Consider the following 144179-nt stretch of genomic DNA (forward strand, 5'->3'; position numbering starts at 1 on the left):
TGAAATATGTCCTCAGGAATTGATATTGCTATGCCCAGAATTCGAAGAAACGCCCTAAGGTAAGTCAAGAAAAGCTCTATTTTTGATGTCTTTTAGATGATAGAATATATAGTGTTATAATAATATAACATAGTCGAGGAAAGGTAGTCTCTAACCGCAGGTCAAAATGCATAGGTAAGGGTTGAACCTAGGCTCTGATACCAAGTTGTGATGCCCCAAAAATTGCGAACTTCAAAGAATATATTATCAATTAAATACATGGTTTATCTAAGGTTAGGAGTGTAGGAAACGACACTAATGAGTCCTATGGCCAATGACCGAGTAAGATCCCAGATCACCGAAGGAGTCAAGTTAGCCTCCCTTCTAAGTCCATCTTTCTTAGGTAGCGCACCACCCTTTTGATAGATCTTTAAAAGGCATTGACGCAAGGTCTCATAAGCAACGCAGACATAGGCATAGGATTACAAAGTAAATAATACTTACAGCGTGTCAAATTTTAAATTTACAAAATGAGTTCCATTGCTATTACAATCCAAAATAATAAGCACAATTAGACTAATGAGCGAAATGGTTCCAAACTTTCTCTAAGGAAAACTTAAGTCTTCAAATGTCTTTGACTCTTCGTTGGCTTCGTACGTTTCTTCGATACCTGGCATGAAACGCCATGAGCTTTGAATGCCTCGTAAACGAACACACACCCCATCCATTTTTCCCAATCCAATACACCATCATAATTATAACAAGCAAGTAATGAAGCATGATAATCATTCAATAATAAAGGATTACAAGGTTAGATGTTAAAAATCTAGAAATCCCCCAAAGAGACTTCGTCCTCCCAACCACAAGAATCGGACGCAGATTATTCGGTATGCCCCATTTTTTGCTGCTTTGTTACAGAACTAACCTTGGATGCCTACCAACGGTTATATACCGTGTAGCGCCAACCGCAGGGCCTCAAAAGAGACGGTAATAATGGGCCTTGCCCAAATCCCTCCTTACACCAAATACCTAGGGTCTGAATACAACCACTCTGTTCAAGGGTTCCGAAAACCACTTGCGCAAGACTTTAACTTCCAAATAGGGAACGCATCCCGTCAACCAATCAATATCTTAGTAATCCTGTCCAAAAATTCGCCACCCATTACCTCCCATTAAGTTTCCCATTTGAGTTAGATAATTTAAGTCAGTGTTAGGACATGCTCTTGAAACAACATCTATTGCACAAGTTTGAACAACTAAATAGAACAAATAGAAGGAAATAAGGTTACAACACATGAGATTCACATATGAAGATAGGCACAAGTAGCTCTAGGCACATTCAAGTAGTTAAAGGAATAAATTCGCACATGAATATAATTTCCAGATTTGCATAAGGGTGAGCACCATCGAAGGATTAAAATAAAATACATAAACCTATGACATGTGAAATATCATATCGAGACATGATCATAAATTAATAAACATATTCATGAACACAAGAGCATAAAACACTAATGAAAACAAAATTTCCAGATTCAGTACTACCTAAAGATTATACTCAAAAGGGCTATTTCAGATTTTTCCAGTGCCCAGCCTTTCTATGGTTCGTAGGGAATTTTATCTAGTTTTCAGAACATTTTTCGTAAATGGAATAGCTTTTCTAGATTTGTAATTGTTTCAAAAATACTCCAGCTCTGTCTTGATTCGTCGACTGTTACGAAAATCAGATTTTTTCACAAACCGGTCACTTGTTTTTAATGAAACCAATTTTCCTTGAAAGATAACCCCTTAAGAAAGATTTTGACATAAAATGGAGGTCCAGAATATTTTTATACATTTTTCTACAATTTTTATAAGGTGGCTGCAAAATAGATTTTTCTGGCACAGTTCTTGAAAATAGAAAGTTGGTGAGAAAAGAGGTCAGCTAGGCGAAATTTTCCACTTATCTTGTGATGAAAACATGCTAAATAATATGTATTAAACTCAAAAATTTAAGGTGACGGTGTGCCTTTGAAAATTTTGAGAGATTGATAAGGAAAAATGTAGTCTTATACCAATTAAGAAAAATAGAAGAAAGGTAGAATCGAGGCTCAACTCCTTTCATTTTTAACACAAGAATACCATTATAACACATCTAAAAATACCATTTTAAACTTCTAATACAATGTATTTGAAAAAGGAAAATGGAAGAGAGAGTTGTGTTGTGGCTTACTTGAGGGTTGTTGGAATTGCTAGCAAACTTCTTCTCCTATCTTCCACCAAGCTCACCCTCATCTCTCTCTTCTCTCACTTGAATATAGTGTGGGTGTGGGTGTGGGTGTGTATATGTGCTTAACAAATGTAGATGAATGGTATATTTATAGAGAATTTGGTGTGAAAAGTCCCAAATGCCCATTGGTTCCAATTCAATTGAATAGTGCCTTGATTTAGTTTAAATGTAATGGAATGAGGGAGGATTAGAACCTTAATTATGTATTTAATTATGATCTAGTTAGGTTTAGGGCTAATTTAAATACCTTCTAGTTAGAAGTACATACATATATAGAGCAAATCTATATAGGTACCAAAGTCATTATTGCTTCAAGATTTCAAGGGATTTGTTTGTACTAAATAAATCCTATAAAATCCTATAGTATCTTAGGGAAAAGGGGTGGTTGGCCCATTCTAGATTTGGGAAATTGTGTATACAATTTGATGTGATATTTGTAGACAAGACTAGATTATGGTATAAACATATATATGATTTGATTCTCATTATAGCCTAGCGGGGGGGGGGGGGGGGGGAGGGGGTATGATGGTTGGCCAAGATAAAGATTTGGAGAGATTTTATGAATTTATTTTGTGTACAATTGCACATATATATATATATATATATGTATCAGTTTGTAACCAAAGTCAAAGATTTCCCTTAAATTATGCAAGTTTGTCTCAAAAGTACACTCATTGTATCTATGTAGGTACGGCCGGGCATATGAATAGTTTACACTTAAAAGCACACATGGCAGAGTGAGAAATATTATACTAAGAGTATAAGGGTATATAAATCAACATGGGTAATTATTTTGGCTAAATGATGAATAGTTTGGTTCGAATAATTTATTTTAAATAACAGACATATAATATAAAAATCATATATGCAAAACAATCATAACTATGGTATAGTATAGAACAAAACAGAGAGTTAATAGATTCATGACGGATAGAGGGTCACAAAGTGACTAATCAGAGGGCCTATGGTTATTTAAGTCCCCCAAGGCATGGGACCTCCATGGTGGTACTTATAAAAATAAATGGTTATATACTTATTGTCAAATAAATTCCAAAATTTAAATAATCATATCCATTTGTTTTACTTTTAAATAAGCAGGGTTCATAAAATGAATAACATAGTTGAATGTTAATATAATTAAAAAAAAAATGATTTGCATAAAATAACTTATAAAATAATAAAATAATTTATGGCTATTCAAGGAATAATATAACTCACCTTAATACTGCCCTTACTATTTATTTATTTATTTTTCCTCTGAGCACTTTACCTTAACCAAAGCCACCCCATGCTCTTAAGACAACTTAACCTCCAAGTAGCCAACGCACCTTAACTTTAGCCTATTTCTACCTTAGCCCACACAATTTACTAATTTCATGGTTATGTTTGGTTTGGCCCAGAAAAATATATTAATCACATTGTTATGTTTTGGTAATAACAATGCCTCTAATTTTAAGTTGGATTACATTTTAGCGAGTATAACTATAAAGTCAAATATTTTATATTATTTTATTTTATTTATTTTTAATTTAATTAATTAAACAATTGGGGTGTTACATTTCTGCCCCCCTCAATAAAAGTTTGTCCTCAAACTTGTTGTATCTTAGTTTTTGAAAATATGTGGATATCAAGCCCCCATTTAACTCTCCGTTTCCCACGTAACTTTTTCAATACAATAATTCCGCCATAAGTCTTTTACAAGAGGTATAGTGTTGTTTCAAAGAATCTGATCACGACGGTCAAGGATCTGTACCAGTTGCTCTTCATAAGAGATATCATTTTAAACTTCTAGGTCTTCGTGATCAATGACGTGTTCTAAATCTCGAAGATATTGCCGAAGTATCGACACATGGAATACATTATGAACATTGGACAATTCTGGCAGAAGCGTAAGACGGTATGCTACACGGTCAATCCTTTCTAGTATTTTAAATGGTCCAATGTAACACGGGTTCAATTTTTCCCATTTTCCAAATTGAATGACTCCTCTTGTCGATGAGACTCTTAAGAAAACACGCTCCCCTACTTGAAATTCTAAATCCCGTCTTTGTATATCGGCATAGCTTTTCTGGCAGCTCTGAGCAGTGAGAATTCGCTATTGGATAAGTCAAATTTTGTCACTGGTCATCTGTACAATTTCTGGACCTAACAACTTCATGCCTCCTATCTCTATCCAACATATAGGCGATCGACATTTCCTTTCATGCAGTGCTTCATATGGTGCCATCCCGATTTACTTGATAACTGTTGTATAAGCGAATTTTACTAATGGTAGATGCTCGTCCCAATTACCCTTAAGGTCTAATACACATACTCGTAACATGTCCTCCAATGTCTAAATCGTTCTTTCAGATTGTCCATCAGTTTGCAGGTGACAGGCGATGTTGAACCTTAGTGTGGTTCCTAAAGCTGTCTGTAACTTGTTCGCGAATTAAGATATGAAACGAAGGCCTCGATTAGATACAATTGATACCAGGGTGCCATGTAATCGAATGATTTCTTTGATACACATAGTGGCAAATTTGTTAAGGAAGTACGTGACTCTGACGAGTAAGAAACGTACTGATTTCATTAATTGATCTACTATGACCCATATCGCATCGTTCTTTGAGGCTAATTGTGGTAATCGAACAATGAAATCCATGGTAATATGTTCTCAGTTTTATTCAGGAATAGGGAGTGGTTGCAGCAATCCTGCAGGTCTCTGATGCTCTGCCTTAACTCGTTGACGTTGGAAACATTTAGAAACATGACTTGCTATGTCTCTCTTCATTCCCGTCACCAATAATGCACTTTTAGATCATGGTACATTTTTGTATTTCCAAGATGAGCTGCGAATCTCGAGCTATGGGCTTCCATCAATATCCTCCTTTTGATTTCTGGAATGTCGGGTACACAAATTTGGTTTTGAAACTTTAGTACGCCATTGTCTATGGTAAAATCAGAATTGGGCATACTTCATTGCTCATTGTATCTTTTTTTCAAAAGCTTGTCTTCATATTGACGCTTCCTAATTTCATTGACTATTATAGCTTCCATGACTATATTACCGAGAAATCCATCATCTGTGTATGGAACCAAATCCAAGTCTAATCTTTTCAAGTCTCCGGTGAGTGATTTATTGTCAATGAGGAAGTATGCCAAACTTTAGTTAGTCTTCTGACTCAGTGCACCTGCTACCACGTTGGCCTTGTCTGGGTGATGTGAATCTGTAACCCCCTCAAAAGAAAACATATGACAATCATGCATAAGATCCATAAATGAAATAGAAAAGTACATTTCATTTATCAGAGTCTTCTTTACAAAAGATATTACATGTTAGCAGCAAAATAAATGCCCTATGGGCTTACAGCTTTCCAAGTTATCACTTGGTCACATCAAAGGCAGAATCCTAGCTCTATACATAGAAAGCCCTCGTCTTGGATTTACATTTAACACAAAATATAAATGACAAAATGGAGTCTTCAACTCCTAACCTCCCAAACTAAGATCTCGGAGGTGGCATATCACCTGTACCTGAAAAATGATGTCCCAAGTAGAGTGAACGAATGCCTAGTAGAGATATGCTAAACAGTATATGAGAATTAACTAAAACATTAGCATCTGATAAACGTTTAACACTTGTAAACCAATGTACATCCTTTCCACAACCAATCAACATTTACATCGATATTTCAATCCACTTTCATTTATTTATCCAAGTCAATTTATTGACATAGGTCATTATTATTCAAACAATTCAAAACAAGACTACAACTCATTTATCAACACTTCAATCATAAACATTATTCAGACATTTCCATTCATTTGTCATTTTACGGAATTACGTTCGAGGGAACCGACACCAAAATATATATATGATTTTGGGACTTTCACCTTGGACACTCTGCTAACTTAATTATCAACGGAGTCCATCCCCTATCTCCTCCCAAACAATGGAATATATCCCCTATCTCCTCCCAAACAAAGATACATATACAATGTATTTAAACATGTTGTCATATACAATGACCAATTCAATCACATATTCAATGTTTATATCTAACCGTCATATTCAATGACATAATCCAATTGATTAGTTTCAATTCACCTAATCAGCGTGCAGTTTCTACAACAATCATGGTTATCCTCCACCGATAGCCCAAAACAGATATATCTAGATAGATAAATAACTTTATCAACAGATAATTTATCACATTTTCCCTTAGGCGAGTGATTTATCAATCCAACTACACCATTTAGTCACAATTTCCTCCAATTTCATGATTCTTAAACCAATTTCATATTTCCACAATTGATTTCATTATTTAAATAAATAATTTACGTGATCCCAATTAGGGCATTATTCCCCATTTCTCAAATATTGCACCTAAGGCCAAATTTCACCCATTATACACAAACAACCCCATTTCCAAGACCCCACATACATATGGAACCCAACAATAGGAAACCCCTCTTTTGTAATTTCAACTGAAACCGTAACTTTACCCAAAATTTCCAAATTTCACAATTTATACAAAATGACCAAAATTTATGTCAAAACTCATATTAAGGAGTAAATTATCCCTACCTCAAATGGAGAAGCTCAAAGGAGAAGAAGAAGGAAACCCAAGCTACTCCAAATCCAAACTTTTCCGGATCAAAAGATAGCCCACGCAAAACTTTAGCTTTTTAACAAAGGGAGTAGGGTAGAAAACCTCTAGAACATGGTGTATTTGTAGAGAGAGAGAGAGAGAGAGAGAGAGAGTAGAAAGAGAGGCTGTCAATTTAGGGTTTTGAAGGAGGATGAGGTTCAAAAATTGTGTTTTTCATCTCTGTTGCGAACTGACATATGCGAGGCTCACTCGAGCGAAGAAGTTGTTGCTCGAGCGACCAGACACAACAAAGAACCTCGCTCGAGCGAACAATGAGAAGGTTCAGGCCTGCAACCAACACAGACGCACGCTCGAGCGAAGGAACAAATAACACGGTGCTCGCTCGAGCACAAGAATGTTCGCTCGAGCGAAGAATACCAACCTTCAGGTCTTACAGAGACACAGACGCACGCTCAAGTGCAAGAAGCCTCGCTCGAGTGAAGAGACACACCAAACAAGGCTCGCTCGAGTGCAAGAAATCTCGCTTGAGCGGAAGCTCTGAAAAGCAACCTGAGAACCCACAATCCTTGCTCGAGCACAAGAATCCTCGCTCAAGGGAAGATGCAAATACCCAGGGCTCACTCGAGCACAAAAAGCCTCGCTCGAGCGAAGAAGGCAAAACCTGGGCAGCAACCACTTGAACCAACTCACAACCAACTTGTTCCAAACTCGCCCAACACATCCCAAAACTCAAATACAAGGAATTAAAGGATGGAAACAAGATATAGACAACAACATACAACCACGAAGCCCGAGTCCGGACACAATGAAAGTTGGGGAAAAACCTGGTTCGCTGTAACCTTCCCCCCTTAAAGAATTTCGTCCCCGAAATTTTTATACAAGTTTCAAAATTGTGATTATTCCATTCTCAACATGATTATAATTCAACACCCACCATCATGTCCCATCCACCAGTCATTCCATCTCTTCTCAAGAGAACAATTTGCAAATATAGCTCAATATACATTATCAACATGCATTCTTTCGAAATTCAACTAATTTCAATACACATATTACATATCTCCATAACATATTCAATGTTAATAACATATTTGCATTTCTAAAACACATTCAACATATACAATGTTAAATTAAACTCGCATTTCCAAGACATATTCAACAATTACAATACTTCCATTGTCCAAAACATATACAATGTTCTTAGAGTTCATCAATAAAACAAAATTTCCAACATCTTCTCAAACATTAACAAACAGGTCCGGATATTTCTCTCGGACCTCTAATTCACATTCCCAAGTGGCTTTCATGACTCCGTGATGTTTCCACAATACTTTGACCAAGGGAATTGTCTTGCCTCACAAGACTTGGTCCCGCCTATCCAAGACCCTCGCCGGTCTCTCCTCATACGAAGCATCCTCATCTACTTCTAAGTTGGTCCAATCCAACACATGTGATGCATTCGGCTCATATTTCCGAAGCATACTAACATGAAACACGTCATGCACTCCGGACAGTTGCAACAGCAATGCTAAATGGTAAGCAACCTCCCCAATCCTCTCAAGGATCTCGAAAGGGCCAATAAACTGGGGGGACAACTTCCCACTTTTCTTAAAACTCATCAAACCCCGCCTAGGTGATATTTTCAAGAAGGCGTGATCATCTATCTCGAATGACAAAGGCCTTCTCCTACAGCCGGCATAACTCTTTTGGTGACTTTGGGCTGTAACCAACCTTTTACAAATAAGTGCTACTTTCTCCGTTGTTTCCCGCACCAACTCCGGGCCAAACAATGGTGCATCACCCACCTCGGCCCAATACACTAGAGATCTACATGGTCAGCCATATAAGGCCTTAAACGGTGCCATACCAATACTCGATTGGAAACTGTTATTGTAGGCAAACTCCACTAAGGGTAAGTGTCTTTTCCACGACCCCTAAAAAGTCAAGGACACAATCTTGAAGCATACCCTCAAGGATCTGAATAGTGCGCTCGAACTGCCCGTTAGTCTGAGGATGGTAAGTTGCGCTAAAAGTCAATCTAGTGCCCAAGGCAGTCTGCAAACTCTGCCACAACCTAGCAATAAAACGCGAGTCTCTGTCTGAGACAATCGACATTGGGACCCTGTGCAACCTCACTATGTCCCGAATATACAAATCGGCAAGATAATCTACCGAATCTCTTACACGCATAGGAATAAAGTGCGCCGACTTAGTCAATCGGTCAACTACCACCCAAATGGCATCACTACCCAGTTGAGTCCTCGGAAGACCCACGACAAAATCCATCGTGACGTGCTTCCATTTCCACTCGGCTATAGGCAGGGGTTGCAACAAACCCGCTGGCCTCTGATGCTCGGCGTTCACTTGCTAACAAGTAAGGCACTTTGACACAAACACCACCACATCTTTCTTCATATCCGTCCACCAAAACTGGCGACTCAGATCATGATACATCTTTGTGCCTTCCGAATGCACCGCAAGGCGTGAATGGTGGAACTCTCAGAGTATTTCCTCTTGGCAAGACTCTAGCACAAACAAGTGGTCTTGGTACTTCACACTCAGGTCGGGATACACAGTCAAACCCTTCTCTACCTTCCCACTAGAAATCTTTCCCCGGAGGGATTCTACCTCAAAGTTACCCTTCTGTGCTTCTAACACTCGATTCACAAGCGTTGGTTGTGCAACCATAGAGAACAAGGCTACAAATTCAACAGACTCGCCCAGATGCAAGTCAAACTCGCCAAGAGCACCCAAAATCTCCCATTCCCGTATAGCAATACAAGCTACATCATTAATGGACTTCCTACTTAGGGCATCAGCCACAACATTGGCCTTTCCCAGATGATAATGTAACTCGAAGTCATAATCTTCTATGAACTCCATCCACTTTCTCTGCCTCAAATTCAAGTCCTTCTGTGTAAACAGATATTTCAGACTCTTATGATCTGAGAACACCTCGAATCTCTCACCATAAAGATAGTGCCTCCAAATCTTCAAGGCAAATATCATAGCTGCTAACTCTAGGTCGTGAGTAGGGTAGTTTCTCTCGTGTGTTTTCAATTGACGTGAGCCATAGGCTACTACTTTCCCTCATTGCATCAATACACAACCCAAACCCTCTCGTGAGGCATCACAATACACCGCATAACCCAAACCCCTCTCCAGAATAATCAAGACTGGAGCGGTGGTGTGGACGCGCCGTCGAGGGCTTATGCTTTTCCACAATTCAGACCTAATATGTCACGGTTTTGAATCTAATCTCACAATGTGTGATGTGAGATTGATAAATCACCAAAGAGTCCAAATCCAACAAATCATTTTGGAAAATAGATTTTTAAGAAAGAAGTGTCAAACATGGACTGCTTTCCCAGATACAGAGTCGCCACCTAAATATTTATTTTGGAGGGGAATTTAGAAATCCCTAACTCGTTGCCTAAGGCCACGTGTCCGTCATCACCAAAGTTGCCTCGGCTCGGGAACTTGGGTACGATTGGGGAAGGTCAGCTATGAGCACCCCCGCTCGCCCGATCCGAAGATCGGCCTGTACTAAGCATGATATCGAGTTTTGAAAACATATTTGTTCTTATTCCAGTTAATTAGCTAGAATTTACTATGTGATACGCACAACACACAAGTATAGACTAGATCGCCTAATGTAGACGCGCCCGCGTGAGGCCTTCGTACTACAGTTCGGACTCAATTTGTCACGGTCCTTAATCTGAACCAAAGAGTCCAAATCTGGCAAATCGTTTTGAGAAAACAGATTTTGAAAAAGAAGTGTCAAACATGGACAGCTTTGCCAGATACAGAGTCGCCACCTAAATATTTTTTATGGGGGAATTTAGGAAACCCTAACTCGGTGCCAAAGGCCATGTGTCCGTCATCACCAAAGTTGCCTCGGCTCGGGAGCTTGGGTACGATTGGGGAAGGTCAGCTATGAGCACCCCCTCTCGCCCGATCCGAAGATCGGCCTCTACTAACCGTGATATCCGTTTTTGAAAACGTTATGTGTTCTTATTCCGGTTATTAGCCTAGAATTACTATGTCATGCGCACAGCAAACAAGTATAGACCAAATCGCCTAGGTTGGAATGAAACATTGCATATCCGTTTGTTCGGAAAGCAATTTGAAATTTGCTACTCGTAAGTAGGCTAAAAAACACAGATTTCAATGAGTTGTTCCAACTCAAACAATCCAACCTTCACCCACAGGCATTCAAGCAGTAATATCATGCAAACATATAGCCGCATGGCAAGCATACTGTCATGTTAACATTCACACTCATGCGAGATGCTAAAGCATAAATACTTACATCGTACTCTGTGCCAAAACAAAGAACTCGTTAGCAATCAATGCATGATCCAAGTCCATGTTTAAATGCGTAATGCAACGCATTCGGAATGTCACTAGAGCAGGCTCAGCTAGTCTATGAATGACATGTGAAAATGCACAGGTAGCATGTATTCAAGTTAGATTTGAAATACTAATGCTGTTAGCATGATGCGCCGAGCCCGGTGCATGCAATACTGATGAATGATGCACGCATGCATAGCATAAGGTATGCTAAATTAAACATGACCTATTACTAACCATCAAAGCAGGTAAGTAGAAGGGAGAAAGAAGTGGGGGTTGGAAGACATGCACACACTCACCCACACTTATTACAAATTCGCCCTCGCTCGGAGGGGCCGAAAGAATAATACAAATTAACTAACTCGCAAGCTAATTAATTATTACAAATTACCTAATTAATTAACAAATTAACTAAGCTAAGAAAAGCAATAAAAAAGGGGCCTCGGGAAGAGGGTCCAATGCACACATGCTCGGGTCTTGCTCGGAAGTCCAGTGCCATGCACAAGCCGCCTCTGTTTTCCCTGCTTTGCTTCTCTGAAGACTGCCAAAGTCTCAGGATGTGCTCATTGGATGATGGGGAATGCCACCGGCTGGAGGGAATCATCATCGGCTGTGATTTGGTGTCGATCGGCCAAAAATGAATCCATCGGCCACAGATGGATTGCCGGTCGGCACTCTGTGCAGTCGATCGGCAAAAAGTTCCTGCAGAATCTGTTTGACTGCAGCAGAGGACAGAGCTTTGCATGGCAATGCAATTCAAGCAATGTATGCACCAACCATATCCTTTATCATGTTTATGACTCAAAGGGACATGGTCCTTGGTTCTCGGACCATCAATCGCGCATTTCAATGCGTGATGGCCCAAGAGACCAAGTTATGCATGTTGATTTCAAATGCAATGCAAACCAACAAACAAAGGCCCAACTCCCATCACTAAATCAAGGAACAAGGCATGCATGCTAGATGGAGTGCAACCTAGGCATGTGAACTAGCATGCAACATGGGCATACAATGCATTTATGCAAGTATGCAAGCAAACATGCAAGGTAAGCATGCAAACAAGCAAAGGATGGACTTAAGCTCGTTTGGGCAGCCCTTTTGGAAGCCCAAAACAGTGGCTATCAACCAAGGGAATGAGGCCAAATGCACATGCAAGCATACATGACAACATGGACCAACATTTAAGCACATAAAGGCACCTTTTAAGCGCACTTTAAAAGAGGCATAGCATGGACAATTAACATGCAAATGAAGCTCTGAAAATCATGCTATAGGAGGTGCCAAACCAACTAAACAAAGCAAGCAAAACATGCCACAATGGCCCAAGTGCTTAAGACAAGCCAAGGAGGCTTAAACCAAGGTCAAGTCCACCAAACCTCACAAGGCTAAGGGGACTTAAAACAAGTCAAATGCAGACTTAAACAAAGCCAAGGGTGCACTTAGATGGCATCTAAGTGGTCTAAAAGTGCAAGCATACTCCGAGGCCTAAACAAAGGGGCATAAGGTAACAACCTTTAAACACATTGAAGGAGGATTAAATGCAAGCATATAAGCATGTCATAAGGACTGAGATAACATGTTAAGCGGTTCCAAACCATTGAAATGATACAAACAAGGCATGCTATACACTTACATACTTAAGGCCAACAAGCCCAAAATGCAAAGGGTGCATGCAATGCAAGCTATGGTCGACCAAAATAGCCAAGGTCAGACCTTAAACATGGAAAAATAAACATGAAAGCTTCACAAAGCTAGGCCTAAAGTATGCTTGAACAAGGGTTAAAACCTAGATGCATGTTACGGCAACAAAATGGCATTACAAGGCATGTATGCTAAGCAAGCATGGTGTACCAAAATCAACATACAACAATGCTATATTATGACATAATAAGCATAAAAAAAACAGCCAAGGCATGGTCAACATGAGCCTAAGCTAGGTGCTCCCTCAAGAGGCAAAAAGTGCCCTTTTCAAGGATAACAAGGAGAGGGGGTGGCCCTCTCCTTCTTAGGACCTTAAGGCACCATCCTCACCTCTGAAATCCCTCAAGATTTCAGTGGTGAGGAGGCCCAAACACTATGGTCCCGGAGCTCACACAAAATGGAGCCTTACAAGGCTTAAGAGGGGTCAAACAACCCCAAAGCTTGAAGCAACCTTAACAAACTATTTAGAGGCCTTAAAAACAGAACTTTTACGTATTATATGCAAAGCCAAAAAACAGTTGCAAGATAGGTAAAAGTAGTGTGCAAAAATGGGGGGATAAAAGGGAAAAGTGATTACCCTTGTAGACCTTCTTCAACAATGGAGCTCCAGCAGCTTCTTGAGGTTGAAATCAACTTCAAAACTCTAAAAACAACCCTCAAGGGCCTCAGCTCCAAGGAAAGGTGTGGTAGTGTGTGTTTGTGTACAAAACTAAGGCTTAAACACACACAATACAAGAGAAGGAGAGATATAGATATAGGATAGATATAAAACCCTAAACCTAGAACCAGAGCTCCTCTAACAATTTTTTCTAACCCTAATTCCAAGAGAGGAGACCTCTTCTTATAGGCAACTCCCTCTTGTAAGGCTTCCAAAACAAGCCATCCAAGAGGGAAATCCCTCCATACACGTATATGGAAGGGAACAGAGTAGGTGCCAGCTATCACAGCTGGCACAAAATATCTACTAAAAGTAGTTGAACAGTGATTGGCCATCCAAAATTGCCACTTTCACAAAATAAATGGCCGATCGGCAACAAAGAATGCTGACCGGCAATATATATTGCCGATGGCATAAAATCACTGGCCGGTGGCCTCGAGCCATGGCCGGTGATGTGTGGGGATGCCTCACAAGGCATTTCCTGGCCCTTCAAGGCAAAACACAAGTGTTTGGTGCAAAACCAGACACAAAACAGTCGAGTCGAGAGGTCCAGAGGCAAGGCGCATAGCCGAGACCTCCGGGAACTCAAGACGAACACGAACATGGATGATCACCGAGTGTTCGAGCGGTGACGTCCAAGTCTTGAGGACGGTCAAAAATGGGGTGTCTACAGTTGCCCCTCTTTGACAGAACTCGAAAGTCATAACAATGACGGGAGTGAATGTCAAAGCCCAGAGACGACCCATTTTTGACAAGGCCGAAGACTTAGACAAACATGCAAGACAAACAGGATATGCGCCCGAAGACACGGTCAAAATGCAAGACAATGCACAAAGCCGAACATAACTTATGATCATGCAAAGAAAGCTATAACGAAGCATAACATGCGACAGTTTTAAGCTAGCATACACCAAACTACACTACAATGCAGAAAGGATGTAAGAGAATTATGCAATTCTCGATACGTCTCACGCAGAGGATACAATACCTGTTCGGTTCGCCTGGTTGCACCAGCCTCAAATGAACCGTACATACAATATCGTGCCTGAAAAGAAAGCAAAATTAACAGGTACAATATCGTTAGCAACATGCATAACATGCAAAATGAATGCAAAATGATATGCAATATATACAAAACTACGTATAGTAATGCAGATGAAAATGCAATGCAATTGAAACAATGCAAACGACATGCAATGCAATTGAATCATGATCCAATCATGAGCGGTTCAAAACCACACAAATGTCAAATAGGTTGATGGAAGTAACAAGTCCGTCTACCATAGAAAAGGTGCCGCAACCCTCAAACCAACATACCAACGTGGAATAGGCGCGTACACATGCATAACTATGAGTGATGTGGACGGACACAAGAACAGGTAATTGGGTGGAATGACATAAGTGGGGAATGATCCGCTAACGAAGGAACATGATCCTAATGCAGGATGCAAAAATTACACTACAATGCAATATGTATGATGGATATGGCACGCGGGCCAAACCAAATCTTGCCTAGGAAAGGCATGGACACACACAAACCACGTCTAACATAGAATGGTCATACAGAACTATGAGTGTATAGACGTAAAAGGTATGGGCACATACCAGACCAAGCTCAACATGGAAAGGCATAAGCCCTAGATGGAGGTGATGCAGTCGATGCATGCAAACTACAATGCACTATTTACAAATATGCAATGGAATGGATACAGTGGAATAAGGCCTACGACCAAGCCGTATCTTGCCTAGGAAAGGCATGGACACGAACAAATCACATCTAACATAGAACGGTCATACAGAACTATGAGTGTATAGACGTGAAAAGTATGAGCACATACCAGACCAAGCTCAACAAGGAAAGGCGCAGGCCCTAGATGGAAGTGATGCAATGAATGCATGCAAGCTATAATGCAATATCTACAATATGCAATGGATGGGCGTAAATGTAATATTTGCAGTAAGATGCATGACATATGCACTATTTACAATGATGCATGACATATGCACGTTTTTTTTTTTTTTTTTTTTTTTTTTTTGAAATGCAAATGCATGATGATGCATGATTTTGAAGTGCGCGACAACGCGCGGCTTTTGAGATGCACGTGAACTTAAATATGCGACGACGCGAGTTGCTTGAAATACATGTATAATGCAACTTATCAAAATTCGTTCGGGCACGACAAACACCGAAGGACTTGCACCTTCAGAGGATTTAGGGTCTCCTAGACCGTCGTATGTACAGGACGGTGTGATGCGTAAAATAGCGCGATTGAATGCATGCAAAATGCAATGAGATACGCAAAATAGCGCGATTGAATGAATGCAAAATGCAATAAGATACGCAAAATAGCGCGATGCGTTAGACAACGCGAATGCACAAGACAGTGCGATGCGCAAGATAGTGCGATGGAATGCATGCAAAATGCAATGAGATGCGCAAGATGGCGCGATTGAATGCATGCAAAATGCAAAGAGATACGCAAAACAGCGCGATGCGTTAGACAACGCGAGTTCACAAGATAGTGCAATTGATTTGAAATGCACAAGACAGTGCGATGCGCAAGATAGCGCGATGGAATGCATGCAAAATGCAATAAGATGCGCAAAACAGCGCGATGCGTTAGACAACGCGAGTGCACAAGACAGTGCGATGCGCATGGGGCAACTTTTGAGTTTTGTAAAAGCCAAAAGGATACGGAAAGGATACACCTTGCACGAATTCGAGTGCCACGCACAGAAGACACAATCCGAGGTCAAAATGGAGGCCGGTTGAGCGTCGGAGATACATGTTTCTTGCACCGTCTTGAGCAATGAAGGCCCTGAACCACACATATAACCCAAAAAAGGATGTAGGAGGCTCCAAAACCACTGTAAGAGACCACCGGATACCCACCGGCCATCAAAATGCATCACCGACCATCCATCGGCCATCACAAAATTCCATCGGCACAATATTTTGCCGACCGGCCAACAGTGTGGTTGACCGGCAAAATGTTCCTGTATCGGGGTAGTTCAGTCATTTGGCCACGGGTCTTTTAAAATAGGGCTTCTAGCCCTATTTTCTTCACTTCCTCTTGCTCGAAATTTCTCCCCCCCTCTCTCTCTAGATCATTTTTCCTTCTTTGATTTCCTTGTTTTCTTGCGTTCTAGCCTCCATTTCGTCGTCCGATTCGCAAATACCTTCGCATTCCGAACGTTTTGAAGCAAACGAAACTTCGTTTCGGTGTCTCGTTTTTTATTTCCGCCACTCGGGGCTTGTTTCCCTCAAGTTTTTCTCGATATCTGTGCCTTTTCTGCACTTCAGCTTTTCCGGCCTTTTTCGGCCCTCTCGGGGTTAACTTTTTGTTGACTCTTCACATTCTCGCCCGGTTTTTCGTCTTCCGGCCATTTTCACATTCTCTTCGGGATGGCGGACGATCTTCCACAGGGCGGGACCCCTCTAGAGCATGAGATGGATCCCGAGGCCGAGCCCTTGCCACTTCACATCCAGCCGTTCTATCCGGAGACCTACAGGCCAGTGGTTCATGTGATGCTCCCCGATGGACTGCGTCAGTTCAGGGGCTTTGAGAGGGGCGTGGCACCCCAGCTATTACTACGTGAGCCTGCCTCTCATCTGTCTTTCGGCGCTTCCGAGGTAACATTCTTTCCTCTGCTTTACTTTTCGCAATGTAGAATATAAAACTGTCGTAGCTGGTCATATTTTGTAACTGCTTAATTCTGATACACTGATGCACTGTACACTGTAGTTGATCGCAAACAAACTTACAACCGGTATCTGTTTGAAACTTACACGTGCACATACACTGCACTGACCCTGAATCACCCAAATGCACGGCGCACACTGTATTTCACTGCATACACACTGGTACCCGGTATCTGCTTGAATCTGAAAACATGCACACATGCTGTATATCTGTATGCTTCTAAAAACTGCATTTTTACAGGGGGATTCCCATACCATCCACGGGTATGGGAACGTCGTTGCTCGGGACTGGTACATAGAGCTGCCAGACGTGGTTCGCCATATCGTCGACAAGGCCGGTTTCGGCATCTTCTGCAGGGGGCTCTCCCGTCTTACGACTTGCAGGCCCTTGCTTGCTGCTTTAGTGGAGAGGTGGTGGGATATGTGATACCCCCGTTCCGTAATATGCTAAATTGGTCCTTAATTTGAATATGATTATGTGTTCAGCATGACTTTATGTGCCATTATGTGAATATATATGATTTTGCAATTCTATCTGTTCACTGTAGGAATATCTGTTTGAGTAAACTACTTTGGGAATTAAATTGAGGGCCCTCTCGGCCACAGAACCCGAAATTGATTACGCCATTGTGATTGGCATAATTTTTAGAGCCTACGGTGAAATTTAATTGGAAATTGATTCGGGTCAGATTAAATTGATTTAATTGTTGAATTAGTGCCAATTATTCATTATTATTATATTGATGTTAGTGGGGTTGGTAGTGTTAAGACACTATACCTTGTATTCTCTCCTCATAACTTCCCTTGGCTGATCAAACTCTAAGAAAAACAAAGGGAGGGCCGGCTGTTAGAAAGAGAGGGGGAGAATTGGGTGATTTTGGCTCAAAGTTTGGGGAACTTGAAGATCAAACCCAAGATTTTGTTATAGTTTGGGAGATTGAACTCTTAGGTAAGTAAACTCATGGATTTTTGTTTGCAAATTTGTAAATTCAAGTGTGGTTAATGGCCAAGAACATGAGTTAGCTTGATTATAAGGAAATTGAGTTGTTTGTGTTCAATTGAAGGTCAATGAAGGCATGCATGTATATAATTGTTGTGGAAATGCATAATCTAGCATGTATTGAGTTAAACATGGAAATAAAGGTGTTAAATCTTACATGCAAGCATGCTTTTGTTGTATTCCATGAGAATGAACACCATTTGCATTGTTTGGGATGGAAATGAAATCAAGATTAGCATGCATGTTTGAATAATTAAGAGATGGGTGTAGACGCGCCCGTGAGCCTCATGCTACAGCTCGGACTCTCTGTTTGTGTCACGGTGCTTAGTCTGAACCAAAGAGTCCAAATCTGGCAAATCGTTTTGAGAAACAGATTTTTGAAAAAGTAGTGCCAAACATGGACTGCTTTGCCAGATACAGAGTCGCCACCTAAATATTTTTTATGGGAGAATTTAGGAAACCCTGACTCGGTGCCGAAGGCCACATGTCCGTCATCACCGGAGTTGTCTCGGCTCGGGTGCTTGGGTACGATCGGGGAAGGTCAGCTATGAGCACCCCCTTTCACCCGGTCCGAAGACCGGCCTCTACTAACCGTGATATCCGTTTTTGAAAACTTTATGTGTTCTTAAACCAATTGTTAGCCTAGAATTACTATGTTATGCGCGCAGCAAACAAGTATAGACCAAATCGCCCAAATTGGAACAAAACATTTCATGTTTGTTTTGAAAATGGTTTGCTACTCGCAAGTAGGCTAAAATGCAGATTTTGCCACCCTCAAGTGGGCTTTTAGAAAAGATGGTTTTGGCACTATCTAGTGGGCTTAAAACAAACAGTTGATGATTTATTCCAATCCAAGTAACCCAACCTTCACCCACAGGCATTCAGGCAGTTATATCACATAAGCAGCTAGCCTCATGGTAATCATGCTATCATGGCAACATTCACACGCATGTGATATGCTAAAGCATAAAAGCTTACCTAGTACTCCGAGCCAAAACAGAAACTAGTTAGTAATCATATGCATGATCCTAGTTTATGTTAAAAATGGCTAATGCAACACATGCAAAGATGCAATCTAAACAGGCTCGGCTATCCTAAAGATGGCATGTGAAATACTGCAACTAACAAGTACTCAACTTGGAATTGAAATACAAGTGCAGTTAGCATGATGTGCCGAGCCCGGTGCATGTAAGACAAATGTATGGATGCACGCATGCTATCATACCGTTATGCTAATTTAAATATGCCCTAGTCTACCATCATAAGCGGGTAAATAAAAGGGAGAAAGAAGTGGGGGTTGGAAGACATGCACACACGCACCCACACTTATTACAAGTTTGCCCTCGCTCGGAGGGACCAAAAGAATAATACAGTCCGAATAATAAATCGACTATCCTAGCTAATTAATTATTACAGACCCTTAATTAATTAACAAAATAAATGCAGCAAGAAGGTGGCCGCAGCCCTGCCTTGGGATGCGTGAGTGATGCATGCTCGGATCCGTCTCGCCCGGAAAGCCCGTACCATAACACTGCCACCTCTGTTTATACTGCCCTGTCTCTCTGAAAATTGCCAAAACTCCAGGACAGGTCCCTTGCATGCTGCAGAGCACCACCGGCTAGGGGAAATTCCCACCGGCAGTTCACAACTTCCATCGGCTGTTTATTGGGTCACCGGCATTTCAAAAAGTGCCGGTCGACACTAAATTCTGCCGGTCGGCAGGAGCTCCCTGCAGAAGACAGTTTTGACAGCAACAGAGAATAGACAGCATATGGCATAGGATTTCAGGCACATGTATGCATGGACACACTCCCTATCATGTAATGGACTCAAGAGAACATGGCCCTCGACCCTCGGGCCACCAATCACGCATTTCGATGCATGATGGCCAAAGAGTCAAGTATGCATTTCAATGTCAAATGCAATGCACACAAAACATACAAGGGACCCAACCTCAATCATGGTTGGTCAAGAGGCGAGGCAATGCACAACAATGCATATGCGACCTAAGCATGCAAGCAAACATACAAACATGCAATATAACTACATGGCACACACAATGCTAACAACATAACATGCACAACGTATTGAAACATGGCATACACAATGCAAGATGGACTTACACCAATGTGAGTGGACCTCAGCCGCACTCACATCAGTGGCCATCAGATGAAAATGAGATTCTCGAAGTACGTGCACACGTGCACGCAAACCGAGGACCGGCCCTAAGGCACTAAATGCCATTCTAACAAGACATGGCAAGATGATATGCTAGCATGCAAATTTCAGAAGCTAAACATGACCCGAAACAGCCCCAAATCATGGCAAAATGGCACCCGATGCATGACATGCGACCCGAAATGCAAAATTAGGCATACGCAATGGCCTATAGCTATACAAAGCATGCATTATTTGATCATGACATGCGAAGGAAGATTCAAGGAAGCCCAAAAACAAGCATGTTTTCAGTTTTAAGCAGGGCCAAACAGCGAACACAAGTAGGGGAAAACTAGCATGCAAAAATGGCCCCGAAAGCAAGCTAATGAAGCAAGTCACACCTGCAGGCCTCAAACAGCCGAGGGTCCTTCAACAATGTTTAGGAGGGACCCAAAATATGATGTATTACAGTTCATGACAAACCCCAAAAACAGATACAAGTATGCTCAAAATGCTATGCAAAATAATGGCACCAAGAGAGCTATAACATGAAGTATAAAAGGGATGTCCCAAAAACCCATAGACCCTTAATGAAACATGACAAGGGGGTCAAAATATGGCCACTTTCAGTTCGGACCAAGGTCCAAAAACAGAATAAAAATAGGCTAAAAAGACATGCAAAATGAGGCAAAAACATGGATTTCAAAGCAAGTAGCACATGGGGTATCTAAACAGTGATGAGCCCTTCCTCAATGTTGAAGAAGGGTTCAAAAAAAGCTCACTTACAGTTTATAACATGCCCCAAAACAGATTACACATAGGCCAAAAATAACATGCAAGATTAGGGCCTAAAGGAGAGATAAAGAAGGAAGTGCTAGCTACTGTCCTTAAACAGCAAAAGCTCCTGAATCAAACATGAAGAGGACCTCAAAATATGATGATTTACTGTTTGGGTCGGAGCCCAAAAATGCAAGCAACTATAGCTTAGATATGAAGCAAGAAAAGGCTAGAAAAGGGAAGAGGAGGACTCACCCTTGAAGACCAGCAAACCAGCACCTCTTGGACCAAGTTTAGGTGCTCCTAAGCTCTGAAGAACAGCCTCAAGTCGCTGCAATGGAGTAAGGATGCCTTGTGCTATGAGTTGATGAAGAAATGGCCCAAGAACAAGGGTGTTTGATGGTTGAATGGGAGAGATATAGTGAGAGATGAAGGGATATATGTATGTATATATCAGATATATCTATATATCTCTGGTTTTTTGTTCCAAAAAGCCAACCTCAACAAAGGTGAAGGGACCCCTCTTATATAAGCAATGCTAAGCTTCTAAGACAAGCTTCAAAGGGTCAAAGGGCTTTAAAGGGGAGGTCAAGGCTTATTGGAGAAGCTTGGACAGCTGGTAGGCTTCTTGAGGAAGCCAAGATAAGGGGTCAAGGCTTCCTCAAGAAGCCTTGAGCAAAGGGTGCAAAAGAGGGGTCCAAAGGTGGTCAAGGGTTCAAAATAGCAACATTTATGCACGGGGGAGTGTGCTGGTGCATTCCAACTGGCACAGCTGGGATGCACCAGGCTTGGAGGGTGCAAATGGTGCAAACCGGCCAGAAAATTTGGTCGTCGGCCAAAATAAAGTGCCGGTCGGCATAATATTTTGCCGGTCGGTAAAATAGATTGCCGATAGATGATTCCAAGGTCAAAAAATGGTCGGTGGGTATGCAAATTGAAGCCCCGGAAGTTATCTTTCCAATGGCGCGAACCTTGCATCAAAATTCCTCCTGTGTAAAAAGTTATGCCCTTTTCGGTGAAGCCGCGCAGACTCGATCAAATCGGGATGATGCCCAGCTTCAACCAATCATATCTCCTCCACCCGGACTTGGCTTTGGGAGATTCTTGAGTACAAAGTGAAGCCCTGGAAGTCTTCTTTCCAACGATGGTGGCCTCATAGCTTAACTCCAAGTATCCAATTGAATAAGCCCGATTTAGCGAGGGCTGCTCGATTCTCTCCTACCCGGATTCATGCCGAACTTCTCCCAGACCAGTTTTCTCCTCTCCTTTCCTCTTCTCTTCAACTCCAAACCCCTAAACAAAGTGTTTTGAAATATTTGCCCCTCTCCTTGCCGAAGAAATTGAATCTTCGCCCTGCACATCTCTCAACACCGAGCAAGCCATCAGTAGTGCCCAAGTCTTATGGGCTGTCAAAAATGGGGTGTCTACAGTTGCCCCTCTTTGACAGAACTCGGAAGTCATAAGAATGACGGGAGTGAATGTCAAAGTCCAGAGACGACCTATTTTTGACAGGGCCGAAGACTTGGACAAACAAAATACAAATGAATGAATGGTTGTGCCCGCCGGTTGCCTACGTATCCCTTTGCAAGGAATCAAACCAGCGTAGTTCAGGGGCAGGATGCAAATGATATGCAGGAAGACTTTCATAATTGGACTTATACGCCACGCGAAGCCAGTTTGTACTCAAATCAATGCAATGTACTAACAAGTACAAGTGAGGTGCGCAAGATAGCGCGATAGGATGCATGCAAAATGCAAGTAAGGTGCACAAAACAGTGCGATGCGCAAGAAAGCGCGAGTGATTTGAAATGCACAAGACAGTGCGAGTGAGATGAAATGCACAAGAAAGTGCGATTGAGATGCGCAAAATAGCGCAAAATGTAAACTGCGCAAAACAGTGCGATGCGCAAAATAGCGCGAATGATAGCTGCACAAAACAGTGCGATGCGCAAAATAGCGCGAATGTAAACTGCACAAAACAGTGCGTTGCGCAAAATAGCGCGAATGTAAACTGCACAAAACAGTGCGATGCGCAAAATAGCGCGAATGTAGCTGTGATGAAGCAATTATGCAAAATAAATGCAACATTTTAAGCGAATGCTATGCCAGCAAGTAGACATGAACCAAACTACATCTCATGCAGAAAGGATGTAAGAGAATTATGCAATTCTCACGAACATGTGCGTTAGATACACAAAAGTGAACGAAGTGTGATAGATACACTAAGTGGACAAACATGCGTGATAGATACACAAAAGTGAAGAGAGTGTGATGGATACACTAGGTAAGCGTAGTGTGACGGATACACTAAAGGTGACCACAAAGCGTGATAGATGCACCTAGTGAACAAGTATGATAGATATACTGAAAACGAACACGAAGTGTGATAGATGCACTTAGTGAGCAAGTATGATAGATATACTAAAAGGGAACACAAAGTGTGATTGATGCACTATGTGAACAGAGTGTGATTGATACACTAAAAGCGAACACAAAGTGTGATAGATGCACAGTGTGAACAAAGTATGATTGATATACTGAAAATGAACACAAAGTGTGATAGATGCACTATGTGAACAAGTATGATAGATATACTGAAAGCGAACACGAAGTGTGATAGATGCACTTAGTGAGCAAGTATGATAGATATACTAAAAGGGAACACAAAGTGTGATAGATGCACTATGTGAACAAGTATGATAGATATACTGAAGGCGAACACGAAGTGTGATAGATGCACTTAGTGAGCAAGTATGATTGATATACTGAAAATGAACACAAAGTGTGATAGACGCACTATGTGAACAGAGTGTGATTGATACACTAAAAGTGAACACAAAGTGTGATAGATGCACTATGTGAACAGAGTGTGATTGATACACTAAAAGCGAACACAAAGTGTGATAGATGCACTATGTGAACAGAGTGTGATTGATACATTAAAAGTGAACACAAAGTGTGATAGATGCACTATGTGAACAGAGTGTGATTGATACACTAAAAGTGAACACGAAGTGTGATAGATGCACTTAGTGAACAGAGTGTGATTGATACACTAAATCAAAGAAGTGTGATACAGAAAACGAGAATGTGTGTGATAGATACACAAAATGAAAGAAATGTGATTGATACACTAAGTGAAGAGAGTGCAATAGACAGAAAAGCGAATATGTGCGTGATAGATACACAAAATGAGAATGTGTGTGATAGATACACAAAATGAAAGAAATGTGATTGATACACTAAGTGAAGAGAGTGTGATTGATACACTAAATGAGAATGAAGTGTGATTGATACACTAAGCGAATGAAGTGTGATTGATACACTAAAGTGAGTGTGTGTGATTGATACACAAAAGTGAATGACCTTAAAACGGAACTTCTTTGAATGAACCGTGCATACAATATCGTGCATGACTGAGGAAGAAACTTGATAGGTATAATGCATTACAATGCAAGTGAAGTGGATGCATAACAATGTAAGTGGAAGAGTGCATAACCTTGAAGCAGGATTGATCTTGCGCTTGAGGTAGAGGTACACTCATATTTCGGAGCATTGGCAAGGCCCTGAAGGGGTACGTCCGGAGTACAATCACGGAATTTTCTGAAGTTGACACAAACTCAGATACTTCGATTTTCGCTCTTTTGTTTTTGCTTTGCAGTCTGGAACCATCATAGCTTCAGATAGGTCCTGGTTTCACCGTTCACACTTATCGGGGGTGGACCCTGCAGTTTTATGGAAAAAAAAGAATCTTGCTTTGCACAAACGTGAAGGATGGCACAGCACTCTGAGCACAAAACGATTTATTTTTGAAATTGAGAGATGAGTTTTCGACTAGGTATTGAGCCTACGACTGAACACAGCGAGAAAGACTCAACAACGGAAAACAAAAGGTAAACAACCTAAACACGTTCAGACACGCTTGGAACGACTTAAAGCAAGAATCGAGACAAACAAAACAAAAGACACGACACACAGACGTGCACAGGGAGCCTGTTTCACCGGGTATTATTCCCACCCTTTCTTATTTGTGATTCTCACATCACTTGGCTCTCAAGCTCGGTTTTTCTCTCAAAACCCTTTTCTCGCTTTTTCTCTCGGCGCACTTCTCTCTATTCTTTAATCTCTCGTTTTTCATCCCTCCCCTGGGTGGTTGATGGATAAGCTGGAAATTGTGGGCTCTTGCCCCTGGTATTTTACCAGACTCTTGTTCACAACAGTAAGTTTCTCCCATAGAGGGGTTGTGCTACAACTGGGTGTGTAGCAAATCTATAGCTAACATCGGTTGATGATGCCCTGCTGGGGAGTTTGGATGTGGTTAGATCTGTCCAGATGAGGGAGTGGAATATCTCGCCCCTTCGTGCTTCGTACTTGACTTGATTCCTCGTTGCTTGGAGGATGAGAGAGCTTTTAGCCCTTTGTTGTTGACTTCAGTTGTGCCCTTTTCTGGCGGGTAGAGTGCCCTTCTTGGCAAGTATGTTGAAAATGGGGAAAAGACAAGAAGCCTGACTCAACTGTGCCCTTAGTTCATCATTTTGACCATTTATTTTTGGTTTTCTACGAAAACAATTTTGACCAATATGAGAGTTTAGATTAACACACTTGTTCGATTTTTGATTTGAAATCATGCAAGTCAGGCTATGAGCACTGAAAATTTTCCTTTTTTGGGTCCAAGAAATGGTCCAGTTTTTGGAAAAGATGGAACAATTTTCAAGAAAATTAGTCAACTTCAGTAAAAATTCTCAAAAACTACTCTTGCAAACAGCCAATGCTTAACAAGCAAGGAACCTACTCTTGAGACGCACAACCTCGGATTTGGAGGAAAATTGCCCCCTTGCTCGAAGAGAGCTGCATGGCAACGAAAAGTTGCCCCTTGTTTGCACGGCACCGCAGCGCATTGAATGGCAACGAAAAGTTGCCCCTTGTCTGAATGGCCCCGTAGTGTATTGTAATCAGTCCTCAGAGCGATGATTGCAACCGAACTCCTGGATACAGAAAAGACAAAGATGACTAGAACCATTACATGGACACAGTTGAATTTGAAGTTTTTTACGGCTGGACTTCGGAATGAAGTTGCCTACGTATCCCAAAAATGGGAATCAAGCCTTACGTAGTTCGGGGTTAAGGTACACTCGGGTATTTAACCTCTCCTTTTTAGGCTCTAACTTTTGCCAAGGCGCCCGATGCGGGTTTTCGACCTTGCGAGCTTTGTTTTTCTTTTCTTTTCAATTCTTTTCATTTCATTTCCTTTTTTTGATTTTCTTTTTTGTTCTTTTCTTTGCATTTTTTCTTTTTTGTATTTTTCTCTTGCTCTAACTTTTGCCTGGGTCGCCCTTCCGGGTTTTCGGCCCAGCGAGCCTCTCAAAGGGTAAAAGTGTAACTTTGTCCATGTCAAATGGTTTTGAGATCCTGAAGTCGTCTGAATCCAGGAGAATGGCTGTTATATCGATTTGCAGAATGATCCATCTTCAGCTCTTCGAGCATGTCTGATATCTTTGCCCCTAGTTCGAGGGGTGCTTTTGATTGAGTTTTGCAAGCTTCTTGATCTGACTTTGTTGCCGCTAATTCACGGGCTGCTCTGGATCCGGCCACACAGGCCTTACATTGTAGTTGACCTTTGAACTTTCTGAGTTCTAGTCCAAGGTTTGAAAGTGAGAAGTCGAGTCCTGAGGCTGAGAGCGATCCTAGGCTGCACAATCTCAAGAGCGATTCCACACAGGTCTTCGCAGGACCGCGCAAAATATTTTTTTTTTGAAATCTTTTAAGAAAGCGACTGATCGCTCGCGCTGAAGATAGTGTGAAACCAGTCTGGATGAAGCCAGGGTCCTTCTCAGTACTCACATTAACAAACATGATTTCATTCATTAAGGGCTTAGCACGCCTTTCTTTCTCTCGAATGATCAAAGTTTTGCAAATCCCGAGGAATTCCTCCTTCTTTGTTTTCACCACAGTGTTCAAAAAGTTTTGAAAAAACTCAGGTCATTACAACGACTTCAAGGCACAGAAAAGACAGAGTTCTTTAGTCAAATACTATCGTCTCATTCAGAACTTCCGGCATAACTGGCACAAGGCAGAAGCAAATACAAGAGTGCGAAAATCACTGCTGTTTCATTGAGATCTGTTGGCACAACTGGCTCCCTGGCAGAAACAGACTCAAAAGAAAGCAAAAAGACAAAACACAAAATAAGCAAGTGATGTCCGAGGTAACACCCCTGGAATCACCCGACTCTAACAAAACAGGACTGACTCGATACAACAAGACAGACCATACACAAAACAACAAAACTGACCCAATACCCAAGTCAGAAAGTACAAAAACTAGTGTTCGCAAATGCTCACAGCGGTGCGTGCCAAATGCCACATCTGGAGTAAACTGAGTGCCGCCCACAGGTGGTTCACCCCCCTGATCACACATTCGTACTATCCCCCGAGTTCACTGATCCAGTGGTGATAGACTTTACTGAGCTGGTGCGGCAATGACCTTGTTGTCAAACAAATCTTGTACATCATGGCGCAGACGAAAATAGCTATCGGTCTCATGACCGGTTTGTTGGTGGTACGCACAGTACTTAGTCTGGTCATGCTTTGCAGGGATAGGATCGGGTAGGGGTCGTTGTTCCAACGGTTTCAGATGTCCTTTCCGGAGTAAGACCTCTAGAGCCTTTGACAAAGGCATATAAAGTGGGGTGAAAACCCTCTTGACTCGGGGTGGATATTTGGTTTTTTGTGAGCTACTTCCGGATCCACCGGTGAATGGGGTGGCCGTTTTTGGTGCGGTGGTGGTAACCATGCCCACTTCAGAAGATCTTGCACCTGCATCACCACTGGTGGTCGCATTCGAACTGCGGGAAAACGCCCTCCTAGGCTGCTCCTTCTCCTGGTCAATGAGGCCCTGCTTCATAGCATCCTCAATTTGTACCCCCATCTCATGTAAATCTGAAAAGGTGGGGAAGGGAAGAACGACCATCTTCTGCATGAGCTTGGGCTGGAGATTGCGCACAATCATCCTGATCTGGTCTTTGTCGGAAGGCCTTGTAGCCATCATCGAGGCCTTAGCCCGCCATCTGGTTACAAATTCTGAGAAGCTCTCCTTGGTTTCTTGCCTCGTTGTCTCGAGATCCCGGGTCGTGATCTCGATTTGTGTGTTATACGAGTACTGCAGGATGAAGGCCTCAGCCATCTCGTCCCAACTTCTCTTGACGTCATCCTCCAATTTTGCATACCATGCGGCCGCTACACCCGACGGGTCCGGCCAAACAAAGATAGCTTCTGCAATCTAGTGAGGCCCATTGGTCTTAGGACGTCTGAAAATAGTCGCAGGTGTACCATGGGATCCTCAGATCCGTCAAAACGATCAATTTGTGGCATCTTAAATCGGTCTGGCAGCGTCACGGCTGCGTCAGTGTATCCGTCTCCAATGTCCGGGATGGACTTCACGCCTTGAGATTTCTTAAACAGCTTTTCAAGCTTGCTCATTTTTAATGCCATGGGGTCCACCTCGGACTCGAAGGGAGAATCCGATTGATTGATAGGAGTGGGTGCTTTGGATAGTTGAGGCGGGATCGGGGGCGGAGCTGGCCCCGTTGGAAGGTCAGTATCCTCCTGGACATTCCGGGCATTTGGCGTTTCTTCGGGTATCGGGACCCTTAGTGGAGGAGGGACTTGCTGTGAAGCTGACGCCCCAGTTTGCTGCTGCAATCTCACGATTAAATCCGCTTGTTCACTCACAACCATGGCTTGCTGTTTGGCGAACTCTGCCTGCCGAACAGCATCCTGCTGCATCATTTTCATGCTGTCCTGGAGTTGGCGCACCATCTCCTCTAAGCTAGCCATGTTCCGCTATTCCGGTTGGCTGACTTGTATATCTGTCTCTGTGATAAAAACTGAGGCCTCAGCCTGACTGTTCACTGGTGGGGTGGATAAGGGTCACTGATCTGGTAACTGCTGAACTGGTGATTTGTGCCCGACTAGCCCTTTTACCCTGCCTCTGGCAAAGGAACACTGATTGCCCTTGAACTGAATATCTGACCTGACAAAGTCTATCAGCACAAGTTCGAGGAACCTCGGGGGATATTGGAGCCCTCTAAAGCTATAGTTCCATGACTACCTTGCAAAAGAGAAAACAGACAGTATCTCAGCTTGATTTCACTAGAACAGGTTTGAGCATACTAGGATGACTGTACTCAATATTGATTACTGTTTCCCAAATATCTGCCGGTAAACTGATACCCTCAGGTAAAACCGATTCCCCAAATACTGATGCTGATGCCCACAGGCCTGATACCCAGACTTGCAAACTGGTATATGCGTTCCTGTAGAGATACACTCCAAAAGCACATAGCAAGTAAGAGAGAGCCAAAACACCCCTACGTTGGGGTAGGGTTTCCCTGTCCTATTTTGTCAGGAGCTAGGGTTTCACTACGCACACAGCGGTTTTCAAACAACCTAACATCGGGTAAGCAACCTGTCCTAGCTTGGAATGGTCACTATGGATCCGAATATGCACTAGGTCGAATGGTCGAAAAGGGTGCCCCGGTAAAACCGGGGTTTGTGTTCCCATACTGTCAGAGCCCATAGCCGGTCAGCCTTATGGTCATGCCTTGACAAGACAAGCCTCCGGCAAACCGTTCAGGAATGGCAGATGGCAAACACGGTGTCCTAGGCGCACCAATGCACATGCAATGCAAAGAAACACATAAGTGTAATCAAAACGGGATATCACGAGTTCGAGTCAAGCTCTCTAAAATCCCCAGCAGAGTCGCCAGAAACTGTAGACGCACCCGTGAGCCTCATGCTACAGCTCGGACTCTCTGTTTGTGTCACGGTTCTTAGTCTGAACCAAAGAGTCCAAATCTGGCAAATCGTTTTGAGAAACAGATTTTTGAAAAAGTAGTGCCAAACATGGACTGCTTTGCCAGATACAGAGTCGCCACCTAAATATTTTTTATGGGAGAATTTAGGAAACCCTGACTCGGTGCCGAAGGCCACATGTCCGTCATCACCGGAGTTGTCTCGGCTCGGGAGCTTGGGTACGATCGGGGAAGGTCAGCTATGAGCACCCCCTTTCGCCCGGTCCGAAGACCGGCCTCTACTAACCGTGATATCCGTTTTTGAAAACTTTATGTGTTCTTAAACCAATTGTTAGCCTAGAATTACTATGTTATGCGCGCAGCAAACAAGTATAGACCAAATCGCCCAAATTGGAACAAAACATTTCATGTTTGTTTTGAAAATGGTTTGCTACTCGCAAGTAGGCTAAAATGCAGATTTTGCCACCCTCAAGTGGGCATTTAGAAAAGATGGTTTTGGCACTATCTAGTGGGCTTAAAACAAACAGTTGATGATTTATTCCAATCCAAGTAACCCAACCTTCACCCACAGGCATTCAGGCAGTTATATCACATAAGCAGCTAGCCTCATGGTAATCATGCTATCATGGCAACATTCACACGCATGTGATATGCTAAAGCATAAAAGCTTACCTAGTACTCCGAGCCAAAACAGAAACTAGTTAGTAATCATATGCATGATCCTAGTTTATGTTAAAAATGGCTAATGCAACACATGCAAAGATGCAATCTAACCAGGCTCGGCTATCCTAAAGATGGCATGTGAAATGCTGCAACTAACAAGTACTCAACTTGGAATTGAAATACAAGTGCAGTTAGCATGATGTGCCGAGCCCGGTGCATGTAAGACAAATGTATGGATGCACGCATGCTATCATACCGTTATGCTAATTTAAATACGCCCTAGTCTACGATCATAAGCGGGTAAATAAAAGGGAGAAAGAAGTGGGGGTTGGAAGACATGCACACACGCACCCACACTTATTACAAGTTTGCCCTCGCTCGGAGGGACCAAAAGAATAATACAGTCCGAATAATAAATCGACTATCCTAGCTAATTAATTATTACAGACCCTTAATTAATTAACAAAATAAATGCAGCAAGATGGTGGCCGCAGCCCTGCCTTGGGATGCGTGAGTGATGCATGCTCGGATCCGTCTCGCCCGGAAAGCCCGTACCATAACACTGCCACCTCTGTTTATACTGCCCTGTCTCTCTGAAAATTGCCAAAACTCCAGGACAGGTCCCTTGCATGCTGCAGAGCACCACCGGCTAGGGGAAATTCCCACCGGCAGTTCACAACTTCCATCGGCTGTTTATTGGGTCACTGGCATTTCAAAAAGTGCCGGTCGGCACTAAATTCTGCCGGTCGGCAGGAGCTCCCTGCGGAAGATAGTTTTGACAGCAACAGAGAATAGACAGCATATGGCATAGGATTTCAGGCACATGTATGCATGGACACACTCCCTATCATGTAATGGACTCAAGGGAACATGGCCCTCGACCCTCGGGCCACCAATCACGCATTTCGATGCATGATGGCCAAAGAGTCAAGTATGCATTTCAATGTCAAATGCAATGCACACAAAACATACAAGGGACCCAACCTCAATCATGGTTGGTCAAGAGGCGAGGCAATGCACAACAATGCATATGCGACCTAAGCATGCAAGCAAACATACAAACATGCAATATAACTACATGGCACACACAATGCTAACAACATAACATGCACAACGTATTGAAACATGGCATACACAATGCAAGATGGACTTACACCAATGTGAGTGGACCTCAGCCGCACCCACATCAGTGGCCATCAGATGAAAATGAGATTCTCGAAGTACGTGCACACGTGCACGCAAACCGAGGACCGGCCCTAAGGCACTAAATGCCATTCTAACAAGACATGGCAAGATGATATGCTAGCATGCAAATTTCAGAAGCTAAACATGACCCGAAACAGCCCCAAATCATGGCAAAATGGCACCCGATGCATGACATGCGACCCGAAATGCAAAATTAGGCATACGCAATGGCCTACAGCTATACAAAGCATGCATTATTTGATCATGACATGTGAAGGAAGATTCAAGGAAGCCCAAAAAAAAGCATGTTTTCAGTTTTAAGCAGGGCCAAACAGCGAACACAAGTAGGGGAAAACTAGCATGCAAAAATGGCCCCGAAAGCAAGCTAATGAAGCAAGTCACACCTGCAGGCCTCAAACAGCCGAGGGTCCTTCAACAATGTTTAGGAGGGACCCAAAATATGATGTATTACAGTTCATGAAAAACCCCAAAAACAGATACAAGTATGCTCAAAATGCTATGCAAAATAATGGCACCAAGAGAGCTATAACATGAAGTATAAAAGGGATGTCCCAAAAACCCATAGACCCTTAATGAAACATGACAAGGGGGTCAAAATATGGCCACTTTCAGTTCGGACCAAGGTCCAAAAACAGAATAAAAATAGGCTAAAAAGACATGCAAAATGAGGCAAAAACATGGATTTCAAAGCAAGTAGCACATGGGGTATCTAAACAGTGATGAGCCCTTCCTCAATGTTGAAGAAGGGCTCAAAAAAAGCTCACTTACAGTTTATAACATGCCCCAAAATAGATTACACATAGGCCAAAAATAACATGCAAGATTAGGGCCTAAAGGAGAGATAAAGAAGGAAGTGCTAGCTACTGTCCTTAAACAGCAAGAGCTCCTGAATCAAACATGAAAAGGACCTCAAAATATGATGATTTACTGTTTGGGTCGGAGCCCAAAAATGCAAGCAACTATAGCTTAGATATGAAGCAAGAAAAGGCTAGAAAAGGGAAGAGGAGGACTCACCCTTGAAGACCAGCAAACCAGCACCTCTTGGACCATGTTTAGGTGCTCCTAAGCTCTTAAGAACAGCCTCAAGTCGCTGCAATGGAGTAAGGATGCCTTGTGCTATGAGTTGATGAAGAAATGGCCCAAGAACAAGGGTGTTTGATGGTTGAATGAGAGAGATATAGTGAGAGATGAAGGGATATATGTATGTATATATCAGATATATCTATATATCTCTGGTTTTTTGTTCCAAAAAACCAACCTCATCAAAGGTGAAGGGACCCCTCTTATATAGGCAATGCTAAGCTTCTAAGACAAGCTTCAAAGGGTTAAAGGGCTTTAAAGGGGAGGTCAAGGCTTATTGGAGAAGCTTGGACAGCTGGTAGGCTTCTTGAGGAAGCCAAGATAAGGGGTCAAGGCTTCCTCAAGAAGCCTTGAGCAAAGGGTGCAAAAGAGGGGTCCAAAGGTGGTCAAGGGTTCAAAATAGCAACACATATGCACGGGGGAGTGTACTGGTGCATTCCAACTGGCACAGCTGGGATGCACCGGGCTTGGAGGGTGCAAATGGTGCAAACCGGCCAGAAAATTTGGTCGTCGGCCAAAATAAAGTGCCGGTCGGCATAATATTTTGCCGGTCGGCAAAATAGATTGCCGATAGATGATTCCAAGGTCAAAAAATGGCCGGTGGGTATGCAAATTGAAGCCCCGGAAGTTAGCTTTCCAATGGCGCAAACCTTGCATCACAATTCCTCCTGTGTAAAAAGTTATGCCCTTTTCGGTGAAGCCGCGCAGACTCGATCAAATCGGGATGATGCCCAGCTTCAACCAATCATATCTCCTCCACCCGGACTTGGCTTTGGGAGATTCTTGAGTACAAAGTGAAGCCCTGGAAGTCTTCTTTCCAACGATGGCGGCCTCATAGCTTAACTCCAAGTATGCAATTGAATAAGCCCGATTTAGCGAGGGCTGCTCGATTCTCTCCTACCCGGATTCATGCCGAACTTCTCCCAGACCAGTTTTCTCCTCTCCTTTCCTCTTCTCTTCAACTCCAAACCCCTAAACAAAGTGTTTTGAAAGATTTGCCTCTCTCCATGTGTAACAAGCCCGCGGGGGGGCCTCGCTACAGTTCGGACTCGATTTTTCGTAGTCACGGTTCTAAGTCTGAACCAAAGAGTCCAAATCCGGCAAATCGTTTTTGAGAAAAACAGATTTTTGAAAGAAGTGCCAAACATGGACTGCTTTGCCAGATACAGAGTCGCCACCTAAATATTTTATTTTGGGAAATTTAGGAAACCCTGACTCGGTGCCAAAAGGCCACGTGTCCGTCATCACCAAAGTTGCCTCGGCTCGGGAACTTGGGTACGATTGGGGAAGGTCACTTCGTGAGCACCCCCGCTCGCCCGGTCATAGACCGGCCTCTACTAACCATGATATCAATTTTTGAAAACATTGTGAGTTCTTATACCGGTTATTAGCCTAGGTTACTATGTGATGCGCACAGCATATAAGTATAGACCGGGTCGCCCGAATTGGAACAAAACATTTCATGCTTGTTTTTTGAAAATGGTTCGCTACCCGCAGGTAGGCTTGAAACATTTTGATGATTCATTCCAATTCAGATAACCCAACCTTCACCCACAGGCATTCAGGCAGATATATCAAATAAGCACATAGCCTCATGGTAAGCATGCTATCATGGCATTTCACTCACACGCATGCAAGGATGCTAAAGCATAAAAACTCACCGAGTACTCCAAGCCAAAATAGACACTTATTAGAAATCATGCATGAATACCTAAGTATACAGAAATGCCTAATGCAACACATGCAAAAATGCAATTATAGTAGGCTCGGCTATTCTAAGATGGTATATGAGATGCTACAGCTATCATGTTTTCAACTTTGAAATTGAAAGTACAATGCAGTTAGTATGATGCGCCGAGCCCGGTGCATGCAATACAGATGAATGATGCAAACATGCTGTCATACTATATGCTAATTTAAACATGCCCTAATCTAACCATCAAAAGCGGATAAATAAAAGGGAGAAAGACGTGAGGTTGGAAAGCATACATCACACTCACGCACACTTATTACAGTTATGCCCTCGCACAGAGGGTCCGAATGAATAATACAGTCCGAATATTACAGTCCCGAATAAAAGAATATTACAGTATTCTAACTAATGAAATAACTAGAAAGCAAATAAACTGGCGTGCAAGCCAGGGACTGCCTTGCTTCTGATGGATGATGCATGTCCGGATTGTCTTGCGCGGAAATCCACCGGAATGCCCCAATTAGCCTCTGTTTATACCTGTTTCTTGAAATGCGTGCCAAGCCTTGAAAAGTTGCTGATTCTGTGTTTTGCTGCAACAGAGAGCAAGAAAGGGGCATAGCAATGTATTTGCACAAATATATGCATGTCTCGATCCTCGTGCCACCAATCACGCATACCGAGGCATGATGGTCGAGGAGTCGAAATGCACAACTCAATATAGGATGAATGCACATGAAATTACAGCTAAAACCTAACCCCATCATGGATAATCCGGAGTGTCGGTGACTGGGGAATTGAGACACATTCCGTCACTCGGAGTACGAAATGTACCTCGATTCCCGTGCCCGGACCAACTCCTATTCCGGACACGATGCAATATGCATGAAATTTAACTAAGATGCGATCCTAACATACACAATGCTAAAAATGAGGTGCCTCGAAATGCGTGCACACGGGCACGCAAACCGAGGCGATGATAAATGCAATGAAAATGAGATGCCTCGAAATGCGTGCACACGGGCACGCAAACCGAGGCGATGACAGATATGATGAAAATGATAAATGGGCTTATACCAACATGAGTGGGCCTCAGCCATACTTACATCGGATGCCGATGGCAGAAAATGAAGTGCCTCGAAATGCGTGCACACGGGCACGCAAACCGAGGCGATGGTAAAATGACATGGAGATGACAAATGGGCTTATACCAACATAAGTGAGCCTCAGCCACACTCACATCGGATGCCGATGGCAGAAAATGAAGTGCCTCGAAATGCGTGCACACGGGCACGCAAACCGAGGCAATGATAAAATGACATGGAGATGACAAATGGGCTTATACCAACATAAGTGAGCCTCAGCCACACTCACATCGGATGCCGATGGCAGAAAATGAAGTGCCTCGAAATGCGTGCACACGGGCACGCAAACCGAGGCAATGATAAAATGACATGGAGATGACAAATGGGCTTATACCAACATAAGTGAGCCTCAGCCACACTCACATCGGATGCCGATGGCAGAAAATGAAGTGCCTCGAAATGCGTGCACACGGGCACGCAAACCGAGGCAATGATAAAATGACATGGAGATGACAAATGGGCTTATACCAACATAAGTGAGCCTCAGCCACACTCACATCGGATGCCGACGGATAAAAACGGAGTGCCTCGAAATGCGTGCACACGGGCACGCAAACCGAGGCAATGATAAAATGACATGGAGATGACAAATGGGCTTATACCAACATAAGTGAGCCTCAGCCACACTCACATCGGATGCCGATGGCAGAAAATGAAGTGCCTCGAAATGCGTGCACACGGGCACGCAAACCGAGGCAATGATAAAATGACATGGAGATGACAAATGGGCTTATACCAACATAAGTGAGCCTCAGCCACACTCACATCGGATGCCGATGGCAGAAAATGAAGTGCCTCAAAATGCGTGCACACGGGCACGCAAACCGAGGCAATGATAAAATGACATGGAGATGACAAATGGGCTTATACCAACATAAGTGAGCCTCAGCCACACTCACATCGGATGCCGATGGCAGAAAATGAAGTGCCTCGAAATGCGTGCACACGGGCACGCAAACCGAGGCAATGATAAAATGACATGGAGATGACAAATGGGCTTATACCAACATAAGTGAGCCTCAGCCACACTCACATCGGATGCCGATGGCAGAAAATGAAGTGCCTCGAAATGCGTGCACACGGGCACGCAAACCGAGGCAATGATAAAATGACATGGAGATGACAAATGGGCTTATACCAACATAAGTGAGCCTCAGCCACACTCACATCGGATGCCGACGGCAGAAAATGAAGTGCCTCGAAATGCGTGCACACGGGCACGCAAACCGAGGCAATGATAAAATGACATGGAGATGACAAATGGGCTTATACCAACATAAGTGAGCCTCAGCCACACTCACATCGGATGCCGACGGATAAAAACGGAGTGCCTCGAAATGCGTGCACACGGGCACGCAAACCGAGGCAATGATAAAATGACATGGAGATGACAAATGGGCTTATACCAACATAAGTGAGCCTCAGCCACACTCACATCGGATGCCGACGGATAAAAACGGAGTGCCTCGAAATGCGTGCACACGGGCACGCAAACCGAGGCAATGATAAAATGTGATGAAACATGGCAAAATGATATGCAAGCATGCCAATGGAATTTCAGCAGCAAAAAGTGGGGGAAAACAGTCCCGAAATGAAGCGAAATGACATGAAATGCAAGGAAATGTCCCGAAATGCAACACTAGGCATCCGAAATGGCCTATAGCCATGCTAAACATGCACAATATGGACATGCAATGCAAAGACAGAAGCTAGACAGTCCCAAAAGATGCACTTTCACAGTTATGAACATGGCCAAACAGCAAGCATAGATAAGGGAAGCATAGCATGCAAGAATGGGGGCCAAAAGAGGAGTAAAGAAGCAAGTGGTATAAGCAAAACCCAAACTGAAAAATTTCCTTCTACAACACTGAAGATGGACCAAAAATATGAACATTTACAGTATATGGCAGTCTCAAAATCAGTATACAAATATGCTAAAAATGTGATGTAAAATGAAGCTCAAAAGGTGCTAAAACATGAAGTATACAAAATAATCACCAAACAGAAAAAAAGTGTGAATGAAACATGAAGTATAGGCCAAAAAAAGACCACTTTAAGTTCGGACCAAGGTCCAAAAACAGAAGCAAAGAGGGCTATCAACTCATGCAAAAATGAGGCCAAATAAGGGATTGAACTACAAGTGACACATGGAGACATCAAACAAGGTTGAGCCCTTCTCCAATGTTGAAGAGGGGCTCAAAATAAGCCTTATATCAATTTACAACATGCTCGAAAATAAATTGCTCATAGGTCAAAAAAAGCATACAAAATCATGACATACAACATGGTCAATGAAGCAAGTATATTATGGAGGGCTCAAACAAGGTTGAGCCCTTAATGAGAAGTGAAGATGAGTTCAAAATATGGCCATTTTCAGTTAGGACCGAAGCTTGAAACCAAAAAGAAATGAGGCTTAGAAATAGATCAAAGGAAAGGGTCAAAAGGATCAAAGTGTAACTTACCCTTGAAGATCTAGACTTTGGTTGCTTCTTGGATGGATTTGCTGCTCCTTTGGCCTTCAAGAACCCTTCCTAGCTGCTGGAAATGAGATAGTGGTGGTAGAGCTTGGTGGTATAGAAGGAATGGAGGTTAATGGACTTAGGGTTTTTGAAGAATTGAAGAAGATGAAGATGGATTTGGCTATGGAGCTTTGAAGATCAAATTTTCTAACCCTTAATGAGAAGGCCCCCAGCTGGTTATAAGGTCAAGAAAGGGGGTGTAAAAGGGGGGTCAAATGGAGAGGAAAACTCTCTCCCAAAATATCCCCCGGATACAGAAAATATCTGGGGGATATTGCCTCACAGCTGGAAGGGGCACAGTGAGGAGAGCACGGCCGGCCGCTCACTTTTGCTGGAGGTGGCCGGCCGGCCACACCCCCTAGCCGGCCGGCTAGGGGTCAAAAGGGTCAACCATCTTTTCTGGCCGGCCAGGTATTGGGGAGGTAGGCCTATGTGTGTACAACACAACCATGTAATTGAAATTCCAAGAAAGTGGGCCCAAGGGGTTCAACAATGGCTCGGAAAGAGGGGGTCAAAAGGGTCAAGTTGACTTACTGGCCGGCCATGAACTTTTAGGGGCCTCTCAGGTGTGTACATCACAGATATGTGGTTCAAAGTTCGAGAAAAAAGGTCCAAGGGGTTCAACATTAGCCCGGAAGAAAGGGGTCAAAAGGGTCAGGTGACCTTAATGGCCGGCCATGAACTTTTAGGGGCCTCTCTGATGTGTAGATCACAGATATGTGGTCGAAAGTTGGCAACGCTAGCTCTAAGGTATTCAACATTAGCCCGGAAATGCGAAAAACGGGCGCCGGGAGGCTCGGGAGGAGAGATAACTGGCTGTCGCAACAATTGCTGGCCTCCCACCCTTCAGTGACCTTCCCTGTGATAAAACAGAGGTACCTGCCAAAAATGAGCGAAAACCGTTGCAAAACGAATGTTCCGGAGCCAAAACACGCAGTTCGGGGTCCCGGAAATGGGCTGTTAAGCACCGAAAATTGTATTTGACCTCGAAGTGGGTTTCTCAGCCCTCAGTGTCCCTCAAAAATGGATGAAATAGGATGTATGCCAAAAATCAGAGCAATAGGAGATGGTTAAGCGGTCCCGAACCGAGGCACACGGCCTGACGGCTCCGAAAACCGGGAACCGGACTCCGAAATGGGAAAAATAGCCTACGGCCACCAAATGTAGCCTACGGACATTGAGAGATGGTCTACGGGACCTCTCCCTTCCCTCAGGAAAAGAAACAAAGAAAACCGAGTCTGGTTCGCAAACCGAGACAAGGCACAGAAAAGGGTTCGGGAGCTCGGAGGCAGGGCTCGCAGCCGCGACTGTGAAACTTCTGAACAAGCACATTATGCAACATCACCAAGCGCTCAATCGGTGACGTCTGAGTCTTAAGGTCGGTCAAAAATGGGGTGTCTACAGTTGCCCCTCTTTGACAGAACTCGGAAGTCACAAGTGACGGGAGTGAATGTCAAAGCCAAAAGACGACCCATTTTTGACAAGGCCGAAGACTTAGACAAACATACAGGATAGACAGAAATGTGCCCGCAGGCATGCCCGCAGGCAGGGGGCAAAATGCAAATGATATGCAAGAAGCCGAAGGTAACCCGATGATTATGCAAATGCAGCAAGCTGTAATGAAGCAAGTATTCGCAAATAGATGCAACAGTTTTAAGCAAGAATGCAAAGCAACAACTACATTTCATGCAGTTAATAATGCGGAGAATTATTCAATCTCCGCCACGTCTCACACGGAGAAGATACGATACCTGCGCGATTCGTCTGGTCGCACCAGCCTCAATTGAACCGTACATACAATATCGTGCCTGTAAAAAAAAGAAATTGCAACAAGTACAATATGCTAACAACACATATTTGATGTGATTTCGAAAGTTCGACACACGCAGTGCCGGTGAGTGAATGCATCGTAATGCAAGAATGAGATATGTGTGACGACGCATGCTCAAACACAGAGATACACAAATATCAAGAAATGTACATGACAATGTGAGTATGCCCATGAGAGTGCAAGATAGTACAAAACGAGCATGAAACAGGGTGTTCATTTGTCATGAAACAACGAGTACGGAAACGCGTGTTTCGGCGAAGGTAACTCGATCACGACCTCTGATCTGCTTCTTTGAAAGGTTACAGCTCATTCAAAAAGGATACACTTTGATTTCGATGAATGATGATGAGACACATGTCAGCACTCGAAACCGAAGTCCCGACGGAGCAATTTCGCGACCGGAAGTGTACTTTTCTTGAACTTTTTCAGGTCCCGGGAACTCCGATCTTCCTCAAAATTTACAGAGAGCTAGGTGAGCATGTGGGGAGCATGGCCGGCCGTTTATCTTCCCAAGGGGGGGTGTCCAACCGTTTTCCAAAAAAGCTAATGGCTGGCCGGCCATTTCTGCAAAAAGCAGATGGCTGGCCAGCTATTTTTAGAGGCCGGCCGGCCGTGCCCTTTTCACAGGGGCATTTTCGTCTTTTTGCCTCCTTTTTGCATGCATTTCATCCAAGGCTTGAAGCCTATAAATGGCAGCCGAACCCCATTTCATTCCTTGCCTCTTTCAACACTTTTCTCTCCAGTTTTGAGTTTTACGCGCGTTTTCCAACGCCTCGCGCAAATTGTTTTCGTAAAAACACTTAGTTTTAAACACTTTGGAGCGATTAAATTCCGGTTTCGGAACTTCTTTTTGCATTTTCATCACTTGAGGTAAGTTCATCTTAACATTTAGAATATTTTCTCGGGGGTTGACTTTTGTTGACTTTTTATTTCCCGAGAGTTGACTTTTGTTGACTTTTTCCAATTCTTGCTTATTTTGCTCATTTTTGCTCCCCTTTTGCAGATTCTCGAAAATGGCAGGCAATTCTTCTCACGGTGGAGGTTTTCTGGGCGCTGGGAACGATTTCGATCCTATGACTCTTCCTCCGAGGACTCGACCTTTCATGCCCGAGAGGTACCGTCCAGCAGTGCATGCCCTCCCTCGTGCCGTTTTTCGTCATTTTACCAGTTTCGACGAGAGAGCACCCGCAGATCTGCTTCTCAGAGAGCCAGAGCAGCATCTCTCTCACGATGCCCGAGAGGTATTTACCTCATCTTCTGTATTTTACATTTCGCACCCTTGCCATGTTTAAACATTCAGCTTGTGACATAGTACTTGCCTTACATCTTTGAACATGTAGTTTCATCATTCAAACTCCTGAACACTCGGTTCATTAATTTATTGCGAACACACAGCCCACATTAAAACACATGGCTCAAACACTGATTTGTTGAATACACAGCCCGAATTCGAAGGTGAACACACAGCCCACACTTTAAATGGAAGTTGAACACGCAGCCCAAACTTCAAATTTTCTGAACACACAGCCCAGATAGATAGTGAACACGCAGCCCACAATTCAAATGCTCTGAACACGCAGCCCAAGTAGATAGTGAACACGCAGCCCACAAATCAACTGAAAGTTGAACACGCAGCCCAAAATTCAAATTCTCTGAACACGCAGCCCAGGTAGATAGTGAACACGCAGCCCACAAATTAACTGAAAGTTGAACACGCAGCCCAAAATTCAAATTCTCTGAACACACAGCCCAGGTAGATAGTGAACACGCAGCCCACAAATTAACTGAAAGTTGAACACGCAGCCCAAAATTCAAATTCTCTGAACACGCAGCCCAGGTGGATAGTGAACACACAGCCCACAAATTAACTGAAAGTTGAACACGCAGCCCAAAATTCAAATTCTCTGAACACGCAGCCCAGGTAGATAGTGAACACGCAGCCCACAAATTAACTGAAAGTTGAACACGCAGCCCAAAATTCAAATTCTCTGAACACGCAGCCCAGGTAGATAGTGAACACGCAGCCCACAAATTAACTGAAAGTTGAACACGCAGCCCAAAATTCAAATTCTCTGAACACACAGCCCAGGTAGATAGTGAACACGCAGCCCACAAATTAACTGAAAGTTGAACACGCAGCCCAAAATTCAAATTCTCTGAACACGCAGCCCAGGTAGATAGTGAACACACAGCCCACAAATTAACTGAAAGTTGAACACGCAGCCCAAAATTCAAATTCTCTGAACACGCAGCCCAGGTAGATAGTGAACACGCAGCCCACAAATTAACTGAAAGTTGAACACGCAGCCCAAAATTCAAATTCTCTGAACACGCAGCCCAGGTAGATAGTGAACACGCAGCCCACAAATTAACTGAAAGTTGAACACGCAGCCCAAAATTCAAATTCTCTGAACACACAGCCCAGGTAGATAGTGAACACGCAGCCCACAAATTAACTGAAAGTTGAACACGCAGCCCAAAATTCAAATTCTCTGAACACACAGCCCAGGTAGATAGTGAACACGCAGCCCACAAATTAACTGAAAGTTGAACACGCAGCCCAAAATTCAAATTCTCTGAACACGCAGCCCAGGTAGATAGTGAACACACAGCCCACAAATTAACTGAAAGTTGAACACGCAGCCCAAAATTCAAATTCTCTGAACACGCAGCCCAGGTAGATAGATTTTCTGACAGCTCGTACATCACACCTTGAACATACAACTCACGCATTCCGTTGGCACGCAGCCCATTTGTTTTATTGGCACATAGCCCAAATTTCTGTTGGCATACAACTTATTCATTTCATTGGCACACAACCCATTCACTTTATACTGACATATGTATTCATTCTGAATGCAGGGTGGCTCCCGCAGTGTGCGAGGATATGGTTCTACCATGGCACGGGATTGGTATGCAGAGCTCCCGGAGGGCGTCAGGGATTTGGTAGACTTGGCAGGGTTTGGGCCCTTCTGCACCGGGTTGTCACGCTGTCCTGCCAGGAGGACCTTGATGGCAGCTTTGGTAGAGAGATGGTGGGACACCACTAATTCCTTTCATTTCTCTGCTACCGGGGACATGACTATGACCCCTTTTGATTTTGCTGTATTGACCGGCCTTGATGTCGGAGGTTGGGCCATCCCATACGATGAGGATATGGGCGAGTGGGAGGCCGCCTGGATGTATTTGTTGGGGGCTCGCCCACCTGTTGACAGGGTCTCTGGGAGAGTCCGATATACTTGGTTCTCCTCCCATTTCCGGCGGGCGGAGATGGTGCCCGAGACTCCTGAGGAGACAGAGCAGTATGCTCGTGGCTTCCTGATGTTCCTCTTCGGGACTACCCTGTTTGCCGACAGAGGGAACACCATTGGGCTATATTTGTTGAGCGCTCTGGTTGACCTATCACAGGTCAGTAGATATGATTGGGGTGGCGCTGGCCTGGCTACCCTTTATTTTTACATGAGCGCGACCTCCCGCGGGCGGGGCGATTTGCTTGGCGGCTACTGGAGAGCCTGGGAGGTATTTTCTGTCCCCCTGATTTACATTTCTGCTCTTCATTACTTGTACATTGCACATACAGCGCACTTTTACAGCCTGCATTTTGCTCTCAGCATTTCGTACTTACATTCTGCGGTGCTTTTCTCAGCTATGGGCTTATGTATACTTCCCATCGTTAGCCCCAGTGCTGGAGGTGGTGGGGATCCCTGTGACCCCATATTCATTGATATTTGAGGGCCCGCACCGGGCGAGGCCTCGAGAGACCCTGGTTCGCCTGCGACAGTACTTCGACACTGTGCGACACTCAGAGGTACTTCAGAAGTTTCAGTTCTTTTCATTTTCATCTTTGACTTGCTCTGTATATCCTCGTTTTCTGATTGGTTTATACATTTATCATCCGCAGATTACTTGGCAGCCTTGGGCACCCCTGGGTGATGATCTCTTACTTCAGTATACCGGAGCATCAGGCATCTCCCGGTATAGGGTCCTGCTCGAAGGGCCAGTCGGCAGAGTCTGGTTCCTGGGGGAGCGCTTTCTGTGCCAGGTACGGGGGTATCTTTCCCAGGATGTTCCCGCGGTACCTCCGGCTAGTATGCGGACCGCTGACGGGCTCTCTTACTCAGAGGTAGTCGGCGCCATGCTAGGCAGCGATGCTTTGTTATATGTTGCGGAGGGGGACTACGCCACCTATCGTCACATATATTTGATGCCTCCATTGACAGAGGCTCGTATTCCGATGATGAGACCTGCCGGTATGTCATCCTCGGATCAGGCTCAGGCTCGGGCTACAGACATCCCTTCTTCTAGCAGGGCTGGCGCATCTAGAGGTGGGAGTAGACCGTTTCCTCCGAACCCGTCGATTCATCCTCATCTGGGATGGCCAGATATGCCTACTGAGTTGATGGCGTGGCAGTATGGGACTAGCTCTCCGATTCCAGTTCCACTAGAGCCTCGGATGCCCAGTGATCGATATGCCATTGATCCGGACTCACCGCCGGTACGCTCCACTTTCGTCATTCATCATTTCAGATGTTTAGATAATCATTTGTTCACTGATGATTATGAACTCATTTTTGCAGCCATCGCGAGGGTACATGGAGGAGATGGTTGAGCTGGTGGCCACACTCGAGGGCATGGTCCTACGCAGGGAGGCACAGTTGTCTGTTGCGGGCATTCAGGTACCCTTCAATTTTTCCTGGCATTTATCATACTTCTGATGACATGCTGATTTCTACTGCATTGATAGACTACTTGTGTAGAGCACATCTGACACACACCTCACTTGTACACTGTATTTACACGTACCCACTTCATGTAACTTTTGCTCGTATCTGTATCCGATGTACATATTTGGACTGATGTATTTGATTTAAACTCCTTGTTTTCAGATGCCTACATGGTCCGGTCAGCCGCAGGCCAGGCCACCTGGGCCTCATTGGGGAGCTGGGCCATCCGGGCCTTATCAGGGAGCTGGGCCATCCGGGCCTTATCAGGGGGAGGGGCCATCTCGGCCTTCCCGAGGAGCCGGGCCATCTAGACGTTATCGAGGAGCTCGAGGAGGGCCTGTCCGCAGACGCAGAGCTTATGTTGTGGAGGAGGAGCCTGATGAGGAGGAGGAGGAGGCTACCGACCGTCAATTTGAGACATCTGTTGAGGAGGGAGGCTCCGGTTTTGGCTCGGGGAACAGAGGCGAGGCTGAGGAGGATCCTGAGGATGACAGCTCCGACTCTGATGATGGTGTGGAGGTTGTCCCGCAAAAGAGGACTAGGCGTGCTTCTCGTTCCCGTTCTCGAGGATTTTGATGCTGCTATTTCCATGCTTTATTTTTCTTTTTACTAGTAGTTTGTAGCACTTTGCACATTGTTAGGTAGTTTTATTTTTGTAAAACTTGTACCTTTATTTGTTGTAAAGCATGATGAAATGAAATAGCTTTTGAAAAGGGTGTTTGTATTTTGAACTTTTAGCATCGTATCGCATCATTTACTTTGCACAAAAAAAGAAATGGAATGGTAATGCGCATTGTAATCACCAAGTCAGGTAGTGAACCAACGCAACAAACTAAACAACTCAACTTACTAAGATATAACAGAATCTTTAGCAAGTTTACAACTCGATAAGCAAAATGCAACAATGCAAACAAACAAAACTCTAACAAAATTTGCTTAAACAGAGAGCAATGACTCAAAAACACAAAACACGTCCGCTCGACAAACAACTCGATAAGCAAAGTACAACAACTCGATAAGCAAAACTCAACAACAAAAGGTGTACTTCTGATGATCTGGGCATCGGAACGCGTCTGAAATGAAGGCCTTCGGCTCTCCTGTTGTATGGTAATGTTTGGAGTTCTCCTTCGAAGAGCAAAACAGGGCCGAGAAGACACACTGCAACATTGCCAGCCATCCCTGGGAGCTGGCCGGCCAGAGATATGCCACGGCATGGAGGACTAGAGAGTTTCTGGCCCTTGCTTCAACCTTCAGTTGCACTTTGTTAGATGAATGTGTGGATTGGCTCAAAGAGGAGGTACAAGTTGGGCCCAGCTTGGCATCAGATATCCCGTCCAGCTCTGGAGGGGGACACAGAGATACTTGATTCAACTATGCCCCAAATTTATTGCTTATTAGTATTTTCAAGTTTTCTTTATGATTATACTAAAAAGCAACCTCGATTGTAAAGCAAGAGCAGGAGAACTCCATTTTGAAATCAATGAAATTGAAAGTTATGGTACTGAAAATTTTCCACTTTTGGTCCAAAAATGGTCTAAGTCGTAAAAAGATTGATTTGAACAACGTCAACTTTTATTAAAACTTTTCAAAACTATTTTCGATGTGGATCAGAACTGGACATGCCGAAAATCTGTCACTGAAATGCACAACCCCAGATCCCTGCAACTGGAAAGTTGCCCCTAATTTGAAGAACAATGCGGCACTCCAAAGCAACGGAAAGTTGCCCCTTGTCTGAGTAACTTTGCACCGTTTTGGCAACGGAAAGTTGCCCCTAGTTTGAACAGCACTGTACCGGAGATCATGATAAATGCTGATGGATAAAGATGACTGAGATGATCGAATTGGACAAAGTTGATCGGGGAAAAGTTTATGACTGAACTTCAAGACGAAGCTGCCTACGTATCCCAAAGATGGGAATCAAGTCTTACGTAGTTCAGGCTTAGGTTCGCTCGAGTATTTTCACTCTCCTTTTGCGCTCTAACTTTTGCCAAGGCCGCCCTTTGCGGGTTTTCAACCTTGCGAGCTCAGTTTTTATATTTTCTAATTTTTTGTGCTCTGAATCTTGCCTAGGTCGCCCTTTCGGGTTTTCGGCCTAGCGAGCCTCTCAAGGATAGTATTTCTTCAACTTGTCCATATTGATCGGTTGTGAGAACTCCAAGCCATCTAGATCCATCAGAACCACAGCCCCACCTGACCAGATAGCTTTGATAATGTAAGGACCAGTCCAATTGGGCTTGAACTTGCCCCTTGGGTCGTGGATGGGAGCTCGGTTGTCTTTGAGCACCAAATCTCCCTCTTTCAGATTCCTGGACTTAACCTTCTTGTTGAAAGCCCGGGCAATTCTGCGTTGATAGCCTTGGATGTGGTACAGTGCTTTCAGTCTTCTTTCATCAAAGAGCATGAGTTCTTCGAATCTGCTTTGCTGCCAATCTGCCTCGGCTATCTGGCATTCAGCCAATACTCGTAATGATGGGACCTCAATCTCAATGGGTAGAACAGCCTCCATTCCATAGACCAATGAATACGGAGTTGCTCCAGTAGAAGTTCTGATTGAAGTCCTGTAACCCCACAAAGCAAATGGCAGCTTGTCTGGCCAATCTCGATAGGTTTCCACCATCTTCTGTAGTATATGCTTGATATTCTTGTTGGCGGCCTCAACTGCTCCGTTGGTCTGCGGCCTGTATGTAGATGACTTATGGAAAGCCACATTGTATTTCTCCAACAAATCTATCACTTCTTTCTTGAAGTGGGAACCATTATCTGAAATTATCTCGTTTGGCACCCCGTAGCGACAGATGATATTGTTCCTGATGAACTTTGCGACATGCGACGCCTTCAACACTGCGTATGATTGGGCCTCGACCCACTTCGTGAAATAATCTATCGCTACCAGGATAAACTCATGCCCGTTTGACCCCTTCGGGGTAACAGCTCCGATCACGTCAATTCCCCAGACTGAAAAAGGCCACGGCGAAGTCATGTTGTATAGTTTTGACGGTGGGATGTTCATGCGATTTGCATGAATTTGACATTTGTGGCATCGCCGAACAAAACCAATGCAATCCTCCTCCATGGTTGACCAATAGTAGCCCTGTCTGAGGATCTTTCTGGCCAGCATTACTCCATTCATGTGTGCACCGCACTCCCCCCCGTGGATGGCTTCCATCAGGCGTTTTGACTCTTCAGCTTCTACACAGAGCTTATGCATTCCCAGATGGCCCCTTTTGTATAAATTTTTCCCGCAAATAATGAACTGAGCAGCCATTCTTCGGACAGCCCTCTTATCCTTGGCATTTGCCCCCGGTGGATATGCCTCCTTTTCCAAGAAGTTCCAGATGTCATAATACCAGGGGTTGCCGTCTTGAACCTCATCTATGGCGGAAATCGACTCATATGCCGGCGCAAACTTTTGATCAATAATGACTGGACGCATCCGGACTCCGGACGGGATGTCTATCATAGAAGATAGAGTTGCTAATGAATCTGCAAACCTGTTGTTCTCTCTTACGAGGTGGGTGAAATTTAGCTTCTCAAACCGAGGAATTAACAAATCCAAGGTTTGGTGGTAGATTATCATCCTTTCCTCTTTGACTTTCCAATCTCCTTTTGCTTGAGACACAACAAGATTCGAGTCCCCAATGACGTCCACTCGTCTTGCCCCTAGTTCCAGGGCCGCTTCCAGGCCAGCAATACATGCCTCATACTCTGCTTCATTGTTGGAAACTTTGAACCGGAGCTTGAATGCTAAAGGAATACGGGAATCATCAGGCGCTATCAGCAACACCCCTATCCCATACCCATACTGGTTTGACGCTCCGTCAAAGTACATTGTCCAGGTTTCATCTTCAACGTGCAGAATGGCTTCATCTGGGAATAGATACTCAACCGCTTCATCCCCCTCAACCGGGTGGTCGGCAAGGAACTCCGCTACCGCTCTGCCTTTTACTGACTTGCGCGTTACATACTTCAAATCAAATTCGGAGAGCAACAGCAGCCATCGAGCCAGCCTACCCGTAAGTGCTGGTTTCTCGAAAAGATATTTGATGGGATCCAAACGCGAAACCAACATTACAGAGTGGGCTAACAGGTAGTGCCGCAGCTTCCTGGTTGCCCATACCAAGGCCAAACAAGCCTTCTCCAGCGGTGTATAGCGGGTCTCGCAATCCAACATCTTTTTGCTCAGATAGTAGATGGCTCTTTCCACTTTGTCTTCTGACTCCTGCGCGAGCATGCAGCCCATGGTGGTCTCAGTTACCGAAAGGTACAGTATCAACGGTCTCCCCGGCTCTGGCGGCGACAACACGGGTGGGTTCTGTAGATATTCTTTGATCTGCTCAAAAGCTGCTTGACATCGGCCGTCCCATTGGAATTTCTTTCCTTTCTTCAGGAGACCAAAAAGTGGTTCACAAGTCAAGGTTAGTTTAGAAATAAACCGTCTTATGAATTGCACTTTACCCAGAAAGCCTCGCACCTCCTTTTCAGTCTTTGGTGGTGGCATTTCTAAGATGGCCTTGATTTTGGAAGGGTCGACCTCGATGCCCCTTTGTGTGATCAGAAACCCTAACATCTTCCCTGCTGTAACACCAAACGTACATTTCTGGGGATTCAGTCGCAGCCGAAACTCTTTGATCCTTTGAAAGAATTTTTGTAAGGCGGCGTAGTGGCCTTCTCTATCTTTGGACTTGACGATCATGTCGTCCACATACACTTCGACCTCCTTATGGATCATATCATGCAATATTGTAGTTGCTGCCCGTTGATACGTAGCTCCAGCATTTTTCAACCCGAATGGCATCACTCTATAACAATATGTCCCCCACGGGGTAGTGAACGCAGTCTTCTCCCGATCTTCGGGTGCCATCACTATCTGATTATAGCCTGAGAAACCATCCATAAATGAAAGCAAGGCGTGTCCCGCCGTGAAATCCACCAATTCATCGATGTGTGGCAAGGGGAAGTCGTCCTTCGGACTGGCCTTGTTCAAATCTCTGAAGTCTACACAGACCCGAATCCTGCCGTCTTTCTTTGGCACCGGAACTATGTTGGCCAACCAAGTTGGATATTCGGATACCAGCAGGAACCCTGCGTCAATTTGCTTGGTGACCTCTTCCTTAATCTTAAGGGCCCAGTCCGGGCGAATCCTTCTGAGCTTCTGTTTGACAGGGCGGGCCTCTGGATCAAGAGGGATCCGGTGCTGTACAATCTCAGGATCGATTCCAGGCATGTCTTCATAGGACCACGCGAAAACTTCTTTGAAATCTTTTAATAAAGCGACTAAGCGCTCGCGCTCCTCTGAAGACAACGTGGACCCGATCTGGACCAGCCGCGGGTCCTTCTCAGTACCAATATTCACAAAAGTGATTTCATCGATTAAAGGTTTAACAAATCTTTCCTGCTCTTGATCGATTAATCGTTGCAAAACTGGGGGAATTTCTTCCTCGCTGTTTTCATCAAAATTTTGAAAATCCTGATTTAAGCAATAAATTAAAGGCACGGAAAAATACTCGGAAACCACATCCACATCATTCTCATTAAATACTTCCAAGCCGTCAGATTCCTCTGTTACAACAGACTCAAAAGAAAATGAAAAAGACGACCTAGACAGGACTGTGGTATCCGGGTTATCACTCCCAGGAATACCGGACTCAGACTCAGTCGAGCTGGAATCTGATTCCGACGCAGAAGATTCGGCAGAATCAGATTCCGGCTCACTACCTGACCCGGAACTGCTAGATAAAAAGCCTTCTTCATATTGCCAGATGAGAGAAGGTGCGATAGATGCATCCAAGATCGGCGCTGGAAAGCCCGCAGCTATTTCATCTCCAATCACAGAAACCGAAGAGTTATCCCCCAAGCACTCTTGGCTGATCGGAGGATCTGATAGTAGACTCGCCAGTGCTACCCCCATTTCCAGCTCTGTACTCTCGGGATCCACTGCTTTACATTGCTCAACCTCGGTTGGTGGGTCTGTCTGCGCCTTGGCAACGTCATCCCCAGATAATTGTATGTCGAAGAAGATTTCGAAACCAGGCACGCGCTTCCCCTTTGCGTTTAGCCATGGCTCCGGGAAGCCGCAGAATGGAAAATCTTCCCCCTCCCGGACGAAACGTCCGTTTAGGGTACCCCAGATGGGCCTGTGCATTAAATCAAATGGCTTCCCGGCCTTCTTTGCTCTAGCCCTTCCGGCCATTTCTTTCCCTTTCCTCACCCAATCCTCCTTGGTGGGCAGATAACCCAGTCCGAAGGCGTGGGGGTTGTGTGGCATTTCGGCCAACACTGAGACGCCCTTCCGGCCGCTTCTCCCTAATCCCATCCCAGGGGTATGCTTCAGCTTGTTCATGAGGTATATGGATTGTGCACTAACATACATGCCTTCATTTGCAGCCATGACATTCTGCACTACTTGAGCTTCGGCCAAAGTGAACCCCGACAAAAACACATCCTCCGTGCCGTGTTCGATCTCCAAGACGGGTGTAGACACCTCTGGCGGGGGATGGATCGATGAATTTCCAAAAATGATTGCTACCCCTTTCCCGTGAGGGTATTTCAGCATTTGATGAAGGGTGGAAGAGACTGCTTTGACCTGGTGCAACCACGGTCGCCCCAAAAGTAAGTTAAAGGTTGCGGGAACGTCCAAGATATGAAATTCGATACTGTGTTGTCCTGGACCAACCTTAGTTTGAATTTTAATAGTCCCCATCACCTCTCTGCTGGTATTGTCATATGCCCTGATCACTTGGGTGGTTGGGACGAAATCTACGGGCTTCAACCCGATTGCATATGCCGTTCTGGTCGGGCAGACGTTAATCGCAGACCCGGTATCAACAAGTACCACCGGTATCCACTTATCTCTACATTCCACAGAGATGTAGAGAGGCTTATTATGATTTGCGCCCTCAGGCGGTAGCTCCTTGTCTGAAAAAGTTAATGCCGGGGAACCTCCTCCCGGAAAAACCAGCCCAACCAGCTGTTCAGGCGTGGTGTCTATAGAAAGTTTCGACTTGTCCATGGCAGATAGGACAGCTTCCCTGTGCACTCGTGATGCCATTAGCAGTCCCCAGATGGAGATGTCTGCTTGTATTTTCTTTAATTGTTTCAACACAGCCTCGTCTTCAATTTGCTTCTCCTTCTGTCTCTCTACTTCTCTGTCTTTCCCGGATGCTTCGGGTTGGTCTAGGTGTGGGGGCTTAAAGTACCGCCCACTTCTTGTCATATGGTCCACTTCATCCAGATACCAAGTATCATCCGGTTGGTTATTCCCCCAGTCCTCATCGGTGTGGGCAAGACACAAATCGTCATCTTCCCACCACATTCCACTGGCAGCCAACAGGCACCTGTCTGGCTCCGGTCCACTCGCACTTTCAGTGCTCTCTGTCCATATGCTCGCAGCATTGCTTGTCTTTGTGCGCACAGAACTTTCGGTCCCCTCAGGCCCCTTCGCCTTTCTGGCTCTCTCAGTTTCCTCAAACTTTCCCTATTCCAACTGCGTCAGTACAGCTGTTTGCTCAATAGTTCCCACATCCGTAATGCCCATGTCCTGAGCGGAATTCTTAACACCGGCGCTCTCCGGCGGTACAACTTGATTTTCGGCCGTTCCGGCCACAACTGATATTTCTGCCCCTGCCGGGCTCTGTTTTGGTTGAGCTTCCCCCACTGCATCCGGTAGATCTTCGAGCCACCCCGTGGCCTCCTATGATCCCTCATAATCATTCCAGTTAATGGACGCATCCTCCAGCTCCTGATCATCGAGAAATTGCAAGTTAGCAAAGTCCTCTTCCACGGTTGTCGGCTCATCTGCCCATAGCCCAGATCCACCCCCTCGGATCATGCACAGTTCTCCTGTCTCGGGAAATTCTACACTTAGCCCATTTCGGCTCGTTGATAGGATGTACTTGCTCGGATCATAAGCTCCCTCAGCAAAATTCTGTCCAGTCCCAGATTCAACAATCCCATTTCCTCTCAAAATCTGCCCTGCCCTGTCTTCGACGGTCACCACCATTGGTTCTGTTTGGGTTTTGGAGATGTCCATCATGCACAAGAAATTAGTGCAATCAGGAAGGAGCACCTCTGGCTTGGGTAGGTGGGTGGGAGTAATGTAGATGCTAGGATCGTAAGATGCGACCCCAGTCTGGATAAAGTTAATTCTTTTGGGAGGAGGGGCTTGGTTATGTGATGGGAGAGGGTTGGTCGTAACATTGGGTTGGTCGGGAGGTGCGATCACCTGTTTGTCAATAAGATCTTGGATCTCATGACGTAGTCTGTAACAACGGTCGGTGTCATGACCGTGTTGTTGGTGGTATGCACAGTATTTTGACGGGTCATATGAGGGGGGAAGTGGATTTGGTAATGGCTTTGGTTCTAGGGGTTTTAAATGATTCTTTCTGATCAGTATTCCTAGAACTTTGGTCAGAGGCATATATAGTGGAGTAAAGGTTCTTTGGCCTCGGGGTTGGAATCGGCTGTTTTGTGAGTTACTTCCGGACGCGCCGGAGAATGGTGTGGCAGTCATGGGTCTCGGAAGGGGAGGGGGAGTGGTGGTGACCATACCAACTTCCGAGGCTCTCGTGTTTGCAGCGCCGCTCGGGCCTGCGTTGTTGTTGCGATTGAAGGTCCTCCTCGGTTGTTCTCTGTCCTGGTCAAGCAGTCCTTGCCTCATAGCATCTTCTATTTGCACCCCCATATCATGTAAATCTGCGAAAGTAGGGAAGGGGACCACAATCATTCTTTGCATTAACTTGGGGTGGAGATTGCGCACAATCATCCGAATTTGATCCCTGTCAGTGGGCCTTAGAGTCATCGTTGACGCCTTTGCCCTCCATCGGATCACAAAGTCCGAGAAAGATTCCTTAGGCTCTTGCCTTGTTGTTTCTAGATCACGGGTTGTGATCTCGATCTGCGTATTATAGGAATATTGTGTGACAAAGGCCTCAGCCATCTCATCCCAGTTTTTCTTCACCTCATCCGATAATCTTGCGTACCAATGGGAGGCCACACCCGACAGGGTTCGGCCGAATAATGAGAGCTTCTGTTGTCGTGTAAGGCCCATTGGCCGCAAGACATCCGCAAACAGTCGGATATGAACCATGGGGTCACCAGTCCCGTCAAAACGGTCTATTTGTGGCATTTTGAACCTATCGGGGAGTGTCACGGCCTCCTCGGTATATCCATCTCCGATATCCGGCATAGCCTTAGCCCCTTGGGATTTCTTAAAGAGTTTCTCCAATTTGCTCAATTTCAGAGCCGTAGGATCAACCTCGTCCTCGGATGGAGAGTCCGGGTGATTGGATGTATGAGCCTTGGACAGTTGTGGTGGAATTGGGGGCGGGACAGGCCCCGTTGGAAGACTTGTGTCCTCTTGCAAAATTTGGACAGCCGGTACAGTATTCGGGGTGTTGGGAGGGACGTCCTGAATAACAGGAGCCTTCTCGGGTAATGGGGCTCCTGCTGGAGGAGGGATTTGTTGTGAAGCAGATGCTGTACTCTGTTGTTGCAGTCTAGTAATCAACTCAGCCTGTTGGGCCATGACTGTGGCCTGTTGTTTGGAGAATTCCGCTTGACGGGCGGCATCATCGTGCATCTGTTTCATGCTTTCCTGCATCTGGCGCATTAGAGCCTCTATCCCCGATGTATTTTGTTGTTCCATCTGTCTGACTGGTATGTCTATTTCTGCAGCAGTAATTGAGACCTCAGTCCTATAGTCCTCTGATGGAGTAACCCACTGCCTTGACAACCTCTGTTCTGACACACTACGCCTTTTCGGCTTCCTTCTGATAACGGGGGGTAGAGAATAGAACACTGGCTGTCCGTCTATTAGATCCTCAGATCGGTGGAGTCGACGACCTCGTGTCCAAGGTGCTTGGGGAATGCCTGTTGGGTCGGAAGCAATCGTGCTAAAACTGACCCCCCTAGCAAAAGATAAATAAAGCGAAAAGGAAATAAATAAACAGATAAACGGGCAGCATAACAGCTTAAGATAAAAAAATGCAAGACACATAGTCGGGCATAATCAACACACAGTCAATAAGCTGAAATATACACTGTCCTCAAACACTGATTATCATCCCTGTATCATTGTTCCCTAAAACAGAATCTGATATCCGCAGATAAATATTCCTCAAATACTGGCTGACGCCCGCAGGCCTGATACCCGTAATAGAAAACTGATGCCCGCAGGCCTGATGTCGACGATACTGAACTGATGCCCGTAGGCCTGATACTGCCAATACTGGACCATAGCCCGCAGGCTTGATATTCAATACTCATATACTGATCTGATGCCCGCAGGCTTGATGCTGACAATTCTGAACCGATGCCCGCAGGCCTGATGCCCAAACTCATATACTGATACATGCATTCCTGTAGAGACGCACTCTAAAGCACATAACAGATAAGTGAGAGCCAAAACACCCCTATGTTGGGGTAAGGTTTCCCTGTCCTATTTTGTCAGGAGCTAGGGTTTCACTATGCACACAGCGGTTTCAAACAACTTATAAACGGGTAAGCAGCCTGTCCTAATTTGGAATGGTCACTATGGATCCGAATATGCACTAGGCCGAATGGTCAAAGAGGGTGCCCCGGTAAAACCGGGGTTTGTGTTCCCATACTGGCAGAGCCCACAACCGGTCAGCCTTATGGTCATGCCTTGACAAGACAAGCCTCCGGCAAACCGTTCAGGAATAGCAGATGGCAAACACGGTGTCCTAGGCGCACCAATGCAAATGCAATGCAAAGAAACACACAAGTGTAGTCAAAAACAGATATCATGAGTTCGAGTTAAGTTCTCTAAATCCCCAGCAGAGTCGCCAGAAACTGTAACAAGCCCGCGGGGGGGCCTCGCTACAGTTCGGACTCGATTTTTCGTAGTCACGGTTCTAAGTCTGAACCAAAGAGTCCAAATCCGGCAAATCGTTTTTGAGAAAAACAGATTTTTGAAAGAAGTGCCAAACATGGACTGCTTTGCCAGATACAGAGTCGCCACCTAAATATTTTATTTTGGGAAATTTAGGAAACCCTGACTCGGTGCCAAAAGGCCACGTGTCCGTCATCACCAAAGTTGCCTCGGCTCGGGAACTTGGGTACGATTGGGGAAGGTCACTTCGTGAGCACCCCCGCTCGCCCGGTCATAGACCGGCCTCTACTAACCATGATATCAATTTTTGAAAACATTGTGAGTTCTTATACCGGTTATTAGCCTAGGTTACTATGTGATGCGCACAGCATATAAGTATAGACCGGGTCGCCCGAATTGGAACAAAACATTTCATGCTTGTTTTTTGAAAATGGTTCGCTACCCGCAGGTAGGCTTGAAACATTTTGATGATTCATTCCAATTCAGATAACCCAACCTTCACCCACAGGCATTCAGGCAGATATATCAAATAAGCACATAGCCTCATGGTAAGCATGCTATCATGGCATTTCACTCACACGCATGCAAGGATGCTAAAGCATAAAAACTCACCGAGTACTCCAAGCCAAAATAGACACTTATTAGAAATCATGCATGAATACCTAAGTATACAGAAATGCCTAATGCAACACATGCAAAAATGCAATTATAGTAGGCTCGGCTATTCTAAGATGGTATATGAGATGCTACAGCTATCATGTTTTCAACTTTGAAATTGAAAGTACAATGCAGTTAGTATGATGCGCCGAGCCCGGTGCATGCAATACAGATGAATGATGCAAACATGCTGTCATACTATATGCTAATTTAAACATGCCCTAATCTAACCATCAAAAGCGGATAAATAAAAGGGAGAAAGACGTGAGGTTGGAAAGCATACATCACACTCACGCACACTTATTACAGTTATGCCCTCGCACAGAGGGTCCGAATGAATAATACAGTCCGAATATTACAGTCCCGAATAAAAGAATATTACAGTATTCTAACTAATGAAATAACTAGAAAGCAAATAAACTGGCGTGCAAGACAGGGACTGCCTTGCTTCTGATGGATGATGCATGTCCGGATTGTCTTGCGCGGAAATCCACCGGAATGCCCCAATTAGCCTCTGTTTATACCTGTTTCTTGAAATGCGTGCCAAGCCTTGAAAAGTTGCTGATTCTGCGTTTTGCTGCAACAGAGAGCAAGAAAGGGGCATAGCAATGTATTTGCACAAATATATGCATGTCTCGATCCTCGTGCCACCAATCACGCATACCGAGGCATGATGGTCGAGGAGTCGAAATGCACAACTCAATATAGGATGAATGCACATGAAATTACAGCTAAAACCTAACCCCATCATGGATAATCCGGAGTGTCGGTGACTGGGGAATTGAGACACATTCCGTCACTCGGAGTACGAAATGTACCTCGATTCCCGTGCCCGGACCAACTCCTATTCCGGACACGATGCAATATGCATGAAATGTAACTAAGATGCGATCCTAACATACACAATGCTAAAAATGAGGTGCCTCGAAATGCGTGCACACGGGCACGCAAACCGAGGCGATGATAAATGCAATGAAAATGAGATGCCTCGAAATGCGTGCACACGGGCACGCAAACCGAGGCGATGGCAGATATGATGAAAATGATATGCTTCGAAAGGCGTGCACACGGGCACGCAAACCGAGGCGATGACAGATATGATGAAAATGAGATGCCTCGAAATGCGTGCACACGGGCATGCAAACCGAGGCGATGACAGATATGATGAAAATGATAAATGGGCTTATACCAACATGAGTGGGCCTCAGCCATACTTACATCGGATGCCGATGGCAGAAAATGAAGTGCCTCGAAATGCGTGCACACGGGCACGCAAACCGAGGCGATGGTAAAATGACATGGAGATGACAAATGGGCTTATACCAACATAAGTGAGCCTCAGCCACACTCACATCGGATGCCGATGGCAGAAAATGAAGTGCCTCGAAATGCGTGCACACGGGCACGCAAACCGAGGCAATGATAAAATGACATGGAGATGACAAATGGGCTTATACCAACATAAGTGAGCCTCAGCCACACTCACATCGGATGCCGATGGCAGAAAATGAAGTGCCTCGAAATGCGTGCACACGGGCACACAAACCGAGGCAATGATAAAATGACATGGAGATGACAAATGGGCTTATACCAACATAAGTGAGCCTCAGCCACACTCACATCGGATGCCGATGGCAGAAAATGAAGTGCCTCGAAATGCGTGCACACGGGCACGCAAACCGAGGCAATGATAAAATGACATGGAGATGACAAATGGGCTTATACCAACATAAGTGAGCCTCAGCCACACTCACATCGGATGCCGATGGCAGAAAATGAAGTGCCTCGAAATGCGTGCACACGGGCACGCAAACCGAGGCAATGATAAAATGACATGGAGATGACAAATGGGCTTATGCCAACATAAGTGAGCCTCAGCCACACTCACATCGGATGCCGACGGATAAAAACGGAGTGCCTCGAAATGCGTGCACACGGGCACGCAAACCGAGGCAATGATAAAATGACATGGAGATGACAAATGGGCTTATACCAACATAAGTGAGCCTCAGCCACACTCACATCGGATGCCGACGGATAAAAACGGAGTGCCTCGAAATGCGTGCACACGGGCACGCAAACCGAGGCAATGATAAAATGTGATGAAACATGGCAAAATGATATGCAAGCATGCCAATGGAATTTCAGCAGCAAAAAGTGGGGGAAAACAGTCCCGAAATGAAGCGAAATGACATGAAATGCAAGGAAATGTCCCGAAATGCAACACTAGGCATCCGAAATGGCCTATAGCCATGCTAAACATGCACAATATGGACATGCAATGCAAAGAAAGAAGCTAGACAGTCCCAAAAGATGCACTTTCACAGTTATGAACATGGCCAAACAGCAAGCATAGATAAGGGAAGCATAGCATGCAAGAATGGGGGCCAAAAGAGGAGTAAAGAAGCAAGTGGTATAAGCAAAACCCAAACTGAAAAATTTCCTTCTACAACACTGAAGATGGACCAAAAATATGAACATTTACAGTATATGGCAGTCTCAAAATCAGTATACAAATATGCTAAAAATGTGATGTAAAATGAAGCTCAAAAGGTGCTAAAACATGAAGTATACAAAATAATCACCAAACAGAAAAAAAGTGTGAATGAAACATGAAGTATAGGCCAAAACAAGACCACTTTAAGTTCGGACCAAGGTCCAAAAACAGAAGCAAAGAGGGCTATCAACTCATGCAAAAATGAGGCCAAATAAGGGATTGAACTACAAGTGACACATGGAGACATCAAACAAGGTTGAGCCCTTCTCCAATGTTGAAGAGGGGCTCAAAATAAGCCTTATATCAATTTACAACATGCTCGAAAATAAATTGCTCATAGGTCAAAAAAAGCATACAAAATCATGACATACAACATGGTCAATGAAGCAAGTATATTATGGAGGGCTCAAACAAGGTTGAGCCCTTAATGAGAAGTGAAGATGAGTTCAAAATATGGCCCTTTTCAGTTAGGACCGAAGCTTGAAACTAAAAAGAAATGAGGCTTAGAAATAGATCAAAGGAAAGGGTCAAAAGGATCAAAGTGTAACTTACCCTTGAAGATCTAGACTTTGGTTGCTTCTTGGATGGATTTGCTGCTCCTTTGGCCTTCAAGAACCCTTCCTAGCTGCTGGAAATGAGATAGTGGTGGTAGAGCTTGGTGGTATAGAAGGAATGGAGGTTAATGGACTTAGGGTTTTTGAAGAATTGAAGAAGATGAAGATGGATTTGGCTATGGAGCTTTGAAGATCAAATTTTCTAACCCTTAATGAGAAGGCCCCCAGCTGGTTATAAGGTCAAGAAAGGGGGTGTAAAAGGGGGGTCAAATGGAGAGGAAAACTCTCTCCCAAAATATCCCCCGGATACAGAAAATATCTGGGGGATATTGCCTCACAGCTGGAAGGGGCACAGTGAGGAGAGCACGGCCGGCCGCTCACTTTTGCTGGAGGTGGCCGGCCGGCCACACCCCCTAGCCGGCCGGCTAGGGGTCAAAAGGGTCAACCATCTTTTCTGGCCGGCCAGGTATTGGGGAGGTAGGCCTATGTGTGTACAACACAACCATGTAATTGAAATTCCAAGAAAGTGGGCCCAAGGGGTTCAACAATGGCTCGGAAAGAGGGGGTCAAAAGGGTCAAGTTGACTTACTGGCCGGCCATGAACTTTTAGGGGCCTCTCAGGTGTGTACATCACAGATATGTGGTTCAAAGTTCGAGAAAAAAGGTCCAAGGGGTTCAACATTAGCCCGGAAGAAAGGGGTCAAAAGGGTCAGGTGACCTTAATGGCCGGCCATGAACTTTTAGGGGCCTCTCTGATGTGTAGATCACAGATATGTGGTCGAAAGTTGGCAACGCTAGCTCTAAGGTATTCAACATTAGCCCGGAAGTGCGAAAAACGGGCGCCGGGAGGCTCGGGAGGAGAGATAACTGGCTGTCGCAACAATTGCTGGCCTCCCACCCTTCAGTGACCTTCCCTGTGATAAAACAGAGGTACCTGCCAAAAATGAGCGAAAACCGTTGCAAAACGAATGTTCCGGAGCCAAAACACGCAGTTCGGGGTCCCGGAAATGGGCTGTTAAGCACCGAAAATTGTATTTGACCTCGAAGTGGGTTTCTCAGCCCTCAGTGTCCCTCAAAAATGGATGAAATAGGATGTATGCCAAAAATCAGAGCAATAGGAGATGGTTAAGCGGTCCCGAACCGAGGCACACGGCCTGACGGCTCCGAAAATCGGGAACCGGACTCCGAAATGGGAAAAATGGCCTACGGCCAACAAATGTAGCCTACGGACATTGAGAGATGGTCTACGGGACCTCTCCCTTCCCTCAGGAAAAGAAACAAAGAAAACCGAGTCTGGTTCGCAAACCGAGACAAGGCACAGAAAAGGGTTCGGGAGCTCGGAGGCAGGGCTCGCAGCCGCGACTGTGAAACTTCTGAACAAGCACATTATGCAACATCACCAAGCGCTCAATCGGTGACGTCTGAGTCTTAAGGTCGGTCAAAAATGGGGTGTCTACACCATGCCGAAGAAATTGAATCTTTGCCCTGCACATCTCTCAACACCGAGCAAGCCATCAGTAGTGCCCAAGTCTTATGGGCTGTCAAAAATGGGGTGTCTATAATGGGCTTTGAATGTATGATTTTGTTTGTATTAGAATGAGTTGATGGGAGATCGGGGCATGCATGTGAATTAATTGTGAATTGGGCTCCATTGTAATGTGTTTTGGTGTTTATGGCATGTTAGAATAACTATATTTGAGATTTGAGCCATAGCATGCATGTTTTGCTGGTTGAAATTCGAAATGAAGCTCAAGAACACAGTTATGGGTTTTTCATAATTTTGAGGTCCGCTCGAGCGGGGAACCTGACGCTCGAGCGGGAAATACGTGCTCCCAGTACTTTTTGCAGACTTGATGTCCGCTCGAGCGGGGTAATTAACGCTCGAGCGTGGGAGCTATTTTGATAGGCCTTCCGCTCTAGCGTCCTATTTCACGCTCGAGCGTATTTTTGATGCAACCAGCACTTTTGCAGGCCTATAGGGTCCGCTCAAGCGGGGACCCTGTTTTCTGAAATTTTGTTCATGCGTTCTGTATTTCGTTTTCCATTCTCTTTCACTTATAAACACTCTTAGGCATATGTTAAGCATTGTAAATGAGTTGATAAGATAAGAATAAAGCTTAAAGAGGAATATGTGAATTAAGGAACGGATTGAATTGTTAATGACCCTTTTGTGTTCATGGAATGTGTAGGGTCAAGCTCCAGGGCGAATCCACAAGCCGATCACTGTGAGTAATATCGATATTTGAAAGCTTAGCAATGTCCAACTGTTTATTCCCTTATAAGCTTTATGAGTTGCTAATTGGGATTGGGGACAAAAGTCTGAAATGAACGAATGAATGGACCGAAGGTCGTTTCGATATGAATAAATGGACCTAAGGTCGTTTTGATAGAAATAAATGGACCTAAGGTCGTTTTGAAATGAATGAGTGGGCTGAAGGCCGTTTTGACACGAATGTATGGGCCGAAGGCCGTTTTGACGTAAGCGAATGGACCGAAGGTCGTTTGGATAGAAATGAATGGACCGAAGGTCATTTTGATAGAAATGAATGGGTTGAAGGCTGTTTCGACATAAATGATTGGGCCGAAGGCCGTTTTGACATAAATGATTGGGCCGAAGGCCGTTTTGGCACAAATAAATAGACCGAAGGTCGTTTTGACAAAAATTAATGGACCAAAGGTCGTTTTGACAAGACATGAATGAATGGGCCAGAGGCCGTTTCGACACGAAAGTGTAAATAGGCCTAAGGGCTAGTTTGATATGAAAGTTGAAAAGGCTGAAGGCCAGTTTGACACGAGTAATAGTTTGACAATGAAGCGAATGAATTGGGCCCGAGGCCGTATGATGTGTTTGGAACCTCAGTTGCTTAACTTACATGTGTCTATGTATGCATATACTAGTTAAAATGTAAATTGGGCCCAAGGCCGTTTGATGTACATTGTTCCAATGCATTTTCTTTATTTGATATTATTCACTGGGCTATCGCTCATGCTCATTCATGTGTTTGTAGGTGAGCCAAGAGAAGTCCAGACCCAGCCTCAGTGAAGTCTGTATGGAACAACTAAGGTTTTGAGAGAGTCAGCCCTTGTGTCTCACGCATGAGACCCGTCTTCGCCCTTTTGTCATGTATTTACATTTTGTCAGGTTGGCGAAGTTCCGAATACGTCTGTATGTAGTTTTGCTTGGCTGACTTAGATTTGAATGATCCTGTCTGTACAGTACTTATGTTACTATACTTTCTGTTGTGAGTTATTAACATATGTATGTCTGGAATGTTATGATGTGCATATAAGCACGGCTCTATGGACAAAGTTTTAAAATTGCTTCCGTTTGGCCCCTTTTACTCTGATGAGTTTTGTCTTATTTGGTTTGAGGCCGTAGGTAATCTCGTGATTACTGGCCGATCATGGCCTTAACCCAGAGGGGCGGGTTCGGGTCGTGACATAGTGGTATCAGAGCACGAGTTAATAACTCACACACTTGTCCAAGAGAGCAATAAGCGTCTAGAAAAGATATAGGATGCATTCACATGATAAATATGAATTTGGAAGCATCAAGAATATGCTTAAGTATTTCGATGTGAACAGTTATGTGCTATAAATTCGTGAATTGCTTGCATTGTGAACTATTGGAATATGTATGCTTTCTGATATATGCATACTTGTGAATCTTTTGTACAAGGTATAATGCAAGTTTAATCAAATGGGGAATAAGAACTCTATGAGGTTATGTTTAGCCTTAATTATTTTCTGATGGTATGAAATGACAAGTTCCCTGAAATGCTATGTTTGGTACAAATGAATGATTGTCTAAATTCTCCTCGAACGTAATTGTGGTATCCTTGGTGGAGGCCCTCGCCCAGGGGACATAATATTGTGGCTTATGATCATGAGGCCCTAGCCCGGGGGAAATAATATCGTGGCACAGGCCATCGCCCGGGAGAAACAATACCGTGGTCTATGTATGAGACATGTTACCGGTACGGAAGGTTCCATTATGGAACTTGATATGCTTGACCAACATGATATGTTACGCTAAAGGAAGTACCACACATGATTCGAATATGAGATATGAATTGTTACACTAATGTGTACAACAAGTTTGTTTTGATATAATGCACATACATGAATATATGAATCATGAAAAGTTGTCTATGTGCATTCAATTCTGCCTACGGGTTTCTATGTGAAATATGAACATGATTTGAGTATATAATTACTTAGTAATTGTTCAGCATGCGATATCCGATAAGTATGCAATTATCTGTTACGTATGTGATTAATTGTGTACGGTATGTGAAATGAGAATATAAAGACGTGTCTATGTACAAATGTGACTATGTGTTTATTTTTGTATTAGAAATCCTGGTATTTGGCATGATTTAATAAGAGTTTGTGGAGAGGATGGTTAAATTAAGGACATACGAGCTGGAAGGCTCTTTCACAGCCCGACTTGACAGACAGGAAAGGATGGTACAAGAAATGGCAGAGATCTTAAGATAACAACGTCAGCTACCGCTATGGCAAGAACCTTTGTCACCACCAGTGTAAGAAACGTCGAGGAGTTGTTGTCGGATTTCGGGGGCTGGTTATAGGTGTGGTAAAATGGACCATATGGTAAGGAATGGTTCCTAAACTGAGCAAATGTGAATAAATGTTTTGCCTCAGCTAGATTCGTACCAGTGGTAGGAATTGCTACTCAGGATAGAGTAATTACACTCATCCCAGAAAGCACTCAGAATATTGCGATTGTTATCCCAGGTATCTATACTCTTTACGAACGAATGCTTATGTGTTGATTGATCTTGAATTAGTACATGTGTACATCTTTGCTTGGGACATTATTTGATTCGAATTGGCATATCCTTTCGTATCTACTGCATGTGTATTTAGATTGGTTGGACTCACAAGATCGAGACCGTATTCATTGAATGTGTATGTTCCATTTGGTAAAATTTGTGAAATGCGTATTGGGGTATCGATTAGCTCTGCACATGCACATGTACATCTGAACCTATGCTTAGGGTGATTTGTTATATTACTGTTTCAATGACTAAACCACTGGAAGTATGATTCTGTGATCGTGCGACTAAGTTGAGCACCCTAAATGATGAACTCTATAATTGTGAGACCATGTAATTTTGATTGGTAGAAAGTTGACTGGATTATGTGACTATACTGGGCTCGACTCATAAACCTATACTTTTGTGACTAATTTGGAACTTTTGCATGACAATCCTATGCATATGTGTAACTGAGGAACCTTGTTTACCGTGTTACTGTGCACTGTGTGCTTGTATATAAGACTTATTTGGGAACTGTTGACTTGATTATGATACATACCTCTTGATATGAAGAACTGCATGTAAATGCATCTACACCTGAACTTATGTGAACAATGCCGTATTGTACATGACCTGAGCTATTTTGATATAAACAGTTATGATGAATGATTTTGATATGACCTTGAGAATTGATGAACTTGGGACAATTAAGGAACTATCGACCATGTACCTAGGCAAACGAAGTATGCCTTACGAAACTGAATGTGCCCTATTTGAGAAAATTTTTATCTGATTCGACTTGATAGAACCCTTGCCTGATAATGTCTTGATGGAACCCTCATTTGATATAATCTGATAGAACCTTTGTTTGATTTACCTTACGAGACCTGTGTCGGGATTGGTTTGATAAGACCCTCTATCTAATTTAATTTTGTAAAAAGGGATTGAGGATTGCCTGTAAATAAATAGCCAGAATATTCCTAGCAGAAAAATTGATAGACCCAAAACTTGAATCTGTTTGGAATACTTGACTTATTTGAAAGACCTTTTGTGGGCTGTCAACAGACTGATCTAACCATGAACACCGTTGAGAACCAACCCCCGACTATTGAGGGCATGTGTGTTAAAATAAACCGAATTGTGCAAGCCCCATGATTGGGCGTCGCAAGGAGTATTGTCTCATCTTTGTTTGTTTGACGCTATAGGAACCGATGACGGCAGATTGATTTGATCATAAGCAGTACTGAACATTTGTCTTTGATTGATCAGAATATGTTTTGTAGGGGAGAGTGGTTGCTTCATTGTTATTAGATTTTGGAAAATCAGGTTAAAGTGAATGGTATTATGTTTGTTTTGATGGCATTCTCGGAGCGTCCTTTCGTGCTAGGGGACGTTAAGCCTATGTAGCACCTTTGGTTAGGATATCTTTTACCACCGACGGTTTCGTACGGGTGGGTTTGTCTAATCGATCTCGGGTCGGCCACCGACGGTTGTGAACGGGTGTGCTTTGGTTCCGAGATGATTATTCCTTTGTTTTGTGCGGAATGTCATCCCTTGGTATTATGTAGATGTTATTAACATCCAAAAAGCTTTGAAAAACCCTGATTGTCCGAAAATGTGCGAATTCAGTACGTCTTGTGGATAACTGCTCAGTGCCATTATATTATGTGATTGGGGCTCTGAGGATGTGTAAATTGGGTCTAACATGTGACTGATTGTTTTGATATTATCTTTGAAATCATGGGGATTAATATATGAATTGCCTTTTGCTTTGGCGACTATGAAATAGTATGGAAAGACTCGGTGGAGCGGGAAATTGAATATTGAACTGAATTGTAGACCGTAACTTGTTGAATGAATTGAGAACACGTGTATTGTGTTAGAAATTGACTGCTTCGATGTTATTATATCTTACAATCAGTATTATGGGGATATACGGACTATGTGCGTTGTATGGGTAATTACTTCGATACTACCTTTGTTGGTTAGGGAATAGGTGTCTGGATCCACTTTGAATTTCTGAAGACTTTTGATTGACCTTGGATAACTGTGATGAGTCACTGGACTAAATACCGAATCGGATTATGAATTGTAGAACTATTGAAGAATGAATTGAACTTTTGTGACAAGGGAATAGACCGAACTTTTGTGACAAGTTAGCTGACATGTGAAATGAATATGTTAGTGACCTGCTTTGAAGAGGGTAATTGGTGAATGTGTGTCTAAGTATTTTTCGGGGCCAACAGGTCGAAGCCGAATATCAGATAGTGGCGGAACTACTTCAATCTCTCTATTTTGGGATGGAAATGGGAATATGTGACTACGAATTTTGTTGTGGGGCTACCTTGAGCACCCAAGGTATAAGTCCCGTTTGAGTTTTTGAATATGGGATTACTAAGTTGCCTGTCTCCTCCCTGTGAAATTTTCATAAGATGCTTGTAGACTAGTCACTGTTATACCAATAAGATTTCTCGTTTGCATGAGGTCCCAGTGTCTATTGTTTTAGACAGAAATTCTAAAATGTGTTTGAATTTTGACAAGCCGTCAAGAGGCAATGAGAACTGAATTGGGATTCAGCACTACTTTCCATCCATAAATTGATGTATAGTCAGAAGGAACTATTTAGACTCTGAGAGAAATGCTCCGAATGTGTACTTTAGATCTTCGAGAAGTCAGAAAAATCTGTCCATTGTCGGCAGACTTTGCTTACAACAAAAGCTTACGCTCTAGTTTCAATATGACACCATACAAGCTTTGTATGGAAGAAAAGATAAGTCTCTGACTGGTTGAGAACTGAGTTTTGTTTGACTTTGGAGCTAAGTAAGTGGCTATCAAAAAGGATTGGAACCATTGAACGAAAAGTGTTCCGAATTGTGCCTGACTAAAGGTAAATTAAGTTTGGAGGACCAAACTTCCTAAAGAGGGGAAGACTGTGATACCCCCGTTCCGTAATATGCTAAATTTGTCCTTAATTTTGAATATGATTATGTGTTCAGCTTGACTTTATGTGCCATTATGTGAATATATATGATTTTGCAATTCTATCTGTTCACTGTAGGAATATCTGTTTGAGTAAACTACTTTGGGAATTAAATTGAGGGCCCTATCGGCCACAGAACCCGAAATTGATTACGCCATTGTGATTGGCATAATTTTTAGAGCCTACGGTGAAATTTAATTGGAAATTGATTCGGGTCAGATTAAATTGATTTAATTGTTGAATTAGTGCCAATTATTCATTATTATTATATTGATGTTAGTGGGGTTGGTAGTGTTAAGACACTACACCTTGTATTCTCTCCTCATAACTTCCCTTGGCTGATCAAACTCTAAGAAAAACAAAGGGAGGGCCGGCTGTTAGAAAGAGAGGGGGAGAATTGGGTGATTTTGGCTCAAAGTTTGGGGAACTTGAAGATCAAACCCAAGATTTTGTTATAGTTTGGGAGATTGAACTCTTAGGTAAGTAAACTCATGGATTTTTGTTTGCAAATTTGTAAATTCAAGTGTGGTTAATGGCCAAGAACATGAGTTAGCTTGATTATAAGGAAATTGAGTTGTTTGTGTTCAATTGAAGGTCAATGAAGGCATGCATGTATATAATTGTTGTGGAAATGCATAATCTAGCATGTATTGAGTTAAACATGGAAATAAAGGTGTTAAATCTTACATGCAAGCATGTTTTTGTTGTATTCCATGAGAATGAACACCATTTGAATTGTTTGGGATGGAAATGAAATCAAGATTAGCATGCATGTTTGAATAATTAAGAGATGGGCTTTGAATGTATGATTTTGTTTGTATTAGAATGAGTTGATGGGAGATCGGGGCATGCATGTGAATTAATTGTGAATTGGGCTCCATTGTAATGTGTTTTGGTGTTTATGGCATGTTAGCTTAACTATATTTGAGATTTGAGCCATAACATGCATGTTCTGCTGGTTAAAATTCGAAATGAAGCTCAAGAACACAGTTCTGGGTTTTCCAGAATTTTGAGGTCCGCTCGAGCGGGGAACCTGACGCTCGAGCGGGAAATACGTGCTCCCAGTACTTTTTGCAGACTTGATGTCCGCTCGAGCGGGGTAATTAACACTCGAGCGTGGGAGCTATTTTGACAAGCCTTCCGCTCGAGCGTCCTATTTCACGCTCGAGCGTATTTTTGATGCAACCAGCACTTTTGCAGGCCTATAGGGTCCGCTCGAGTGGGGACCCTGTTTTCTGAAATTTTGTTCATGCGTTCTGTGTTTCGTTTTCCGTTCTTTCACTTATAAGCACTCTTAGGCATATGTTAAGCACTGTAAATGAGTTGATAAGATAAGAGTAAAGCTTAAAGAGGAATATGGGAATTAAGGAACGGATTGAATTGTTAATGACCCTTTTGTGTTCATGGAATGTGTAGGGTCAAGCTCCAGGGCAAATCCACAAGCCGATCACTGTGAGTAATATCGATATTTGAAAGCTTAGCAATGTCCAACTGTTTATTCCCTTATAAGCTTTATAAGTTGCTAATTAGGATTGGGGACAAAAGTCTGAAATGAACGAATGAATGGACCGAAGGTCATTTCGATATGAAGAAATGGACCTAAGGTCGTTTTGATAGAAATAAATGGACCTTAGGTCGTTTTGAAATGAATGAGTGGGCCGAAGGCCGTTTTGACACGAATGTATGGGCCGAAGGCCGTTTTGACGTAAGCGAATGGATCGAAGGTCGTTTGGACAGAAATGAATGGACCGAAGGTCATTTCGATAGAAATGAATGGGCCGAAGGCTGTTTCGACATAAATGATTGGGCCGAAGGCCATTTTGACATTAATGATTGGGCCGAAGGCCATTTTGACAGGAATGATTGGGCCGAAGGCCGTTTTGGCACAAATGAATAGACCGAAGGTCGTTTTGACAAGACATGAATGAATGGGCCAGAGGCCGTTTCGACATGAAAGTGTAAATAGGCCTAAGGGCCAGTTTGATATGAAAGTTGAAAAGGCTGAAGGCCAGTTTGACACGAGTAATAGTTTGACAATGAAACGAATGAATTGGGCCCGAGGCCGTATGATGTGTTTGGAACCTCAGTTGCTTAACTTACATGTGTCTATGTATGTATATACTAGTTAAAATGTAAATTGGGCCCAAGGCCGTTTGATGTACATTGTTCCAATGCATTTTATTTATTTGATATTATTCACTGGGCTATCGCTCACGTTCATTCATGTGTTTGTAGGTGAGCCAAGAGAAGTCCAGACCCCGCCTCAGTGAAGTCTGTACGGAACAACTAAGGTTTTGAGAGAGTCAGCCCTTGTGTCTCACGCATGGGACCCGTCTTCGCCCTTTTGTCATGTATTTACATTTTGTCAGGTTGGCGAAGTTCCGAATACGTCTGTATGTAGTTTTGCTTGGCTGACTTAGATTTGAATGATCCTGTCTGTACAGTACTTATGTTACTATACTTTCTGTTGTGAGTTATTAACATATGTATGTCTGGAATGTTATGATGTGCATATAAGCACGGCTCTATGGACAAAGTTTTAAAATTGCTTCCGTTTGGCCCCTTTTACTCTGATGAGTTTTGTCTTATTTGGTTTGAGGCCGTAGGTAATCTCGTGATTACTGGCCGATTATGGCCTTAACCCAGAGGGGCGGATTCGGGTCGTGACCGGATGCCACCAACTCCTTCCACTTCTCTGCTGTGGGGGACATGATGATGACTCCCTACGATTTCTCGATGCTCACCGGCATCGGGGTAGGGGCTGATTCGATCCCCTTCGATACCAATATGGATGAGTGGGACGCCGCCCAGCTATACCTGCTCGGCACTCAGCCGCCCCTTGCCCGGGCAGGGTTTGTCAGGTACTTGTGGTTCGAGAGCCACTTCCGGATTCAGCCAGCCTTGGAGGAAGAGGCGCAGATGACCCTGGAGGAGGTGGATCAGTACGCACGGGGTTTCATCATGTTTCTGCTCGGGACGACCCTTTTCGCCGACTGGGCAAACACCGTGCCTCTATGTCTATTGAGCGCACTAGTGGATTTAAGGCGGATCTGCCGTTATGACTGGGGTGGCGCAGGCTTGGCCATATTGTATGGTTACATGAGCTCTTCTTCCCGCCTCAGCGGACAGCTTCTTGGCGGCTACTGGGGAGCTTGGGAGGTACATCTTCTTCCCCTTTTACATTTCTGCTTCACGTTTTCTGTATTCTATACACTGCACACACCACGGTCTGCCTCTCACTGACTATATACTGCGCACGCGGCACACATATACTCTGCTTTACTTTGACTGTATACTGCACACACTGTATACTCTGTACAATACACTGCACAACACACGGCTTTGCCATTTCTGCTTTATTCTGTATTTTGCTTTATCTGATAGTCATACTTATATCTGTTCTGCTGTTGTGGGTGTATGCCTACTTTCCCAGGCTTGCTCCAGTACCTGATGTGGAGACCCCACTCGGCGTCCCCTTTTCTCATCGCTTTGATGTGCGATGTGTGCGGAGACCACGGGAGTCTTTTATTTTTTTCCGCCGCTACTTCGACACCATCACCGCCGCGGAGGTATGTTCAACTTTAGAATTTGCTTAGGCTTCGCTTAGCACTGTGTGTTTGATAACAGATAGATAACAAACTTCATATTTACCTGCAGATCACCTGGCAGCCCTGGGCTCCGTTGCCGGCCGTGGTGAGGGATCACTACGAGGGCGCAGAGGAGACTGCTCGTTGCCGGATTCTATTAGAGGGCCCGGTCTGTCGGGCTTGGTACCTAGGCGAGCGTTTTTTGCATCAGACCCTGGGTTTACCAGAGCAGATAGTTCCGGGTCCGCCCCCTACACATATGAGGCATACAGAGGGGTTTTCCTTTGAGCACATGAGGGACTACACCGTAGGCTGGGGTGCAGAGCATCACAGAGGCGAGGGCGACTACGCAGAGTACGTCCAGACCTACATTATGCGACCCTTGAGCGGTGGTCGCCAAGCTGAGAGAGGGGGACCTGCGGCGCCAGTAGCTGGAGTGGGAGCTGGGGTAGGGACGTCGAGGACGGCTCGTGTCCATGGCAGGAGCGGAGCTCGGAGGGGTCGGGGGGTTAGCTGGCCAGCGCTACCCACAACGATGACATGCCGAGGGCAGGGTGGGGCGACGTACCAGATCCCCTTTGCTCTTCCTCCGCTGACCATGAGTTGGTCGGGTTCTATGACTTACCTCTGGTATGTACTACATCATCTTGCATCTTGCATCTTGCATTGTCATTTTATTTCAGTTTATTTTGATATTCCGCAGAATACTGATGCCTTTGATACTTTTGCAGGCGTCCTCCGAGTACACCCGGCATTCCCTGGAGTTGAATGCCTCCATGATGGGGATGCTACAGCGGACCTTCGACCTCCTGGCCCTCTATAGTATTCCGGTACGTTCTTCTGATCACGGCCTCAAACCATACTTATAAGCCGCTTCACATAATCTGGTGCACAACACAACACTTGATAAGCTGCTCATGTCATTCATACACTGTACTCATATACTGCATTCTGCACTGATAAACTGCTCACGGCATTTGCACACTGTACTCATACACTGCATTCTGCACTGATAAACTGCTCACGGCACTCGCACACTGCACTGCATACACTGCATTCTACACTGATATACTGCTCACGGCATACTGATGCGTTTGCCTCTTATACTTTTCAGCCTCCTTTCCAGATTCCCACTGTGGGAGGTGTTCCAGCTGGACCTTCTATTCCTACCGGAGGAGATGGCAGAGCATACCCCTGCACCAAGGCGGGGCGCACTCACGTTGGGAGTAGCTCACGAGCACCCGTCCCTGACGATGATGATGAGGAGTCGGAGGCAGAGGCAGAGGCAGAGTCGTCGTCGTCGGAGACCAGAGACGGCTCGGACTCGGACTCGGATGACAGCGCTGATGATGTTCCTGGACCTTCATCCAGGAAGAGGACGAGGACGGACCCCCAGGCCTGAGATCCTTTGTCATTGATCCAGATTTTTGCTGCTTTTTCTTTTTTTCTTTTTCTTTTGTACTTTTTGCTGGTAGTTAGAGTACCTTGTACTGCCGCAGGCAAATTTTTATTTCCAAAACTATGTACTTGAAAAAGATGATGAAATGAAACAAACCTTTTGTTTGAAAAAAGTGTTGTATTTGTACATTTCATGTATTGCAACGCATTGCATCATGTTGCACCTCAATGTAGATGAAATTGATCTATTGTCTGAAAATTGAACACTTGCATTGTAATAATCAGATAACGAACCAGTCAATAGCAAAACAACCCATACCAACCACTACACATTCTGAACATTTGGCTGATACTCTACTGGGGATTAATCTGCATACAACCCATAACACAGCGCTTGATTCATTTTGCACACAGCGGATCCTGAACAAACAGCCCAAATCTGACAAGACGGACCATGAAGGTTGAATCCACTGAAGTTGAAGCACACTCAGATGCGATCTAAAACCCAGAAGCTTCGAAGAGGCCCGTGTTTTCCTGTTCACACTTATCGGGGGTGGACCCTGCAGTTTGTATGAAAGAACCAAATCACGTTTTTGCACAAATGTGGAGAATGACACAGCATTCTGAGCACAAAACGATTAATCTTTGAAAATGAGAAAAGGGTTCTCAACCGGGTATTGAGCCTACAACTGAACACAGCATACTATGACCCAACAAAAGGTACACGACCTAAACACATCGAGTAACACTTGAAAAAGACTCAAAACAAAAGTTGAGGTAAACAGAACAAAAGACACGACACACAGAGGTGTTACAAACACAAGAGACCTCTCAGTTCGCGAGGAGCCAGTTTCTCCGGGTAGTGTTTCCCACCCTTTCTTATTTGTGATCCTTACATCCCTCTGGCACTCAAGCTCGTTTTTTTTTTTCTCACAAAATCCCTTTGGCTCGCTTTTTCTCTCAACTTACACCTCTCTATTCTTTATTCTCTCATTTTTTTATCCCTCCCCGGGGTGTTTAATGAATGAATAGGAAGTTTGCAGGTTCATGCCAACGCCGTTAGCTCACAGCTTATTTCTTCTGGCGGGTAGAGTGCCCTCCTGGCAAGTATGTTGACGACGGGGGAAAGACAGAACGCCTGACTCAACTGTGCCCCTAGTTCATCATTTTGACCATTTTTTGTTTTGGTTTTCTACTAAAACAATTTTGACCAAAATAAGAGTTGGATTAACACACTTGTTCGATTTTTCATTTGAAAACCATGCAAGTCAGACTATAAGCACTGAAAATTTTCCTTTTGGGGTCCAAGAAAATGGTCCAGTTTTGGAAAATGAAATAATTTTCGAGAAAATGGTCAACCTCAGTAAAAATTCTCAAAAACTATTTTTTTCTTTTGGCAAACGACAGCCGTCCAACGAGCGCGGAACTCATTCTCGAGATGCATAACCTCGGATCGGAGGCAATGGAAAATTGCCCCTTGTTTGAAGGACGCTGCATGGCAACGGAAAGTTGGCCCTGGTTTGAACGGCGACTCATGGCAACGGAAAGTTGCCCCTTGTCTGGATGATACCTCAGCATATTGTAAACAGTCCTTACCAGTGATGATTACGACCGAACTTTCTCGGATATAGAGAAGACGAAGATGGTCAAAACCAATATATGGACACAGTCACTTTGAAGGTGTTGAGGGCTGGATTTCAGGGCGAAGTTGCCTATGTATCCGGTTGTCACAACCGAACTATCGGATTTGGGGAGGGCAAGAACAATCAAAACCATTACATGGACTGAGGTGCTATGAAAGCGTTGAGGGTTGGACTTCAGGATGAAGTTACCTACGTATCCCAAACATGGGAATCAAGCCTTACGTAGTTCCGGTTAAGGTACACTCGGGTATTTTAACCTTCACTTTTTAGGCTCTAACTTTTGCCAAGGCGCCCGTTGCGGGTTTTCGACCTTGCGAGCTTTTTTTGTATATATATATTTTTTGTATTTTTCTTGTGTATATATATATATATATATTTTTCTTTATTTTCTTTTTTTGTATTTTTCTCTTGCTCTAACTTTTGCCTGGGTCGCCCTTCCGGGTTTTCGACCCAGCGAGCCTCTCAAAGGGTAAAAGTGTAACAAGTCCATGCCAAATGGTTTTGAGATCCCGAAATCATCTGAATCTAGGAGAATGGCTGTTGCGTTGATTTGCAGAAGGATCCATCACGGTTGCTTCACACGCTTCTTCCGGTGAGATCTGATCTTCTTGATCTGATTTTGGTGCCTCTTGTTCGAGGACTGCTTCTAATCTGGCCACACAGACCTTACATGGCGGTTGACCGTTGAACGTTCTGAACGGGTTCAAGGTTTGAAAACGAACAGGTTGAATCTTGAGGCTGAGAGCGATCCTAGGCTGCACAATCTCAAGAGCGATTCCACACAGGTCTTCACAGGGCCGCGCAAAACATTTATTTTTGAAAGTTTTTAAGAAAGCGACAAATCGCTCGCGCCGAAGATAGTGTGGAACCAATCTGGATCAAGCCAGGGTCCTTCTTAGTACTCACGCTAACAAGCATGGTTTCATTCATTAAAGGCTTAGCATGCCTCTCTTTTTCTCAAATTGATCAAAGTTTTGCAAAACTCGAGGAATTCCTTCCTCCTTGTTTTCACCGGAGTGTTAAAGAGGTTTTGAAAAACATAGGTCAATGCAATGATTTTCAGGGCACAAGAGAACAGGTGGAATGCACGGCCGTTTGATTCAAATCCTTTGACACAACTAGCTCAAAATTAGCAATAAGCATGGAAACATGATAGCCGCAGCTGCTCCATTCAAATTCCCTGATTGTAACTAGCTCCACAACAGAGACAGACTCAAAACAAAAGGGTATTTACAAAACCAAAACGGTGTTCAAGGCAACAACCCTAGAATCACCTGACATCCTATACAACGGGACTGACTCGGTACCACAAGACAGACCAAAAAACAAAAAGACTGACTCAAAGCAAAGAGGCAGACTCTAAAACAAAACAGAGAACTGACTCAAAACCCAAGCCAGAAGCTTACAAAACTGCATTTACAAATGCTCAAAAAGTGCATGCCAGACGCCACATCTGAAATACACCGAGCGCCGCCCGCAGGTGGTCCAACCCCTGATCACATACTAGCAGTATCCTCAAAGTCCAACAGCTCGGTGGTAACAGACTTCACTGAGGTAGGTGGAAGAATGACCTCATTATCGATCAGATCCTGCACTTCATGGCGAAGGCGGAAACAGTTGTTGGTGGCGTGACCGGTCTGTTGGTGGTACGCGCAGTACAAAGTAGCATCATGTGTGAGAGGGAGATTCTTTGGGAGAGGCCGAGGTTCAAGCGGTTTGAGGTGCCCCCTTTCGGCAAGAATCTGAAGTGCCTTAGACGGAGGCATGTAGAGAGCATGAAAGATTCTGCGCCCTCGGGGCAGGTACTTTGAAGTCTGAGTATTCTTACTAGACGCACTAGCAAAAGGGTCGGCAGGCACTGCCTTGGTTTTCTGATCTTTCCTAGGTAGAGGGTTGGGAATAGGAGGAACTATTCTGGCATGACGGGGCCTATCCCGATTTTCTGACTGACTTGAACTACCCTCAGGTGGAGTGGGGAAAGCATCCTCCACAGTTTTTGCCACAACTGCGGATATCTGTTGCTTGTTCATCCCCCCGGCTTTCAAAGCCTTGACTGCCAGCAGCAGTTGTTCAATGGGATCGGCATCTGCCTTCATTTTGTTCTTGCCTCTAGCCTCAGCCTGATCAGGGTTTGGGTTACTACATCAGAGCGAAGCCCGGTTGTTGCTGACACGTCGTTGCTGTAGCTGGAGGCAACCTCTAGTTGGCTGAGCTCTATCACAATCCGCCCCAGTAGCGGGGGCTCTTGTGGTATGAAATTCCCGGCATACGATGCCGCTGGCGGCGAAGCCGACATTCCATAGGCCAAATCGGCCACGAATCTCTGGAGGTCACCAATCATTTCCATCAGCTCGAATGTAGTGGGCTCGCGAGCCTGATACAACTGGGGGGTCCAGACCGGGTGCGCGACAGGCGACCTAGGCGGATGCGATACATCAACATTGGTTTCATCCCGCAGGGTGATCCCTTGATCTAGCGTAGCTGTCATAACCACAATCTCTTCTGAATTCTGCGTCATCATAAGTCCTGCCTCAGTAAGGGGGAACAGTAGCTATTCTGTATCAATTCTCTGGACACTCTGAACTGAAAGGAAAAACAAACAGCATTTCATCCCAAACAGATCAAACACAGGTGTAGCCGAACAACTGCATTCTACTACTGATCACTGTTCCCCAGAATCACTGTTCCCAAAACTGAACTTGATACCCACAGATAACTGATTTCTCAACAATACTAATACTGGTGCCCTCGGGCCTGATACTCAAACTTGCAAACTGATATGTACATTCCTGTAGAGATACACTCTAAAGCACATAGCAGATAAGTGAGAGCCAAAACACCCCTATGTTGGGGTAGGGTTTCCCTGTCCTATTTTGTCAGGAGCTAGGGTTTCACTATGCACACAGCGGTTTCAAACATCCTATGATCGGGTAAGCAACCTGCCCTAGCTTGGAATAGTCACTATGGATTTCGATATGCACTAGGTCGAATGGTCAAAAAGGGTGCCCAGGTAAAACCGGGGTTTGTGTTCCCATACTGTCAGAGCCCACAACCGGTCAGCTTTATGGTCATGTCTTGATAAGACAAGCCTCCGACAAACCATTCAGGAATGGCAGATGGCAAACACGGTGTCCTAGGCGCACCAATACACATGCAATGCAAAGAAACACATAAATGAAATCAAAACAGGATATCACGAGTTCGAGTCAAGCTCTCTAAAATCCACAGCAGAGTCGCCAGAAACTGTAGACGCGCCCGCGTGAGGCCTTCGTACTACAGTTCGGACTCAATTTGTCACAGTCCTTAATCTGAACCAAAGAGTTCAAATCCGGCAAATCGTTTTGAGAAAACAGATTTTGAAAAAAAAGTGCCAAACATGGACTACTTTGCCAGATACAGAGTCGCCACCTAAATATTTTGTATGGGGGAATTTAGGAAACCCTAACTCGGTGCCAAAGGCCACGTGTCCATCATCACCAAAGTTGCCTCGGCTCGGGAGTTTGGGTACGATTGGGGAAGGTCAGCTATGAGCACCCCCTCTCGCCCGATCCGAAGATCGGCCTCTACTAACTGTGATATCCGTTTTTGAAAACGTTATGTGTTCTTATTCCGGTTATTAGCCTATAATTACTATGTCATGCGCACAGCAAACAAGTATAGACCAAATCGCCTAGGTTGGAACGAAACATTGCATATCCATTTGTTCGGAAAACAATTTGAAATTTGCTACTCGTAAATAGGCTAAAAAACACGGATTTCAATGAGTTGTTCCAACTCAAACAATCCAACCTTCACTCATAGGCATTCAAGCAGTAATATCATGTAAACATATAGCCGCATGGCAAGCATACTATCATGTTAACATTCACACTCATGTGAGATGCTAAAGCATAAATACTTACATCGTACTCCGTGCCAAAACAAAGAACTCGTTAGCAATCAATGCATGATCCAAGTCCATGTTTAAATGCCTAATGCAACGCATACAGAATGTCACTAGAGCAGGCTCGGCTAGTCTATGAATGACATGTGAAAATGCAAAGGTAGCATGTTTTCAAGTTAGATTTGAAATACTAATGCTGTTAGCATGATGCACCGAGCCCGGTGCATGCAATACTGATGAATGAAGCACCCATGCATAGCATAAGGTATGCTAAATTAAACATGACCTATTACTAACCATCAAAGCAGGTAAGTAAAAGGGAGAAAGAAGTGGGGGTTGGAAGACATGCACACACTCACCCATACTTATTACAAATTCGCCCTCGCTCGGAGGGACCGAAAGAATAATACAAATTAACTAACTCGCAAGCTAATTAATTATTACAAATTACCTAATTAATTAACAAATTAACTAAGCTAAGAAAAGCAATAAAAAAGGGGCCTCGGGAAGAGGGTCCAATGCACACATGCTCGGGTCTTGCTCGGAAGTCCAGTGCCATGCACAAGCCGCCTCTGTTTTCCCTGCTTTGCTTCTCTAAAGACTGCCAAAGTCTCAGGATGTGTTCACCGGATGATGGGGAATGCCACCGGCTGGACGGAATCATCATCGGCTGTGATTTGGTGTCGATCGGCCAAAAATGAATCCATCGGCCACAGATAGATTGCCAGTTGGCACTCTGTGCAGTCGATCGGCAAAAAGTTCCTGCAGAATCTGTTTGACAGCAGCAGAGGACAGAGCTTTGCATGGCAATGCAATTCAAGCAATGTATGCACCAACCATATCCCTTATCATGTTTATGACTCAAAGGGACATGGTCCTTGGTTCTCGGACCATCAATCACGCATTTCAATGCGTGATGGCCTAAGAGACCAAGTTATGCATGTTGATTTCAAATGCAACGCAAACCAACAAACAAAGGCCTAACTCCCATCACTAAATCAAGGAACAAGGCATGCATGCTAGATGGAGTGCAACCTAGGCATGTGAACTAGCATGCAACATGGGCATACAATGCATTTATGCAAGTATGCAAGCAAACATGCAAGGTAAGCATGCAAACAAGCAAAGGATGGACTTAAGCTCGTTTGGGCAGCCCTTAAGGAAGCCTAAAACAGTGGCCATCAACCAAGGGAATGAGGCCAAATGCACATGCAAGCATACATGACAACATGGACCAACATTTAAGCACATAAAGGCAACTTTTAAGCGCACTTTAAAATAGGCATAGCATGGACAATTAACATGCAAATGAAGCTCTGAAAATCATGCTATAGGAGGTGCCAAACCAACTAAACCAAGCAAGCAAAACATGCCACAATGGCCCAAGTGCTTAAGACAAGCCAAGGAGGCTTAAACCAAGGTCAAGTCCACCAAACCTCACAAAGCTAAAGGGACTTAAAACAAGCCAAATGCAGACTTAAACAAAGCCAAGGGTGCACTTAGATGGCATCTAAGTGGTCTAAAAGTGCAAGCATACTCCGAGGCCTACACAAAGGGGCATAAGGTAACAACCTTTAAACACATTGAAGGAGGATTAAATGCAAGCATATAAGCATGTCATAAGGACTGAGATAACATGTTAAGCGGTTCCAAACCATTGAAATGATACAAACAAGGCATGCTACACACTTACATACTTAAGGCCAACAAGCCCAAAATGCAAAGGGGGCATGCAATGCAAGCTATGGTCGACCAAAACAGCCAAGGACAGACCTTAAACATGGCAAAATAAACATGAAAGCTTCACAAAGCTAGGCCTAAAGTATGCTTGAACAAGGGTTAAAACCTAGATGCATGTTACGGCAACAAAATGGCATTACAAGGCATGTATGCTAAGCAAGCATGGTGTACCAAAACCAACATACAACAATGCTATATTATGACATAATAAGCACAAAAAAAATAGCCAAGGCATGGTCAACATGAGCCTAAGCTAGGTGCTCCCTCAAGAGGCAAAAAGTGCCCTTTTCAAGGACAACAAGGAGAGGGGGTGGCCCTCTCCTTCTTAGGACCTTAAGGCACCATCCTCACCTCTGAAATCCCTCAAGATTTCAGTGGTGAGGAGGCCCAAACACTATGGTCCCGGAGCTCACACAAAATGGAGCCTTACAAAGCTTAAGAGGGGTCAAACAACCCCAAAGCTTGAAGCAACCTTAACAAACTATTTAGAGGCCTTAAAAATAGAACTTTTACGTATTATATGCAAAGCCAAAAAACAGTTGCAAGATAGGTAAAAGTAGTGTGCAAAAATGGGGGGATAAAAGGGAAAAGTGATTACCCTTGTAGACCTTCTTCAACAATGGAGCTCCAGCAGCTTCTTGAGGTTGAAATCAACTTCAAAACTCTAAAAACAACCCTCAAGGGCCTCAGCTCCAAGGAAAGGTGTGGTAGTGTGTGTTTGTGTACAAAACTAAGGCTTAAACACACACAATACAAGAGAAGGAGAGATATAGATATAGGATAGATATAAAACCCTAAACCTAGAACCAGAGCTCCTCTAACAATTTTTTCTAACCCTAATTCCAAGAGAGGAGACCTCTTCTTATAGGCAACTCCCTCTTGTAAGGCTTCCAAAACAAGCCATCCAAGAGGGAAATCCCTCCATACACGTGTATGGAGGGGAACAGAGTGGGTGCCAGCTATCACAGCTGGCACAAAATATCTACTAAAAGTAGATGAATAGTGATCGGCCATCCAAAATTGCCACTTTGACAAAATAAATGGCCGATCGGCAACAAAGAATGCCGACCGGCAATATATATTGCCGATGGCATAAAATCACTGGCTGGTGGCCTCGAGCCATGGCCGGTGATGTGTGGGGATGCCTCAGAAGGCATTCCCTGCCCCTTCAAGGCAAAACACAAGTGTTTGGTGCAAAACCAGACACAAAACAGTCGAGTCGAGAGGTCCTGAGGCAAGGCGCGTAGCCGAGACCTCCGGGAACTCAAGACGAACACGAACATGGATGATCACCGAGTGTTCGAGCAGTGATGTCCAAGTCTTGAGGACAGTCAAAAATGGGGTGTCTACACCTAATTTGGAACAAAGCATCGCATATCCATTTGTTTGGAAATGGTTTGAAGTTTGCTACTCGTAAGTAGGCTAAAACACGAATTTCAATGAATTATTCCAATTCAAGCAACCCAACCTTCACCCACAGGCATTCAGGCAGTTATATCATATAAGCAATTAGCCTCATGGCAAGCATGCTACCATGTTAACACTCACATACATGCAAGATGTTAAAGCATAAACACTCATAGTGTACTTCGAGTCAAAACAAAGAACATGTTAGTAATCAATGTATGATCCAAGTCCATGTTAAGATGGCTAATGCAACACATACAAAATGCAACTAGAAATAGGCTCGGCTATTCTAAGATGGCATATGAGATGCAACAATTGATACAAGTATTCAAGTTGGAATTAAAATACAATGCAGTTAGTATGATGCGTCGAGCCCAGTGCATGCAATACTGATGAATGATGCAAACATGCATAGCATAAGGATGCTAATTGAAACGTGCCCTAGAACTAACCATTGTAAGTAGTTAAGTAAAAGGGAGAAAGAATTGGAGGTTGGAAGACATGCATCACACACACGCATGCTTATTACACAATTGCGCCCTCTCGAGGGAGGGACCGGAAGAATAATACAAATTAGTTAACTAACAAGCTAACTAAATATTACACAACGCTTAACTAATTTAAACAGATTAATTAAGCTAAGAAAGCAGTGAAGCAGCCTCGAGAAGAGGGACAGGTGCATGAGTGCTCGGCTCCGCTTGGAAATCCATCGCCATACTCATGCTGCCTCTGTTTACACTGATCTGTACTTCTGAAAACTTCACAGGTACCAAGGAAGCTTCAGAATCACTCCTTGAGCATAATGGGATGTCACCGGCCAAGAGGTGAGATCACTGGCCATGGAAGTATGGTCATCGACCAAAAATTGGATCACCGGCACTATTTTGGTAGTCGGCCGGCACTGGAAGTTGCCGACCGGCCATTTCCTCCTACAGAACGCCGGTTTGCTACAACAGAGGACAAACAGAACATGGCGATGCATTTTCAAAGCAGTTTATGCACTACCACCCTCCTCAGCATGTTTGAGACTTAGAGGAGCATGGTTCTCGATCCTCGGGCCACCAGTCACGCATTTCAATGATAATGGCCCAAAAAAGTCAAGCGTGCAATTCAATATCAAATGAAATGCACAAAGCATAGAATGGACCTTAACCTCTATCATGTGTGATCAAGAGGTAAGGCAATGCACACACAATGCTATGCAACCTAAGCATGCAAACAAGCATGCAAACCACTCAAGCATGTGAAACAAATCTAATGCAACATGAGCATGTTAACAGGCAATATGCAACAGGCATACAACCTAAACGTGTGGACATGTATAGCATGCAACAACATGCAAAATGAAACAAGCATGCAATAACATGGTGAGATGGACTTACACTAATATGGGTAGCTCTCAAGCATGCCAAAATCAGTGGCCAATATGATGCAACAAAAGCATGGAATAGATATGCAAACATGCATGCACAAAGGCCTATCATCTAAGGCATAAAAGAGGCAACTCTTAAACACATTTAAAAGAGACTAATACAGACAAAATGACATACATTGTAAGCTCTGAAATTAAGTTAGAAATGGTGCCAAACCAATTAAACAAATCAAGCAAAGCATGCAACCAAGCCCAAAATTTGGAAACTAGCCATGGGACTCGAACCAAGACTATATGAAGCAAACCCCAAAGGGCCATGGGGACCTAAAATAGTCCCAAGGCAGGTCTAATCAAGACCAAAAACCCACTTAGATGGCATCTAAATGGCTTACACATGATGGCATACATAATGGTCCAAACATGGAGCATAAAAAAAACAACTCTTTAAGGCACTAAAGGAGCATCAAATGTAAGTGAACAAGCATGCCATATGGACTAAAATGACATGGTAAGTGACTCCAAATCACTGAAATAAGCCAAGTAATGCATATTAGGGGGTTCAAAACTCAAAGCCTTCAAGCTAGATTGCATGGTAGCTACACAAAGCAAGTCATGGATGCCTCAAACAACCAAAATCAGACCTTAAGCATACCAAAACATGGATAAAAACTCCTTGAAGCCAAGCCAAAATCATGCTAGAAAGACATGTTACAACATGATGCATGTTAGGCCAAAACATGGGATTACAAGACAAGTGTATGGAGCATAAATGGCATGTCTAAACCAACTTAAAACAGTGCTATATCATGGCAAAGAAACACCTAATACATACTGAAATGGAGCTAAAACAAGCAAGGCAAACATGCTACAACACAAGCCACTTATGCAAGCATCAAAGACAATATGGAGAGGGGGTGACCCTCTCCCATTTGGGAACTCAAAACCACCTCTCCACCACTGAAAATCCTCTGGATTTCAGTGGTAGAGAGGTCATGCAAAGACCAAAACAATGGCCAAAATGGATGGCCTAGAACAAGGCCTAACAAGGCCTTGGAGGGGGGAAGACAACCCCAAACCTCAAAGTGACCTCAAACAAAGTTTTAAAACACACAAAATTAGAACTTTTATTAGTTTATAGCTAAGCCTAAAACAATAAGCAACAGAGGTCAAAAGCTTGTGCAAAAATGGGGAATAAAGAGGTATGTTTCTTACCCTTGAAGAACCTCTTCAAGAACACCACCCCAGCAAATTTCTGAGTTCAAATCAAACCAAGAACCCCAAAATCAGCCTCAAGGGACTTCAGTTCCAAGGTATAGTGTAACACTAGGTGTCTTAGTGCAAAACTAAGACCAAAAAACACTTTTTGAGCACAAGATACACACACCAATCAAAAGGGAGGGAGATATAGAGATAGATAGATATAAACCTTCTAACCCTAATTCTCTGAACCTAATTCTGTGACCCTAGAGGAGGGAGGAGGAGCTCTCTCTTTATAGAGGTTCAAATCCTTAAGCTTCCAAGAGAAGCTAAACAAGAGGCAAATCCCTCCATACACGTGTATGGAGGGGGTGTAAAGTGGATGCCAGCTGTGACAGCTGGCATAAAATATCTGCCAAAAGTAGATGGAAAGGGGTCAGCTGGAAAATATGGCCGATTGACCAATAAAAATGGCCGGCCGACCAAAAACACTGCCGACCGACCAAAATATTTGGCCGGTAGCAAGAAAACAGAGCCGGTGGCCTCAAGCCATGGTTGGTTAGGTGTGGGGATGGCCAAAAAGCCATTCCCTGCCTTCAGAAGCAAAACACAAGTGTTTGGTGTACAACCAAGCACAAAACAAACAAGTCGAGAGGTCTTGAGGCAAGGCGCGCAACTGAAACCTCCGAGAACTCAAGACGAACACGAACATAGATAATCACCTAGTGTTCAAACGGTGACGTCCAAGTCTTGAGGACGGTCAAAAATGGGGTGTCTACAGGTGGTAAGTCTAACTTTAAGCTCTTAGAAGGACCTTTTGCAAGTCTCACTCCGCACAAATTTGACCCCTTTCCGCGTCAATCTAGTGAAAGGCGAAGCTAGCCTGGAGAAATCCTTCACAAACTGACGGTAATACCCGACCAATCCTATAAAACTACAGATCTCAAAAACATTCTTAGGTTGTGTCCAATACTGCACTGCCTCTATCTTGGATGAATCTACAGTCACCCCTTCCCTAGATACCACATGGCCTAAGAATTTAACCTCTCTTAGCCAGAACTCACACTTCCCAAACTTAGCATACAGCTTATGGGCTCTAAGCAACTCAAGCACCACTCACAAGTGTTCCTCGTACTCCTCCTCAGAAGGTGAATAAATCAAAATGTTGTCCATAAAGACGATAACGAAGCGGTCTAAGAACTCTGGAATAATCCGATTCATCAAGTCTATGAACACAGCCGGTGCATTGGTGAGCCCAAAAGGCATCACCAGAACTTCATAATGGCCATACCGCGCACGGAATGCCGTCTTTGGGATATCCTCCTCCCTGACCCTCAACTGATGGTAACCCGATCGCAAGTCTATCTTAGAGAAACAACGGGATCCTTTCTACTGATCAAACAGATCATCTATACGAGGCACAAGCTACTTATCCTTAACCGTAACCTGGTTCAATTTTAGGTAATCAGTGCAAAGTCTCAAAGCCCCATATTTCTTCTTAGCAAAGACGGTCGGTGCTCCCCAAGGTGAAGTACTAGGATGAATAAACCCTTATCTAGCAACTCTTGGAGTTGAACCTTCAACTCACTCAATTCGGCTAGGACAAACGGTATGGTGCCATGGAAATCGGTGTCGTGCCAAGCACTAAGTCAATAGAGAACTCGATCTCTCGATGGGGTGGTAAACTAATAAGGTCCTTGGGAAAGACGTCCGAGTACTCACAAACCACTCTTGGCAACTCAGTCCCGGTCTCGTCACACTTACTACTCATAAAGCTAGCAAGAAGACAGCTAACCTCACTCCGCCCTCACGGATCATACACTGGTGATAAAACCCTACTAACCCGATCCCCCAAGAAATGAAAATAGTCACCGCTTAAGGTACATACAGTAACCCTCTGGCGGTAACAATCTATAACAACCCGGTATGACGATAGCCAATCCATACCCAAAATCACATCAAAACTGGAAATGTCTATCAATACAAAAGAAAATGGAAGCCGGCGATCGGCGACCTCAATATCATAGCCCCGACACCCTTGTTTTAAAACCAACTCGCCCCCAATAGATAATACCACACAAATATGAGATGCTAACTGCGCCAACTCCAATCCCAAAACAGATGCCAATGCAGAAGATATAAAGGAATGGGATACACCCGTGCCAATTAACACATTAGTAACCGAGTTGCAAAACAAAAAGGTACCTCTCACAACAGATGGAGCTGGAACAAGATCTGGCGCTGTAACAGCATACACGCGCCCTGTAGGTCTCTGATCTACCTGCTCACCTCTCAGAGCATAAGACTGTTGCACAGACTGAGTCGAAGAGGCTCCCTGATTGGCCCTCAAGGCCTGAACTGACTGTGATGGCTAGTAACTCTGTGTCTGTCTCGAACTAGACATACCAGATGTGCCACCCAACTGCGGGAAAAATCTCTTCAAGTGCCCCCCCTGCCCACACTGATAACAAGTGAGCGGCTAGCCTCTGCCCTGACTATGGCCCTAAGAACAAGCCGAAGATGAAGCTGCTCACTGCCCTCCTCCCCTCTGTGGGCAAGCTGGAGACTTGTAGCCTAACTAACCACATTTGTAATAGGTGATGTCTTCCTGACCGCCTCTCCCAGAACCTGAACTCGGTACTGGAAAGGTAGATCTTGAATGCACTCCTTGGGACTGCTAAGAGTTAGAACCCCTCTGCCTCTTACCGTCCCCCTGGCCATCCTGACTCCTCCCGGAGCCCCTTATCCTCTCCTCCTCTACATGCATGATAGTCTCAAGGTGGGTAGCAGCCTCCACAAGGTGCTCATAATCTCTAATCATGGAACCGGTAACTCTAAACCTAAGCCCGGTCCGCAACCTCTTCTCAAACTCTAAACATCTACCCTCATCGGTCGCCACCAACTGTGCAAACATAGACAAGCTAGTAAAGGTGGCCTCGAACTCTGCCACTAGTGTATTCAGCTACTTGAGCTGAGAAAATTGATTCCTCAACTTTTCCCTCACTGTAGCCGGCAAGTACTTGTCCTGGAAAGCTTCAACAAAGGCCTTCCAAAACCCTCCAATCCGCCCTCGCGCATACTTCCACCATTGACCCGTGTCTCCCTTCAACTAGAAGGACGCCAAGATCACTCACAAACCCCTGTCTTCGATGCTAAGCATCTCAAACACCTTCATCATCTGCTCTAGCCACTCATCAGCCTTCGGTGGCTCTTTAGGATCTCCCAAAAACTCGTCCGGATTCGACCGGAAGAACTCCCTCTTCAGAAAAGATGGCCTTGCCTCAACTGCCTGGGCCTGGACTTGATTTTTAGTCCTGAGAATGTCCATAGATTCCCTCAATGCTCCGGCCGTTTCACGAGCTAAGGCGCCCATGGCCTGTTGACCAACTCCCTCCTCCTATGCCGGAATTTCATCCGATATAGGCATCTCCTGCCTCCTAGGCCTACCCCGCCTACCACCACGACCTCATCCTGACATCCTAATAAAGGTAACAAAGACATTAGCACATTCACAAATGTACCGAAGCTATTTCACTCGCGTCCTAATACGATGGACAACTATAATTCACTCCACGTAAGCACATAACCACGTAAACACATACAAATTTCATTGTTGGATGATGATTGTCCAGTGGCGTTGCTAGAGTTCCAGTTAGAAATGGCAGTGATCAAGTGCCTTTCCAATAGGACTCCCAAAAACCCATGGACTCGATCAACATCCTCGAAACTAAATTCCATACCCATATAGTCATATAAACATGTTATCATATACGCGCATTAGTCTCTAACAAGCGAGACAAACCCATTGTGGTACTAACCACTTCCCATGTACCCAAAGTATTCAAACCCGGTACGCTCTGATACCAAGTTGTAACGCCCTCAAAAGAAGACCTATGAAAATCATGCATAAGATCCATAAACATTATAGAAAAGTTACATTTCATTTATCAGAGTCTTCTTTAAAAAAGATATTACATGTTAGCAACAAAGTAAATGCCCTACGGGCTTACAGCTTTCCAAGTTATCACTTGGTCACGACAAAAGAAGACTCCTAGCTCTATACATAGAAAGCCCTCGGCTTGGATTTACATTAAACACAAAATATAAATGACAAAACAGAGTCTTCAACTCGTAACCTCCCAAACTAAGATCTCAGAGGTGGCATATCACCTGTACTTGAAAAATGATGTCCCAAGTAGGATGAGCCAATACCCAGTAGAGATATGCTAAATAGTATATGAGAATTAACTAAAACATTAGCATCCAATAAATGTTTAACACTTGTAAACTAACGTACATCCTTTCCATAACCAATTAACGTTTATATCGATATTTCAATCCACTTTTATTTATTTATCCAAATCAATTTATTGACATAGCTCATTATTATTCAAACAATTCAAAATGAGACTACAACTCATTTATCAACACTTCAATCATAAACATTATTCATACACTTCCATTCACTTGTCATTTTACGGAACTACGTCCGAGGGAACCAACACCAAAATATATATATGATTTCGTGACTTTCACCCTGGACACTTTGGCCAATTTAATTATCAATGGAGTCCATCCCCTACCGCCTTCCAAACAATGGAGTACATCCCCTATCTCCTCCCAAACAAAGATACATATGCAATGTATTTAAACACGTTGTCATATACAATGACCAATTCAATCACATATTCAATGTTTATATCTAACCGTCATATTCAATGACACAATCCATTTGATTAGTTTCAATTCACCTAATCATCATGCAATTTTTACAACAATCATGGCTATCCTCCACCGATAGCCCAAAACAGATATATCTAGATAGATAAATAACTTTATCAATAGATAATTTATCACATTTTCCCTTAGGAGAGTGATTTATCAATCCAACTACACCATTTAGTCCCAATTTCCTCCAATTTCATGATTCTTAAACCAATTTCATATTTCCACAATTGATTTCTTTATTTAAACAAATAATTTATTTGATCCCAATTAGGGCATTTTTCCCCCTTTCTCAAATATTGCACCTAAGGCCAAATTTCACCCATTATACACAAACAACACCATTTCCAAGACCCCACATACATATGGAACCCAACAATAGGAAACCCCTCTTTTGTAATTTCAACTCAAACACTAACTTTACCCAAAATTTCCAAATTTCACCAGTTATACAAAATGACCAAGATTTATGTCAAAACTCATATTAAGGAGTAAATTATCCCTACCTCAAATGGAGAAGCTCAAAGGAGAAGAAGAGGAAAACCCAAGGTGCTCCAAATCCAAACTTTTTCGGATCAAAAGACAGCCCACGCAAAACTCTAGCTTTTTAACAAAGGGAGTGGGGTAGAAAACCTCTAGAACATGGTGTATTTGTAGAGAGAGAGGCTGTTGATTTAGGGATTTGAAGAAGGAAGAGGTTCAAAAATGGTGTTTTTCATCTCTACTACGGACTGATATATGCGAGGCTCACTCGAGCGAAGGAGTTGTCGCTCGAGCGACCAGACACAACAAAAGACCTTGCTCGAGCGCAAGAAGCGCCGCTCGAGCGAACAATGAGAAGCATCAGGTCTACAACTGTAGACACCCCATTTTTTACTGTCCTCAAGACTTGGATGCCATCATTTGAACACTCGATGATCATCTATGTTCGTGTTCGTTTTGAGTTCCCGGAGGTCTCGGCCGCGCATCTTGCCTCAGGATCTCTTAACTTGCCTGTTCTGTGCTTGGTTGTGGTCCAAGAACTTGTTTGTTTTTGCTTCTGAGGGCAAAGAATGGCTTGTTGGTCATCCCCACACCTCATCGGCCTTGGCTTGAGGCCACCTGCCCTGTTTTGTTACTACCGGCCATTAGTGATGGCCGGTCGGCATTGTTTTTGGTCGGTCGGCTATTTTTTTGGTCAATCGGCCATATTTTCTGGTCGGGACTTCTTTTTTTTCCTTTTTAGGCATTGTGCATGCCAGCTGTGCCAGCTGGAGCACACATACCTGTCCTCTATACACGTGTATGGAGAATTTGCACCCTTTGCACCCTTTTGCTCTGGCTTCTTGAGGAAGCTTGAACCCTTTGCTCTAGCTTCCTCAAGAAGCTTGAACCTTCGTCTTAGCTTCCCCAAGAAGCTTGAACCTTTGTTCTAGCTTCTTGAGGAAGCTTGACCCCTTTGTCTTAGCTTCTCCAAGAAGCTTAGGCCCTTGTTTTGTTCTATAAAAGAGGGCCTCCCTTCTCCTTTAGAGGGTTGAGCAAATCAGAGATATATATGAGAGATATATATCACATATATTACTCCCTCTCTATATCTTCCTCTCTCTCTCCATTTGTGTGTGAAATAGTGTTCAAATGTGTGCTTTTGTTCTTAGTTTTGCACTAAAACACCTAGTGTTACACTATACTTCGGTTACTAAGGTGTTGAGGGACTCGTTTCAGAGTTTTTAAGTTGGTTTTGATCAGAGGAAGGGGCTGGGGTTGGTGTTCTTGAAGTATTCTTCAAGGGTGAGCACTATTGCTTTATATTCCCCATTTTAGTACAAGCTTTTAACCTATCTTGCATGATGTTTTGAGCTTTATGTATAACTGATAAAAGTTCTAATTTTTCATGTTTAAGATGTTTCATTAAGGTCTCTTTTGTGTTTGGGGTTGTCCACCCCCTCTTAGGCCTTGTTTGGCCTTTTTTGTGCCTTTCTCTTTGAGCTTTGGGACCCCTTTATTTCGACCTTATCACCACTGAAATCTAGAGGATTTTCAGTGGTAGAGAAGTGGTTTTGAGGTCATGTATAGGGGAGGGACACCCTTCTCCTTCTGTGTCTCCTTTGCTTGTGTTTTTGGCTCATAAAGGTAACTTGCGTGCTTAGTTGACTTTGGCTCCATCTCAGTGGGTATTTAGTGATATTTTGTCATGTTATACCTCTATTTTAAGTTGATTTAATGGTCTCTTTCATGCACCATATGCTTGTCTTGTAATCCCATGTTTTGGCCTAACATGCATCATGTTGTAAGGTGGCATTTTAGCCTGATTTTGGTCTGGTTCCAAGAACATTTTAGCTCTGTTTTGCCATGCTAAGGTCTATTTGGTGTCCTTTTTGTCATACTTACATCGCTTTGTATAGCCACCATGCATTCTAGCTTGTTAGCCTTGGGTGTGTGAGGAATTAGCATGCATTACTTTGACCTTTCTCATGATTTGGCATCACTTGAGATCATATTTCAGTCCATGCTTCATGCTCGTATGCTTGCATTCACCACCCTTTCAATGCTTTGAAGAATTGTTGCCTTATGCTCCATGTTTAGGCCATTATGCATGACTCCATGTTTAGATTATTTAGCTGCCATATCAGTAGGTTTTGGGGGTTATTTGGTCATGCTTAACCTCTGATTTTGGTCCCCTTCCCCCTTTGGAACTTGCCTCATGTGGTCATGGCTTGAGCCTTTTGGTTAGTCTCAAGTTTTGGGCTTCTTTGTGTGCCTTACTTGCATGATTTGAGTGGCTTGGCATCATCCTTTTGCATTTTTTTAGAGTTTAACATGATTGCCTAATGTCCATGTTTGTCATCTTTTAAGTGTCCTTGAAAGTTTCCCCTTCCATGCTTAGGTGATAGGCCCATTGGTATGTTTGTTTGTGTGCACATTTACCCATCATTTCCATTGTACTTTGGCCACTGTTTTGGGATTGGCTGAGGTCTTCCCATTTCGGTTTAAGCCCATCTTTGCATATAGTTGCATGTTTGACATGTTTCATTTGTGTGTTATTGCATGCTTGCATTATACCATGTTTACGTGCTTATTATATTGCATGTCATTTAGCTAGTTGCATCGCATAACCTTGTTGCATACTTGGTGTGTTTGTGTTACATTAGCTTACCTTGCATGTTAGGTCGCATTGCATTGCATCTTGCATGCTTAGCACATTGTACATTTGCATGTTTAGGTTGCATTGCATTTGGCATGCTTTGCTAACTTAGCCTCATATTGCATACATGAGCCATTTTGCATATTTGAGCCATATTGCATACACGCATTGCATTGTGTTTGGTTTGGGGTGCCAAACCAAACATGAGGTGTGAGGTGTGTTCGTACTTAACGTGACGAAATATGCCTAAATCCTCGGTCGCCGACACTCTTGATCCCAACATGATAGAGTGTGTAGCATTCATTTGTTTTTGTTGCATTCATTTTACATTGATTTGCAAACTTGGCACCTTTGGCCATCATGCATCGAAATGCGTGATTGGTGGCCCGAGGACCGAGAGCCATGCTCCCTTGAGTTCATTGCTTGATAGGGAGAGTGGCTATGCACACATTGCCTTGAAAATACCTTGCCATGCACTGTCTGTCCTCTGCTGCAGCAAAACCAGTGTTCTGCAGGAAATAATGGCCGGTCGGCCACTTTCAGTGCCGCCGGCTACCAAAGTCTAGCCGGTAGTTCCACTTTTGGTTGATAACTGTATTCCAGTTGTGATACCCCTGTTCCGTAATATGCTAAATTGGTCCTTAATTTGAATATGATTATGTGTTCAGCATGACTTTATGTGCCATTATGTGATTTTGCAATTCTATCTGTTCACTGTAGGAATATCTGTTTGAGTAAACTACTTTGGGAATTAAATTGAGGGCCCTATCGGCCACAGAACCCGAAATTGATCGCGCCATTGTGATTGGCGTAATTTTTAGAGCCTACGGTGGAGTTTAATTGAAAATTGATTTGGGTCAGATTAAATCGATTAAATTGATGAATTAAGTGCCCAAATATTTTATAATGAAATAATGTGTTGAGTGGGGCTAAATAGGGGTCTTATTATGATCAATTCCTCACCCTTATATCATCTTGGCTGAAGTTTAACTCTCTAGAAAAGAGAGAGAGACGACTTTGAGAGAGAGGGGAGGCACCTTTGGGCATTTTGATTCAAAATTGTGAATTGGGAAGGCTAGGTGCAAGACTTGGCCATAATTGTGAAGATTGAGCCTCTAGGTAAGCATTGATTCTTGAATTCACGAGTTTAATGTGTAATCTTGTGTGTTCAAGGGTTGTTGTGATCAAGAGCATGATTTGAGATCATTTTGTTGAAATTGAGGCTTGATATGTGCATGCATGTAATGAACTCCCATGGAATCGCAAATCTAGCATGTAATTTGTGAAATTATGAAAGATTGGTAGTGTAACCCCACATGCAAGCAGGTCTTTGTTAAATTTTATGGGAATGAGCACTAATTACATTATTTGAAGTGAATATGAAGTCAAGAGGGCATGCATGTACAAATCATGGGAGTATAAGTCTTGAATGTTTGAATTTGAGCATGTTGGTGATGAGGTTGTGATATTTTGAGACATGCATGCAAGTAAATTATGAAATTGAGCTTCAATATGTTGTAAATTATGCTTGTACCATGTTAGTACATGTCTATGAGTAATTTGAGCCATAACATGCATAAATTGTTGGTTGATAGTCGAAGTGAAGCTCAAGAACACAATTCTGGGTTTTCCAGAATTTTGAGGTCCGCTTGAGTGGGGAACCTGCCGCTCGAGCGGGAAATGAGTGCTCCCAGTACTTTTTGCAGACTTGATGTCCGCTCGAGCGGGGTAATTCACGCTCGAGCGGGGGAGCTATTTTGACAGGCCTTCCGCTCGAGCGCCCTATTTAACGCTCGAGCGTATTTTTGATGTAACCAGCACTTTTGCAGGCCTTAAGGGTCAGCTCGAGCGGGGTATTCCACGCTCGAGCGGGGACCCTGTTTTCTGAAACTCTGAAATGCATTCTGCGTTATATTTTTCCGTTCTCTTTCACTTGTAAGCACTCTTAGGCATGCATTGAGCATTGTAAATGAGTTAACGAGTTAAGAATAAAGCCTAAAGAGGAATATGTGAATTAGAGAACGGATTGAACCGTTAGTGACCCTTTTGTGTTCATGAAATATGTAGGGTCAAGCTCCAGGGCAAATCCACAAGCCGATCACTGTGAGTAATATCGATATTTGAATGATTGTGAATGTCCAATTATTATTCCCTTATAAGCTTTATGAGTCGCTAATTGGGATTGTGGACAAAAGTCTGACAGGAATAAACATAAATGGACCAAAGGTCGTTTTGATAAACATAAATGGACCGAAGGTCGTTTTGATAACAAAAGAACGGACCGAAGGTCGTTTTGACCTATATGAATGAACCGAAGGTCGTCTTGACCTATATGAATGGACCGAAGGTCGTTTTGACATATGTGAACGAACCAAAGGTCGTTTTGATAGAAGTGAGTGGACCGAAGGTCGTTTTGACATATATGAATGGACCTAAGGTCGTTTTGACATGAATGAGTGGGCTGAAGGCCGTTTTGACACGAATGTATGGGCCGAAGGCCGTTTTGACGTAAACGAATGGACCGAAGGTCGTTTCGATATGAATAAATGGACTGAAGGTCATTTTGATAGAAATAAATGGACCTAAGGTCGTTTTGACATGAATGAGTGGGCCGAAGGCCGTTTTGACACGAATGTATGGGCCGAAGGCCGTTTTGACGTAAACGAATGGGCCGAAGGCCATTTTGACAGAAATGAATGGGCCGAAGGCCGTTTTGACATAAATGAATGGGCCGAAGGCCGTTTTGACATGAATGGAAATCTAAATGGGCCAAAGGCCAGAATGTTTAGAACTACAGTCACTTGATTTGAATTTCGTATAGTTATATATTTGTTAAATGGAAATATGAATTGGGCCTAAGGCCATTTAGAACATGTTGTTTTACATTGTTATGTAACTTCTGTATTTGATTTGATATTATTCACTGGGCTTTCGCTCACGCTCATTCATGTATTTGTAGGTGAGCCAAGAGAAGTCCAGACCCAGCTTCAGTGAAGTCTGTATGGAACAACTAAGGTTTTGAGAGAGTCAGCCCTTGTGTCTCGCGCATGAGACCAGTCTTCGCCTTTTTGTTATGTATTTACATTTTGTCAGGTTGGCGAAGTTTTGTATATGTCTGCTTATAGATTTTATGGGTTGACTTAGTTTTGGATGATCCTGTCTGTACAGAACCTATGTCACTATGTTTCTGTTGTGAGTTATTAACGTACATATGTATGGTTTGTTTTGATGTGCCATGTAAGCACAGCTCTATGGACAAAGTTTTAAATTTTTGCTTCCCTTTTGGCCCCCTTTACTCTGATGTGTTAAGTCTATTTTGGTTTGAGGCCGTAGGTAATCTTAGGATTACTGGCCGGTTACGTCCTTAACCCATGGGGGCCGGTTCAGGTCGTGACAGAGTGGTATCGGAGCACGAGTTAATAACTCACGCACTTGTCCAAGAGAGCAATAAGCATCTAGAAAAGATCTAGGATGCATTCACGTGATAAATATAAATCTGAAAGCATCAAGAATATGCTTAAGTGTTTTGGTATGAACAGTCATGTGCTATAATTTGTAAATTGCTTGCATGGTAAACCTTTGGAATACGTATGCTCTCTGGTATATGCATACTTGTGAATCTCTGTATTAAGTGTAATGCTATGTTTGGTATAAATGAATGATTTCCTAAATTCTCCTTGAACATAATTGTGGTATCCTTAGCGGAGGCCCTCGCCCAGGGGATATAATATTGTGGCTTATGGTCATGAAGCCCTAGCCGGGGGAAATAATACCGTGGCACAGGCCCTCGCCCGGGGGAAATAATACCGTGGCCTATGTATGAGATATGTTGATATGCTTGACCAACATGATATGTCACGCTAAAAGAAGTACCACACATGATTCGAATATGAGATATAAATTGTTACACTAATGTGTACAACAAGTTTGTTTTGTTATAATGCACATACATGAAAAGTTGATTGTGTGCATTCAATTCTGCCTACGGGTGTCTATTTGAAATATGAACATGATTTGAGTATATACTTACTTAGTAAATGTTCAGCATGCGATATTTGATAAATATGTAATTATCTGTTACGTAAGTGATTAATTGCGTACGATATGTGAAAGGAGAATATAACAATGTGCCTATGTGCGAATGTACTCATTTGATTTTGTGTTTAATTTCGTATTGGGCATCCCAGTATTTGGTAAAGTTTGATAAGAATTTGTGTAGAGTATGGGCAAATTAAGGGCATACGGGTTGGAAGGTTCTTCCACAGCCCGACTTGATAGTCCGGAAAGAGTAGTACAAGAATTGGCAGAGATCTTGAGACAACAGCGTCAGTTGCCGCTATGGCAAGAACCTTTGCCACCACCGGTGTGAGAAACACCGAGGAGTTTGTTATCAGACTTCTGGGGCTCGTTATAGATATGGTAAAATGGACCATACGGCAAGGAACTGTCCCCAGATTGAACGAAATGTGAATGAATCCTCTGCCTTGGCTAAATCCATACCAGTGGTAGGAATTGCTACTCAGGATGGAGTAATCACACTCATCCCAGAAAGCACTCAGAATGTTGTAACCATTATCCCAGGTATCTATACTGTTTACAAATGAATGCTTATGTGTTGATTAATTTTGAATTAGTACGTTTGTACATCTTCGCTTGGGATATTATTTGATTCGGATCGGCATATATTTCATATCTACTGCATGTGTATCTAGATTGGTTAGACCCACATGATCGAGACTGTATTCATTGGAGGTATATGCCCCGTTTGGGAAATTTGTGAAATACGTTTTGGGATATTGATTGACTCTGCACATGCACATATATATCTACACCTATGCTCAGGGTGATTTATTGTGTTACCGTCTTCACTGACTAAACCACTGGAATTATGATTCTGTAATCGTGTGACCAAGTTGAGCGCCCTAAATGATGAACTCTATAATTGCGAGACCATGCATTTTGATTGGTAGAAAATTGACTGGATTATGTGACTATACTGGGCTCGACTCATAAACCTACATTTTGTGACTAATTTGGAACTTTTGCGTAACAGACCCTATCTTATGTACAACCAAGGAACTCTGTTTAATGTGCTACTATGCACCATGTTCTCGTATATAAGACTTGTTTGGGAATTGCTGTATTGATTATAGTACATACCTCTTGATCTGAATAATTGCACGCTTATGCAACGACCCCCAAATTTATGTAGTCGATGCCATATTGTACATGACTTGAAATGCTTTGATATGAACAGTTGTGATGAATAATTCTGATATGGCTTTGAGAACTGATGAACTTAGGGCAGTTGAGAAACTATCAACCATGTACCTAAGCAAACGAAGTATGCCTTACAGAATCGAATGTGCCCTATTTGAGAAAATTTTTATCTGATTCGATCCGATAGAACCTTTGCCTGATATTGTTCCGATGGAACCCTCATTTGATATAATTTGATGGAACCTTTGTTCGATCTAATCTGGCAAGACCGTTGCTTGGATCGACCGATAAGACCCTCTATCTAATTTGATTTTGTAAAAAGGGGATTAAGAATTGCTTGTGAATAAATAGCCAGATTATTCTTGGCAGAAAAATTGATAGACCCAAAACTTGAATTCGTTTGGGATACTTAACTTATTTGAAAGACCTTTTGTGGGCTATCAATAGATTGATCTACCTATGAACACCATTGAGAACCAACCTTCAACTATTGAGGACATATGTGTTATAGATGAACTGAATTGTACAAATCCCGTGATTGGGTGTCTTAAGGAACGATGCTTGTGTATTGTCCCATCCTGGTTGGTTTGATGCTATGGGGACTGATGATGGCAGATTGATTTGACTATAAACAGTACTGAACAGTTGTCCTTGACTGATCAGAATATGTTGTGTATGGGAGAGTGGTTGCTTCAGTGTTATCGGATTTTGGAAGATCAGGTTACGGTGAGTGGTATTATGGTTGTTTTGATGACATTCTTGGGGCGTCCTTTCGTGCTAGGGGACATTAAGCCTATGTAGCACCTTTGATCGAGATACCTTTTGCCACCGACGGTTTCGTACGGGTGGGTTTGACTAATCGATCTCGAGTCGGCCACCGACGGTCGTGAACGGGTGTGCTTGATTCCGAGACGATTATTCCTTTGTTTTGTCCGGAATGTCATCCTTTGGTATTATGCAGAGGTTATAAACATCCAAGAAGCTTTGAAAAATCCTGATTATCCATAAGTGTGCGAATTCAGTACACCTTGTGAACGCCTGCCCAGCGCCATTATATTCTGTAATTGGGGCCCTGAGGATGTGTAAATTGTGCTTAACATGTGATTGACTCCTTTAATACTACCTTGCCATTATGGAGGTTTGTATATGAATTGCCTTATGCTTTTGATGACCATCAGATAATGTGGAAAGACTCGATAGAACAGGGAATTGAATATTGAACTAAATTGTGAACTGTAAACTGTTGAATGAATTGAGAACACGTGTATTATGTCAGAAATTGCCTGCTTCGATGTTATTGTACCTTACAATCAGTATTATGGGGATGTCTGGACTATGTGTATTGTGTGGGTAATTACTTCGATGTTACCTTTGTTGTTTCGGGAATCAGTATCTGGATCCACCTTATATTCCTGAAGACTTTTAATTGACCTTGGATAATTGTGATGAGTCACTGGACTAAATACCGAATCAGATCGTGAATTGGGGAATTATTGAAGAATGAATTGAACTTTTGTGACACGGAATAGACCGAACTTATGTGATGAAGTTAGCTGACATTGAAATAAATATGTTGGTGACCTACCTTGAAGAGGGCAGTTGGTGAATATGTCTAAATATTTTTCGGTGCCAACAGGTCGAAGTTGAATTTTAGATAGTGGCGGGACTACCTCAACCTCTATCCATTTTGAAATGGAAATGGAAATATGTGGCTACGAATTTCGTTGTGGGGCTACCTTGAGCACCCAAGGTATAAGTCTTATTTGGGCTATTGTAGGTAAAATTATTGAAGTTGCCCATTTCTCCCTATAAAATTTTGTATGATGCTTGTAGACTAGCCACTTTTTACATCGATAAGATCGCTCATTTACATGGGGTCCCAATATCTATTGTTTAGACAGAAATTCTAAAATGTGTTTGAATTCTGAAAAGCCTTCACGAGGCAATGCGGGCTCAGCTTCTGTTCTGTTATGTTACCCGGACCCGGAGGTTCCCTTATGGAACTGGTTATTCGTAACCTCACGTGTATATGTTCTGTTCTGTTCCGTTCTGTTATGTTCTGCTAATGCTAATGAATGTATCACGTAAACTTAATCATGACTTATGACTCCTGTATATGATCTGGACAAATTATGAATTTGATACGAAACTGAATTATGATTCGGCGCTGTTTTCCATCCGCAAATTGATGTATGATCAAAAGAACTTGTTAGATTTTTGGGAGAAATACTCCAAATTTATGTAGTAGATTTTTCAGGGAATTTGAAAGATCTATCCATTGTTGGCAGACTTTGCTTACAACCACAGCCTACACTCTAGATTGATGTGACACCATACAAGCCTTGTATGGAAGAAAATGTAAGTCCCTAACTGATTGAGAACAGAGTGTTGCTTGATTTTGAGACTAAGTAAATGGCTATCAAAAAGGATTGGAACCGTTGAATGGTAGGTGTTCCGAATTGTGTTCGACTAAGGGTGAAATAAGTTTGAGGGACCAAACTTCCTAAAGGGGGGAAGACTGTGATACCCCTGTTCCGTAATATGCTAAATTGGTCCTTAATTTGAATATGATTATGTGTTCAGCATGACTTTATGTGCCATTATGTGATTTTGCAATTCTATCTGTTCACTGTAGGAATATCTGTTTGAGTAAACTACTTTGGGAATTAAATTGAGGGCCCTATCGGCCACAGAACCCGAAATTGATCGCGCCATTGTGATTGGCATAATTTTTAGAGCCTACGGTGGAGTTTAATTGAAAATTGATTTGGGTCAGATTAAATCGATTAAATTGATGAATTAAGTGCCCAAATATTTTATAATAAAATAATGTGTTGAGTGGGGCTAAATAGGGGCCTTATTATGATCAATTCCTCACCCTTATATCATTTTGGCTGAAGTTTAACTCTCTAGAAAAGAGAGAGAGACGACTTTGAGAGAGAGGGGAGGCACCTTTGGGCATTTTGATTCAAAATTGTGAATTGGGAAGGCTAGGTGCAAGACTTGGCCATAATTGTGAAGATTGAGCCTCTAGGTAAGCATTGATTCTTGAATTCATGAGTTTAATGTGTAATCTTGTGTGTTCAAGGGTTGTTGTGATCAAGAGCATGATTTGAGATCATTTTGTTGAAATTGAGGCTTGATATGTGCATGCATGTAATGAACTCCCATGGAATCACAAATCTAGCATGTAATTTGTGAAATTATGAAAGATTGGTAGTGTAACCCCACATGCAAGCAGGTCTTTGTTAAATTTTATGGGAATGAGCACTAATTACATTATTTGAAGTGAATATGAAGTCAAGAGGGCATGCATGTACAAATCATGGGAGTATAAGTCTTGAATGTTTGAATTTGAGCATGTTGGTGATGAGGTTGTGATATTTTGAGACATGCATGCAGGTAAATTATGAAATTGAGCTTCAATATGTTGTAAATTATGCTTGTACCATGTTAGTACATGTCTATGAGTAATTTGAGCCATAACATGCATAAATTGTTGGTTGATAGTCGAAGTGAAGCTCAAGAACACAATTCTGGGTTTTCCAGAATTTTGAGGTCCGCTCGAGCGGGGAACCTGCCGCTCGAGCGGGAAATGAGTGCTCCAAGTACTTTTTGCAGACTTGATGTCCGCTCGAGCGGGGTAATTCACGCTCGAGCGGGGGAGCTATTTTGACAGGCCTTCCGCTCGAGCGCCCTATTTAACGCTCGAGCGTATTTTTGATGTAACCAGCACTTTTGCAGGCCTTAAGGGTCAGCTCGAGCGGGGTATTCCACGCTCGAGCGGGGACCCTGTTTTTTGAAACTCTTAAATGCATTCTGTGTTATATTTTTCTGTTCTCTTTCACTTGTAAGCACTCTTAGGCATGCATTGAGCATTGTAAATGAGTTAACGAGTTAAGAATAAAGCCTAAAGAGGAATATGTGAATTAGAGAACGGATTGAACCGTTAGTGACCCTTTTGTGTTCATGAAATATGTAGGGTCAAGCTCCAGGGCAAATCCACAAGCCGATCACTGTGAGTAATATCGATATTTGAATGATTGTGAATGTCCAATTATTATTCCCTTATAAGCTTTATGAGTCGCTAATTGGGATTGTGGACAAAAGTCTGACAGGAATAAACATAAATGGACCAAAGGTCGTTTTGATAAACATAAATGGATCGAAGGTCGTTTTGATAACAAAAGAACGGACCGAAGGTCGTTTTGACCTATATGAATGAACCGAAGGTCGTCTTGACCTATATGAATGGACCGAAGGTCGTTTTGACATATGTGAACGAACCAAAGGTCGTTTTGATAGAAGTGAGTGGACCGAAGGTCGTTTTGACATATATGAATGGACCTAAGGTCGTTTCGACATGAATGAGTGGGCCGAAGGCCGTTTTGACACGAATGTATGGGCCGAAGGCCGTTTTGACGTAAACGAATGGACCGAAGGTCGTTTCGATATGAATAAATGGACTGAAGGTCATTTTGATAGAAATAAATGGACCTAAGGTCGTTTTGACATGAATGAGTGGGCCGAAGGCCGTTTTGACACGAATGTATGGGCCGAAGGCCGTTTTGACGTAAACGAATGGGCCGAAGGCCATTTTGACAGAAATGAATGGGCCGAAGGCCGTTTTGACATAAATGAATGGGCCGAAGGCCGTTTTGACATGAATGGAAATCTAAATGGGCCAAAGGCCAGAATGTTTAGAACTCCAGTCACTTGATTTGAATTTCGTATAGTTATATATCTGTTAAATGGAAATATGAATTGGGCCTAAGGCCGTTTAGAACATGTTGTTCTACATTGTTATGTAACTTCTGTTTTTGATTTGATATTATTCACTGGGCTTTCGCTCACGCTCATTCATGTATTTGTAGGTGAGCCAAGAGAAATCCAGACCCAGCCTCAGTGAAGTCTGTATGGAACAACTAAGGTTTTGAGAGAGTCAGCCCTTGTGTCTCACGCATGAGACCCGTCTTTGCCTTTTTGTTATGTATTTACATTTTGTCAGGTTGGCGAAGTTTTGTATATGTCTGCTTATAGATTTTATGGGTTGACTTAGTTTTGGATGATCCTGTCTGTACAAAACCTATGTCACTATGTTTCTGTTGTGAGTTATTAACGTACATATGTATGGTTTGTTTTGATGTGCCATGTAAGCACAGCTCTATGGACAAAGTTTTAAATTTTTTCTTCCCTTTTGGCCCCCTTTACTCTGATGTGTTAAGTCTGTTTTGGTTTGAGGCCGTAGGTAATCTTAGGATTACTGGCCGGTTACGTCCTTAACCCATGGGGGCCGGTTTGGGTCGTGACACCAGTGGCCGGTGGACTTGCATTATGGCCGGTGACATCCCACGGTGCTATGGGAGTGTTCCAAAAGCATCACAAGTATTTTCACAGCTCTCAGAGGTGCAGAACAATGCTAACAGAGGCAACAGTGGCATGGCGACAGGTTTCCGAGCGAGGCGAATCGAGCATACATCATCCACGCATTCCGAGGCGGGACAGCAGCGACCTCCCTTTGTAACTAATATGTTAATTAATTTAGGGTCTGTAATAATCAATTAGCTAGAGTAGTTAATTATTTATTGGGTTTGTATTATTCTTTCGGACCCGCCGTCGAGAGGGCAAATTTGTAATAAGTGTGCGTGCGTGTGTGAATGTCTTCCAACCCCACGTCTTTCTCCCTTTTATTTACTAACTTTTGATGGTTAGTTTAGGACATGTTTCAAATAGCATACTTATGCTCGCATGTTTGCATCATTCATCCGTTTTGCATGTACCAGGCTCGGCGCATCATGCTAACTGCATTGTGTTTCAATTCCAACTTGAATACGTGTATCGAGTTACCACATTTCACATGCCATTCTTAGAATAGCCGAGCCTATTTTAGTTACATTTTGCATGTGTTGCATTAGCCATCTTAACATGAACTAGGATCATGCATGATTCCTAACTAGTTTCTTGTTTTGGCTTGGAGTATTAGGTAAGTTTTTATGCTTTAGCATCTTACATGAGTGTGTTTTTTTCCATGATAGCATGCTTACCATGAGGCTATCTGCTTACGTGATATAATTGCCTGAATGCCTGTGGATGAAGGTTGGGTTGCATGAATTGGAATAATTCGTCGAAACCCGTGTTTTTAGCCTACTTGCGAGTAGCAAACTTCAATCCATTTTCAAAACAAACGGATATGCGATGCTTTGTTCCAAATTAGGCAATCTAGTCTATACTTGTATGCTGTGCGCATCACATAGTAATTCTAGGTTAATAACCGGAATAAGAACACATAATATTTTCAAAACTTGATATCATGGTTAGTAGAGGCCGATCTTTGATTGGGCAAGCGAGGGTGCTCACGAAGTGACCTTCCCCAATCGTACCCAAGTTCCCGAGCCGAGGCAACTCTGGTGATGACGGACAAGTGGCCTTAGACACGAGTCAAGGTTTCCTAAATTCCCCCAAAATAAAATATTTAGGTGGCGACTCTATATCTGGCAAAGCAGTCCATGTTTGGCATTTCTTTCTAAAAAATTATTTTTCCAAAATGATTTGCCAGATTTGGACTCTTTGATGATTCATCGGTCTTGCATTGCACTCTGCAAGATTAGATACAGGACCGTGGCATTGAGTCCAAACTGTCGTAAGTACAAATGAACAAAACAGGATTTTTCCCGGGACGTTCGGGGACGTCTACACCAACCAACGCAGACGCACGCTCGAGCGCAAGAATGCTCGCTCGAGCAAAGGAACAAATAACACGGGGCTCGCTCGAGCGCAAGAATGCTCGCTCGAGCAAAGAATACCAACCTTCAGGTCTTTCAGAGACGCAGACGCACGCTCAAACGCAAGAAGCCTTGCTCGAGCAAAGAGACACACCAAACAAGGCAAGAAATCTCGCTCGAGCGGAAGCTGCGTCTAAAAAGAAAACTGAGAACCCACAATCCTCGCTCAAGCGAAGATGCAAATACCCAGGGCTCACTCAAGCGAAGAATGCAAAACCTGGGCAGCAACCACTTGAACCAACTCACAACCAACCTGTTCCAAACTTGCCCAACACATCCCAAAACTCAAATACAAGGAATTAAAGGATCGAAACAAGATGTAGACAACAACATACAACCACGAAGCCCGAGTCCAGACACAAGGAAAGTTGGGGAAAAACCTGGATCGCTATAGAATCTTTACATCATAATCTTTCATAAACTCTAACCATCGTCATTGTCTCATGTTTAGTTTCTTCTATGTAAAAAGATATTTAAGACTCTTGTGGTTAGTGTAAATTTCGCATGTTACTCCATAGAGGTAATGACGCCAAATGTTAAGAGCAAAAATCAATGCTAGCCAATTTCAGATCATGAGTTTGGTAGTTCTTTTTGTGAGTCTTTAGTTAATGAGAGGCATAAACAATAACTTTCTCATCTTGCATAAGTACGAATCCCAAACCATTATATGAGGCATCGTTGTAGATTACAAATCCATTCGTTCCAGTAAAGAGTGCTAATAGGGGTGTTGTCACAAGTCTATTTTTTAACCCCTAGAAGCAACGTTCTTGTTTACCTGTCCACTCGAATGATGGTATCTTTTGGGTCAATGGTGACGCAATCTTTGAGAAATCTTGAATGAAACGTCGATAATACCCTACCAATCCCAAGAAACTCTAAATTTCAAATACATTAGTGGGTTGTAGCCAATCCATAATAGCTACAACCTTATGTGGATCGACAAAGATGCCATTCTTGTCAACCACATGGCCAAGGAAGTGTACACTAGTGATCTAGAATTCGCATTTTTTTTTTAATTTGGCATAAAGTTTGTGATCACGTAGTGTCTGTAGAATTGTTCCTAAATGTTGTTCATGGTCATCTGGTGTTTTAGAGTATACGAGAATGTCATCAATGAAGACAACGAACTCATTGAGATAAGGTTTGAACACTCAGTTCATGAGGTCTATAAAGGTCGTCGTAGCATTTGTGACGCCAAATGGCATGACAAGAAACTTGTAATGTCCATAACGTGTTTTGAATGCAGTCTTCTCAATACTTCCGGTTTCGACCTTCACTTGATGGTAGCAAAACCTCAAGTTGATCTTCGAAAATACTTAAGCACCTTGAAGTTTATCAAATAAGACATCAATTCTCAATAATCGAGGCATAATCTCATCATACCATCATTTTTCTTTGCAAATAGCACCAGAGCTCCCCATGGCGAGATACTTGGTCGTATAAAACCCTTTTCGAGCAATTCCTAAAGTAACATTTCCAATTCTTTTAATTCCACCATCAACATGCAATAAGGGGTTTTTTATATCAGTTGTTTACTAGGTTGAGTTTCGATGGTGAATTCGACTTCTCAGTCAACTAAAGTACCAGGTAAGTCTTCAGGAAAGACGTCAGAAAATTCCCAAACTACGAGTAGTGAATCAAGTGTTGGGTCTACTTGTTGAGGGTCGATTACATAACAAATACAACCACAATAACCCTTTCTCAAAAGTTGTTAGGCTATCACGGAGGATATTAAACACGGAGGGGTAAAAATTCCAGTTCCTTCAAAAACAAGTTCGCGTTGGTTGAGTAATCGAAGAAAAACCTTTTTGGTTGTACAGTCGATAGAGGCACGGTTGGCAGCTAGCCAATCCATTCCTAAGATTATGTCGAAACTACTAATGCGGAGTGGAATTAGATCCACATACAAGGTTTCATATTTTAGGGATATGGCATAAGACTTGTATATTTTCGTACAAAGAGTGGAAACACCAGATGAAAAAGACACAGATAATGCATATCACAAAGGTTTAAGTGTTGATGTCAATTTGGGGATAAAGAGTGGAGAATGCAAAGAATGAGTTAATCTAGAATCAATGAGAATATGAGTTGAATAACCACATATAGAAAGTGTACCTGACACAACGTTCTCCGTAGCATCAGGGTTTCCAAGTACTAAGCAAAAGCTCTCCCTTGTGGCTTATGTTTCTTCCTCCCTCATGTGGTTGGTCCTGGTTTCTAAATTGGTTTAGGGGTACCCATCACAGAGTTACTAAATTTTGGACAATCTTTCACCAAATGGCCAACTTGGCCACATCTATAACATGTTCCTATTGCCCGATAGCACTATCCCTGATAAGTTTTTTCGTAACTCAGACAATTCAGAATGATACTATTCCTCAGATAGTAGAACTTTGGTTGGTCGAACCAGTTGAACCAATAGGTCCGATATTTATTTTCTTTGATGGGGCTGACCTAGATCCTCCGATTGGTTCCCAAAGCTGCTTCTTTTGACCAATTCCACCTGAACGTGCGGTTTTAATTCCCTTCTCAGCGATGTATCCCCGATTTACCACATCTGTATAGGCTGGTAGTTTCAAAACCTCAATCTTATCTTTGATTTAAGCATCCAACCCCACTTCGGCGCAAATCGCGCCAGTCAAGTGAACTTACTTTCGTATTCGGCAACTGACATTATTCCTTGCCTCAAGTGTAGGAACTCTAATGCCTTCTGCTCCCATAGTGATTTTGGAAAATACTTTTCATAGAATACTTCTAGGAATCTCGCCCAAGTCACGATCTCTTCTTTTTCTAAGGTGAGAAGGCACAATTCTTGCGCATCTTCTTTAAGAGTAAAGGTAGCAAAGGACAATTTCTGTTCTTCTGTGTAGGGTAGAGCATGAAAAATCTTTTCCATTTCTTTAACCCAAGCTTCAGCTAGCAATGGGTTTGAGTCTCCTATGAACGTGGAAGGTTTCAGGTCTTGGAACTGTTTAATCATAGTTGGCTCTTCACGATGTTCCAGTAATCCATTGATTACATTTTTTTTGTAGAGCTTGCAAGAAACTAGCAATCGCACTTTTCGTAATCTTTTCCATTGGATTGGTTCCACTGGATGATGATCCGATACCATTTCTATCGTTAGCCATAGCTATAAAGTAACAGTTTTAATAAACGTGGTACATCAAAAGAAAAAAAGAAAAAGAAAACACCAAAAGAAAGGACCTTATTCTTCAGATTTTAAACTAGAAACAACCACAGGTATTGCAGCTGTATATTGTGCTCGAACTCCCATCCACTCAGCTCAATAGCAAAGCATAACCACACTACCTCCACTCGGTAAATGAGAATGTCTGCCGTGTAACCCCACACCTAGCATCTTGTGATACATACTGGCACTTCTACATGTGCCATTATATGACTAAAATAAACCATCTGGGAGTCAATAAGGTTTTGTGGGGGAGGGACTCCTGCTTGTATATGATCACTTAAGAAGGCGTTTTCTCTTCGAGCCATGAATTCTAGAGGTAAGGGTGCCACTAAGTAGCAAGGGTACCCTTGGCCCGAGGCCATGCCTATTACCCGTATCAGTCCCAAAAACCTATTTAGTGTACTCATATCATCAATCATCCACCATTGTGTATCTACTTTCGTGGGGACTGCCTGTAGGTACACTGGTCTACCCATCAGTCGATTCAGGATCGAGTTTGCATGTCTAACTATTTCCTCAGAGTCTCACATTCCTTTTGGTAGGTCTAGGACATAACTATTATTGTCAAAAATTCTCTCAAACTCCGATGGATCAGGCCCGTACCAAAAAGAGTCGTCAAAATTGAGTTCCAACATTGCCTGTACCACAGGATGCCCAACTCAGCTATAAAACTAATAAAAGACTATATCCATAATGACTAAGGTAAAATTTTCCTTATCGTATTTTTTAATAGTACGCATATCTTCTACCTCAATTTGTTTTTTATTTTAACCATTGCTCTAATATCACTTTGTCACGACCCACCCCAGTGCCTAGGATTGGAATCACAACTAGTTAAATTCAAAAATTTCTAAGATTAGTTGAAAGTAACTAAATTAGATAATGCAACAGAATGGCATAAAAGATGTAGATAAATATCTGGAGTGTACATGGAAAGTACGATTTATGTAACATAAGTAAGATAATAATTACAAATAAACATAAGGGAAAAAAAAAGCAAAAAACAAAAAACACGATGTTCATCTCAAGTCTGGGGTAAAACCATTCTTTCTTAAGTTTATTCGCCTGAAAGGGTTTCAACATCTATAAGCACATGGCAGAGTGAGTTATATTATACCTTCAATTGCCATAAATTATTTTATTATTTTATAAGTTATTTTATGCAAATCATGTTTTAAAATATATATATATATATTGACATTCAATTATGTTAAAAATAAAAAATAATAAATAAAATAAAATATTTAATTTTATAGTTATACTAGCTAAAATATAGTCTAACTTAAAATTAGGGGCATTTTTATTACCAAAACATAACAATGTGATTAATATATTTTTTTAGGCCAAACAAAGCATAACCATGTAATTAGTAAATTGTGTGGGCTTAGGTAGAAATAGGCTAAAATTGAGGTGTGTTGGCTACTTAGGAGGTTAAGTTGTCTTAAGAGCATGGGGTGGCTTTGGTTAAGGCAAGCCACGTGGGGGTCTAAAAGGGCCAAGTAATGGAGTCTATGGGATGAATGATTTCATAGGATGATGAATCAGCATCCGTGGACCTTTATATAAGGAATGACGGCTTTGGCGTGGGGGTCTAAAAGGGCCAAGTAATGGAGTCTATGGGATGAATGATTTCATAGGATGATGAATCAGCATCCGTGGACCTTTATATAAGGAATGACGGCTTTGGCTAGGCAAAACAGGGGAGAACATAAGTGAAATAGTAATAAAAGTGAGCAAAAAGGAATAAAGAGGTCGGAGGAAAAAGATAAAATAAATAGTAAGGGGTAGTGTTAAGGTGAGTTATATTATATTTTGAGTAAATATAAATTATTTTATTATTTCACAAGTTATTTTATGCAAAACATGTTTTTTTTAATTATATTAATATTCAATTATGTTATTCATTTTATGAGCCCTGCTTATTTAAAATTAAAACCCTTTTAGGTGAATAAACTTAAGGAAGAATGGTTTTACCCCATTAATTAGGACCTAGACTTGAGATGAACATCATATTTTTTTGTTTTTGTTTTTTCCTTTGTGTTTATTTGTAATTATTATCGTACTTATGTTACATAAATAGTAATTACCATGTACGCTCCAGGTATTTATCTACATCTTTTACCAATTGTTTAATTAATTAAATTAAAATAAATAAAATAAAATAAAATATTTAATTTTATAGTTATACTCGCTAAAATATAATCTAACTTAAAATTAGGGGTATTGTTATTATCAAAACATAACAATGTGATTAATATATTTTTCTGGGCCAAACCAAACATAACCATATAATTAGTAAATTGTATGGGCTAAGGTAGAAATAGGCTAAAGGTAAGGTGTGTTGGCTACTTAGGAAGTTAAGTTGTCTTAAGAACATGGGTTGGCTTTGGTTAAGGCAAGCCACGTAGGGCCTAAAAGGGCTGAGTAATCGAGCCTGTGGGATGGATAATTTCATAGGGTGGTGAATCAGTGTCCATGGGCCTGTATATAAGGAATGGAGGTTTTGACGAGGCAAAACATGTGAGAATATAAGTGAAACAATAATGAAAGTGAGCGGAAGGAATAAAGAGCTTGGAGGAAAAAATAAATAAATAAACAAATAGTAGGGCCAGTATTAAGGTGTATTATATTATCGATCGTGCTACGTAGCTCGAATGCCGCGGCTCGACACCAAAACGACGTCGTTTTGGTGTCGATTTTGTCTTTTTTTTTTTTTTTTTTTTTTTCCTGGTTTGCAGAACGACGAAGAAGAAGAAGAAGAAGAAGAAGAAGAGAAGGGAGGAGGAGGAGGAGGAGGAGGAGGATGAGGGAGGGGAGGGGGCCATAAAAACCGGTTTGAGGAGGAGGGGAGGCTGGGCTGCGACGGAGGCGGGGCTGCGACGGAGGAGGAAGCAGCAGCGGCGGCCGGAGCTGCGACGACGGCGGAGCGGGGCTGCGACGACGGCGGGACGGGGCTGCGACGACGCCGACCTTTTTCCTCTCCCTCCCTTCTCTTTCTCCTCTCCCTCTCTTTCTCTCCCTCTCCCTCTCCCTCTCGAGCCATTTCGAGCCTGGTAGCTTCGAGCTACCAGGCATTTTCCTTATATTATACCTTAAGTTGCCATAAATTATTTTATTATTTTATAAGTTATTTTATGCAAATCATTTTTTTTTAATTATATTTACATTCAATTATATTATTTATGTTATGAGCCTTGCTTATTTAAAATTAAAACTCATGGATATGATTGTTTAAATTTTGTAATTTATTTGACAATGAATATATAACCATTTATTTTTATAAGTACCACCACGAAGGTACCATGCATTGGGGGACTTAAATAATCATGGCTCATCTGAATTATTACTTTAGTGACCCTTTGACGGTCCCATGCCTTAGAGGACTTAAATAACCATTGACCCTCTGATTAGTCACTTTGTGATCCTCTGTTTTGTTCTATACCATGGTTATAATTGTTCTACATATATTATTTTTGTATTATATGTCTTTTATTTAAAATAAATTATTCGAACCAAACTATTCATCATTTAGCCTAAATAACTATCCAGGTTGATTTGTATACCCTTATACTTTTAGTATAATATTCATCACTCTACTATGTGCTTATAGCTGTTAAAACCCTTTCAGGTGAATAAACTTAAGAAAGAATGGTTTTACCCTATTAATCAGGACCTAGACTTGAGATTAACATCGTGTTTTTTTTTTCTTTTCCCCTTGTGTTTATTTATAATTATTATCTGACTTATGTTAGATAAATAGTAATTCTCATGTACGCTCTAGATTTTTATCTACATCTTTTATTTCATTTCACTGCATTATTTAATTTAGTTATTTCGAACTAATCTTAGAAATTTTAAAATTTAACCAGTTGCAAATCCAACCCTAGACACCGGGGTAGGTCATGACTTTCCACCGCTTGCCACTGTCCTCTCTTTATTTTCACTTCTTTTCCTAAATCTTTCTTTCCCTGCCAAAGTGATGCATCTCCTCTCTAATTTCCAATGCTCAACCATTCTTCCGACTTGTGCAAGACTTGCAACCATTTATCTCTCAAAAAACTCAACTATCCGCTTCATATCCACAACCCCCTTCTACCGAAATCCTACTTGTCACCCTCTCTCACCGCCTTTGAAACCCTAGGTTTTGGAGAGATAAATATACGAGAAAATAAACATAACGAAATAAGGAATAGCTGAGAAAGAGTGAGGGAAAAAGAGTGAAAGAAAATAAGATAGTGAGTGTAAAGAAAATGTGAGAGGTTAATGATGATGGTATATTTGAGATATTGGGGGTGTAAATTGGTGAAATTAAAATTTTAATTTATTTTAATCGTGTGCAATGAGATAAAATAGTAATTTTAGTATTGCTTCTATTATAATGAGATAAATTGAAATATAAAATTACACCATTACAAAGAGGAAGACGGATGGTAGATGAGTGAGAATATTAATATCCTTTTGCATTGTTATGGAAAGGTAATATAGTAATTTAACTTTCATATTAAAAGACCGACACTAATATGGGTTAATGTAATTTTCCAAGAAGTAAGGAAATTTATATTAAAAACAAACCTCAAGGAGGTGTAAGTGTAATTTCCTTAAATATAAATAACCAAGGGTGAAAGATTGAAAAGACAGCATATGTTCACAGTGTTTAGCTATCAGCCATAATAGGGAAGGTCTTTGTCATTTCAAAAACTTTACGGAGAATTCTTTTAATTTCATTAAATTTTAGGAGAAGTCAGTATAATATATTGGAAAAATTACATTGAAGTTGGATAGGGAGAAAATAATACAAGTCTTTCGTATAGAAAATCTTTCTTATGATTTAACCTATAATATAATTATTTTAAGACTTACCCATTTATATATAATTTCTACTAATATATATCCATACATAAGTGTTTGGGGTTTGCTTTTTTGATGCCTTTTTCTATTGATTTTTTATAAAAATTTTAAAAAGGTTTTGGACCTTTAGATTTTACTTGACGAGACCAATGAAAAAATCAAAAAATTTCAAAAAAAAAAAAATAGAAAAGACAAAAATAAGCAAAATATAATTTGTGTGTGTGTGTGTATTTTTGCTTATTTTGACTTTTTAAATCTTTTTGAAATTTGTTTATTTTTTTATTTTTTTTACTTTTTAAGTTCATGTATACAAGAAAGATTGGGAAAATAAACTTTTTAAATATAATTACAAATAAAATCACGAAAGATATATAAAAAAAATTAAAAAATTAAAAAGGACTTTTCCCAAACCACTGTAAGAGTGTGTACTACTTTACTAGAGTGTTTTGGCTCTTATTTTCTCATTTTTGGTCCAGTTTGCCTTTATGGCCCCGTTTGATAGAGGTGTGAGAAAGTAATTATAACTTATACTTTAACAGCTTATAGCTTATAAGTGTGAACATAAGTTGATTTTTGACTTATAAATTAAACTTCTCCTCCTCCACTCAAAGAATAAGTTGACTTTTTACTTACAAAAAGTTATAAGCTGTATTATTAAGTTTAACTAAACACATCAAAATAGCTTAAATTAATCTAAAAGCTGAAATAAGCTGGAAATAAATCCAACCAAAGAGGGCCTATATTCTGTTTTGCCAGCTTATGCTTTGAGCTTTCTTTTTGGGGTGATTTCCTGTACTAGTATACTAAATGTTTGAACCAGTGAAGATATTAATTTACCCTCACCGAAAATTGAACTACTTCTTATGCGAAGTATGGTTTTTTGGCAAAATACTCTGCTACTAAGGTGAGGTTTATTAGCTACAGTGTGATTTTTACTTTCTTTCTCGTTACACCTTTAATTCATGTTTTTCTCAATTGATGCTTTTGCTTTTGTTTTTACTTTTGCTTGTGCTTTTGAACGAGGAATCCACATTATAAAAAAGGATAAATTACACTTTGTCCCTTTTAAATTTGACTAATCTTTTGCTTTGGCCTTCAAATTTATTTTTTCTCATTTTGGTTCTTAATGTTACTAATCTTTCCCAATTTACTGTTAAATATAACTTTTGTCTAAATCTGGACTGAAAACGCCGCATGGCATATAAAAAACCTTATACAATTCAAAATTCGAAACTCAAAACCCAAACCAAATGATACATTTAATTCTTCATCTCATTAAAGATTATGATATATATTCCTAGGCCAAAAAGCATCTCCAACCAATATGTAATTTCTCAGGTGGCAATCCAATTAAGTGACAATATTTGACATCTTTATTAGGCACCAATAATGTCAGGATGACTGTATTTTTTTTGTCACATTTTATTTACAATATCATATATGTCAATATTAAACACAAATTGGTAAACAAAAGGTAATAACAAAATATGATCATCATCATAGCCTTACTGAACACTACAACTTAGTTTTCACTTGCTTAGGTGTCATTTAGTATTGTCTTACCCATGTTAAATTTGACATATAGAGGAATGAATGGTGTTTATTTATTATTATTATTATTATTATTATTATTATTATTATTATTATTATTATTATTATGTAGAACCCAAAGTAAGTAACCCTTTATCCAGGAAAAAAAAAATTGAAACACAAAAGTTGAAATAAAAAAAGATTGAATTAAAAATAAAATAAAATAACAAATTTGAGACATTGGTTGAAGTCTTTATTTTTAAACATGTTAAATTGTCACCTAAATTTGTTAAACTTTCAAAAAAAAGGAAAGTAAATTACACTGACATCCATTGAAATTTGGAGAAAATACAACAAACCCTATAATTTTAATATAATTACATTGGTTAGAGATTATCTAATCCCCTTAGTACACCTTGTTATATGCTTTGGATGAGTTATCTGAAATTAAAACATTAGTTCGACCATAATTGAAAAATACGACATTCTATAGTGGAATCAAACAACTTCAACATCAAAGAAAGTTTTGTCAATTTCTTTGTAGCATCATAATATAGTTTTTTTTTTTTTTTTTTTTTTTTTTTTTTCATGTCGCAATTTTTTATTTTCTATTTTGGAGCATTGTATCTCTCAGTTCTTATTTTTTATATGATAATGTATGTTCATCGGCACTGATATTTAGATAGACAATAATGGTGATCTTACAATTTTTTTTTTTCTTCTAGACCTCCTTATCTGAAAAGCTGTTATTTTCAAAGAATTTTGCATTTTAGTCTTTAAGATCAAATGACTTGAATTATGGGGGTTGTATCATGTATCACTATGAGGTTTTCCTCTTGGCTCAAGCAAAGGTTTGTTCGCTCGAGCAGTCTTTCGAATCGTCCAGTACTTTGGAGCAGTGTATCTCTCAGTTCTTATTTTTTATATGATAATGTATGTTCATCGGCACTGATATTTAGATAGACAATAATGGTGATCTTACAATTTATTTTATTTTTTTCCAAACCCTCTTATCTGAAAAGCTGTTATTTTCAAAGAATTTTGCATTTTAGTCTTTAAGATCAAATGACTTGAATTATAGGGGTTGTATCACGTATCACTATGAGATTTTCCTCTTCGCTTAAGCAAAGGTTTGTTCGCTCGAGCGGTCTTTCGAATCGTCTAGTACTTTGGTCTGCAGTTTAGGATTCTGTAAGCTTTTGATATTCACTTGAGCGGTAATTTGTTCACTCAAGTGGTCTGTTCCTTGTATAGTTTGAGATTTTGGGAGCGTGAGTTCTATGATCGAGCAGAGGTTTTACCGCTCGAGCAGTAATGTATCTCCAATGCTCGAGTGCTTGTTTCATCGCTTGAGAGGCCTGTTCGAAGTTAGCCACTTTAAAAGCCACTTTTGACTCATTTTTCCTCTTTTTTTTTTAATTTTTCAGATTTTTCTCTCTTCTCTCTCCATCTTTCCACCATTTTTGAGTTTCCAAGCTCTTTAACCCCTTGATTTTATCTATTTCGAAACATCTTTGACCTCTAATTCCATATGCCAAAACGTAGAGCTCAGCAAGGGGCTTCTTTTTAATCTGAGCAGATCATATTTTTGTCGCTGTGGATTTTTCAATTTTTCTCCTCTTCGCTTCTGGAGATAGGGATTTTTTCTGCTCATTTTCAATATCTCATCATAGATAGACATGTGGTAGTTTTTATCGCATTAAAAGCATGTTTTGCTATGGGATTTTGGAAAGGCATGATGGGGGTTTAGGGTTTTTAATTTTTAGAGTTAAATAATTATGTTTTGGATTGATTTGGTAAATTGGGAGGTAGTTAACCACGTTTATATTGATAGTGGTGAAAAGTCCTAATTTATAATTAAGGGTTTAATAAAACGAAATGAATTAAAGTTGAGTAATTGTTGGGTTATGTATTTACATTAATGAATTAGAGTTTTGGTTGCTAAAAAGAAGTTAATAGGGTCTTATGATTGTTTGGTTAATGTTATGTTGTGTTGGGTTGTAATTGTGTATCCACCAATTGGGATTTTGACAATTAAAAATGGATTTTGGCTAATGATTGTGAGTGTTGAAGATTAGAAGAACGGGTTTGGTTTTGAAAACAAAATGACGTTTGTAACTTTTTTGTGAAATGAAATAGAAAATGGAAAGTGAAAAGTGATTAGGGACAATGGTTGTTTTGAAGTGATTTCATTGAAAACATTAATGGTTTGAATTGTGGAACCGGGTATGGATTTAAGTTAACAGAGTCGTGTATTTAATTGTTAGAGGTTTTGTCGTTGGTCATCGGTGGAGGATGACATTGTTGTTGTTGAATAGAATACATGTATGTGTTATGTTTGTAGATTTTCAATGTAATCTAGAGTGTTGTCTTATGAGATTAAGGGTCCTTTTCCCGTCGAGTAAGGTTGGTAAAGCATGGCACCTTCACAGAGCTTCCTTTCCCTTCCAATTTATGCTTGGTAAAGTACGAATCAGGGTCTATTTCCTTCCAGGTGGGGCCGATAAAACGTGTCGTCTTGACAGAGATTCCTCTCCCTTCTGGTTTACACCCGGTAAAGTGTGATATGCAGGTCATTTCTGTCCAGGTGAGGCTAATAAAACATGTTATGTTATGTGGGTTGTACCATTAGCCCTCCGTGCCTTAGGCCAATAAAAATAGAAGTATGTGTTGTTTTTTGTTATTCACATTTGGAGATATAAGTATATGTATATTGTTGTGGGTGCTCCATTGCATTTGTGCTTAAGGCTACAAATTAGGTTGGGTGTGTACGTGTGGTGAGTTGGGACGTAAGACGAAAGTGTAGTTGGTGTATGTGAGCATATTTTCAAAACTGAGTGTTGTTATGCAATTGTTTTGAATAAAAATGAAAAGCTAGAAAGAAAAGAAATAGTTTTATACCATGTTGTGTTAAAGTGGATGGTTTAGTGGATATGTACTTTTGTAAATATATTTTGGTTATAAAATTGTCACATTACTTACATGATATGATGTGGAGCATTCATAATCATAGCTATCAATACGTTGTTATTGCTTAGGATCATTTGGGATCTCTATTAAACTTTATATTCATCCCACATTTCTAATTATTTTTCACGTACAAATTGAGAAATGATTTAAGGTCGAAGAATCTTCTTTAATTGATGGCCAAAGGACCATATATTTGATGGCGGTATGTCATTATTGTAAAAGAGTTAAACTCTCTGTTTTTATATAATAATGTATGCCTACAGACATTTCATTTAAATGTAATTTTTTTTTGCATCCAACATATATACGAATGAGAGAACTTATATTATTTATTGATGTTAATGTATATAACTTCCACATGTTATCAATAAAATTTGATTATAATAATGAATATGATAATATTATTCGAATAATAAAAAGTGAGGTGTGACATATCATTAAACCTAGAATCTCCATGATAGTTCCAATATATAAAAACCATATGGTTGTCCCACCCAAACCTTAATAAGAATACCATAAATATTACAATAGAGCAAGGTTTACTATAAATAAATTTAAGGAGAGGTATTACTATACCAAAATTGTACACACTGGTAAGAAATATTTTGATTTAATTAAAGTAGAAATACATTAAAAAAAATGTAAGTATTAAGAAAGAAACTTACAAAAGCAAGAAAACTTAGGAAAGCAAAATTACACGTATTAATGCAGAAAAACAAAATTAAAAATGGAACAAAGCAACAAAGACTGAGAAGATGTGATGGAACCGATTGAAATGAATTGACAAAGCTTGGTGAGAAATGAGTTGTTTTGTGATCATGGATTAACGAAGCACTCAATGAGGCAGCGAAGGTAAAGGCAAGCAACACTATGAATGCTTGGAAGGTGAAAGGGACACTACAGCATTTTCTTAGTTTAGTGACATTTGAAAGTGACACAAAACTATTGATTTAATGACATTTTTTAGTCTTGTGGCACTTTGAACAAGTAGCATTTATACCCGTGCCACGGTAGATACTAGTGCCATGGTAGATACTTGCAAGGGTCACTACACCATCATGGCTAAAAACTTTCAATGACATTTTGATGTCATGGTATATATTATTTGTGATACTGTCAAGCGCCATTAAAAAAAGAGTTAGTGGCACTTCAGTAACACTTGTAAGTGTCATTACACCATTAGGGCTAAAAACTTGCAATGACACTTTAATGTCATGGTAGGCACTATTTGTGACGCTATCAAGTGCCATTAAAGAAGACTTGCAATCTAAAAAATGCCACGATATGGATTTTTAATGACGCTTGTTATGCCACAATTGATATTTATAACACCTTCATAGATGCCACTAAATCCAATTCATTTGTGCCATTGGAACTTATTTTAGTGACACTTTGCAAAGCTACTATCACTACTACAAAATGCCACTTATATGTTCTTTTCGTTAACACTTTTAAAAACTACAACTATGCATGCACAAATGCCTATAAAAATTGAATCAATTTAATAAACAATTGAATATTAATTACCACATCCTATATTAATTTGACATCCATTCATCCTGTAATATTTTCGTAATAATAAACAAATATTACCACCATAGGATCATCACATCAAAAACAAAAAAAAAAATCAAACCACAATCAATTATTTATTATTGAAATATAAATTTATTTATATTGCAATAAAAATCCCTTGCCAAAATTATAAAATGTTTTACCACACTAACAAAGTTAAAGCAAAAACAATTTAAAAGAAAATTATTCCAACCATAAGTTCTAAAAAGCCACAGTGATATCGGAATTCCGAAGAGGCAAATTATCAAAAATAAAATCAATTTCCAAATTCTCAACCTCACTTGTATAAATATTCTCGACTAGCATCTATAACTTGTGAAATCTGCATTCAAAAGATAAACATATAAAGAAAATTGAAACGATATTAAATTAATATAAATTTGTTAATGAAATTAGTATTTACGAAAGAAATATACCATGAAAGAAATATACCACAAATGGAGCAGGCCAAGCAACATGAGCTCCAATAGCTTGTCCAATTGTTTTGAAAAGTCCATATGATCGGATCAAGCTCTTATTAGGTTTGACTGGCACTTGAACGTGTACCTCCCAATAGTCAGGTCCTAGTTCTTCCCCTTCTAGTTCTTTAGATGCGTTTGTGCTTTTAAGTACTCCGATTGCAACTATTTCTATTGGCCTAATAATACTTTTTAGAACAACTATATCTCCTACCTGTAAATCAAGATTTAACTACTTAAGTAATTATATATTTAAAATTAATAAATAATATTTATATAAAAATAAAAAATAAAAAAACTAGTACAAAGTGCCAGAGTGAAGATGATCCCAACTGAAAGTGATATGCATTTCTCTAGTAGATAAGCAAGCCAAATGCTTTAATCACTTAATTGGTTCACCATACTACAACAAATTATATAAACGTAACAACTGTAAGTCTTTAGACCACATCAAACAATAGCTTAAAAAATTAATAACAACCAAAGGCACCAATCAACAACAATCAAAACCATGCCTATTATCAATATCAGGATCCCCTAACCTCAACGATGTAAATCAAATGTAATTGTGAAAAATGAAAATCAACTAATTACTTTCAAGCAATATTTTGAGAGAATCAGAAAGAGCCCATGCGGTAATAAATGATGGAGAGATGTCTGGTTGAAGCTTCAGAAGAAAATCAAAATAAAAAAATTTAAAAAATCACAAGCCTCGTCATGTCATGATTTTGACTATGTAGCACATTTTGTCTAGATTTAAACAATGAAATTTAGGTCCGCAATATTCATTCATTGGTTAATTATAAGATAAGTGTTGCATGCTATTCTAAAATAAAGCTGGAAATAGATATATATGATTAGCTTTTAGTGGGTACCTGAGTAAGAGAAGTGTCTTGTATCAATGACAAGGACCATGCTTGATGTTGAGTTGCCATGTCAAGAGGACTAGAAGTTGTTGTGGCCTAACCAAATTTAAACTAATTAATTTTACAAACAAACACACAGATATATGTATGTATATATAAGTGTAGGAAAACATTAATGACTTATAAATTCTATTATTAAGATTACCTGATTAGATGTGTTTGTCAAGTTATTCGGAGCATGCTGAACATGGGAAACTTTGGACCTTAGCTCCGAATTTTCACCATCCATAGCATCCATTGTTGTGTCTTGGTTTGTTTTATGACCAGGTGTATGTCTCTATAAATTAGACGGGGAGACACCTAATCCATACATCCGAACTCGTCCATGTTTTTCTTTACCCATCACTTGTCCAAATGTATCATTTGGGCCCTCATTTGATAAATTTGCTTTTAAAGTTGTCCTCTCATTCATTTCATCCTATATGGTTGCAGTAAACATAACTTAATATATACATTTCAATCACTCAACACTATAATGTGATAATTGTAACTAATCTACAAGTTCAAATGGACATATAATTATTTGGTACATACTATCATTGCATTCATTGCCTCAAGGATTCCAGTCTCCTTTGTATAACATACTTTAAACATGTAAGCACGTGTTGGAGAGTGTCCCAACTTATTTTTCTACAAAATAATATATTCCAAAATATAAATTATATCATTCTGCCACATCATGCATACATTATCATATTAAATATGCAACATGAAAAGATGAATTAACTTGCTCCTTTCGAACACGTGGAAAACTTTTTGTTCCAGTAGTATGATTATACTTTCACTCTGCACGACTTGCTTTGTTTTTATCACTTTGTGCCTAAAATTACAAATGCATAAATTAATGGTGCCCAAACTATATCAAGTAAAAGAACATATAATGATCAGATCGAGTATACCTTTACTTCTTCGATGGCCCAATACTTAATAAGGTATTCACACTGATCAACATATACTCTACTATCTTTACAATGCTTTTGTTGTTCAAAACTCAAGTGGTTTTTATAATAACTTTTCTTTATGTTTGCCTTCCATTCTTTTAACTTCTTACCAGAGCACTTCATAACCCAATTCCTATCATGACTTGGAAGATCAAACTTTGATTGAAAAGAGAGAGAAAAAGAGCGATAGAGAGAGAGAATAATAAAATAATAGAAAATTAATCTTTCCACATAAAAAATTTAAAATAAAAAAAATTATAAAGAGTGTTGTTTTAATCATATTACTCATGTTTACTATTTTTCACATGTGATCTTCTCACAATAGTGTCATTTACCTGTACAAGTGCCCATATGTGATCTTTGTAATGGTCTGGGACTTTATGCCAATTCTTGTAAGTGGGTGGTGCATTTTTCCCATTACGCACAATAGTTCCAATGAACGATGATAACTTTGGTGCCAATTTGTCATCAGGTTGGCCAAGTTTGTTCCAACTGACTATTAGGCGCTAATCATCACGAGTACCCCAAATATTACGCATTTGAGTGGGACCTCTAGTTTTTTTTTTTTGTCCACTAGCACCATCTAGTTATAAAAAATAAATAAATAATAATACTAATAATAAATTATATACGAAGAAATAATATGACATTTTTATAAGGTTTGACCTTGCATACCTGCACTATCATTGGGCTGACTAGAGTTTGGCTAAATCTTAGATGGAGTTGACTCACTAAACTCACCAACATTGCCTGAGCGAAACTGAAGATATGGGTCCATAGGCTATTCAATTTATAGATGAATCATAGTATGATTCAAGCAAAAAAGACAAATCAAATTGTAAACTTACAATGATCCAAATAAGTTATTTGTAAATGAACAAAATACTTGAAGAAAATTAACAAAGAAAAATTGTGTATTAACCTTTATTGCGTTGCTATCTTGATAGTGACTAAATGTAACATATAGTGAATAAATATTTTGTAGCCACATATGAAAATCACATAGTTAAATTAAAAATGCACTATTCATTCTTCAAACAATCAATTAAATTAACAAAAACAATGATAAAGAAAGAGAGCAAAATGAGACTATAGAATTGTTTTCAAATATAAATAACTAGCAATGTTGACCATATCAAACAGTCTCATAAGATCTAATTCTTCCTTATCTCCATCATCATAAACATCATTGTCCCTCAACACTTGAGAAAGTGGTGCATCTACAATTGCAACAGACATGTCTGTCCTAACCAAATCAAAATTATTGTCCCCATCACCACTTTGTGTATTGCATACAACACTCTGCAAGTATGCCTCCACATTGTCCACAGAAGACCCCGCATTCATATCATAAAAATCTCTCGAATTTATCTTGATAGCAACTTACCAATCTTTGTGTTTGAGGTCTTTTGCATACATTACCTGTTCTTCTTGAGAAGCCAACACAAAAGGCTCAGCATCTTTCATTAATCATGCAAAGTTGACTAGTGTGCAATCTTTATTTTGTCTTTTCCCTGATCGTGACACCCATTCACCTTAAAGTACACAACCCTCTTCCCAAACAAATAATCTAACTCAATTATATCTATTAACACACCATTAAATGTAACATCTCCAAAGACAGGATTTCCATCTCTACCACTTGCAAAGCTTCATGTTTTTGCCGTGACAATAATCCCACTATTTTGAGTTTTTCTCTTTCGCTCGATCTCCTTAGTATGGAACCTAAAACCATTTATCAAGTATCACTTATATTTTGTGAAAATTCTATTTGGACCATGAGCCAAACATCTAAGCTCTTTAGTTATTTGACTATCCCTTACATTATGCAATTCCTCAACCTGTTTTTAGACAATTGATGACATAACTTCTATAAGTGTGGAATGAAATTAAAGTTAATATCAAGTCAAATTTTAAGGAACTTCAAAACACTGCTTACATGTTTATCAAACCATGTTGGAAATGTTTCACTATGAATGCGATCAATGGCCATTTCACGAAAACGTGGATTTTGTATGGCAACAAGTCTATAGTGTTGTCTATATGCCATATAAAAGATTTGTGAGAGCGTGGAAAATTAATAATAATAATAATAATTGATTATAGATGTGGAGTGTCTTACTTAATAAATTTGTTGATTGTCTCACAATTAAATAGCACATATCAATGTGCCTTTTCTTTTGTGCTATCATCCATTTTGTCTATCATGCCCTTGCCTAATGGTCGGCCAGGCATTGAAAAAATAGATAATCCTTCTGTACCATTACCCCCCTCATCATAATTTCAAGACATCCAGTTGAACCATGTCTCAACACCTTCCATATACCTCAAGCAAAATGTTAAGCATTCATTTGCAAGGTATCCTTTTGCCATACTACCCTCTAGTCGACTTCTATTTCGCATATATGACTTTTATCTACTCAAGTACCTATGTTTTGGTAAGTTCAAAAAACAAAATCTTAAATGATGTTCGATAATAACAGAAGTAAAATATCATAATGATGGTAAAGAAATATGTAATTTAATATAAACTTTACCTCTCAATAGAATACATCCAACAATAGTGCACAGGTCCTGCTAATCTAGCCTTAGATGCTAAGTGAACCACCAAATGCACCATAATATCAAAAAAGTTAAGGGGAAATATTTTTTCAAATTTACAAAGTGTTATTGGAATTTGCCTTTCAAGACCCATAAAGTCTTGTGCCAAACCAACTTTAGAACATAACTCTCAAAAGAAATTACTCAGCTTAATCAAAGGTGAAGTCACGTATGAACTCAACATTCCTCGAATTGCTAAAGGGAGTAATTGTTGCATCAAAATATGACAATCATGACTTTTAAGTCCAAAGATTCTACGTTGCTTTAAGTCGATGCATTGTGAAATATTCGTTGCATAATCATCAAGAACTTTAACAGTCTTTAAAATTTTACAAAAAGCATCTTTTTCTTGTTTCTTTAATGAGAAACAAGGAGGAAATATGGTTTTATTTCCTGTATTTTCTTTTGGATGGAGTTCAGGCCTTATACCTTGAAGTTTCAAGTCAAGACGTGCATTTAGATTATCCTTTGTCTTCCCCTCTAAATTCAGTAGTGTTCCAAACACGCTCTTGCATACATTTTTCTCAATGTGCATCACATCAAAATTGTGACGCACTAGATTATCCTTCCAACGTGCTAATTCAAAGAATATGCTTCTTTTCTTCCAATTATATAGTAATCCTGGATTAGTACTCATCTTTCCATAAGTGATATAGAAGCCATGTAACATATCCAATACCATAGAACCAATTAAAGGATTAGGTCCAATTCTTTTTCTTTCGTACCATCAAAAAATCGCTCTTCATCTCGAAATGCATGACGTTTGTCCAAGAATCGACGATGACCCATGTAACAATGTTTTCGGCCATGCTTTAATCACTGGAAGCATGTGTCTTTGTGGCATGAAGGGCATGCATACTTCCCCTTAGTACTCTACCCTAACAAATAAGCATAAGCAGGGAAGTCGCTAATAGTCCACATTAATGCTGCACGTAATTGGAAATTTTGTTTAATTGATACATCATATGTCTCTACTCCATCCACCCATAATTCCTTTAATTCATCTATTAAAGGTTGCAAATATACATCAATATTATTTCCAAGTGCACTACGACTAGGGATAATCAATGATAATAGAAAATTGGTCTGCTTCATACACATCCATGGAGGCAAATTATATGGTATAAAAATTACAAGCCAGGTGCTATACGTGTTGCTCAATGTTCTGAAAGGGTTCACACCATCAGACGCCAAACCAAGTCTGACATTTCTACAATCTGCTACAAAATCAGGATGTAGGTGGTCAAAAGTCATCCAAGCTGGAGAATCAGCAGGATGTCTCATACAACCATCATTAGTGTGACCTTCTTTATGCCACTTCATGGATGATGTTGTTTTAGATGACATGAATAAGCTTTGTAGCCTTGGTATCAAAGGAAAGTAATGTAGAACCTTAGAAGGTGTTTTATAGCTACCTTTTTTAGAGGATGCCTCGTTGCCTGAATCATTTTGGTCTGTTACATATCTAGATGTATGGCAAACATAACATTCAGAATCGGTTTTGTGCTCATTCCTATACAACATGCAATCATTGGGACGTGCATGGATCTTCTCATAACTAAGTCCTAACTCCATAACTATCTGCTCAACTTCATAAATAGTATTAGGTGGTGTTACACCCTCTGGGAATGCCTCCTTCAATAACTCTAATAACATAGTGAACAAATTATTACTCCATCCGCCTAAATTCTTGATATGAAATAACTGAAGGATGAATGAGAGCTTTGTAAAATGCCTACATTGTGGATAAAGCTCCTTTTGTCCATCATGTATCAACTTGTAGAACTTCTTTGCTTGTGGGTTTGGTTTATCTCCCAGATCTTCAGGGTTGTCTCCATCGACTCTGTCATCGTCATTTGAGATTCCAAATGCCTCCCGTACTAATCCATGTATATCAATATTTAATTATGGCCCATTCTGCATGTGTATATCAAGACCTGTTGTAGCAATAGATGATGCTTCACCATGTAAAACCCATTTAGTGTAACCCTTTGTGAAGCCATCACATACTAAGTGATCATATGCAACTGATCGAGTGACGGGAAGTGTAAGTCCACACTTGATGCATGGACATATGATCTTATCCTCATAACTTGCATTAGTAAATGCAAAATCGAGAAACATGTCAACTCCTTTCTGGTATGCATCACTTAATCTTGATCAATACATCCATGTCTTATCCATAAGTAACCAATCTCGATTAAACAAGTGTCCAAAGCGTTTCTAGAACATTAAAATATGCATATATCAATAACAAGTATTTGTAAGTTATGATTGACAAAAACAACTACACTTGATTTTGTAAGAACTATAAGATACTAACAACAATGAAGAACATAACATATTCAATATATTGGTGCATGAGTATAAGGCAACTCATGTCAAGAGAAAACATGTAAAAGAATTTAAGGATTACACAATCAATGCAATATCATTATTTCAATAGCAATTCATATGGTGGTGGAGATTTAGGAATGTGAAGAAAGCATTGTACAAAACATATGTTTTAATTGGCAAGCAAGCTATGTTTAACACTTTGATGATTTAGCAGATGAGATAATACTCATGTTGTGAGGGGACATGAACCAATGTCAAGGTTAATTATGTAACATTTTCCAAAATCTTTATTAAAAGTCAAAAGGAGAGACTGTTTTATTAATTTTATAAAATTTGATCTCAAATCTCTTTATTTGAAATCCATCTATCCAAACAGAATCTAAGGTCTCCATCTTTCAGTGTTCTGTGTTTTAAGTCCCAGAATATCCATGGTTAGTACATTATGATTCCCCAAATCCAGTAGTTAGTATGCATCATATCTTCCTAAGGTGTTATTTTATTAATTTTTTATATTTTATTATTATTTGGAGAGAGTATAAATATGTATTTAGATAAGCTGGATTCAAAACCTATCAAAGGTATCCTGTATATTCCTAATTTTCATAGCCACAACGGTGATTAAGCATAAGGAGGACAATTTTCTTGGGACACAACTGTTTTGGCATTTTAGGAACAAATGGGAAATGAATTCTTCTTTGTGTTATGCTTTGAATGCTTTTTCTTTCAAATAACAACTTTAAAAGCAACATTTGTGGAATCATATGATTGTTAATTTCTATTTTATTAAACAATGACCCAATAACCACATCAGGTTGATTGTGTTAATCAATGTTGGAATTAGCTAAGTACATCTAGATCTTGTGAAGTAGAGTTTTGCGTAAAAGGCTTTATGAGATCAGATCATAGTTATAGAACCATATATATATATCATGTTTTTTGCAGCTTAATCAACATATACCACAGCAATTTGTCATAAACAAAAATAATTTCCAATTATTCATGAGCTCGTCCAACATTTCAACCAATTAACAGCATAACCAATAAAACATAAATATTACAGCGTTCAGTGACTTCAATCAAAACATAGGGTAGACAGTCTTGACATTCACATATATAAAAATTAAAAAATTAAAAAAAAAAACAACTATCACATAGGATAGACAATCTTGACATTCACATATATTCCAGAAAGGTTTTGTTTACTTAACAATATTCGTGATAAAATCCCTAAACTTAGGTCTTTTAAAATTGGTTTTGGATGTGTCATAAAACATCTTGGTGAGTGCTTGACCTGTCATCTCATTTCTTGTAACTTGTATGTGAACTTTGTTATGATGAATTTAATATAATTAATATTTCTATGCTTTGAGTGGGATAAAACTGATTGATCATAGCTTTTGTTTCCAAAATTTACTATGCAACTGTTTTTCTCTTGCAATTTTATGGACTGTATTCTAATCTAATCATTTCTTCATATTTTGAGGGATGTTTAAGAAAATACTAGTAATGTTCTTTATGGGGTTTATGCAATGGGCTTATCAGGCAACACAGCCACCTCCATCCAGGATATGTGGCTCTGCAGATGATCCTCCTGTTACAGCAACTAGGATAAAACTTAGTGATGGAAGGCATTTGTCCTACAAAGAATATGGTGTCCCAATAGATAAAGCCCATTATAAAATAGTGTATATCCATGGCTTCGACTCTTGCAAACATTACGCTGTAGTTGCCACAAGATTATCTCCTATAATAATACTATTTATTTTGCTTATGTTGTTTCCCTTTTTTTTTGTGGATCTTCATTCTAATCTGATTTATTTGTAGTATTTCTTGATTCGTGGTTGATTTTAACAGGATGTTGCTGAAGGTTTAGGGGTTTACATTGTGTCAAATGTCAGACCTAGTTACAAGGAAAGTGATCCTAATCCAAAACAAACAATGAAGAGCTTGGCTTTGGCAGGAGTAGCACTTATAGCTCCGGTTGTCAACTATTGGTGGCCTGGTTTTCGTGCAAATTTATCTAAAGAAGCCTACTATCAGCAGTTGCCTCAGGACTAGTGGACACTTCGTATTGCTCACTACACTGCATGGCTTACCTACTGGTGGAACACTCCAAAGTGGTTTCGTTCTTTTAGTTTAATAGCTCACAGCTATGTTGTTCTTTCTCCCCAAGACATAGAACTTGTGCCTAGGCTTTTTGCAAACAAGGCATACGAGGTATTAATTCTACTTGCTATTGATTGTTGTTAACGATGGGAAATAGAAGTATGAACTGGTTGTAGCTTGAGAATACAGGATCAGAAGATGTATCAAGTGAGGCATGATGGGGCTATTGATGGGTACTAGTGTATAAAGCAAAGGAGATGTGCAGCTGTTGAGTTAAAACAATACCAGCTGTGGGTAAGTTCTAATCTCTCTATCTAATGCTTGTTCATTCACTTTTTCCCTCTCTAATCTTCTACGACAACAGTGGAATTTGTGCTAACACTAGTCTGGTACGGGCTTCATAATTTAAAATTTAAAGTTTTGGTTAACATTATAGGTGAAACATATAACTTAGATTAGGGTAGAGGCATCAAACCTTCAGATGATATATGATAGTACTTTGTGTCTAAAGGCAGACAGGTCACTACAACATATGTTTGTTAGATTTAGTTACAAAATTTTCTCAAGGAGAAATTCTATGTACATCATTTATGTGTACTTTGTGTCCAAAGGTAGACAGGTCACTACACTCTGTTTCTAAGGTTCTAAAGGAGGAATTTTGTGTACATCATTTCTGTAAGCTAACTTGTTGATCTGATTTAATCAAATTCTTTGCTGTTCTCAGTTGGATTTGGCAGTGATCTAGGTCCAAGCTTATTTCAAATTTGCTCATTTTGTAGGTACATGGATAAGCTTGATATGCAGACTGTGAGTGTGAGAAACCAATATCTGTGGGTTGAGAGTTTTGGGAGGAAAATAAAAATCCATACCCACCTGTCAATGACCACATTGAGTGTATTTGAAATATTCTTGTATACTATATCCTCTTTTCTGTACAGGTACTTGGAGCAGAAGTATTTTGAGTGTTATGAGATTCTACATTGTGGGCCGAATGTAGTGAGCTTTTATAATGTGTGTTGGTGCTATGTTCTGGATGATACTATGGCATCCTTTTCTGTGCATAGTAGATGTTCATACTATCTGTTTTGGACAGGCTTTACTAAACAAAAGAAGCATGGAGATAGGCAAAGTGGCTGCCGGAAAGTGTGGAAGCACTGTGAAGGTAACTGTTTGTCCTCTGCTAGAATCATCAAAATTTGGAAGCGTGGTAACAGGGTGTATGGCTGCTAGAAGCACCATTGGTGTGAAGAAAGTTGTTTTTACTTGATATGTATATATCTGTTTAGAACTTGTGTCAACCTTTCTAGTATCTTTTTGAGGCTACCCTTGAGGGATGTGCAAGGGATGTTATTTTCTGGGAAGACTATTTTTGCTGATATGGTTGTTCATGGTCCACATATTTCTTTAATTCATCCATGAACATTTCAACGTTTTCTTAATCAGTCTGTACCCTATCTGTTAAGGGTGCTGTGTGTTGCATTGAGTTTATACCGGTGAATATCTTGTTGGATGGCTAGTAGTTTTGGTATATGTTCCAGGCTCTTCTACAAATCTTTTGGATGGGTCTGGCATGTTGCTGTCCATTTTTCTTTGGTTTTTTGATATATAGTCTTGGGTAGGGCCTAGGGCATGCCCCTTGTATGTTGTGTAAGCTTTTTGTTTTTAATTTATGACTTACTTACCCCAAAAAAAAAAAAAAAAAAAAAAAAAAAAAAAAAAATCTAGCTCCAGGCAAGGATGTTATATGTTATTTTGTAAGCTAACTGTTGCAGGTTTGGCTAGCCTCTTTTAGGGAAGTGTGTTGAGTGATGAGAGCTATATAGATAGGGAAAGAGTGATCTACAAATCTTTGTGGGTTGTGTGATGTAAGCCCTCAAATGGTTTTCTTATGGTTGAGCAAGCAGGTTGATCTGAATTGTTCTAATTTGTTGCTAATCTCTCTTAGGAATGGTTCTAACTATTTGTTTGAAGCTATGTTGTTAGCTAATTGTATGCAGGTTTGGCTGGCCTCTTTTATAGAGTTTGTTTAGTGATGTGAGCCAAAAATGCTCTTTCTTGATTGAGAATTTTATTTGTGGATTTAATGATATTTTTCATTGTTCATGCTAAAAATGTATCTTCTAATATCGTTATGTACGATACAGTTGCTACGAAGGTATCCTATCAAAGGTATCCAGTATAATCATAGGTTTCATAGCTACCATGGTAATTAAGCATAAGGAGCACAAATCTCTTGGGACACAACTGTTTTGGCATTTTAGGAACAAATGGGAAATGAACAATATTGTGTTATGCTTTGAAAGCTTTTTCTTTCAAATAACAACTTTACATGCAACACTTATGGAATCATATGATTGTTAAGTTCTATTTTATGAAACAATGACCTCATAACCACATCAGGTTGATTGTCTTAATCAATGTTGGAATTAGCTAAGTACATCTAGATCTTGTGAAGTAGAGTTTAGCATAAAAGGCTCTTTGAGATCAGATCATAGTTACAGAACCACATATATATATATATATATCAAGTTTTTTGCAGCTTAATCAACATATACCATAGCAATCTGACATAAACAAAAATAATTTCCAATTATTCATGAGCTCATCCAACATTTCAACAGCATAACCAATAAACATAAATATTATAGAGTTCGGTGACTTCATTCAAAACATAGGGTAGACAGTCTTGACATTTACATATATAAAAAAAATTAAAAAAAAAAAACAACTAACATATCTGTTTTCTCTAGCTAAATTACTTTTTCTCCAATAGCAAAAACAAAAAGAAAGAAAGAACAACATAGCCAAGTGTCAGTTATTTCTCAATAATTTAGGAAAAATAGAGAAGGGGGTGGTGGGGGGGGGGGGAGCAAAGGATTATAATTTCTTCCAATACACTAAATGAACATCAGCTAATGTTAATCGGGAGTGGATAGGACCACAAAGCATTACCAGTTGTGGGTAAGTCCTAATCTCTCTATCTAATGCCATCTAATGCCTGTTCATTCATTTTTTCCCTCTCTTTTTTTTTTTTTTCTTTACCTCCACAAATTCAATATCCTAACATAGCAGCAGCAGAGTTTTCACTTAAAAATTTTGCTGATTATTGCAATTGTTGATTGTAGAGACCCCATTTTTGACCGACCTCTAGACTCGGACGTCATCGTTTGTGCACTCAATGATTGTGCTTGTTTGTGCTCGTTTTGAGCGCCCGAAGTCGTCGGCGGAACACCTTATCTTTGAGCCTCTAAACCTATTTGTTTTGTGCTTGTTTTTTGGGCCAAACCTTGTTGCCTCTTGCCTGAAAGTGGGAGGGACCTTGTCGGCCATTTTTTATCCTTGTCGGCCACTTGTTGCTCTTGTCGGCTACTTAGAGTGGCCGACGACCATTTGTCTCCCTTTTTAGATATTTGTTTGCCAGTTGTGCCAGCTGGTGTTCACTGAAATGCATCACCATACACGTGTATGGAGGGAGGAATACAAGCTTTAAACTTGGTTTTCTGTATATAAGGGGTGCTCTCTCCCATTTTGGGGGGTTAGAAAATTTGGATCAAATTTTTCTCTATCTCTCTCTCTCTTCCTATTTTGTGCTTTGTAGTTAGCTTTCTCTACACTTTTGCACATAGACCCTTGATCAAACTTGACTACCTTGGAGTTAAGGTTCTAGGAGGTATTCTTGGAGCTCTTGAAAGGGTTTTTGCTTGGTTTTGTTGCCTAAAATTGCATTGCACTTCAAGAGGTATAAGACTCATCTTTAGAACTTGTTTTGCATAACCTGTTTTACCTTCTTTTGAACTGTTTTAATGCTGATTTTGGGGTATATAAAAACTCTATTTTAAGGCTTGAAAATGGTGGTTTGGGTCTTTGTGGTCTAGGGGGTTGTTTCCCCCTTTTTGTTCCTTGGTTTGTGAAGCCTTTTGTACCATTTCTTACCACCTTTAAATCAAACTTCTTGGCCCTTTTAACCACTGACAAACAGAGTTATTTCAGTGGTAAAAATCAACTTTTGAAGTCCAAAATTGGAGGGGATAGCTTCCCATCCTTGTGTCTTCCTTGCGTGCCTACGTAGCATCACATGGTACCATGTTTTTGTGGCTTAACTTAGCTTATTTCCAACATGTGTTTGCCTCTGATTTGGAATGTTTTAGCTCTATTTTGGGCTACTTTGGTCATATCAGTTTTGTTTTGCATGGTTGTAGTGCAAATGGCTTCACTTGTTGGGTGTTTTAAGCCTTCAAACAGGATTTGCTTGAGTTGGTTGCATGTTGTAGTGTCTTTTTACATGTAATTTCAGCATATATAGCTCTGCCACATGCTCATTTGTTTCACTCTTTCATTGCTTTTGAGAGTTGCTCTTGAGTCTTGTTTGCAAGCGTAGATAGCTTAATATGTGAGCATATTTTTCTAGCATTTTGTACCTTAATCTCAGCATGTTTTTGCCACTGTTTTGACTGGTCTTAGCTCTATTTTGACTTGGTTTGGTCCCTTGAGGCTTCTATTGTGTGGTTGTGGAGCAATTTCCTTCACTAGCTTAATGTTTTAGGCTTTTAAGCATGAATTACATGAGTTGTTTGCATGTTTTAGTGTCTTTTTGCACTCCATTTCAGCACTAAAATCTTTGTAATCTCCCTCTATTCTTCACTTTTTCATTTGTTTTGAAAGTAGCTTTGAACCCCTTGTTGGCTTGAATGTGAAATTGAGACCCTCATGCCTAATGGTTTAATTCCTTTGAGAGTTCATTACCAACAACATGAGGCCTCTTTCATGCTCAAGGTACTTGTGGTTTAACCCCTCTTTCCATTAGAGGACACTCACCTTTTGGACTAATCGATTAAAGAATGGATTGGTAAGTTAAAATGTGTAAACAAATTGAACAAAGTAAAAAAGGCAGGATAAAGCATCTTTGTGTTGCATTGCATATGTTCAGATCGAGCGTTAATTCGAACATGAGAAAAATGGGACGTTTCATACTCAAAGTGATGAAACGTGTCACTTTTCTTGGTCGCCATTACGCTTGATCATGCATGATAGGGTCGTGGTTTTGTCGAGTCATGTTTTGCATTCATTAACTTGTGCAAGCTTGGCTCCTTAACCATCATGCATTGAAAATGCTTGGTTGATGGTTTGAGGACCGAGAATTACACTCATTTGAGCTTGTGTAATGATAAGGGGAGTAAGAATGCACACAAACCTTGAGAATACACTACTTTGCCTCTGTTTGCTCTCTATTGTAGCAAAAAAAGAAGTTTGGGGCAGGGGTGGCTGACGGCCACTTGCAGTAGCCAACCGGCCACTTGAAGTGGCCGACAGCCACTTTTTGTAGCCAACCGGCCACCAATGAGAAAAGTTGCTCAGTATGCTCCTAAGGTGGAGCAGAGGCATTCTGGGAGTTGGCACAATTTTCAATGATCAAACGAGTGCAAACAAAGGCATTCGATGGCAAGGCAGTGGCATTTTCGGGTGAAGCAACCAAGCATGCATGTGTCCCTCGCCCTCGAGGCCATTTAATTGCTTTAGTTAGCTTAGAATAGCTAGTTAACTTGAGCGTTGTACTCAATTAGTTAGTGTAACTAATTCTTCAATTTTGGTTTGTAATATTTAGCTAGCTTAGAGTAGTTAGTTAATTTATTTCAATTGTTGTAATAATTAGCTTAGAATAGTTAATTAGTTTTGGTTTGTAATAGTTAGCTTAATTAGCGTAGCTAGTTAACTTATTCATTCGGACCCTCATTCGCGAGGGCTTAATGTTGTAATAAGTGTGTGTGTGTGTGTGCATGTCATCCAACCCCACGTATTTCTCCATTTTATTTAACCGCTTTTGATGGTTAGATTAGGGACATGTTTCAATTAGCATACCTTATACTTGCATGTTTGCATCATTCATTTGTATTGCATGCACCGAGGCTCGGCACATCATTCAAACTGCATTGTCAATTTTAATACTTCTTTGAATACGTGTTTCAAAGCATGCTATCAAAGTGTTGCAAATCATATGCCATATTAGTAGCCGAGCCTATTTCATTGCATATTGCATGTGTTGTATTAGACACTTAACATAGTTAGAATCATGCATTTTTCTAACTAGTTTTTGTTTTGGCTCGGAGTACTCGGCAAGTTTTATGCTTTAGCATACTTGCATGAGTGTGATTGCCATAATGCCATGTTTTGCATGCTTGCCATGAGGTTATATGCTTAAATGCTAAACTGTATGAATGCCTGTGAATGAAGGCTTGTTGCTTGAATTGGAACAATTCAACAAATGTGAGTTTTAAGCCCATTCTGCGAAGTGGCAAATCACGTTTTAAGCCCACTTGAGGTGGCAAATCCGCATTTCTAAGCCGACTTGAGGGTGGCAAATTCAAACCATTTTCAAAAGCAAACATGAGTTGAATACGTTCTAATTCCTGCGATTTTAGTCTATACTTACTTGTGTGCGTCACATAATAAAGTTAGCTAATAACCGGAATAAGAACACATGAGATTTATAAAACAACATATCATGATTAGTAGAGGCCGATCTTTTGATCGGACGAGTGGGGGTGCTCATTTTAGGACCTTCCCCTCTCGTACCCAAGTTCCCAAGCTGAGGCAACTTTGGTGATGACGGACATGTGGACTTTGGCACGAGTCAGGGTTTCCTAAATTTTTCAAATACAAAATATTTAGGTGGCGACTCTGTAATCTGGCAAAGCAGTCCAGTTTTGGCATTATTTGATTCAAAAATCAATTTTTCAAAATAATTTACCGGATTTGGACTCTTTGGTGATTATCAGTTTCACATTGCACTTGTGAGACTAGATTCTAAACCGCGAGAGTCCGAATTATGAGGCCTTTCTTTTCAAACCCCTTTTCCAAAAGGCGGGGGCGCCAGAAAAAGGTGAGCCCACACTGATTAATTCTACTTGCTGTTGATTGTTGTTAGCGATGGGAAATACAAGTATGAACTGGTTGTAGCTTGAGAATGCAGGATCAGGAGATGTATCAAGTGTGGCATGATGGGGCTATTGATGGGTACTGGTGTATAAAGCAAAGGAGATGTGCAGCTGCTGAGTGAACTTTTGGGGTGTAGCTGCTGTGTCAAAACACTACCATCACGCATTAGGTACAACACTTGACAGAAATAAAAAAAATAAAAAAAAACAGTAAAAGGCCACAGCAACAACAAAGTCATGCACCCTTCACCTCAAGCAATGTCTGACCTATTGTAGATTATAAACAAAATCATGCAATATGTGATGCACAATTGCTAGACTACTCTTAGCCTAAAATGCTATCCTTGTCGTCACAATATGCACACCTGCTAGATTGCTCTTGTTCCTAAGGTTTAAGTTGGTTTTAGTGAAAACTCTGTTTGATCATGCAAGTAAAAAGGGGCATTTTTTTAGGTAGCATTCTTGTATAGAATTGAAATGAATGACTTATTTTGGATGTCTAATGGAGGCTATTTTATTCCATTTAGAGATTACCATTTCCCTATTTCTTAAAAACTCCAATTTAGAGACTGTTTTTTAGGTTATGAGATTTCTTGAAAACACACTAGGAAAACACCTCTATAAGAGAAGATAATACACTGAAGTACACTCTAGGAAATTTCACAAGCACAAATACACACTTGACCCGACACACTTAACTAGCTAGAGATGCCACTTATACAACAAACACACTGGACACCTATCACTTAAGACCCATAATATTGCTCTTCCTAATACACACCTAAAACACCCTATTACTCACTTATTGTGCTGTGTCTCAATGTTACCAACACAAGAGGATCCCAATGTCCCTTGGACATTTGGGCAGGTACACTTAATCTAGTCATCTGGCACATGTTTTGTCTTAAGGGAATTGTCGACATGCTAAATCCTAAATTTTTTTAAATTAATTTTTTATGCCAATTAACTCTATCCACTGCAATTGGCATTGGTACTTAAATTTGTTAATTAGTGATGACCATTCATCCATGTAATACACACGTAGAAATTCATACTTCTGCAAACGTTTGCCTGCTCCACACGTGCACATACAATAAACACGATTCTTAATATATTTGTTTTTCTACAGTATTTGGCTGCTTATGTTTCTGAATGTATTATGGCTGCTTATGTTTCTGAATCTATTTAGTCATGCCTTCAAGACCATAACTCTAAATTTACATGTAAAATATTTAATCCTTGGAAGATCAATCTTAGTTCAATGCTTAAAATAGAGTGGAATTAATGTCCAGAATTGGTTTCTTCTGTTATAGTATTCTGCATTTTTTCGATGCATCATATTGTGTAGAGAGTTGAGTTAAAGTCTGTATTCTTCTCATGCAATCGGTATTACCATTTTCAAAGTTGTCCATTGATGTAACTAGCTTGTCTATTTGATCTAACAGAGTAATTTCTAAAAAAACAGAGCAACGAAATGCCACAAAACTCACTGAAGCATTTAAACAAACATTTGCAGGGCATTATATAAAATCACAACATAAATACAATAATAGTAAATTAAAACTAGCCTTTTATATTGAAAGATGAAAATTAATAAATTCATGAGTTAAAAGATTAGATTTTCAGATTGTATAAAGTTTTACGCCTAAACCAAGAAGATTATCAATAAGTGAGAAAGATAGAGGTATTGTGTGTGTCTGATGAGGGTGAGAAAGAGAGAAAGAATACCTAATGAACTCTGATCGTAGAAGATAAAAACATAGCAAATTTGTGGTGTAGATGGCAGAGAAGGATTGAATGAAAGACAAAGAATGATAAAAACTTGCTTCATATTTTGGCTTCCGCCTCTTTGACCCGCCAAAATCAAATTTGGTTCACCAATTTCAGGAAAATCAAACTTCCCCAATCTCTATCTCGATCGCCTCTGTGGATTTTGCCTCATCAGATATGGTTTGTTTCCTTCAGTTTCATTATTTCCTTGGTTGTAAAAAAACAAAAAAAATTCCTTGGTTGTAAAAAAAAAAAAAAAAAAGTTTGGCTGAATGAGTGAGGATGCTGGAATGAGTTTGTTCATATTGTAAAGAATAAAAAAATTTAACTTTGGCCCTTATATTTTTTATTAAATCAATTGTAACCTGTAATTTTTAATTTTATATTAATTTGGTCTAATTAATAATACCGTTAGTGTTTTTAATGAAAAATAATTATTGAATTTGTTGAGATTAACTGAACAAGTTGAGCAAATTTATTATTTTACCTCTAAAAGAATGACATAGCTCACTTATATGCATATTTTTCATTAAAAAATGCTAACAATTAGAGTTAATTACACTATTAGTCCCTCTATTTTGGCTATTATGTCATTTTAGTATTTGTAATTTCAATTGAATCGATTTTAACCTTGAATTTTAAATTTTGTCTCAAATTGATCAAATTGATAGATTTTTTTATGACAAATGCAACCTGTCATCGTTTTGGGAGTAAAACATAATACTGGTCAAGTCAGTGACTTAACCTTAACCAATCCATTGAAAATTTTCTATTAAAGACCCTAAAGATGTTATGAATTCGACTAAATTGACGTAAAATCTAAAATTAACTGTCAAAAGTGAGTCAATTAAAACTATATGGAAGAACAAAATGTAACAATCATTGATGTAATTTACCCAACAATTATAAACAATTGAAAGAAATTGAGATAAATCCGTAAACTCAGACTGAAAATTAAGTTAATTGAAAATACATGAACTAAAATTCATGAAACTTTATCATTGTACAGGAGAGCAATTTCAAATTTTATTTTTCCTGAAGTCATATAAAGCCGTTGATCAATTTTGTACATGTGGCAAGTACAGCTAAAAAAATATGTTATATTGAGTTTGATTTATTTATTTTTATTCATTTTGAGCATTTTTAAAATTCTGAAAATATATTAGCATTTTTTGTTTTTTTCAAAAATGCCATTATAAGCTTGGAAAGTTTTTAGCTTAGTGGCATTTCTCAAAATGTTATAAAATATTTGTTTATGACACTTTTCACCTAATGCCATAAAAAGTAACTTGCACCTACCTAGTGTAGTGACATTTTTTAAAAAATGTCATTGCTACTAAAGTTTAGTAGCATCTGTTGATAAATGTCATGAACATAATTTCTTGTGTCATTCTTTTTATAAAATGCCATAAAATTGTTGTGACATTTTTTTATTGAAATGTCACTACAGCCTTATATGTTTGTAGTTCTGTGGCATTTTTCTAAAACATGTCACCAAATTTTATTTTTGTGGCATTTTCTAAAAATATGCAACTAGTATAGTGTTACTAAAGTGTGTTTTTGTTGTAGTGACATTTTTGTTGTAGTTAAGTGGCACTTTTTTTAATTGAAATGCCGCTAGAGCCTTGTGTATTTGTGGCTCTGTGATATTTTTCTAAAATATGCCACCAAATAGTCTTTTTGTGACATTTTTTAATAACATGCCACTAGCAGGGGGGTTTTGGAAGAGGAAAAAAAAATTGAAGAGTTTGAGTCTCGCAACAAAATAAATTTTTAATTTTTAATTTTGTCAATTTAAATTTCAATCTTTTGATTTTGTTTCAATATAAATTATTCGTCTATTTTTGTTAAATAATATTTTAGTTATTAAACTCAATGAAAATGGGTATTTTAGATTTTTCATACACTTATATTGAGTTTAATAACTAAAATATACATTTTCAAATAATTTTACTTAATAAAAATATTCAAATGGTTTAAATTAAAAACAAATCAAAAAATTAAAATTTAAGATTTATTTTGTTATAAAGTTCAAATCTTGAATTTTTTTTTTCTTTAATTTCTTGTTTCTTTCTTTACTCATTTTTTCACTCCCAGACACGAGACAATATGACTCACATTAATTTATATAATAAAATAGATCAACTTTTGAAATTGTATTTTATAGTATAATTGAGAATTAAGATTAAATAAATCGAACAAATAATGTTGTTTCCCAAATAATAAAGAGCCTTCACGCATTGATAATTTTATTAGTAAACACATATAGACTCACTCGATGTGGTAGAGTTGAGAAAATGCGATATGAAATAAATTATATATGACATTCAAGGTGATTTAAAATGAATTTTGTATGAATAAAATTTTGCATATGATTTGTGAGGACATAATTTTCATCTTAACCTCGTGGTTTGGCCATTAGCCGAAGTGTCACGGGCCGGAGTGTTATTGGTAGGTAGGTCTCCGAATCCGAAATTTTGAGATTTCCTTTTGTTGGAGGAAATTATGATTTTACTAACTTGCTAAGAATATGGAAAGATGTGATGAAAAAAAAAAAAAAGTAGTAGTAGAAAGAGTAATATATGATAATTTATACAAAAATGAAATATTTTAGTAATCTTTTAATTTTTTACGAAAAAAATATGTAAAAAATAGAGAGAGTGGTATAATAACTTATAGTGATTTTTTGACAAAAATGTTTAGTTTCCAAACGAGGTCTAAAGATACATAGTGTTGACTTTAATATATTAAGGTTCTGTTTATTTTAACGTAAAATGTTTTTGTCAAAAATATGTTACTCATTTTTTGCTGTTTGGTTGAACAAACAATAAGTAAAACATTTTTTAAGAAAAATATTTTTTTTATCATTTTCTCAAAAATGACTTACCTTTAAAAATTTCGTAAGTCAAAAGTTGACTCTCACTCACTACCTTTTAAACACAATTAGCATTTTCAAATACATATCTTAACTCACTAAAAAGTCATAAATAACAATTTATTAAATCAAAATTTCTCTTTTAGGTAATAAAATATTTTTATTTCAAAGTGTTAACCAAATACTGGAGAAAAAATATATATATATATATATATTTGTGTAAAATCAATTTAGAAAAAATAGTTTTTCGTGTAAAATAATTTACATCAAAACAAACACAACCTAAATTAAAAAAAAAAAAAGTCAAAACAAGTAGGTCCCAACTTAAAATCACAAGGAAAATTGCACTTCAGTGCATTTTTAAAACATATATATATATATATATATATCAGCAATAAATTTTATCAGTTCTATAAATGAAATTATAAATATTTTGTGATAATACCACTTCTTTGCAATTTTGTCAAATCATATCTAAGCCTGATGGTGGGCTTAGCCAGAGGGCGCAATAAGCAAAACCCTAAAAAGTGAGCTAACGAGCCAGGGTTAGTGGGCCTAAGTTTTGGCTTTTATTCCGTGCATACATCAAATTACATAAGTTAAGTTTGAGATATAGGTTAACTTTTTTTTTTTTTTAGTTATTTTAACTTAGAGTTAAGAAATTTCATTTTGGATTGATTTTTTAACTTTTTTAATTTTTATGAGAAAAAAAATAATTATAATTTTGATGTGATATTTTATTTTATTGATTTTTTAATATATTTTACCTTTTTATAACCATTTTAAACTCCCAATCTCATTTTAACCTATGCCAAATGAAAGCATAATGTGAGATTTATATATGAGACTCATTTCATATGAGATATATATGTCTCATTTTATATTTAATGTGTGCCCCTAGACTTAATATTTTAAGGTAAATTACGAACACATTTCATGAGGTTTACTTAAATTACAAATTATTTTATGTGGTTTTAGAAATGACATTATGCCCCTTAAGATTTCTAATTTCATAACAAATATATCATTTTATTAATAAATCATCAAGTTAATTAACAATTTTTAATAATGTTAAAATTTGTTTCAATTAATAATTCAGATAATTATATTATCACATAGGTGAAATGTTAGAAATTTCAATTTTTTGATTAATTCTGTTAAATAAAATTTTTTGATAATCAAATATTTGAAATTTTCTAAATTATTGAAGGCAATTTATATTTTAAGCAATTCTCAAAAATGTATTTACAATTTACTTAATATTTTATTTTTGCTAGAGAGTTGATTAACCATTTTTGCTAGCGTTGAGAGTTGATTAACCATCATCAATATTAGCCGTTGAGGGTTGATCAATCGTCATCAATATAGCCGTTGAGCGCCTTAGTTACCGTTGAGGAAAGTACTCACCTAAGTTTTGGTTACTTTGAACGGAGTGCTGGTAATTTTTATTTGTGAATAATGATGTATGCACTAATTAGTATACACATTAATGTATTAATTAGTGATATAACATAATTTTAAAGGTTTTAAATAATAATAATGTTATATGCACTAACTAATATACTAATTAATATATCAATTGATGATGTGACACAATTTAAAAGATTTTTGATATTTGTAGTGTGATTAGTGAATGGAGTCAATAATAATATCATAATTAATTGGTGCATATAGCACCACCGATTGTAATTTGTATAATAAATGGGGTCATTAATGATATCATAATACTAGTTAGTACACTAATTAGTGCATGTACTACTATTTATTTATTTGTTTTAAAATAGGAGAGTGCTGCTACTTTAGTTTGCTTATTTTTAGGGGGGGGCAAATTACTAACACCTCTTGAAATTTGACTAAATTGCAGATTCTTCCTGAAGGAATAATTTGTTATGTAAATATAAATTTCAAGAGATAATTTGTTATGCAAATATAAACTTCAGGGGGTAGGACGTAATTTCTCAAATTTTAAGAAAGAATCCATATTTTAATTAAACCTCGAGAAGAGTGTTGATAATTTGCCCTTTTTAGGGTATTTACACCCGACTAGGAAAAAAAAATACAAATGAATGAAAATCTATATAATTTTAATTATTAATATTTAAAAAAAAAATTATTGATTTATAATTATTTTTTCAAAATTTACTGATGTAATATTTTCGATTTATTTTTTTGTGAGAAGTTATTCAGTGGTCCTAGGTACCGCCACATGGGCTTCGTTTGGGAAGTGGCTATTTTTTAGGCTTTTTGGCTATTTGGCTATTTTAGTAGACTATTTTAGTTTTTGTATTTGGGAAGATGAAATGAATTTTTATTTGAGTTGTTGTATTGGAAAATGTGTTTAAAATGATGTTTAAATTGAAATGACAAATTTGTCCTTGACTTTATTTTTTCCGAAATTACTGTATAGGAGTAATATTGTAATTAAACATGTCTGCAGCCTACACTGTTAGTGGCAGTGTAGGCTGCGTTGCTGCAGCAGCCGAAATCATTTGACTTTTTTTTTTTTTGAAAATCATGCGCAGGTGAGGCTTTTTGGCTATTTTCTCATTTGAAGCTAAAATAGCCCAACCCAAGGCTTCCCAAACACCCCCATGGTGTCCCAAGTAAGGTCTCGTTTGGCAATATCACTTTTTAGCCTAAAATTCAAAAAGTCACCAAAAAAAATTAAAAAGCCAACAATATATATCAAAAAGTCAAAGATTCATTTTCTTCTTTATTTTTTGTACATATTTTCGTAAAAAAATTAAAAGTCATTAAAAACAAACTATTTTTTTTACCTCATATTTTAGCCAAAAAAATCAAAATGTTACTAAAATAGTCTATCCCCAAACGAGGCCAAGTTGTGACTAGTAAAAAAAGTAAATTGGTAAATTTTAACATATTTGATTACAATTGAATTAATTTATGATTAATTTCGCTTCTACTTAAAAAAAAAAAAAAAAGATTTTACTTTGTCGAATAGAGGAAAAATCAAATTAAAAGCGGTACTCAGGTCATAACCCCATTTCTCATTAGGTCCAAGCTCTAATATCTTAGGGCTAAAATGATACAATTAACCTATCTATCTATTTTTTTAAATTATCTAATTTGTCTATTTGTTGAAATTGATTGAACCTATTTTCATATATGTTAAAATTCACTAAACTACTTATCGTTGAAATATGACACATGTCACTCATTCAACACTATATCTGTTGAATATCACATATTTTTTTACCTTACCACTACTACCACCACCACCACCTGCTGTTGTCAGCCGCCAATTGCTGCCATCGGCGATTTTTCTGACACCGACAAAATTTTTCAACATTTCTTTATGATCAAATAAAATTTTTCCTTTGATCTAATGTCATATATCATCTTTATATTAAAATTTTCACCAATTTTCTCAATTAAAAAAAAAAAAAAACAAACAAACAACGCTCATCTCTTAATCATGACTACATGATGGATGTTCGTCGTCAAACAAAATTAGGGCCACTTCGAAGGAAACTTTACCTTACATTACACCCTTTGCCTCTCCACGTTCAAAAGTATTCCTTCTAGTTTCTCTTTTCTTCTTAAAACCAAAAATAAAAATAAAAATAAAAATCGAGAAGCAGAGTAATTCCCACTATTTCAATTCAAACAATATCACAGTATTTATCGATGGAAGATGATCAATGGCATGACCCACTTCTCAGAGTAATTGAATTTTAAATTCAAATTTTGTGTTTCTTACTTTATTTTTTATTGTGTTTTTTCAAAAAAATTAAATAATTTAATAAATTATTGTTTTAATTTTTAAATATACATAATCTAGACGTATCTAAAAAAATAAATATTTATAAAAAAATCTTAAAAAATTCAATAAATACAAAAAATAGGAAAAAAATCTACTGAATTTTGTTTTAGGTGCATCTAAAAAGTAAATAACTTAATTAAAATATTTTTAAAAAACTAACAAAAATATAAAAATATGAAAAATAAAAACTTGCAAACTTAAAAACAATATTTGGAAAGTCATTGTATACTAATATTTTCAAGTTTAGCACTGAGGGACGTGATGTATAGTAACATTGTTTGAGTGGCTTTAAATGTATTCTAAAAGTTTGGTTGGGTACTCCACTTTTTTGGACACTTCAACGCTATTTTTGAATTTTGACTGTTTTGCGGTTCAATAGCCCAAAACATCCCAATTAATCTCAGCTTCACCCCTTTACACCCACCTACTGTTGGGATCACCCCCATTGTTGGAGCCATTTTCAGCACCCTTTTCATGTAATCCCCTCACTACCGCCCGTCACCGCTACCACCTCTACAACCTCACTGCCATTGTCCCTTTGTTACCCTCTTCAATTGGTAGCTACGTCCTCCACTGTTGCCGCCTCAAATCTAGGCTTTTCAGAGGAGTAAAAAAAAGAAGAAAAAGAAAAAGAAGAGGAATGGAAAGAAGGGTTTGCAATGGGAGGAGGTCGTAGAGGAAGGATCGCAGGGAAATAAAATTAAAAAAAAAAAAAAAAAAACAAGAAAAAGGAGGTGGTGGCGAAGATGGAGAGGATGCGAAACAGAATGTAACGCCCCGAAATAAACACAATAAACACAGTATACCAATTTCATAACAACTAATAAATAGTAACATAAATGAGTTGATAAGCTTTCATTAATCAAAATTTGATATACAAAAGGTGACACATGCGATATGCACTCAGAAACAGTACATCTTGAATTTACAGCATATGCTACAAGATTGTGAAAAGAATTGAAAACTAAACAAATAATATACTCTAAAGGCTTACATCTTTCCAAGTCAATGCTTTAGTACATCAAAAGTGAGTCTTAAGCTCAATACAAATAAAGTCCTAGGCTTGTACAAAATTAAATATAAAATAACAACACTGAGCTTTTAGCCCCACAGTCCTCCCAAGCTAAGCTTTTAGTGGAGGCATATCCTCAGCACCTGAAAATGGTTTTCCCACATAGGGTAAGCTAAAGGCTAGTAGAAATATTATAACATAACATATAAATCTTAACAAAGCCATAAGGTTTTATGCATATGCAATGTCGGTACCAAAGCATTTATGACCATTTTCAAAAGTCATGCTATGATAGGTTTACATCACAATTCTCAAAACCATGCCTTTTACAATAGAAAGCAGGAGGAAATCTCAAACCAGTACAACCTATCATGGATACTTTGTCCGCAGAAAACTGTCAAACGTCACCTATATAAACGTAGCATATACAAGTGCTACTATTGCCACTTTACGGATATTTCGCCCGCAGGAATTGATACACATGTATACGCACATTTTTTGGGACTTTCACTCTAGACACACAAGCCAACTTGATTTGGTGATACACACCTCTTTCCCACGTTCACCCATTTTTCTCAAAATCATATACATTTTCAATATATTAAATGAGCAATAATGTTCAATGCACATAGATGAGAAATTAGTTTTAATTCACCTAATTCCCATGCAATTTCTGCAATACTCAAAGCTATCTTCCACCGATAGCCCAAAATAGATATCTCTAAATAGATAAATAAATTTCATTAAAGATACACTTTTCCAAAATCTCAAGATGTGAGTGATAATACATATCCAACTCTGTCATCGTCATCATCATTACTTCAATTTCATAATTCTCAACATCAATTCAATTTTCTCTTTGCAATCTCAAACATTCACATTTTAAAGCAAAATCCCTTTTTCTTTGAAAATTAATTTCACTGTAGGAAATACCTTATTTCAACATATATCAACCCCAATTTCATGCCCACAAGCTTTTCCAAGAAACCATTTGAAAACCTCTTTTTTGCATTTTGATTTCAAACCCTAAGTTTTTAACAAAAACCCCAAACCACTATAATCTTTTGAAAT

At 40.6% G+C, this 144179-nt stretch overlaps 2 protein-coding genes and 1 pseudogene across 2 annotated transcripts; 2 read left to right on the forward strand and 1 right to left on the reverse strand.

Moving 5' to 3' along the window:
• Positions 1–4833: 4833 nt before the first annotated feature.
• On the forward strand, positions 4834–104596 carry LOC145796241 (uncharacterized). The gene is made up of 10 exons (XM_082881292.1): positions 4834–4948; positions 5281–5357; positions 41140–41250; positions 42999–43070; positions 43783–43944; positions 44038–44631; positions 44714–44812; positions 45023–45199; positions 104159–104232; positions 104347–104596. Exons 1-10 carry the CDS (start codon positions 4834–4836, stop codon positions 104594–104596), a joined length of 1731 nt encoding a protein of 576 aa, XP_082737418.1.
• An 18569-nt stretch (positions 104597–123165) lies between these two features.
• LOC145796242 (uncharacterized) lies at positions 123166–124416 on the reverse strand. The gene is made up of 2 exons (XM_082881293.1): positions 124230–124416; positions 123166–124172 (listed from the first exon to the last, which is right to left on the reverse strand). Exons 1-2 carry the CDS (start codon positions 124414–124416, stop codon positions 123166–123168), a joined length of 1194 nt encoding a protein of 397 aa, XP_082737419.1.
• Positions 124417–126114: 1698 nt separating this feature from the next.
• On the forward strand, positions 126115–126879 carry LOC114263063 (uncharacterized; annotated as a pseudogene).
• Positions 126880–144179: the final 17300 nt, after the last annotated feature.

This window comes from Camellia sinensis, chromosome 7 (assembly GCF_055761805.1).
Source record: "Camellia sinensis isolate YWXY chromosome 7, ASM5576180v1, whole genome shotgun sequence".
Lineage (NCBI taxonomy): Eukaryota > Viridiplantae > Streptophyta > Magnoliopsida > Ericales > Theaceae > Camellia > Camellia sinensis.

Coding starts and splice junctions, on each gene's coding strand:
- LOC145796241 (XM_082881292.1), top strand. CDS start 4,834: ATGACCCATATCGCATCGTTCTTTGAGGCTAATTGTGGTAATCGAACA. Junction 45,200..104,158: donor GAGGAGCTCGAGGAGGGCCT/GTCCGCAGACGC, acceptor AGTGGGTTGTAG/CCAATCCATAATAGCTACAA. Junction 104,233..104,346: donor AACCACATGGCCAAGGAAGT/GTACACTAGTGA, acceptor CTGGTGTTTTAG/AGTATACGAGAATGTCATCA.
- LOC145796242 (XM_082881293.1), bottom strand. CDS start 124,416: ATGTTTCTCGATTTTGCATTTACTAATGCAAGTTATGAGGATAAGATC. Junction 124,173..124,229: donor ATCATCTATTGCTACAACAG/GTCTTGATATAC, acceptor TACATGGATTAG/TACGGGAGGCATTTGGAATC.